Here is a 121,896-nt window from a genome sequence, read left to right on the forward strand (position 1 = left end):
GCACTGTTTTTCTTATCTATATGATAATGTCATTTGAGTCGCAGAGCTGTGTCTGCGTGTGTCATTTTGTTTGTACATCAGGTTATCAGGAGAGTGGTTTGCAGGACACAGTGTCTCCTCACCTCCAGTGCTCATATTGCATAATGACTGACTGTACTGTATTGTTACCACAGTGAAGCTGTTAAGAAATGCTGGCCCAACCACAGTGGGTAGGTTTTTTTTTTCGTTTTTTTTATAGCTCTGGGGTTTTCCCTGGTTTTTCCAAAGCCATAGGTAGTAGCATTGCCAGCAGTGTAACTTTCATGCAAAAGTCAGTTTTTAAAGACACAAAGAGGGGGGAAGTAAAATTGAGGTTGTCTTGTAAAACGTGCCCATATTTTAAATTGAGATCAAAATGCTTATTTCCCAATACTCCAAAAAAATGAACAGATAAGACCTTTTTAACTATTAGCATGTAACAAACACCGATGCGACATATGTCACTAACTCAATACAAATCTAGATTGAACTGTTTACCATAATGTCTGTCAGTGGTGTCCATCTAAACCTGGAATTTTCAACAACAATAAATGGACTTTTAAATAAAACAGCTTATGGTTTAAGTTTTTGTCTTTTGATCAGGAAGAGTGATGGGCCAGTGTGCAGTGCTACTAATGCTACTGCCTCAGGTTGACCCCTCCTGCCAGTACATTCCCATCCGTTATTATTCTGTAGCATGACACCACCTGAAATGAGAAGCTTGGTTGTTTTGATCCCCAGATCCTCCTGTTTGCTTGTTGAAGTGTTCTCAATGAATGCTTATTCAGTTAGTCGGGTTTTATACTGTCATGAATTGTATTAATCTATAGAATCTTATGAAAATAAAGATGCATCCCACATCATTTCTAATGAGAGGGTGTACAGCTTTGTTCATCTACTTATGTCAGTTTGTCATTGGCCCGTAACGGACCTTGTTAGACCCCAGCAAGGCACAGAGAATCTAAACGTATGCTACAGTGGGCCCTGGGTGGTTTTGTTCACCTTCAGCAAACGGGTGCAACCTTTTGGCTGAGGTCGTGCTTTGTCACTTAGAGTTATTAAGCATAACTCTGGAGATAGAAATCTCTGGCAGAAACCTTTCAATGCTTGTCATGCTCTAATGTGTTGTTGCCATGGTAGCATGACACAGCAGGGCCTGGTGAGGTGACTGTTCAGTCCTGTGGAGGCTCGTGACGTAAAACCACCTCCCACAATGAAAATGGAGCACTGGGCTATGTGAATAATTCAGCTAAGCAGATCAGGTGGAAGGAAAGGCGGCTATCATCTTAGCATGCTTACAGATTTGGGCAGGCTGTTTTAGACTTCCTTCATCTAGGTGTGATTTCTTTGTCGCAGAGGTGTTGTTTTACACAAGCACCTAGTGGCAACAATACATGTTACACACGTTTGTTCAATAATTTGATGTAGGTATTCAGATGTCTGTCTTTGCTTAGTTCTCTTCGGAAGGAACAGGGAAATTGAATCCTGAGTAGGCCCCCGACAAGCAGCCCTTCTGTCTAAAAAGCATATGTTGAGATGAGTTTTACTGGCTGACTCCACTGTTAAAAAAACAAACAAAACAAGGCTAGAACAGGAGTGGTTTTGACACATCTGGAACTTTTTTGGTTGGTTTAGGAAGTAAAACGGTGGAAAAGACATGTAGCAGTGTTTGTGGATTAATGTCAGTAGGGAAGCCATGCACGGAGGTGGACCCCATACCTGCTGCTAGGACTTGTGTGTGTATATAGTGCATTATGAATAATACATGATCACTCATAGTAACTGGTGTATTTGCGTAAACATGTTGCTAAATTCCCTTTTTCTTAACTGCAGGCTCTTTTTTTGTTTTTCTTATCAATTGAATTAATTACAGTGCGCGCATTGTGTTGTCCTTGCTTAGCCTTTTGTGTTCTTCTCTTTTTCTAAAATACCACCGCCTTTCCTGCTTTGCATGTGTCTGCATGCAGGCAAGCATGTGCACGTATCTGGTCGGCTTAATTATAGTCTTGATGTGGACCCCAGAAAGAGTAGTTGCTACTGTGGTATTAACCAGCGAGTATACAAAAAAGTTGTCCAGAGCCACAGCTTGACACGAGGAAACAGTTATTCACCCCCCCCTTCTCTCTCTCTCTCTCTCTCTCTCTCTCTCTCCCCCCTCTTTTCTTCTAATAAGCATTTCATGTAGCAAACAAATATATTTGTTTTTATCCAAGTTCTATGTTAGTGAGAAAGTACCAACCTTTTATATTTGGTCTGATCTGTATTTTTCCTTTAGTTTAAGGTAAACTGGGGTATTGCATTTGTTATAAATCATACAAGTCATAATTATACTTTGCTTGAGCGTGATTGTATTTAATGTTTCCTTGCAGTCATCGAGGAATTTACTATGGTCTTGTGGCTTTTATTTTAGGCATTCATTTATTAATTTATTTGTTGCTTGCTTGTCTCCTTGACTCCTGCCATGTGGCCTCCACCCATTTTTCCTCGTTCACAGCGGACTTTGCATGGAAGTACTATATGCGCGGATGGTTTTAGTCACCGAAAACTTTTTTCCACCCCCAAAATAAAATCAAAGTATAGTTTATTAGTTTAAAAGAGCAGCGGTATTAATAGAGACCTTTTAATTTGTGTTGATGGTCTTTACCAAGAGCGGACTCTGCAAGTGCAAGCATTTTAAAAATGTAACAGAAAGTAATCACAAGCCACTAGTTTGATATCCTAGCGGTGTCTTTCAGGCTGTGATGCTCTCGGTGCTCCACATGCGTGTTCACTCTCATGTAACTTGATCAGCTGTCCCACACATTAAGCCTCAGCAATTTAGCTTTGAGCGCACTTAGATTGTGTGTGTGTGTGTGTGTGTGTGTAGCCATAGTTATCTTAGTTCTCTGTGTATAGCAGCGGTGTGTTGCCATACAGTCTGCAGTGTTTGTTCTTGTCATAACTGCTGCTCTCTAGTGTGACTAGTTAGTTCTGGAACCTGGTCTGGCTGCCAAACACCTGTGGGTGTGTGTGTGTGTGCGCATGCGGGTGTGTTATAGGCGTTATGTGATGAGCTGTTACAGCTCTGGAAAGCTGGGGCCATTGCTGTTTTCTGACTATGGCAGTAGTGGCTGGGGACAACCACACACACACACACACACACACACTCTCTCACACACACACACACACACACACACACACACACACACACACACTCCTTTTTTAGGTTTATTTTTGTGAGTCCCCTTTAATCCCCCCCCAACTATGTATGTGTTTGTGCATGTTTGTTTGTTTTTGCCTCAGGCCTGTAATGGTCAGCTATACCCTGAGTCTGTATTGGTGCAGTCTATGGAGAATATGTATTCATCACCTGCAGTTAACACTCATCTCTTGGAGAGAGAGGACCCAGCTAATATCAGTATGAAGTCAAAATACTTTGATAATTACGTCTTAGCAGTAAAAAAAGATTTAGGTTTTAGTTTTCAACAGAATATTGCAGGGGGGCAACAGGCCTCAGTGAAACGGAACTCTTAAAAGACGTGTTTTTCTGTTCCTCTTCTCAAGTTAGCAAAGCAAATTTAAAAGTAAAATTTTGTAATCTTGAGCAATTGCCTAATTTGGCCTTAGTTGATCTGGTTTATGCAGTGTGAAATAAGCAGAACTGAAAGATGTGAAAGAAAAGAAATATCAAGTCTGTGTAGTTTTGTAATGATTGATTATTTTCTATTGCAGTTTGTCCACCTAAAAAAGAAATACATCAGCGATGTATTTCTTTTTTCTTTTCTCTTGAAATGATTGCAAATTTGTCATCATTATTTTTTATATTATTTTCCTTTTGATAAAGTGTTTAAATGTATTTGAACTGCCCTTTGTCCCTGCTTAAGACCTCTCACTGTGTTTTAACAGGTTCCTCTTTGTGTCCAAAGTTTTTTTTTTTGGTGGTCTGACGTTTTGTCTCTGGGCAAATCCACCTCTGTTGATCGTAGCACTTAAAACTAGGAAAACTACAATCAGTGTCTTATTCCCCGCTTTGCGTGATTGCTCTGTAAATGTTTGAGGCTGTCTCCCCCAGGCTCTTTTTGGTCTTGCATAACTGGACTTCTTCCTCTTGAAGGAGCAATAGGAAATGGCAAAGTGTAATTTCCTCCTCCGGTCCGAGGAGGGCAGAAAGCTCTGTGCTGTATATGTGATGGACTTGGCATCTGCAATTGTGTGTCTACATGCACGCACACACACATGCTCACAGTCATACGCACATGTAATGATGAGCGATGGCCCCATTTATCACCCTGTAATACTGTTACATTATGGTCTTGCGTCCGGTTGTTGCTTGGCAACAGTCATTTCCCTTGTGGTCGTCACAGCAGTGGTTGCTATTTGCAGCACTGTTGCTCAGCTGCTGTGTCCAGGCCTAATAGCCCATTGTTTTCATACGCTGCCTCACACTACTGCTACAAGATTACTAGTCACATTTGAATTGTGTAAGTGGCAAAGTCCATTCATTGAAAGAGATTCAGGTCTTTGTTGCAGTAACACTGCATGCACGTCATATGGGTGTAATGTTCAGTTTGAGATCCCTCAATAACCTGTTGTTGAAGGGGCCGCAATTTCTTAGTATGTAACAGTTATGTGCTATGCTTTGTGGTATTCTTAAGCTTAACTTCATTTTACCTTCACTGGGCTTCCTTTAAATTAAATATCATTTAATAGGTGGAATAGGATTATATAAAATGTTGAACCTTACCCTAAGATGATGAGTAGAAATTTGTGGCATTTATTCAGAGTTCTCAAAATGAGGCAGCGGTAGCACCATAACCACGACCTAATTAAACACGTCAGTTCCAAAGTAAATGCATGAGGCCCCATGTGCCTTCTTGACTATAGAAAGCACCATCTATGACCTAGACAATCCTTTTTTCCCGTATGATGGTTAAAATGCCCACTGCAATACCAGAAACACCAATTTGATGCAATTCACACTGTCCCTGAAATGTGTTGACTCATCTCTGGTCATTTTGGAGGCTGTAGTAGGTGGTGGTGGTAATGGTGTATTGCATGGCATTATAGTGAAACATACTGAATGTTTTGCCACCTGGTTGGATGATATTGAAGTGGAAAAGCACTAAGAAGGCGTAAATGATCTGTTGAGAGTGCATGTATAGAGTGGCCACATTGATCTAGCTGTATCACTTCTACAAAACTGGTGGCTGCACAAACAATACTTTAGAGGCTAACTGACCAAATACTACTTGTTGGTGATGCAGTGTAACTCAAGTCTAAGAATGACTACAATGAGTATGTTTTCCATATTAATAAAAAGGACAGCTAAATGTTATCTTCCTGCTTCTGCATTCGGTACAGGCAACCACTGAGGTATTCAGGTGTCAGAAAGGTGTCTATCACCTGATGCATTTTCCTCTACTTCATTCATATTGTGAATCATGATCGCCAGCACTGTTTAGTTAGCATATCATCTGTATATCATGTTTTCACCTAACACCACCCTGAACGCTACTGCTGTTGGAGTAACACTTGACAGTGATGAATTCGATGCAGTGCTTTTGAAACACTTTTGAAACGTTTGTTTTGATATTGCTATCATGTTTGGGTTTGGTAACGGTGGCAGAGAGGTTATGCAAGGTGGCTAGCTGCTCTCTCGAGTCATTTCAAATCTAGACTCACCCCTAACGTTGGTTATATATGGTTGACAGGGTTTGCACTATCCGCTAAGCGATCTTGACTTTTGGTTTGGAAGCATTTTCTGTCCACCCTCTGTTTTTGAGCTCAATCCATCCAACAAAAGCTGCAGAGACCTGAGCCCTGCCACTCTTGTGAATCCATAGACATGATGTCCTCAGGGCTGTGACAGTGTGACTAGCTTTTGACTCCCAGCTGTAACCTTTCCTGCCTCTCTTTTCTCTCCGTAGGGCTCCAGAGATTATTTTGGGCCTGCCATTTTGCGAGGCCATAGACATGTGGTCACTGGGATGTGTGATAGCTGAGCTCTTCTTGGGCTGGCCCCTCTACCCCGGAGCGCTGGAGTACGACCAGGTAACATTCGTCTCTCTCGCACACATGCAAGAACTACAAGCTACTGTATCACGCGCGCACACACACACTCCAAGGGAGGGAAGGAGCAACCCTAAAGATATATCCCTGCAGAGGGAGGGGCAGTAAAGAGAAAGAAATTACATTTCTAAGAGATTATAGACTACATATATAATACTTATAATTCTTAGTTCTCTGCTTTCTTAGTAGCCAAAACGTAACAGTATTTTCATTATATAGTTAAACCTTTATTTGTTGTTGCTCCCTGATCTCTCTCTGTTGCTGTATAGCTGAAGTCCAACAAATTCAGCATGAAATCCACCTAATACTAATCTGGGCTGAGTGAATCAGGAAATTGTTCTTGGCAATGTGTGATTATCTTCCCACAGGGTTGTGCGGTCTAAACTACACAACTGGGACTTTAAATGGAGTCCCCCGGCAAGGGAGAGGGAGCATGGGAAAAGGCCCACACCACATTCACAGACCAGTACAGGATTACCCCGTGTTTGACTATAAGCAACTCTGTGACGACCAGAATTAAGCCCATCGTGTTTTCAGTGTATGAGTTTAGAAATTTGGACAAACAAAAACTTGGACACCCTGTTATTGTCATGTCTTGGCATTTGTTATGTTGGGAGAAAATTCTATTTGACCTTTTATAGACGTCTTCAAATTTCTCCAAAGCTCAAACTTATTTCGCCGCCTTTGCCAAACCAAATGTTTGAAATTGGCTGTACTTCCATAGTAGACAAACATTCTCGTTCATTAACATTTTTTTTAAAGAATGGATGGCTTGTTTGGTGAGAGCCTGTTTAACGCATGTGTCAGTTTTTGGAGGGTTTTTTGGTGAGGTGTCACCTCTGGCTCCAGCAGTAGTTAGCAGTTTGGCACAATCATCAGTCAGAGATAGTGGCTGATGGAGCTTCACTGAGCAGTGACAACGCTGTTGTACCACTGGGCCACGCCAGGACACACTCGCACACCCATGCGTGCACATCGAGCCCCCAAAAGTATGCTGTGCTATGCCAAGGCTCACTGCAGTTCCACTCTACACAGCAAAATGTATTTATAAACATAAGCCTGATGGTAGACATGTGTACACACACACACACACACACACACACACACACACACACACACACACACACACACACACACACACACACACTCTGTGGTGAGCGTTCAGTGCACCATCAGCAGGTTCTCAGTCCAGTGCCCTCTGGCCAGTCAGTGTGTTTGTTCTGGGCTGTAGACACGTGCACTCGTGTACACACACACACACACAGGCTGTAAAACGTATCACTGTAGGATTTCCATTGGTCATGGAATTTCTGGAGTATCATGGAATTTTGAGCGGGGTAGTTGAGACAGGGCAGTCCAGAGAGTTGAATGAATTCTTGGGAAAGTCAGCGCATACCTGTGAAATTTACAGGTGGTTCATTTCACAGGAGTATACCAGAATATACTTCATACAGTCAGTGAAGCAATCCAACTTGGTCAGGCACGAGTCGTGTTTTACATCGGAGCCATGTTTGGAACCCCCAATGAAAACATGTTTCATGATTGTATCATATTGTTTAGGTAATAACAACAAACTCTCTTTGTGAAATAGATTTTACTGTCAGTGTCAGGTGAGAAAGAGTGTGAGGGAAGGGATAACTGTGACCGAGGGCTTCCCCCTAAAAGTCCATGATTCCTGTCATGAGTCGAGAAAACCCACAGAGTCGACTCACAGTCAAATCACTGCTTTTTTTTTTGTTGCTGCGCCATGGTACACGGAGCAATGCAAGATAGAAGATAGATAAGATAAGAGATAGAATTACTGTTGATTGTCAAAGTATATTTTGATTTTAGGGAGTTTTCTTTGTTGCAGTTATCCTTCTTGCTTTCCATACTGGTCAAAAAAAATGCAAACCTGTCCTTTAATGGATGCCTTTGTGAGTTCTATAGGAACCGTCCTTACTGAGGAGGACTTACTGAGAATGTTTCCACTGGTTTGACACAGGCTCTTCATACACCAGGGGCAGAGGATCTGTCCCCTAAAGTTCAGATTATCACATAAGGAAATTGAAGACGTGAGGCTTTGAGGATACTTGTGTAGGTTAAGCATGAATTTGCTCCAAGTGCTGTGTCTTTGGCTACATTCAGTAAGGGCTACATTTAAGTGCACAAGTAATGCAGGGTTTACAAGCTTTTTTTTAATCATGAACTGAATCTTCAGTACATTAAATATATACATTTTTTAATTGTGCTACATTTTGCTGACAAATGTCAATAACCTCTGACTCCTCTTGTAGGTTTCTACTGTCTGAATGAAGCCTTAGCTTGACGCTCTATCGATCCCTCTTGTCTTAATCCACATCGAAAAAATCCACAGGACCACTCCGTAAAGTTTAACAGTTTAATTCGGCTCACACACACTTACAAAAAAAACGGGTGGTACAGAAAAGATGTTCAAAAGTGTCCAAAGTTACAAAATCCGTTAAATCAAAGTACAAATCACTAAGGAGAGGAAAAGAGGGAGAGAGAGGTCAAAAACCTGTGTGGCTCCACTCTCTACCTGCCTGACTCACTACCCTCAGGTTACCCCCACACCTCCCCCCTCACGGGAGCATCAATTAAGCAATTAAAGGTGCATAGTTACTTGAAAGCACCAAACAGTTACCCACTTTCAAACATTACAAATATCACGTAAATAACATTTTTATCCACCTTTTAAATAATCCACAAACATTTTAAATGATTAACTTATTACATTATTGCACATATGAACTGAAAATATCTGTAAATAATCTTTCTAATTCCTTCTAAATCAATTAACTTAAATTACTGTAGTTTTACTGTTTTTAAATGAACTTAAATTATTACTTACTTTTTTAACCTATATCAATGAACTGCATTTAGGCTCCTACACCCCTTTCTGTATGTGTGGCTTGTTTACTGCATCCGCCTCGGTCCCGTGAAGCGCTTGAGCTATGTCAGTTTGGCAGAGCAGTAAAGGTCGAAGTGCAGGGATTTCAACGTGCCGTATTAGATAACAAGCAACTTATAGACCAGCTCTTGGACCAAACCCAAGCAGCAGAGCATAACATAAGTTTACATGTTTGGGATAATGTCTCTTTTAAATATTAGCCAGTTTATGTTATTCACACTCTTGCTGATTTTTCCTTCCTCTTCACACAAACCTCTACACCTTTATTTTCTTTATCCCCTTCATGGTGTGAGTAGAGCAAAAGTAAAAGAGACTCCAAAATTTACCTCCACACGAATAAGCTGCAGACGTGAAGTTCAAAATTGTGTTAGGTTGCAGTACATCAGCTGAACTAAAGATTGCATTTCCAGTACTTGGGTAAAATAAATTAAATTGCGTTCAAGTTGACTACCTTACTGTTAGCCAAGTTTGGATGTAAACTATTGTCTGTCTTTTCTCTCCTCCTCCTTCTGGCATTTCTCTTTTTCCACACTTTCCCATGTCTTCTTTCACTTCTTTCTTCTGTCATCTCACTATACTTGAATTTCGTTTTTACTTCTCCTGTTAATTTTCCCCTCTCCTTTTCTCCGCCCTCTCTCTCTCTCTCTCTCTCTCTCTCTCTCTCTCTCTCTCTCTCTCTCTCTCTGCTCAGATCCGGTACATCTCTCAGACTCAGGGCCTGCCTGCCGAGCTGCTGCTCAACAAGGGGACCAAGACCTCTCGTTTCTTCTCCAAAGAGTCCGACTCTCCCTACGCCTCCTGGAGACTAAAAGTACCTGCACACAGATCACACAAATACACACACATGTAACACGCACGTTATAGGCAAACACAAAGTGCACGCCCTGCTGTCAACCACACATCGTCAGCAGTCACTGATTCCTGTGGTGGTGGAGAGACACAGACACGCACAGATTCACTGGGATGGTGATATTTGAAATGAAACAGGCAGGAGGAAATTCAAGTGAAAGTCCTCGCAGCAAGGAAGAAAGTAGCAGTGCATTCCCAATAGGACACAGCTGCATAAGCTTTTCAAAACAGGAGAAAGCCAGCACACCCTGAGGAAAGCTCTAGGAAATGTGAAACTGTGTTTAGACTACTGGCTGATCTCTAAATAAATTTGAAATGAATGTGAGCCTAATATTTATCTGTCCATGTACTTCCCAGCACATGATAACTGCCTAACACTTTTTACATGGAAACACATAGTTTGCTGCCACAGGATGCAAAAATGTGTTTATACAAAAATAATTGCATACTGCACCTACATACTGGAGATTTATTTTTTATCTTAATATTTTTGTTCCTCCTCCAGACAACAGAAGAGCATGAGAAGGAGACGGGGCTTAAATCCAAAGAGGCCAGAAAGTACATCTTCAGCTGTCTGGATGACATAGCACACGTGAGTGAAGCCTGACGGAATGACATGGATCAAATTCACACCATGCTGAACACACAGCAATTTAAAAACATTCCAATCTATTTAACTTCATGATTTCATCTCAAAACACTTTGAACCCTGTTGCTCTGCTATTAAACAGTCATATCAGCCGATCAGTTCAAGTACTCCTGGTTTTCTTAATGAATTGTCACATTGTCCCGTGTGGCTCTCACATGTAGTGTTTTCCCCCCGTGTGCCTCATTGCCTCCATCTGTCAGGTGAACTTGGTGCTGAGTCCTGATAACAGTGACATGCAAGCAGAGAAGGTTGACAGGAGGGAGTTTGTGTCTTTGCTGAGGAGCATGTTGCTGATCGATGCAGAGGACAGGACCGTTCCCTCCAGCGTCCTCAACCACCCCTTCCTCACCATGACTCATCTGCTGGACTACCCACACAGTAACCAGTAAGGCTGCGTTGGCTTGCATGCTCTATTTTGTTTTCTGTGTTTTGTTTCTGTAGTAACTTGCAATGTACAAAGGGCCGGCATAAATGCGGTATTATTGACTGCAGTATGAACTCCAGTCATAAAATGTTTCTCCTCATCCCACTACAAACTCCTCTGATCCCCTCCAGTGTGCAGTCATCTTTCCGCATCATGGACATGTGCCACACTCGGCCCACCAATGCAGTTTTCGATGCCCTCAATCAGAACACCATTCATTTCTCAAGGCCTCCAGTAGCCCCCACTGCCTCCTCTGGCCTCCCTCTGGGCTACAGCAACATACCGGTCCACACTCAGGTGAGATACTGTAGCCGTGTGTGTGTGTGTGTGTGTGTGTGTGCGCGTTTGCTGCTAGTATATTTTCTCTCTTACTGGACCAGGGCATGTTTTACCTCCGACACTGCAGTCAGTTCCATTTAGCATCTAGAATTGTCATTCAACATGGTGCTGGCTAGATTATTTCAGAACACATTGTTTCTTGGTGACACCCCATTTTTTTTCAGGACGGAGAACATAAATAAACGCCTATAAATATGTCAAATTGTGGGTTACGTAATGTTTCTGTGTACTGTTTCTTTACTGTAGACCTTATGTTGCCCTCTTCAGGGGAGAAGGTGCTACAACACCGTCATCTCAGAATATTGGTCTTGTGACACTGTCGATCATTGTGTGCAAGATTTATCGCCAATCTTCTTGCCATGTCTGTACATTTTGTCTCTGTCATTCGCTTAATTTCCTCTAAATGCATCTTCTTCCCTTTCTCTTCTACATGTGCTCTTATCTGCCCGCCACTCTATTCTCCATCTCTATTTCATTCATTCTGTTGTCTCCTCTGCCTCCTTGTACTCTTTTCTAATGCAGGCTATGACCCAGTCAGCTTCCTCGGTGTTGCATCCTGGGATAGCTCTAGCAACTGGGAATGGTCAGTTTGGGTGCACGGACTCGTTCCCACCTGCCCTTCTTCTTTGTCCTCCCACCATGCAAGGTATGTAGACTGTACACTGCTTACACTGATAACATAACACTCTTCTTTTAGTAATTTTATTAAAAGGTAGCATATTTACAATGTTTTACAGCGTCACCAAGATGCTATTAAATTTAGCCGCAGCCTTTTTGAGCTGCATAAGTAACAGATGGTTTGTTTTATGCTTTTGTTTTTTTTTTAAATAGGTAACCTTAACCAACCAGCAGCGTTCCCTGTTCCCATGGTAACTCAGGCCCCTCCCATACAGCCCTTACCAGTGAGGCCAGGTGTAATTGCCCAGGTAAGATGCAGACCTTTGGATTAGACCACTTTTTAAAAAAATTCCTAACATAAGCTCTGTCCCCATCATCAGGTCGAGGTCTAGGTCTGGGGGACTTAATAACAGATCATAGCTATGGGGATCAATAGATGGTTGCATAACATCCCTGATTTTCCTGTTCTGACCCGGTTGCAGGCCTGGTCTAGCCGGGGGCAGCAGCTCCTCGTCCCAGCAGCCTGGCAGCAGATAACTCCAGTGGGTCCTCCTCCCTCTCACCCCCCTCCACCACCCCCGTCCTCCCTTACCAACGACACCACAGCCGGCCCACAGAGGATCAGCGACTGGGGGTGAGTCACCAAAAAGACTGGGAAATTCCCCGTTTTAAGACTTCCACCAGCACGGCTATACTCCTGCTGGAGAAACTCAGTGTCTTGTGCATGTGTGTGCTTTACCAGGATTCTAATGGTGTTTTTCCATTTGCAAATGGGCATGAAATGACCTGGCATTGGGAAGCAGTACATCACATATAAAGCTGTGGTTGATAACATTATTTTAGTATTCTTGTCATGAATTGTTAGTTTATTTTGCTGTCATCAGAACATCGCATGTAATCTATTCCTGTTGCATATTTTCCCAAAATATAAGGCTGCATTATGTTTCTCTTGGACCTCCTTTTTAGTTTTTTCTTTTTTGATACTTTTTAACAGGAAAGTGCGTCCCCACAGCAGCCACTACAGTTCAATGATGCAGCAGCCCCTCCTGACTAATCAGATGCCTGCCCTCTCTGCCCATCAGCCAATCAACATTGGCATAGCTCATGTTGTGTGGCCCCAGCCTGCCAACAAAAGGAACAGACACAGTCACAACAGGTGAGATTCTGCTCCGTAGTCATACCTTTTGAAGTTATACTCCTTTGCCATTTTGTTTATACCTAATATATCAACTGCTCTGTTAAAAGGAACCTGTCCCACCCAAGCAATATCCACATATCCGCATGTCGGACCCCCAAGATGGTCGATGTTGGACAGGCAGTGGCGCGAAGCGAGCAGCCTCAGAGGGAAGTGCCTCTGGTGGAAACCAGGCAACAGGAAGTTCAAAACACAGATGAAGAGGAAGATGATGCAGAGGAGGAAGTGAGCTGCTTCAAAGAGGTGGTGCCAAACGGTAACAGCCAGCAACAGAGAGATGTGGCGGTTCTGATGGGCGACACGCCAAGCCCTGCTCCCAGTGTGATCAGCATCCGCAGTGAACTGACCGACGGAGAGGACGAGGGAGAAGAGGAAGACCCTCAGAGGTGCCGCCTGAGCGAGTGAGTAACATCAAACATCAGATTATCAAAATCAACCTGTTCAAGCCCATAGAAAGACAAAGAGAAGATGTCTGCGCTGAACAGAGAACCGTGACCTACCCCTGATGGAACAGAGAGTGTTAGTAGTCAGGCACTGTTTGCTTTAAGCAAAATCTGTAATACAGTTTGTACATCTACAACTTAAGAGATCCATATGAGTTAATTCTACTAACATGAGATTTAAACTTGGTTTGAGCCTCAGAAATGCAAACCTGCATTGATCTCTCTGCAGGTGTAAAGAGGAGTGTGTGTGTGAGGCGTGCAGAAACACCACTGTGTCTATGGAGAGAGTGTGTTCCCTCAGCAGCCCCGACAGCAGCCTCAGCACCAGTTCTTTTGCCTCCAACTCGCTTCAGTCCAGCCCCTCTGTCTCACCATGCAAGAGACCCAACAGGTAGATATTTGGACATAAGGACACACACACTGAAAGACTAAGGGAGTCATTTTCTACAAAGAGAAATACACTATTAAGTTGCAGTCATCTTGACGTGTTATTTCTGCTCTGTCTTCAGCATGTCCGAGGACGACGGCCACGAGAGCGGCTGCGACACGGTGGAAGGCTCCCCCACGTCCGACACATCCACCTCCCCACGTGGCAACAGTACCTACCGTTACCTCGACAACAGTAACCACAACAACCGCCCACCTTTGGCTGCCATGGTAGCACCTTCCCCTGCGGTGCAGGGCAGGAGTCCCCGTGGCGTCAGGACAATGGTGGTTCCACCAATGAGAGTGCAGAACAACAACATTCAAGGGACAGAGGAGCGTGTCCAGAGAATGGGTCAGTGGGAACAAATATTTGTTTGTATATTTATGTTCTGTATGATGTCTTTTGATTATACATGTGATGGATTTCATAGGTGAGAAGAAAAGTAGAGTGATGTCTCCATTTCCCCCCCCCCCCCCACGATAAATGTGTCCTCATCTTGCCACCTGTCATGTGGTCTGTCACCTGTGCTTTGGGGTGTCTGCTTTGCAGGTCATATGGAAGCAGTAGGGGCTTACCGCCCCCTAGTGGGTCATAGAGGCTTTAACAGGTGATCAAGAGACACCAACAGAGAACAGGCCACGTTGTACCAATACCTTAAAGATGCATCCATAGCAGGCAATGCTAACATTACCTGAGAGTCCTCTTTTATGGCTTTCCCTCCATCAAAGTATCATTTTTGTCCAAGGAAGAGAGAGAAAAATCTTTGAACTAATGCAGAGCTGGTGTATTTGTTCCTCGCCTGTTGCACATGCACCATTGGATAGGGTTAAAAACAGTGTCTTTGTACATTATTTGTCAAAAGAGAATTGACAAATAATGTATTTGCTGTCATTTTGCTTTTCTTTTTTGTCCAGAGGAGGCTCTCCACATCTGAGCAGTCACTTTGGTGTAGAGTGAAATCATTCTGTTTTCTGTTAATCCCTTGAGTAACTCTCACCAACCCTTCAAAAGAATATCTAAACTAAAACAAATCCCTGCTTATTTGACAACACCAAGTTATGCCTGCATCAGTGATCCAGAAACGGTTCACAGTAGAAGAAGAGTGAGAGTTTAGTTCAAACATATTTTCTGATCCTGTTGGTTCCTACAAGTGGAGGGAAAGGTGGATGCATCTATTTGGTGTTGAGTCAGAGCCTATGTTTTCTCTGCTGGTTCTTGCCATGGAGCAAAAGTTGCCCTACGGCACTGATCTGAGATCAGTCTCACCTTTCTATTCTCCCCAGATGTCTTTTATTTTTATGAATAAAAATATAGTGAATTTAAAACTGATACAGATCAGAGTCCAAGGATCAACTTTGCTCCTCAGGTGCCTTTTCTGAGTGCCAACAATCTCTGTGTCTTTCTCTTTCCCCAACTTTATGGATTTTATTGTCTAGTTTTATTGTGCTGTGTTTTATGGGAAGATTCACAACTGTTAAAAAGCGAAAGACACGTTTGAGCCTTTAATAGTAGCAGAAATTACAGTTACACTGAGGCCGTAAAATGCTAAATGGTCATTCCTCTACACCACTAACTGACATCAGCATAAAAACAACATTAAAACTCCTCCACACCGACTGTAATCCAGAAGGAGTGGCATGCTTCTTCAGTACCAAGTAGTACTCCTCTTTGGCCAACATGTAGTTGATCCAGTGCATGTCTCTAGAATGGGTGGAATATGTCAGCACCTGAAGACGTTCACCACTGTATTTGTTGGGTTTTATCTACCGTTGCATAACGTCTAATGCAACCACCTTCTGGTGCAAACTCTCAGACCTGTAAAGTTTGAATATTGATTGATTTGTAAACAGGATTTTCTTTTAGTCTTTAGCAGTGAAATGTAGGTATTGTTTGGTCCATGTCAGACGTTAAGAAACATTGAAGGTGTTAACTCAACTACTTGAACTTAATTGTACTTTAAAATACATAGGCTGGTTTTGTTCAGTTGTCTCCATAATGTGGATGCAGATGCTGCTGTGTGTCATACAGATTAAATTGATGTACTGGTCTTCAGATATTGTTTTCCCTTCAGGTTTGCCTGCTTTTCCTTTGAATGCATTGGTGCTGCTACATTGATTGTCTTTTATCAGCACTCAGGAGAACAATTTGGCATCTTTGCTAAATTCTTGTATAAAGTTTTTTCCCAAATTCGTATTTCCAAGTATCTACAAATATTTTTTGGTGTCGACCTCAGACTTCTGGGACCAACAAGGACCAGTCACACAGTGAGCTGCTCTTTAGCCTGTCTGTTCAGTCTCTGCACACATATGAGGATTCTGCGCTTGTCCTATTTACCATTCATTTTGCAATAGTTCATCCATCCGTCACCACAGCCATCTAAATATTGAACTCAGTCATTTGTGCTACACATGGCCTTTATTAATGCAACTACACTGCCAGCATCACTTAATTACAAATACAATATTGCTTAAATAATTTCATGATATTTTAAGTAGTCAATGGTAATCAACTGTCAAATCCTTGGTGGTGAAAAACATTTTCAGATGCACCTGGATTTAAGATCTAATTGGGAGTGAATGTGTTGAAAGAGCACAACAATCTGTTTTCTGCATGCTTGTTTGTTGTTTGAAGTCGAGCAGGTCATGTGGACTAAACCTGCCATCTATTCTTACAGTAAATATGTCCTTGCCTGACTCACTTCTGTCTTCTCGCAGTCTCAGAGTCCTGGTCCCGGTCCAAAGGGCGCTGCAGCCTCATAGGACTACAGAGCACTCCCTCATCCGTCCCCCTCCTCCCATCCGCCCCCCTCCTGTCCCGGCAGCAAAAGGTGGTGGGGCAGCAGCAGCACCCTCTGGGCTTTGGACAGGTCAGTTCGGTTCTTTTCTCCTTATAATGTGTGGGGGATCATACAGGAGCTGAATACTGGAGATGAGCTGTAGAAATAGAAAATGACCAGACATGACTCATTTTCGCTTCTCTCTGGTTTTATTTCCTGAAATACTGTCGATTTAAAAACAGTGGGCTCCAGACTGATGTGAGAGTGCTATCAGAATGTCAACTTTAAGCGGCGAACGTGGTGTTAAACAGATTGTTCCCTCTCTCAGGTGCAGCCGTATGGTTCAAACCACAGCAACAAAGAGTGGAACGGCAACTATGGGCCGCTGCGACCGCACGCCTACATCCCCCCTACTGTCCACACACACACCTTCACACACCTGCCGCACAGCAGCCCCACGCACACTTCGGCCGCCCCGCTCACTCACACCCAAGGCCTGCACACACACACCCTGCTGTCCTACCCTCCCAGCGGCCCCCTCACCGCCGCTCACCACCCCCACCCCATCCTGCCCTCTCGCCCTCCTCCTCCCCCTCTCCTCCAGCACAGCTACGGTCTCTCCCACCCCCAGGGAGGTACTATAGTTCACCAGGTTACCCTGGGTATCAGCACCCACCACCCCCACCACCCTGGACACCCTGCTCCCCATCCACACAGGCTCCTCCCCTCCCCGACCATCCACCCGCATCACCAGCCGGGCTACGCCCACCACCCCCACCAGTTCAAGCCTCCCTTCCCCCCTCCTCACCCTTACATGGCCTCCCCGGCCGCCTACACAGGCTTCCCTCTGAGCCCCACCAAGCTCAGCCACCACCCCCAGTTCTCTTATATCTGAGGAGCAGGACGGGGCCGCGGCAGTACCTTCTGGTGAGGAAGGGCAACGGGAAATGGACTGGGGCTGCGACCTGGGCAGGTAGAGCTAGCAGCAGAGCACAAAACGGACACTTGTGACGATGAAGCTGAGGAAGAGGAAAATATGGTTAAAAAGAGGAGGATGGATAAAAATGTATCATAGGGGGATTGAGAAAGAAGAGCTAAAGTGCTGAAGATAATGTTTTACGGTGACACCGCCTCTGTAATCTGGAGGTTTCTGTGTGATTGTCAGAGCAACTTCAACTCTGAAAAAACCTCCTGCGAAATCACGTCAGCCAACGGAGGGAACAGTTATCGATTAATACTGCAAAGCTTTATAAGAGAGCATCACAAGAGTGAATGAAATCACAAGCGATGATGATGGGGACATTTTAATTGAGAATGTGTCCTTTGCACATTACCTCCTGTCATGTGTTGTTTGAGTAGTGTTCAGAGAATATGAACTAATTAGAGGCTGGAAATCATTTGTTGTTATTGCTGTCAGGGCGCTCAGCCTCCCCTTCCCTTTATCTTCGTTGCCTTGTAGCATGTGCTAGCCGGTCAGATCTGTTTGTTAAGCCATCCCAGTCTGTATTAACCAGGAGTGAACGCTCCTGTCTTTGTTTCAGGCAGACTTTACTGCTGCCGTCTCCTAGTGCCTTAAAACCAGAGTCGACGACGTTAACTTCAGGAGCTTATAGATTGTACATTTAAAGGGGCTTGCAGCACTTAACCTTCAGACTCTGAACACGATGGGCTTATTGGATAAATATGAGGATTATGCTTGTGGTTATGTTTTAATATTTGGCAAATGTTGGACTTCAGTTTGCTTTCTAACTCAGAGTATGGACTTACTTTAGCTAGAGGCTGCACATTTAGGGCTTTGACTGAATGAGCCTTTTATGTACATAAAGAGTGATTTGATATTTTGATAATCGATTTCTATTCACTATAGTACTTAATTCATAACAGTATTGTCACTGTTTACTGTAACTGCAATACAATCTAGATAGCCTCTGGGTTGCTGTGCATTTAGGCTAGACTTGCATTAATGCGTTTCATGTTTTAGTTTTTTTGGGAGTGGCATAGACTAAAAAAAAAAAAAAAGTTTGTTTAATGTTTTTACTTTTAAATGCTTCTCAGTGTTTGAAATAACCTATCAACTTACAGTATCATTGCTGGGCTATTGAGTGTTAGAGGTGTATTGGTAATTGTTTCAAATATCCGTGTGAGGCGAACCTTTTGTCCATGTATTGAAGCCTGTTGTCAGTTTTGATACATTCCTTCAGGGTGGATGCATAGCCTTGATTTTTTTGTGTGTGTGTGTGTGTGTGTGTGTGTGTGTGTTTTTGATTTCCAGTGTGTTGTAGAGCTGCTTCTTTACCTGTCATATCAGCTGGTATTTTACTCCAATCAGCACCAAAGACTGTTCATTAATCATTTCTGAAGCATGGTCGATACTATTTCTCCTTTCACCTCCAGCATACTGTTGCAGTTATCAACATTGGAATATATTGAGATCTCTATTTTAAAAATGAGGTTGAGGTTTTATTTTTCTGAGCTATGTTTGGCAAATTGTATTTGGAATGTATAGATAATAAGCTGCTATGTACTGATTATCTGCCACTTCGTAGCTGTGAATTTAGAGGATTAATCTCATTCTAGCCTGCATTCTCTCTTTTGTATTGTAGTTCCGATGACTAGATACAATAGAAGTGGGTTTTATTTTAGAGTATATTGAATGCTATTCCTATATGCTAGTGCCTCTGTATATTGGCTTTGTTGTTTTGAAGTGATTGTAAACTGCTGTAATGGAAGTTTTCTCTTGTTTTTTTTTTTTATTCTGTTGCTTTTTGGTGTGTGTGTGTTTTTTGTGTGTGTGCATTTAGCATCAGTATTTCAAACGTAGGCTGGGTTCACTCTTGGATTCTGTAACCGGTGTGTCGTTGATGTATTATTGTTTTTTTTTTTTCTAGTTTTCTTCTGAGGACATAGCTTTTATTTCCGTTATTGGACTGTATTTGCAACTCTTTGTACTGTACAACTAGTGCCTTTCTTCAACCAAGTGGCTGACAGATGACGTCTTGCATTGATATCGAAGCAGTCTGAAAATGTGTAGACTAGTTCCTTCGAAGGGGATCAGCTCTCAGAACCCCAAAGTTGTTTGTTTGTTAGACTAAGATGAGATATGAAAATAATCTTTTTTTTTTTTTTTAACAGAATCCTAAGAAAGTACAAGTCAGGGAATGTTTTATTGCGCTCACCAAGAACACCGTGCAGTACTCAAAAACATGGGGCCTGAATATACACAAATGCAAAGCTTTATCCTCACACCGTGAATGTATTTGTGGATCTCGAGACATCTGTTTTTGGTTTGCAAGTGAGTTATGTGTTGCATTTCTGATGGCCACACAGCATTTTCTCTCCTTTTGTGATTGGGATGTTGGTAGATCTTGTATGCAGCTATTACCATAGGTAGTGTTTCAGTCAGGGGTTCTTCAAAATGCTTTATCCATCAATCATACTCAATCATACTAGTTTAGGTCCAAAGTTGTCCCATCCTCATCTACAGCAGCTTATTGCTGCCACTGTGACAAAAAAACTGCTTTGCTAATTTTCATGTCGAGAGTTTTTACAAGATCCCTTTCACATTCTAACAAGATATTTTCCATGTTATGACTTATTTTCTCATTATTACCCGACCAAAGTATTCTGTTTTTAAGAGATAAGTTGGTTTTCTGAAATAAGACAGTTTTGTGATATAACAAGATAAAGTGATGAATAATTTGGTATCGAGTAATAATGAGAAAATGTCTTGTTATAATGTGAAACTGAGCAAATATTTTTTTTGGCGTACTCCCCTACTTAATGTATGACGTTGTAATGGGTTTTGCTATGTCGCTTGTAATAGGTGTATTTCGTGTACTCGTCTAATATGCTACTGTGTTGACGATCCTTAGACAAACAAGAGGATGCACTGTTCAGCTTGGGAGTGCAGCCTAAACTCGTGTGTCGTGGCACCGTCATCTGTACTTTCACTTCAAGGAAAATGTTCTGTTCCGCCTCTCATCAACCCCCATACGTCTCTATTCTCTCTGTCAGCTCAGCACCTGTGATGAGATGAACACATGTCCCACGCCGTAATCCCCCCTCCACTTTGGGTTGATTGCTTAGGATAGATAATCCCGCCTCCCTGCAGCCGTGCGCTGACAGTTGCATCACCAAAGTCACAAGAGGGTCACGCAGTCCTACATCCACAGCTCAACGAGCATAAAGCAGGCTTGAGGACTGTTCAAATACTTATTGTCCCTCTTAACAAACATTGATAATATTTTTGGATGTGGCAGAACAAGAATTGGTTTCCGTCTATGTTCGTCAATATTTCAGCGATCACTTTTTGGTCCCCGTGGGCCAGCTACAAAACAACCAACTCAACAAACATGGGTCTGAACATCTCATTTGGGTACTGGGCTGAAAAACAAAGTGCGAAATTTGACTCCTAAGACACGTTTTAGGTAGATTTTGTACCACAACTATCTAATTATCGGGTTGACATTTATTGTATTTAGACACAAATATGTAGACACGATTGCTAAATTGAAACTGTTACTGTTCTAAATATGTGTAGATCTGCGTGGCTTTATGATTTTAATATTTTGATTTTATTTTTTTTTCTTAAATGCTACACTAGTTTGACATGTAGCAACTGCACTGTGCAATATACAACAATATGAGGACTGGGAAAATGATTATGTTTGGATGTAATAATGTGTGTCTTACCAGTTTGCGGTCGTTTTCTTTTCCCCCCTCTAGTTCTCAGTGAGTTTCAATGTGACCAAGCCTTATGTACTTTGTCACAAAAAGCGGGTTCCTTCTTGGTGACTCTTATTGGTGAGTGTCAAATTCTGAATTGATGGTGTACTATGTCAAGATTCACTTTGAATTAAAAAAAAGATCTTTTGCTTCAATCACCGTTGTCTTTGTTGATATGCTTGTCATGTGTCACTGTCTTGATTGTGAACCAACAGGCATTCATTGGTTTATATCAGTGTCAATCATTTGCTATCAATAAGGGTTCTCTCTTTGTAGTGGCTTTTTGCCTAAATGAGGCTGCACATTTAGCGTGTGGCTGCAATAGAGGTGACCTTTCAATGTTTGTCTTAAAGACATGTACCATGAAGTGATAATTCTCTTTGTGAAAAACACATTAATATATTTCCATTGGGGACGGAGAGGGACATTTCCCCCTCACTTTTCAAAATTACATTGTTTCAGGTTGATTTTCTCACTAACGTCTCCTTTGAACATTGTCATCTCACAGTCCAGATGAGAGAAGATTGGAGTTGCAAAAAACGCTGAATACACTCTCATCTGAGTCGCCTCCAGTTATTACTGTGCGCTCAAAGCACTGAGCTGAAGGAGCAGCAGTGAGTGGTGCAGAGTGATCTGCCCTGGATTTCGCCGCTCAGGCTACAGGCCTACAGGCCGCCCTACCTACAATTATTATAATCCTTCTAATATTACTTATCACAAACCTACACCCTTGCTTAAGATTTCTATGCTGATACATACTTGAGAGTATGAAATGTTTGATAACATTATAGGGGGCCAATATTGGATTCTTCCAAAGAATTTAAATAGATATAGATAGCATATAGATATCTCACAATTAAAAAGTTGTCAGAGCTCTCTGGTGAACAAACTATGCACTGTTTGTAAATGATCACTTAACACATCCATGGCTGCGGTATCTGACTCAGATATTGGTCGCCACAAGACGCTGGCACCAACACAGATAGGCCTGTGGTTAGGGCTAAGGTGTTGAGTGCATGTGTTGCTCTGCCCCCTTCGTTTTCATCTGGAAAAGCAGAGTGCATGCTGCCTTTTGGACACTTTACAGTGTGCGAATGAAGACAACAGCACGAGGTCCCTATTTATCAAGCAGAGCTGGAGTCGGAAATCATTGACCTGAAACTCTTGAGGATGCATATTTGGTTCAGCTTTTAGGCTCTGGATACTTATTATTATTTATTTTTTTTAAATCAACTTTATCTCTAACTCTTCTCTCCTCAAGCACAGGAGAACTTCAAATCTTACCTTGTTTTAGAACTTCATAGCAGGCAAGTTACACATTCAGGGAGAAGGCCAAACAACAATGACATGAACAGGGAGAAGTGTGGCGTGAAACTAATCCGAATGAACTTTTCCACCGCAGCCATTTTGACGCACGTGTAATGAATTAACATTATTAACTGCTGCACTGCATTATTTGCTGGGATGGCGTAGTAGATGGCGTTGAGAAGTCATAATGTCTGTGGCGAAAAATCTCCCATCAGCCAGAAGTCGTAGCGCGCGCGCGTGACGCACCGTTGCACCTGCGCCACGAGGGCAAACCGTATGTTTGTGGCGCCAAAGCGTCTCCTCTGATGAGGCCGACGCACATTCACGCAATGAAAACGACTTCTTCTCACACGGCCAAACTATCAACTGGGGTATGATATCTGCTTTACTTTGGATATGTTTGTGTAAAATGTACTCCCAGTGTTTAGGCCTAAAGGTGAAAAAAAATTAGCTTTTCATACAAGCGCCGCCATTTTCTGTGTTTAACTCTTCTTGCGTCATTCCCACACCAGCCTGTCGGTCTCTTGAATGCCTTCAAAGATGCTCTGTAACTTTGTTAGCCGTCTCTGGTGCCTTGTCTGCCCACCGGAACTACTGGGGGGGGGGGGCTATTAAACGAGCAATTTATTTTATAGGCTGCTGTTCTGAATGTCATAAACTGGTGATTCACTCTCAGTGGAGGACTTCTAGCCTAGCCTGAGGCTACTTCTCGCTGTGACCTTCACAGGTCCTGTTGTTCGGATGTTTTTTTTTTTTATTTGTTTTTTTTATTTGTTTTTTTTTACTAACGACTGTTCACTAATGATTTGTATAATTATCTCTTCAAATTAACACGATTCGTGTTTTTTTGGCAAGCATCTGGTGAAAGTTGGCAGAAGTTAGTGGGTGACATTTTATTGTAATCTTAAATTCATGCAAACAAGCCCTTCGGAGAACTTCTCATGAGCCTCCCTCTGTGCAGGTTCAGACTAATGTATTTTGATGACATAACACAGTGTTTACAAGTGTAGGGTCCTGGACGGTGCTCCAGCAGCAAAGTAATTATTTCTCCATTATATCTTTTACAGTAAATTGGGCACACTGGGAACAGGTCTAACGATGAGTGTATTTCTCCGGTGTGGCTGTCATCCTTTTTATGATTGTTCACAGGCAGTGAGTGACTCTGCCCCAAGCCCCCACCAGGGGCCGCCTGCCTCCTGCTGAACTCAGATCTGCCAAAACACGTCTTACAGCAGAGCAGCGCTGGCGTCACTGCCTGCCTTGATGTTTTGGTCCTTTTTAATGATGCAGCGGGCTTCTTTTACGGTACATTAAAGAGGAAAGAAAGACACAAGTGAGTTGTCTCGTCTCCGTTTTTAGAGGTGGGCTAATTAGTCGGGCTGTTACCACCAGTCTGTTCCTGTCATTTTCACCATAATTACACCAAACACGCAGGCTGTTTCTACCTGCTAGAAGTTGCGTCAAGTTAGCCACAGTTAGCCAAAACAGGACCGGAAGTTGGAGAGTTTACCCATTGAAAATGAGTGTGTCAATTTATCTTGCCACAAAATAATGAATGCCCTTTACAGATAAAAACAACAGCTGTGATTGAGTCAGCCAGAAAAAAGTGCCACTGAATCTGTGTTGAGAGGTTTTCACAGGCTTTCCTTTTCCCCCTTTCAGTCTTATTAATGTATACACAATTAATGTATTATAATGTGACAATATGTTCAGACAATATGCCATGGCATTTTAAGAGCCAATCTTGATTTTAGTTCCAATTTAATAATTAGCATTAACACATCCTGCTAATGTGTTAAAAAGGGCTCAGCAGGGACAAGCTGAGATCATGAAAAACAGAACCAGAGACATGATCATCATAATACAGGTTAGGCTTTTGTTACAGGTTATATTGATTATGTCAAAGAAACATGTGTGACTCCAACAATTTAGTATTGCACTTCTGTAAAGTGGAGGCAATCACAAGAGACAGATTGAAAACAGAATGATGCAGTTTGATTGTGATTTTTTCCCCCCCCTGCCTGGAAAACCCCTCTTTGAAACTCCATGCCCCCATTTTATAAAAACCCCATCTTCTCAGACCCCCCCCACGGCCACAGAAGACATTATACAACTGTTTTATAGGCTGGGTAGTATGCTACCTATTAAATAGACTTAACTGTACAAAATCACTGAAGTGCCCCTTTAACCACACCATGCCAAACGCACTCCCAGACAAGTTGAAGGCTTTTATTTTGAAGGCAGCATGCGCTGTTTTCCGGTATTGATGCTGCTGCCAGCAGAGATGGAGAGCGCTTGGCGGTCGCAGTAGGGACATCATCAGACTTCACACACGGCGCGCGCGCGTACACACAGAAACGGACACAGCGAGACGCGTTAAGGAAAACTAAAAATCTTTCTGTTTCCTCCTCGACCCCCACAGCCTCCCGCAGGCTCATGGAGAGCGGAGCCCTGCTTGTCCGCACCGGGGGCGCGTTGATCGGATGCCTTTCACCACACCAGCGCCGTTAGATGCTCTCCATTCAGGATTAATTGGTTGACCAATGGCTCCCAAACATGCGCTCCTCTCCAGCAGCGGCAGCAGTGGCCCCGGGGTTGGACGGGTAAATGATAAAGGAGACCCCCGCTCGTCCTCACCGGCGGCATGGATCCTGGATGCGGGGATGGTGGCCGTCTCTTCGCCGAGGAACGGGAAGAGGACGCGGGCGCTGGATGGGATGCTGGCCCGGTGGTTTGTGACCGTCGGCGCGGTGCTGATGCTGATGATGCAGAGCTCCTTGGCCGCTGACGGTAAGACACTGATGCTGTGTTATTCTCCAACCTGTAAGAGTGGTCCTTTTATTCGTTATAATCATAGGCTGTAAATGAAACATAAACACCACACGACAGGCTGTCCGAGTGGCGCTGAATCCTCTGACTCCCATTCCTGTCTTAAGCTGACTTGATTCGTCATGTTATTAATACCCTTATTTATTAGCCAGTTTAGGAGAAGATCAGTGTGTGGAAGATTTCACCAGACTCCGTTAGATCGAAGTGATATCCTGTAAAAACAACAGCTGGGTTGTATAAGATATGGCCATTTTGATGCGCTTGGAGCTGCTTTGGTGATCTGTGTTATTCTCATAGCCTTTATATATTTTTTTAAATTAATTTTATTCATTGGTCTGACCGCAAGATGAATATGTTTGTTATGTAGGCGGTTTAAACCATCGGTGTGGTGGCACACAGGCCCTAACCGATGTCACGTCCCCAAACACGCAGCCGGAGCGCACGGTGCACCGCGCCGCCACAACACACTCGCCGCGGCCGTTTCATGGCGTTAAGGAGGGAAACTTTTTATTCATTCATGGAGCATTCAGCCCCGAGGTCGTCAACCTCGAACGAGATCCATAGGGGACGTTTCATAGTCGTCACCGATAAATAATGAATGATCCCAGCCATCCGAGGAAAACACCAAAATAGCAGCAAAGACGTTTACATATTTCAGTCATACTGCTTTGACTACAGCTCTTAAAGAGGACAGGGCATTCTTGTACTTCAGTATACAGACAGCTTTTGTAATCATTTTAATATAATATTCACAATAAAAAAGCAATGTATTTTTTCTATTAGGATTTGAGGTATGATTCTAATTGAACTCCCTGAGATGTTTTACATTTAATGATTTTTAAAGAGCTTGACTGGGCTCGCTGGCAGCATAAACCTCAACTCCAACCGACCTCCAGGCGTCACTGTTTGTCATTTGCATTTCATTTTGAATGAGTTGAACTTGGGAGGAGGCCTTGACTGCACGTAGTCAAGTTTGCGTTGATTATATTTTTGATGAGTGAAAACCAACAAATATCAAGGAGAGTTGAGCAGAAATACAGCTGACATAAATATACACCCAAAAGTGACAAAACCTCCTTTACAAAAAGCAGAAATCCACAAAATTGAGATGGAAAGTGCATCCGAGGTTCGTTAGGAATCCAGTTGCTCAAGCCAGGTCCGTTGGTGTGCCGATGGAGCTATTACAGAAGCGATTGACCCAAAAAATAAATTCTAGCCATGATAACTAACCATGTAGATAGTTTAAAGTATGGATTGGATTTTATTTCCAGAGGTTTGGAGATAATGGACACTCAGACCTGTGATGCCAACTCACATCGGATGTGAATGGAATCTTAACGTTGGTGCTGGCAGGACTGAAGATGACATTTGAAAAGCTTAAATGTCAAATGTCTTGTCTCTTTCCAGGAATAATGAATAATGACTTTAGTTTTACTCAGGATTTACAGCTGTGGACGGTTTTCAGTATGAGACAAGGTGCTGCTGAAGTTTTTAAAATATCGATTAGCCTTTCTCAATTATAATGATCCAACAAAACTAAAACAACACAAAATATAGCAAGTCTGCACCCTAGCATACATCAGGTCAACATTGCATTTCATACAGAGTGAATATGCTTCATGTTTGCCGATAATTATTTATCTGACCTGAAAGGGTGTTGGTTGCTCCATAAAATCGTTCTCCTTCAAAGCTTAAAATCTATTTATTGGTATAGATAGATAGATAGATAGATAGATATTTGAAGATCTCATAGGAGCGCTGATTAACTGGAGGAGATTTCTCTTATATCCATTGAAATAATTTGCCTTTATGGACAACGAATAATACCATCTTAGGCAAAAATAACTTGGTGCCACACAACAATGCATCCTGACTGAACACACCCAGGAGTCCCACACTACTTATAAAATGGCAAGCCTTCAAAACCATCCTTCTCTTTTTCTTAAAATTGAGTTTAATAATTTGAGGACATAAGCAGGACAAATGGCCTCCTTCTGTTGCGCATTGACATCACCGGTCTGATTTAAATTTCTGAATGGTTTCCTGGCTGCTCCGTTGGCTTGCTGTTATTTTTATATTTTATTTTAATGACTTAAGTGATTGACTGGCTAACTCGCACACTGAGACCCAGAAGAAGACTCCGTCAGTACCACATCAGCAACCTCTCTTATTAACTTTCAAATTGGAAAATAATGAAATACCAGCGCCTCTTGCTAACACATGCCACCACCACTCAGGGTGTCATTTGAGGGTAATAAAGAGAGCCTGCGCCCCCACAAATGTATTAAACGCGTACCCCCTTGTTAAGCGCAGGTTCAGAGAACGAAGGCAGAGATGCAGAACATGGAGCAGATTGCCAAAGTATCTGTAAAAAGACGATTTATCTGCCCAGCCTCCCCAGTTAAATCTGAGCCAATTGCCCGCTCACTCTCAACATATCCTCTTTTATATCATGCTGCTGTGCCACTTACAGCCAGCTTCTTCCACAGCATGGCTCGGGGAGATTTGACTTTCTCCCTCTTACCTGGTTACTCAAGCATTCAGCTGTCTCAGGTCTTTCAGAGAGAAAACATTTCTATTGTATTTTCGTATTCTCCACCTCCATCTATAACAAAAAAGGATGTTTTGGAGGCTGATGCCTAGCTGGTGTGTGTGTGTGTGATTTATGTGTGTGTGTGTGTGTGTGTGAGCATTTGTGTGTGCGGGCACATATAGTACGTCTGTGTGTAGGTGTTTTCTTTAATAGGTCTACAGAGATCTTCATCCTCAGTCAATAGCTGAGATCTATTGGTCCGTGTTACCATGGGAACAGATCTGCAGCTAGTACTTTTCTCACTGTGTGTGTGTTTGTCAGTCAGGGATTGAAATAACATCTGAGTAAGTGTCAGGTCTGTTGCCTAATAATCAGCGCCTGATGACACACCAGTGGCGATGAAGCGCCGGGTGATTTGTGGAGTTTGAACTGAGCTCAAACCCTTCCAGCTGCTAAACATCTGGCTCTCTGATCACCTCTGAGTCACCCACCACACAGTGCTGTTGCTTTCTTAGAATTTAACATATTTTGTGTATGTGACCCTCTTTCTGCACTCGACGTCTCCTACAAACAGTTGAAGTTAAACCAGCACCATGACAGCATTTCTTGCTGTAATTTAGATGTACTGTAGTGTCCAGAGGGCTCTGGGGAATAAGGGATGATTAAAAGATTGGGCTGCAGCCAGTAACAATTTGTTCAAAATGAACAAGAGCAAGTGACGCCTCTCACAGGTTTGCTGTTTGTATTTAAATAGTCTGATGGTATACTTGCTAACATTATGGGGACATACTGTACATGAAACAAAAAGATCACTGTAGTAATGGTGAGATCGATACATTGGAAACCAGTAAGACTGGGTATCGTCATCGGTATGGATACCAAAACAAAACTTTTTTCAATACCTTGTTTTGAGAAATATTCTCAAATGTTTTAAAGTGTCTAAATACGAGCAAATGGACAAGAACTTTGAGTAAAATAGTCTAAAATTGGCGATATTATGATTTAAGTCTCATCAACTTGGAGATGGCATTTCACCAGAGCCCCTCTATGAATGGCTTTTCCACAAAAGACACAGATCTAGCCAATATTTCTAATCATGAGCAACAATTTTAAAGGTACCGTTCACCAAAATGAAAACACATTTTGTCACTTACCTCTTGTGGTGTCTAGCAATGCAGATAATTTGGGTTTTATTTGCCTTTTGAGATATGTGCGATTTCTGCCACCATCCTAACACACTGGAGGTGTTGTGTAACTATTGTTTTTATCAAAGAAAGCCCCTATAAAAACTGTTCACACCAACATCTGTGAAATATCCAGAGTAAGGCTGTGTTCAGGCAGACAACAGCACTCCCTCTCATTTATTTTAATGAGGATGAAATGGCAAAAATGGCAAAGGGTCGTCCAGCAAAAAGGTTAAACCTGACTCAACTTTTGCCACAGCTCAATGTAACGTCATCCACCAAGGCACTGTGTCGGCCAGTCATATACATGCAAGCACACATTCCTGGCAGATTACTTGAACCCTGTAATTGTTTCCCTCATCATCAGTCACCATGTTTACGTATTTTCTTGGCCTTTTTAAATGGAGGAATCAGACAAACCCCTGGGCGGGACAGTGAGGAATTGAATGGCTGGCCACAGAGTCATTGATAAATCCTCTGCAGATTATCATTTATCTGCTGTCATCAATTAAAGTGATCGATTGTGCTGATTAGGTACAGTACAGCCTGGCTCCTCTCTGTCTCCTGCGGTTTCTGAGAGTGGAGGGGTTGGCTGAGGATCAGAGCTGCGAGAGTCTGCGTTCTCACAGTCTGATTAAAAGTTTAGTGTCTGTACCCAGAAAAAAAAGGTTTCTTGTGATGCATCTAGATTGAAAGCAATGTTAGCAATGCTACTGTCATGCTGTGTTACCTGCCTATACAAGAGAGAGAAAGAAAGAGAAAGAGAGCAGGTAATCAGTGAGATTCAGACGCTTACTGAGGTTGAATTTAAATTGTGATTGCAGGGTCGATACAATTTCTGCTCAAAATAGAGATTGGCATTGAGATGGTGTTTTAGCGTGCTGCTGCCGCTACATATCCTTACAATCACACACAGTGAACTTGATGAGATCAGGATATTCAGAGGTTTTACACCGTTAAAGCTGATTTGGAAACAGAATTGTGTCACAATGACTCATACTAAATCTGCGGTTGCATTGAATTATCACAAGGATAAAATCTCTAAATATTTATCTCTGCAGAGCTTTATTAAATGTGAAAGCAGAATGACTTTACTGTGTATTCCTCTGCATATGTCAATTTTTAGTCGTTTTGACTCATAATTGTGGTGAATTCCACAAGGTGCATGGTGCACTTAAGCGCCGAGCTCCTGTTTAATGCATGGAGACTGTCAGATGCGATACCTCTGGAAACTTTGATGATGGTTGACAGATGCGAACGCTCGCTTGTGCTACAACCTGCTTTATTTGATGTCGGCTACACCGCTTCATAAGGATTCTCGCTCACACACGATCGCTCGGCTCATCGGTTTAGAAACCCTGACAAATTGAATGAATGGCAGCACGTGCCGCCGTGTCCTCTTCAGCACTGAAGTAAATAGCATTTCCAAGACTCAATCCAAAAGGTTCCCAAAGCCACAGTTCACTTCTGCTCAATTTAGTTTGTGTCAAACGTATTAAGAAGGGTATGTCGGCAAACATTGGGAAATGAAGCACAGTGCTGCGGCAAGTCGGGTAAAAGCTAAGTGATGTTTATCAGCCCCTTATAATGGCAACACCCGTGATTCATAGGTAATAATGTAAGCAATAATTCGCAACAAGATAGCAAATTTGTTCGAGGCAAAGGCACAAGAGTTCCTTCACTCTTATTTTCTATTTCAGGACAGTTTTGTGCATATACTATAGCAACTTACCCAAGAAAACAAAACAGCTTTTGGGTAACATGGAGATTATCTTCAGTCTAACCATCCTGGATAGCTTAAGGCATCAGGATTGTTGCCGCGGAGCGAAACTGTCCCAGCCAGCCTGTATTTTCTGTGGTCATGGTGTAAAAAGCGATGGAATCATCAGTCTAGTTCCAAATAATTTGTAATGTGTCATTAATCAGACAAGCAAGGCTTAAAGTTTTCACACTAAAATGCCCATACATGCTGTATCAAGAATATATGAAAGCCACAATGCCAGGTGAGATGTCTTCTTTATCCTCTGACCATTCTCCCATTTAAACCACACTCGCATAACTACTAAATGTTGATGGTCTGTATTTTTCTTACTATTAAAAATTCCACAAAAAGACCAAAACTAACAATGAACTGATCTTACTACAAAGTACAGTGTTGTATAGTAGTAGCTCATTCATGTGTGCCACAGAGCTCCATTGTTGTCCAAAAGCTAGTAAAAAGACATCCGAGTCCCACCGTTCCACTGGGAGACATGTTGATAAACACACATACACACACACATACACACCGTCCTGCTGCCACAGCAAATGTGTATTAATCTGTGGTGGAAAATAGTTCCCCCAAAAATGAGTTCCTCCAGTTGGAGTTAAGTTTGCTAAAAATCACAGAGCCTAGCTTTTTAAAAACAGCAATATAAACAATAAATCTGTCACTTGTTTTTAGAGATGGACAGAACAAATGGGCTCATGGCTGAGTGCTTCAGACAGGGTAGGAGAGTCAGACAGTATTGAGATGGACTGACTCATAATTGCTTTTGGTCTTTTCATGGGATTTGTGGACAATAAGAAATCCTTAAAGGTGGGCTGACAAAGTGAGCATCACTAGTTGAACACTTTAGTTAGTTTAACCACATAGTGAAAAGCATACTTATAGTCCACTGTAAGTACCGAGGATACTATGAGCACTGCACAGTGATAGTGAATAGATTGTTGACCGGTATGTCTATCATTTCCATTTAATAGACACTTGAAGGTCAATTAGAAGCAAGTATTTAGATATTGTATCCAATATCGGTTCACGTAAATGTGCATCGACGTGGCTGTCCAGAACACTGGCATGTTTTGTTGTTTTGATGTGGGAGCAGCTTATAGCCGGAGAGCACCGAAGACGTGGCCATGACAGCAGGGGAAAGCAGACAGCGTTTTGAAACCACTTTTTCGCCTGAGTGTCGGTATTGCTTTTGGCTGACGCTTTACAGTTGCTGGTTACCTTGGCCTCCTGCTAGATGTTGGCAGACATTTCATCAAGATGAGTGACAAGAGTTGGAGCAGAAACCTGAGAGGGAGGAGAACAGCCCTATCAATACGGTTACTGCCTCAAGGATGAAGGTTTTATGTTGCAGCGTTAATTAACGCCAGTTGCTCATGCTCAGACCTCAGCTGTCCTTCTTTGCACCATCATACTGCTCCATTTTCTTCCTTTTGTCTGAAGAGCTCAGGTGATCAGAGGTGTAGCAGTACATCTAAGAGGCGGACTGGAATCGATCCAAGGCCAAAGATCCTGCATGTGGTCCCAGCGGCGGGCACTGCATCATCCCCGCACATGTTCTCGGCATTAAAGCAGCAGCGACTCGTTTTGCATCGCTCTGCTTGGCTGCACTCTGCTCTGTACTTCTCTGTGCCACTGTGATTATGCACTGCTGGAGCTTTTCACACCGACGAGGAAAAAAAGAAAAAGGAATCGGATGGAAGTTTTGGCTTTTGCATACCACGCAGATTAAAACCAGAACCATGAGCATGTTCTGACCTTGGAAGGCAGTTTGAGACTCTGAGAATTTGAATAATCCCCGTTAACGATAGTATAATGTGCTGCAAGAAAGAGACGTTTCATAATAAAATACTGATCTTTTTGGAATGTTTGTCGTTTGTGACGCATCTGTCCCTCAGAGACCCTTCCTCACTGCAGGTAGACTGTGTGATGATGCCTGCTGTCATGTTAAACGGCTCTACTGGCAGCGTTGTCTTTCCTCTCACTGTTGCCAGGCAGAAATAGAGAGCAGTAGCTTTGTTATACGAGGAAGATGAGCTCTAACGATTTGATTGACACAACTCCGTTTTAGTTATGGCTCTGGCTTGCGACGTTTTTGTGGCTGTGACCGAGCTTAACCAGGCTGAACGTCTCTTACAGAGAGACCTTATCTGAGCTCGTACTCTGTATCACACACATAATAGCATGAAACACACACACTCAGTGCCATCAGTGTAACAGACAGCTCCTTTCTGCAGCACTCAGGAGTTAATCATCTCTTTCTGGAAAATGTGTGCATGTTTGAGTAAGGAATATCAAGAGGGGCTGGAAGAGGTTTCATATGCAGATCATAAATATTTCCTCAGCTTGTACATTAAATACATTATGCATGGCAGGGACCTGTTACAAATCATGCGGGTAGGCAGAAGCTCTTTTGGAGAAATTGATTTATATAATCCCAATTAGCCACCCCTTGTATTTTTCTCATCTGTGGGGGCTGTGAGAGGTTGTATGTCTCCTCGTCGGTGTGCTTTAGGAAGGTTAATCATTTTCCGACAGTCTCATGTGAGAAGCACTTTGATGTACAAAAGCGTCTTTACATGAGAACACTTCTCATGTGAGAAGCCCATGCATGTGTGCACATGGTACACAATACAGGGACTGTTTAGTGTCATGCAATGCGGTTTGTACAGTGGTGTACGTCTTAATGTGTCCACAGAGAATACACAGCATGGAGTTGTACATGCATGTGTGCAGGTATTTAGCTTCTTGCAGTAAACTGGAGACATCTGTGTGTGCACGCGGCGTCCTGCATGCTTTCCTCCAGATGTTGTGTAATGCAAGAAAGGCGCCGCATTTTGATCACTCTGTGTGTGTTGACCAGAGAACCTCTGCATTGCGTGTAATGAGGGTAAAGAAGAAAATTGATATTTCTTAGAGGGTCTATTCACCCCAATTACACACACACACACACACACAAAAGAAATACAATTTCTCACCTACTTTTAGTGATATCTAGTAATAGTGATTTATTTGTGGAGGTTTCAAGATACCCAATCCTTTTTAGGTAGCTGATGTGCTAATGAGAAGGTACACAGAGGTGATAATGCCAAAAGAGATGTGATGATAATATTTTATTCAAACTGAATGTTAAGCCACACCTCAAAACAGCAAGTTTTACTCCACCAACGATTTGTTTTGTGTGGATTATCAACACAGGAGTGTCAAGTGGAACAGGTGACCTGTAATTGGACTCCAGAGACTAAATTAAAGGGCGTTTGACACATTTTATCACCTCCACAAAGATGACTATCAGCAGTTTTCATTTCATTTTAGGTCATCAGTAACAGATTGTTGCATCTATAAAGTGCACCGCATGGCATTGTGGGATTGTTGGAAGTAGTGTACGTGCCACAGAAACAACTTTTTTTGTTCCATTTGTGAATTTGGCATTGTAGAACTCACAACTGCACAGGTGTGAACCTCTCCTATTAGCTTTGGTGCAGTGTTTAGGGCCGGACAAAATACACATTTATCATTCTTGTTAGCCTTTTTCACTGAAGACGTTTTGTCACGTCACAGTAGGAGAAACACAGGTGTAAATGATAAAAATTAAAGATGGCTGAATTTCATTTAGTTGCTTCAGTTTTAGGGCCCTGCTGCTGCGCATGCTGGCTCACTGTCACACTCACTGGGACACTTGAATGGAACATCGTTAATGTTATTAGTAGCACCTGCTCTTTTCCCACTGCATCAAGTCAAAATGTCTGCTGTGAAAAAGGCCTGTCAGATCATAATCATCCATGAGTGTGCGGGGCCTTTAAGACAATTAATAATTTGAAATAATCTAACGGGTTTTTTATGGTTTAAGAATTGGAGATTTTTCTCATCCTACAGAAAAGAGAATTTGATTCTCTTCAGTTTGTTTGGCCACTTAAAAATCACCAAATTTGAAGATACATGGCTTTTAAAGGACGATGTATTTCCATTCCTTATTTATACTATTAATTTATTTTTAATGCCTTATGTTATGTCCTCCCATACAGAGATTGATTGTATGTATTGATTGCTATCATTATTGATTGTCCAAAGTCGAGCTGGTTTTACGCACATTATAAATGACTTCATGAACTGATATGTTCATGATATGAACATTTGTGCTTTATTTTTTCCATCTCTTCGTTCATGTGCATTTGATTCAGTCTGTCAGCAGGTGCCTCAAAAACACATTCCCAAGAAATTTGATGGACAGAAGGAACAATTGAGTAAATTTAGCCGATGATCCAACTGTGAAGTGACAGTCATTATTTGATAGCAGAAAGGGAAGCTAATGGAAGTTTGGACACCAACAGTAATCCCTCAAGGTCAGAAAGTCAATTTCATAACAGCAAGTTGTTCAGTGCTGGTTGAGGTTTTGACGTTACCCCATCATGAAGTGATGTTCATGAAGTGGTGAACCCCCCTGTACAGGCAGCAAATTATAGATCCCATCTGATGGAGGGCACACGCCGTCCCTGTCCCTAATAACTACTTTAGAGACGAAGTGTCAAACCTGGAATTGGAAATGTCCCTCCGGAGGAGTCGGGGTGGACGAGAGGAGCCCGTGCCGACTGCGAGGAAAGACAGCAGGAGTCAGACAACCATGGAGTGACTGGTTAAATATGAAAATGAAGAGACAGGAAATGTCAAATGCGTAAAAGACTGACGGTGTGAGGAAGAAAAAGAGAAAACAGGACTTCCTGACTCAGAAAATTTCACAAAAGAATGACACTCGTTGCCACCATCACTGTCATCATCGGCTCTGTAATTTCTGTATCTATTCAAAGAAATGCAAACCACAGATTTCAGTCATGTGCAATAGGTAGACGGTGAAGATCCTTCTTCACCCTTCAGAGTCTGGATTTTGCTTTTCATACAATGTGGCCTTAGTTGAAGCTTTTCGTCTATGACAGGCTGCTTGAGTGTTTTTCCCAAACTCTTGCCTTCAGCCTCGGGACCCTTGAACAAGATTGATTTCTTTTTTTTTTCTCCAAGTTTTCAAGTTTCAAATGTATTGCCATATACACTTTATAAAGTACCATGTACATTCAAATGCAGTGAAATACTTGTGCCCTGGCTCTCTCAGCCCTTAAAACTGTATATAATGAGGCAAAAAAGAAATGAAATAAAAAGGAGGTGCGTTGCTTTTGTCTGAACTCCCTGCCGTCCTTGTCAGGCTTGTATACAATCACAGTGGTTGCGTGAGTTTGCCTTCAAAAGCCTCTGTGTTTTTGCGGCGGGACTCGCTCTGCCGTCTTGTCTTCAAGCTGCGTTTGTATCATTCACTCGAGCCTGGTCTCGAGCCGCTCCACCGTTCAATTCGAAATCAGCTGCTTTAGAAAATTTTCCAGGACACAGAAAATGCAATCCAGCTTGTGACGTCTGTGAGAAAAATCAATTTGTTCAAATGAAACTCGGAGGGTAGAGGCTTTTTTTTTTTTCCTTTAGCTTGACGTTGAAGAGTTCCTCGTACCCACAGGAGGTTGTTTCAGCCTCCGAACAGGCCAACGGAGAGGCGGCAGGGATTTATTTCTACCGAAGCATCTGAAAAAGAAAGAAAGGGGGGGGAAAGCGAGAGACGGAATGAAAATTTAATCAGCCCTCGCTTCTTAAGGGTTGACTCGGAGCGAGAAGGATTTATAGCTGCTTGGCCTCCTCTCCTACAACTCACCATGTATCACTGCAGCTGCTCACCTCCCTCCTTCCCTCCATCACTCACTCACTGCTCTGTGTGTGTGTGTGCACCCGTCTGTCCAAGTGTCTTTCCATTCGTGTGTCTGATGTGTCATGTGGCCTTGAAGTCACAGTTGTGTGTGTAATACGGAGTGACACGGGAGTGGATTTTCACTCCTGTCCCATCCCACAAAAATACTCCTGTCCCGTCCCACTCCCGGAAGAATGATTCCCATCCCATCCCGTTCCAGTGTTGTTTTGTTTTGTTTTGTTTTTTAATTTAATGTTCACGTTTCACACCGACGAGGAAAAAAAGAAAAAGGAATCGGATGGAAGTTTTGGCTATTGCATACCACGCAGATTTTTAACACAGTACAGAGTTTTAACACTGTCACTCTCGACTCTTTGGAACTTTAAAACTTCAGATTTGCCCAAAAGCTCTTTCAGTGTGATACACGAATTATCCATGCGTTCACTTTGCGTTGCAGCGCTGTCTTCCCCGAATCTGACTCCGACTCTTTTGGTGGCTGCACCATGCGTCGTCAATCCATAGTCCACACACGTCATGCACTGGTCAGAGGGCTGCAACCAACCAGCAACCAGCCACCTGAGCAGACAGGAGAGAACAAAGAATAAAGACAACAGAACGACTGGCATTCTGTTCAAAATAAAGAAAATGGCGTTCATTCATATTAGAACTGCATATTTATGTATAAAAAACGTCCTATTATTATGGTTCCCGTCTCTCCACCGCTCCTGTTGACTTTTTTTTCCCTGTCCTGTCCCAGTCACGTGATGAACGGTGAAGTTGATTCCTGATGTCAGCCTCTAGTGTGCAACTTCCACCACAACTGTTGCCTAAGCAACAGTGCAATAGTGGCTTTAGATAAAGACCTTTTTATATTTTGCAGTTTTGCCATCGTTCCTATCTGTAATAATAGCTCTGCGTTCACCAAGTTAATTGCTGAGATCTAGGAACAGGGCAACATCGCTAACAACAAGTCAGATGGTCAAGGAACATGAGATCAGACAGGTTTTAAACAATCACATAGGTAGGTCAAACTATTTGAGAAGAGAAAACGTTGCCCTAACTATCTGTTGAAAATGTCCTTCACAGTTTACAGGCTGACTCTCTTAGGCAGGAGGTCGGCAGGTGGATGGTTGGACGTAGAAAGCAGCTGTTTAGCATACAAACACATTTCCACTGTGGGATTATTATCGACATTTTGGGTGACTTTGAGTTTCACTTCCAAATAAAGTGGTTTACATAATCTAGATAAACTGGTGGCGTAACACAAGCCTGTTGCCAGGCAGAATGTTGATATTGGACAAAACCTCTGATTACATTCAATGGCAACGTTTTTGTTTCTTCAGTTTTTACGACATCTGCTCATGGCAACGTTTTAGTTAGAGATGAGGGAGGGGCAAGCACTGCATTATTTGTGCCATAGATTGTGGTCATGGCGATAGTATATATGTTAGGTATGTTTTAGGTTACTCAAAGACATGGTGAGCCTTTGGGAAAGATTGTGGTTACAATTAAGACACACTGGTTTGTGCATTCGCCTAACGTTTTTGACTTGGTAAATGAAAACACCGTATCTCATCACCAAATGAAAAATAGAGGCTCATCAGATCCGTCTAAACATGATGATATAACAACTGCAGTATGGTGATATTTGCTTACAATGACCTTACTTATTTCACGAGATAAGCTCATGTTTATTGCAGTATGTCTCTTCTGTTTCCATGGTGATGTTTGAGATATTCTCTTTGCTCATCTTTCATGGGAACATGAAGATGCGTATATATAAACAGCTCCTGATCCTTTGACCTCAGCCAGGATTTTAGCTATTTATCCTGCACACTCACGTGCAGGGTAAATAGCAGCTAAATCTAAGTGCCTTCAAAACCCGGGATAATTCAGGACATGACATGTTTGCACAGATAAATGCTAATATTCATAAACTATATTGTGCTTAAAAAGTATAATACATTTCAAATCATTTCATTTGTGGTGAAAGTCCTACAATCGGCGGCAATTAAGTGAACCCATTTCCACATGGCAGCTTATTTTCCTCATTATGTCTGTCTGGTGGACCGAAGTTGCATTGCTGTGTAAATGGAACAATTGCTTTCGATGAGGAAGGTAATTATTCCCCGTGGGTGAATCAAAGTCAACCCGCACGGTTCTGACCTCCCCACACACTCTGCTGGCTATTTACTGGCCCGCAGGAAAGAAAAAAAAATCCCGATGAAATATTCATAACTGCGCATAATAAGACATGCTGTTCAAGACCTCGTTTAGGTGTTCGGGAGCTGTAAGATGGCCCTGCACTCTACAACCCGGATTAGATTCTGGGTTTGTGAGAGGGAACTGTATGAAATGCACTGTGAAGATCAGAGGTGGTTCGCTGCAGAGGCATTATGGAGCCAGGGCCAGAGTTTAAGCAGATGAAAGGTGAAAACAGTGGAGAACAGTATCTTTTTGGTTTGGATTTTTCTACTTTAGGATTGAAGTAAAGTGCTGTTGCTGCAGCAAAAATCACTTTTTGTAGAGACTTCAGAAGTCTGCGATGTCTTAGTAACTGGCACAAACTCTGTGACGATGTTGAACTGTGCTCTGTGTGTGTGTGTGTGTGTGTGTGTGTGTGTGTGATTTTGTGGTTCAGACCGTTGCATAACGGGTGGAGTCTAATTAGTGTGGACTTTATTCTCTTAACTGTAGTTTAAGGAAGTGCAGAGACTTTTATTTTCATCAACATCGCCGTCTTCATCATCTCGGCATCGTCACCGGGTGGAGGCAGTGACTGATACAGTATGAGTCAGGACCACGCTTAATCAGATTAATGTCTGTGATCTCTACAGTCAGTAATGAAATGGCACTCTGTACTCACACCATATGTGTCTTATAAAATGCAGACAAACACACACACACACACACACACACACACACACACACACACACACACACACACACACACAGAGTAGTGTGCTACCACAGGGGACACAGTAAGGGCAAACACACATCAGGCGCTCAGGGCCAATCAAATCCACTCTGCTCACTCATTGGTCTGTGCAGAGTCACGTGGTGCCTCCTGCAGCAGTTTTGGCTTGCGTTTTACTGGAGAATCAATACTGCTTCACACACAGCCACAGATGCTGTATACACACACACACACACACACACACACACACACACACACACACACAATGTTTAAAAATCATCAGTCAAAGTGCCAGAACAACCCACTATGATTATTGCTTTCGCATAAGCGTGCGTGTCTGAGTGAGCGAGCGTCTGAGTGTGTGTGAGTGTTCACTTGTGTGACGACACGAGTGTGTGATGTGTTCTGTTTTGAGGGCGTGCTTGAGTTAATAGGAATTCATAAGCGAATTAGAGCTTTGAACTTCCCCTCCCGTGTGTTTTAATGTGTACAGTACAGTAAGTGTGTGCGTCTTTTGTGACGCGTCGGTGTGTCACACCACAAAGAGGCCTGTCCTCCTTTCTGACACTCCTCAGAGGAAATGGTTGTCGTCAATAATTTGACAACCTGATGTGACTGGAGTATATACTCCCTCCATATAGTGTAACTTTCATGGCTCACATCAACAAAGTATTTTTACATTAGGCTGTTTGGTACTTTTACATCAATCAAATACCTCAATACTTGTACAATAATGTACCACTGTCAGTTTTGTTGCCCTCTTCAGTTAAGCAGCATCTTATCTCAATAACAGATTGTGTTATGTACAGTGGTAGTAAACACCAATGCAATATTCGGTGGATTGAAATCTGAAATCACCTGCGTGTCAGCCAACAATCCATTTTTACAGGTAAAACTTTTTTTTTATGCAACCGTGTGCCTCTGTTTGTTGTTATGAGACATTAAAGCACCGTCCATGGGTGAGGTGAAACTGAGGCCCTCAAAGTATTTTATTACTGCGTGTCTCTGATATTGCTGTCTGGATTCAATAAAACTGGATTGAATTTCCCCCCAGTGACAGATCCCTGCTCCAAAAACAGACACTACTTAATCTAACAGACTCCATTTTACCTTTTACCAGAGTTGAACATTGAAATCTAAAAATAAAACAAACTGCACTGTGTGCCGCTGTGTGGATGCGGAGTACCACTAAAAGCCACTAAGAGGTATTTTGGGGTGTCCAATGACCCGTGCGAGGTATTAGGACTCATCGCCCGCTGTTTTCCTGAACTCATCAGAGTCAGTCAAAACTGTCAGCTGCAGCTCGGAGATCTGCAGTGTATAAATCCTGACTTAGATATGTCAAGAATTTGACTTTTGAGAGCCTCCGTAACAAGCAGGATTGTTGGGTTTGAAGCTTTGTTCATCGACTTTGCACAATCTCCGCTTCAAGAGCAGTAACTTTTTGACAAGTTTGAACTCCCAATACCTAGAAATCCTGTAAGGCTCACTTAATTCACACGCCCATAGCTGGACTCTGATGCTTTTACACAGTAAACAGGGCAACACAGCGGGATGGTTTCCAACTTGGAAGGTCTTTCCAACAATGGCTTGTTAAACCAGCATTTGCTGATTTTCTTTTTTGACCACTTGGGGGCAGCAAAAAACAAGCTGCAAGACAACATTGACATATTATCACCTTTTAAGTTGAACTTGTTAATAAACAGTTGCCTAGTTACACATCCAGCAGATGCAGAGCAAGATCAGTATTCATATGGGGTTAATTAGAGTGGTAAGAATGAATGTAAATGTTAATGCCTTCAAACGCCCGATCGACGTGATACAGCGCCTCACCACTTTGGTTACAGCATCTTCAAATAAAAAACGCGATTTAAAAAAGTGAACTTGACATTAACAACTTTCAACCACGTCCCTCAAAACTTTCTTCTTTTCCTTAGGGAACCAAAGATTCTGACAAATGCACAAACTCTTCTCCGCCAAGGCATGTACCGCAGCAAACAATACCGCAGCCTGGATATATTCATAGCTTCACATTCAGTAATTTTTCTCCTCAAGGATGTGACCCTCCAACTGACCAGTGCAGCAGAGAGGTCTTAGGTCTCTTATGAAACTTTGGAAACATTCTCTCTCACGGTTTTAAATTGAACTTTTTGAATGTTCCGAGCACTTTGTGTTTTTGACACACGAGTTACGAACCCCTGAGGTTCGCTCAAACTTTGAGATACATTTCAGTTTTCTTCCCCTCCTCTACCTCTCTGTTTAACCACATGCTTGTTCAGTCTGAACAGTCCTACAGCTGCTTTGTTGAGCCTCAGGGATCGGTCCTGGTGCTGGAAAGTGCAGTTTCAGAGGATGCACTGAAGTGAGCAGCCCTGACCCTTGATGCACTGGGCTCCTCTTTCCTCCTTAGTTACCAAAATTCTCTGTTCTGCTTCAAACACTGCTGCATTTCTTTTTATTTATTTTTTTCCTTTTTAATGTCAAAACTGCTTTGCTTCTTCTCCCTCAGTCCGTTCATTAAAAATCCTCCCCCTGCTCTGCATCAAGTAACATTTCTCATCCTTCCTCACATAACTCCTGACTTCTGCTTTAATTATACCCTGTTTACACTTTTGATGTTAAGCTACATTTGCTTAAATCCATTTTTTTATCCAAATCTTTGCCGCTGGGGTTGTGATATATTTTGTCTGCAATGCCAGGTTTATGACAGATTTATTGGCTTCACATAGTGCACAGTGCTGCGAGATCCAAATGTGTCTCTCATATCTTTCCTTGTATTTTTATATGGGCTTACTGTTATTTTTATTTTTTATTTTTTAATAGATTTCAAAATTCTGCACAGGCTGTACATTCATCAATCCTCCTCTCTTACTTATCGTTCTTCTACTCTGTGTTCTATCATGGTGACTTGTGGTGTTTTAGTCTCCTTAAAAACCTTCAGTGTTTCAGTTGTAATGTTGCACATGCACACACACACACACACACACACACAACATACACTCATATGAACACTTCCACAGCGATCCGTCATCATCTGTCATAGAGTTGCTGTCATACAAGCGAGGCCTCGGCAGGTTGGCTGTGGGAAATGAAGCGAGATATGGGATCTGAGTGGGCAGATGTGTGTGTGTGTTTGTTACTTAAATTTGGATGTGTTTCCTGTTCTATGACTTTTTTGTGTCTGTGCTCCTGTGTGAGTTGGTTCTCGGTTCTGCTTTGTGTGTTTGCGTGCATAGATGTCTGGGTTTCCGTGTGTGTGTGTGTGTCTGGATGTGTTATTGTCTCTGTCACTGTATGTGTGTGTGTGTGTGTGTGTGCCAGAGTAAATGGATTTAGGCAGATGATGTAATAGTTTTTGTCCCCTTGTGTGTCGCTCCACATGAGCTAAAGGCTCCAGAGTTTGGTGTGTGGCACACACACACACACACACTGTACATTAGTGCACGCATGCGTGTGTCTGTGGCAGACAATTTCACTAGATGCATCTTGCTAAAAAAAGACAGGAAGGTACTCAGCTTAGCAGAAACCATAATCCCAAATTGTTTAAAGTGCAGTATTAAAATGCAGAATCTCATCGTCAAGGTAAAATGCTGTAGCTGAGGTTTATTGTGGTTTATTATTAGACAGAGTGTGTGTGAACTGAAGATGGATTTTTATTATGTTTAAGACTATTTCCGAAGCCAAGTGGTGTGCATTTTAAGAACTATTACAGCCAATAAATAGAAAAGAAATAAGCATAATTGAGGCTGACATCACTTATTGCTTTGGAAGAAATAGGAGAAATCCTTCATCCTCAACCTTCAGCAGGCTTCTCAGTGTTTTATTGGCCTGCTGCGCTGCAGTGCTCGATCATCTGGCACAATGTGTTCAAAAGAAATGTGTAGCGTAGCAGCATTTAGCTTTCTGTACCAAACGGCCAACAGTGTGCAGCGTTTCCACGTCAGAAAGATGTGTTTATGGAGCGGATTAGAACACATTAGGTAACGGAGTGAATCAATTGACCTTTGCTGGTCCCATCTTTCTGCAGCAATGTGAGAAACGTTTCCATGACGGAGAGAGCATGATGCCACTGTGAGATGTTGTAAATGATGAGGGCTTTTTAGCCGTGCTCTGAGAAAATGAAATTCAAAATGGATGTGCCTCACATGGTAAATTAATAATGGAATAAAGAAAGCTATGACTGAGTGGAGCCAACGTCTTGCCCTTTGTGTCTCTGTGTGTTTGTGTGCTCGTGGGTTGACATATGCACAAGTTGATCCATGTGGAAGACGAGACAAAATGATTTTTTCTCTTCACTGACAGATCATCTGTTTTCCCGAACCTTTTGGTTTCATCTGAAACGTCAAAATCCTGAGTGAATGCAATGGGTTTCATGCAAGAACCACGCGTACAAACAAATGTGTTGTTACGTGTCATGTACGAGCAATTTAAGAGAACTTTTCTTAGTGGTCCAGGTCCAGGTTGTACAAGTCCTGTGCAGTCCTGTCCTTTCTCCACAGCAGACAACAACACCTGCTCGACTTCAGAATTAATAAATTTTAAGTTTAAATATGTCAAAATCAACTAAAATAAAGAATAGAATAAATAATATTCTATGTGAATATGAAAATGTTCTTGCACAAGGCCCAATCTCTTTAAAGGAATGGAAAACATCCGGTAGTGGCTGAGAAAAGGTGACATAGTCTCCCGTGATCTTGGACCAGTACTGGTAACATCCTAAGACTTTTGGAAAACTTGTCTTGGATGAACTCATGCCTCTTTTAAAAGTCTCCCGCGGGCCCCTGCAGGCTCGCGTCCAGAGTGACGGTGCCATAATGTCCCTGCTCCATGGGCCATGCTACCATTTGAATAAGACGCCAGAATTGTTTTTGCTTCCTCCAAATGCTTTCAACTCCATCCATCGCCTCCTGCTGGGGGAATATGCTCAAGGCAGTTAGTGTGAAGGCCCCCACGGTGTCCAGGATTATAGACGATCACACTGGCAGGCAGCAGTTTGTGAGCCCCCACAGCTGTGTGTGTGTGTGTGTGTGTGTCTGAGATGGCGATGACGACCACAGGAAGATTCTGCGTGTCTCCAAAAACCAATGAATAGCAACAGGCTTGGACGCTTGAATTATGGTTGTTTCTGTGTTGGTTGATGTTGTGGGTTTCTTTGATTTTTGCATAATAAAACCGCTCAGTCTCACAGTGTAAAAAACATAAAGTCATAGTTTCCACAACCTTTATCTCAGTCCCCCCTCAGAGTGGAGGCAGATTTATGCTCAACACCTATGTTAACATATTGATTTGAACTGATTTAACTTTAAGGCTGGAGCAGAATATTTTACAGTGGAACTTGACTTGATAGTAATCTCAGAAGTTCTTGCTAATATAGCTGATATTAAAGCCGGCAATAGAAGTCAACCAATAGCTGCAAAAAAAAATAGGAAAATGCAGCTATTAACTGTACAAATGGTGTTGAAGTAAAAGTAAACTAAGTCCTGACAGCATTTCTGTCCATAAGCTGACAAAACCGTCTACTCAAGCTACTCACTGGCTTGTTCTGGAACTTTCCACTGTGCCACACAGACTTCATCAGCAGCTGTCACAAAACTGTAGAAAACCAAAAATGTTCAAACCTTCCATTATTCTGAGCACTTTTAGATCTTTTAGTCCATATTGGCTTAAGAAGCTCAAATGTTAAGCTCCAGAAGAATTGGTAAGTGGACCTTGAGTGGAAATTGTTTTGAGTGGCCATTGTTTTCTCACCTTCTGTTTCCAAGGTCACCACTGAACAGGCAAGCTCACTATTCAAGAGTGGTTTGAAATGAGAAAAAAGCCAATATGATTTGAGAGGAAGGCTCATGATATACTGTACTCGCTTTACACTGCACACTGACAAGCAGCTTCAATATGAGGGTCATTCTTTATATACTTAAAAACAACATCTATAAGGGGTCGGATCAGGGCTAAATTGCCCCTGGCTGACACCAGAACATCTTCCTTGAGAATTTCTGATCTTGCACAGCTTAAACATAGCTGAGCCCAAAAAGAGGCATCAGAGGCGAGCTCTGTTCGGTTTGGATACGTGGGGTAGTTGTCACATGACCATGTAGTTAAAGTGATTTTCAGTTGAAGCAGTAAAAATGGCTAACATTAGCTAACGTTAGCCACCGCAAGCTACTGGTCATACCAGACCAAGTAAGGCTGTAGCAGAGAAACTGCTGAGTGTGTTGAATTGAGCAAAGATTGTCAGCTTACATTTAAAAGGAAAGGTCGCTTTTATTTTTGTCGTGATTATTATTTTGAATACACATAATGCAACAGGCTGTGTAGTGTGTACGGTCTGTTAAATGTTTCCATCTGTGGTGCTTTTAATGCCCTTGGAGCCGTCTATCGGACATCAACAGTGAGACACAAAATGAGTGAAATGAGAGGCTGCCAAAAAGCCGGAGAGGAAAACAGATAATCAGCTGCGGTGGTTGCACGGCAAGGTGGAGTGGTGGTTCAGGTGGTCGTCGGACGGCACCTCCGGCCCACAGCAGCCACAACGCTGGCCAGATGGGAGGTTGTCGAACACAGCTACAGCATTAGCCTCAGCCAGCTGGGAGGGTGTAGAGAAGTGTTTCAGAATGGATGCAGAATCTGTCGCCTCTCTGCTTCATAGCCTCGGCTCAGTCTGAGATTGTCTGTACACAGCTTCTACTAATCTCCAACCCTGCTGGAGATTGGAGACATTGCTATCAAATATGTTCAAGTCAAGCTTCCCGACTTTTTTTGTTGTTGTAATAGCTTCCCAGAATTGTTGTTAGTGCCCATCCAGCAATAGGCTTCTTGAAAATTGCCTTGTGATCTTTGCCATATGCCCTACCCTCTCTGCATTTCATCTCTGTAGTCTCCTAAAAGGTTTTAACGTAATCCAAACTATTTTTTGAGAAGTATTTCAGACTTATTGCACAATTTGATACATACTTTAATCCTTACAGTTTTGTCTTCATGTCTGGCTGAGCTACCAGATGGTTGCTTTCTTGGTAAACATGGCTCTTTAATGTGATGCCGCTGTGGTGTATGTACCATGTATGTGTGTGTGTGTGACACACGGAAAGATTGGTGTTTTGTGTACGTGTCTGTGTTTGGAAGGGAGATAGAGTTTGTGTGCCAGTATACGTCTATTTTTGCCACTGAAAATTTGAGTCTGTCTGAGTGTTTGTGAGTGCCTGACTGTTCCTGTGCTGGACTCCTCTTCTTCTACGCCTCAGAATAAAAGTCTGACTGGCTTGTGTGAAGCTAATGTGTGTTGGGAGTGCACGTGTCAATTAAGGTCTATGTGCTTTGTGTGTGTGTGTGTGTGTGTGTGTGTGTGTGTGCGCGTGTGTGTGTGTGCACATTGCAGCAGCCCAGGATGTCTCCCCAGTTCTGTTTATGCTAGACTGGCTGACCTACCAAGTGCCCCAGAGCTGTCACATGACTGTGTTAGCCAGTCACACGGGACCCTGCGACAGAGCAGCACAGATGAGGCGCCATGCTGCCTTTGCCTGCCTATATGGGTTTGTCTTAATTATTGCATGGCTGCATACTTATTGCCTTACCAATATTTACTACTACTACCTACTTTGTGTGTGTCTGCATTGTAGTGTGCTTCTCAGGTCTGGCTCTGTAGGTAAAAGTGTGTGTACTGGGTGTGTGCTTACGCAGTCATCAAACTGAATCCTAAATGTAAGCTCCTCCTAGACGTTCAGGTTGTTCACAGCTACCCTGGTTTCATTTCTGTGTACTGGTGCGCATCGCTTCTCATCATCCACCGGGTTGGAGGCATAATACAAAATGTAATGCAAAAACTGAAGGATACAACAGTCTGTCCTAGCTTTCCATCAGTGGTCAGAAAATGACATACAGTAAGCTGTTGTTTGGAGTAGTGTAGCAGTCTTTAGACCAGTCTAATATCATGACACTCAACAACGTTTCTCACAATGACGTAATGATAGTCTCTAATTTGGTATACTTCCTTAAAACACACAATGGGTCACTAATAACAAATGTATGTGAGGCTCCTATTAAAATTTGCGGAACGTAAAACAGCAATGCGTGTGCTCACTGTGCTATTGTGCTGAAGTGCGGGAAGTAATAGCGTCTTAACTTAAAGACTATTTATGTATGGAAAGTTGGAATTAAGAAGCAAATAAACATACCCTTGCTTAATTCCATACACTCCAGGGTTATTGCTGATACAACCTTTGTTGGTCTGGTATGACCAGTAGCTCATGTTAGCAAGCGTTAGCGAGATGTTGCTATCTCGTATCTCAGAGATGAGCATTTTCTTTTCTTTTCAAAAGTAAAACAAGTGAACACATCGCCCCTCACCAAGGCACATATTTGTTGTGTCCTGCTTGTGGTCCTGTTCCACTGGCTCTCAGTTTGGCCCTCGCCATATAATAACGTCTTTAACGCTAGAACACAGTGACCACTGTGAAGCAAAAGGAACATCTGAACAAATGTTGCTGCAGTAAATAAATGTGACATCAGCCAAAACTAATTAATGAATCAATTGACCCCTATCAACCCTCAATAGAAGCAGGAACAGCAACAAGTGCTCACCTACCCAATATGCTGCTGCTCCCTCGGTGTTGCCTGTCAGACAGCTGCCTCCTCCACGGCCGTTGATTACTGGCCATGTCTCCCTCTGCAGTGAGCCAACCACTGGTGAGCACGCACCGCACTGGGACAGTCAGTCCCTTCAGCGAGGCTACAAACTTGAGTAACTACAGGTTACTTAACAGTATAATCAGTCTAATAGACAGCAGAGCAACATGTTAAAGCCTCCCCTGGAGCCAAGCAGGGGTAGGCAGCAGCCAGGCAGCCTTAAAAAAACACCAGACGATGCCAGATGCCTGATAAGAAGCAAAGCCAGGCAGCTAGATACCAACCAAGCAATAATAGATATCCCAGCAGACTGCCCAGTGTTATTTTGCTTCCTGTTAGGCACCTGGCAGCTTCCAGCAGCCTACAAGTCCATAATATTTTTACTTTGCTGCCAACTTTCTGACATTTCTGGAATGCAGGGTAATAATCATCTGCCTCTAGCTGTTTGACAGCTGTATTTATTTTGACCACCAACAGTGCAGTTCCACCTTAAATTGACCTAAATCAGTTGAACTGCGATTTGTATTTTGTTGAGGGTCCCTTGAGGTGCACTTGCTCTCTTAATCTTTCTGATGAATGTCCAACTTCGTAATATAACGTCTTGTTATACATCCTCATCTGGAAGGATAGAATAACACCACCAACTAAATCATCATATTAGTTTAGTTTAAGATAGAATTTACATATGTCAGGTATTTTTTACTTGTGGTTGGTGATTGTTAGTGTATAGAAAGACGTGATCAGATGTGTCTGAATTGGAATATGCTTCAGGATTTCTTGATGCCTTTGGTGTAACCGTATATGTCACGCACTATGAGAGAAGATGAGGACATGAACGGCAGCATGCAGAGCTGGTAGGATGCCCTCGAAACAACTCCAAAGGTTTTCTTGTTTACAGTGTTACTTCAGGTTGAGTCAAGGCAAATCAGGCGTACCTGAGTAATTGATTTAATGTGAATCCATATTCATCGTACGGCCCTGTGGTCCAGATCAAGACGGTGACCACAGCATTACAGTTCAGATGTTTGTGTAGAGTCTGAATCTGTTCTGTGTCGTTTACCCAACCAAAAATATTCACTCTTATTAGATGCTGGGCAATTTCTTTTTAACACATTATGTGTTTTTCATGTTTGGGGTTTGTCCAGGGTCAGGACTGCCTCAGAACTGATGCTCAGTAGGGGCGGGCAAACCCACTGAGCCCAGCGGCCTCTCGCATCAAACAGAAAGCCATACCGACTCTTATTGGTTTTGGTTTCATCACTGAACCTTCTTAATAACATATGTTGTCTACAGCTGCAATATAACATTAATAAATGATTCTTAATTCAAATGAGAGCAGACATTTTGTTTTTGTTTCTGTTGTGTTCCTTGTTCATGAAGCCAACTAATCCTCATAATTCCCCAGTGATCATAATTTTATTATGACAGATTAATAAACAATTTATGGGCCCATGTATCGTTTATCTTGGAGCTGCTGCCACAGTGTGTTAAGCCCTCATATATGCGTTTTCACCCTGCCATTAAAGATAATGTCTAATGCTGCCTCTTATCATAAGCTGTGTGAATGCAGAGCACTGATGCGGCTATAGGTTGGTCTTTATCTGATTTCTGTAAAACGTGACCATATGGTTTACTCTGACTGTTTGCTGTGTTTATTAAATGATGTGCTCACTTGCAAAGTCGAGAGTTGTTGCGTGAAATTGATATTGTGTTTGTTTCGATAACATCATAGCACCTTATTACCGCTCCTTGTCGTTAGAGCTGTATTTCAGTGGCGATACACGACAGGCAGGACAGACGTCACATAAGCACAGAACACTTGTTTTCCTTCTTTATCTATGGTAATGGTTACCCTGGTGACAGCATCCTTGTGGTTGCCGTGGAGACCCAGCAGCAGAAGCAGCCCTGCCGTCGAGCTGAACGGGGCTGTTGATTTACTGTTACCTCAAATAGGTCTCTGCTTTTGTTTCTTTTCATCTAATGATTAGCCTGGAATTTGGATGGCATTAGTTTGTTGTTTTGAAGTATAATGTCAACATTTTATATTGAAAGCAACTCTAGTAAGTCTCTTTAATGCATGGAGGTATAAGTTAGGTGTATGCCAATCTTAAAATTAGCATATTATACGACTTCTCTTCTCCATTTTTCTCTCTTTTGATCTCCTCGTCTTTGATTTGGAGGACATTAGGCTATCAAAGCCTTGCTACACTGAGAGTGTACTGATTGCTACACTGAGAGTGTACTGAAGGAGACACTGAACATGGAGGGTTCAAAAAGCTCCCAGGTTCTTAATTAGTTCTCTATAAATTAAGGCAAAAAAGGAGCAATCATCCCTCACTTTTTCTGTCCTTCTATCAATCTGCAGGAAGATATCAATACAATCTGCATGACACGGAGCTTGACACAGCAATTATTTTATGTTTGGGACTGAATTGATCCGAACTCCCACATAGAACACATGACCTTATCAAATATGAGGTCCATGCTGGGTTAGCGTAGCTCTTATCCCGGCTCTCTTCCCTCTCCTCCTGGGCTCGCAGCTGCGCTTGGTCCGGCTGGAATCTGGCTGTGTGGTGGGCAGGTGCTTCAGCAATAAAGGTTAAAAAAAAAAAAACGAAAAACAAATTCAAACAAACATGTAGCGAAGTTTGAAGAAGCTACTCGCTGCTGCATCTGTGTGCGCTGGCATCACCACGGTGAACTTATACTGGAGTAGGATATTTCAACGGTTATTCCTGTCAGTCTCACATGGCATCAAGTTGAGCGTAAACCCCAAAACAGGATTTCCGTGAATGAAAACCATAATTTTTGAAGGAGAAGAAAAACAGAAACCGAAACAGGCCTATCTATGTTTTCACAACGTTACATTTGACAAGGGGCTGCCAGCTCAGTGGCGTTGTTAACATTACAACCTGAAGAACTGCAAGGTTTTAAGCTCGGAATTGCTCACAGAAACTGTCATCAACTAACAGATGGAGCAGCATAGTCATAGTGTTTCTCCTGAAATAATTACAACTGTGCAACTGTAAGTCAGAGTTGATTTTATAAATTAGACATTCTGTTTCTTCCTAACATTATTACACTGTCCTCATCTACTGTATTCTATTGTTATGTGCATCAGGTTGAGTTCATCCTCACTGCTGCATGTTGTGGCAGTATAACCTCACAGAGAGGATAGCACACGTACGTTGTAATAATGTTAGTGACATACAGAGTATTTAATTTACGTTTACAGTCCACTGAGCTCAATCTGACGCCATAGTCTTACATCTGCTGGTCTGATATCAAGTCAGGCAACAGCAGGCCAACTGTCATGTCACGTTCAAAGCGGCTCCCATGTGGCGTCCCAAGAGGCATCACGTCAAGTGAAGTGGAGGATGATGAGTGACGAGTTCAAGTCTTTTACTAGGTTTTGTTTTAAGCCAAGGTAAAGAAGGAGAAGAATCCAGATTCAGCATCTGTGGTGTTAATGTAGGAATGTTTATGTTCTGTGCTTCATTGTTGATCAAACTCGACTAGCAGACTGCGCTAAGAATGCTCTCTCATGAAAATATATAGAAAAAAAACATCACCATCATTATTCTATTTTTGTTTGCTTTATGCCTGAGCTCCTTTTTTTCTCACCCCAGTGTGCACTGGTTTTCCCCTTTCAAACATTCTTTGAGAGTTGATGACGCTGACAACATACATATTAGTTTGGTGGAAACTGCAAAGGTCTCCACCACAGCAGAGTGTGTGTGTCTCTTTCAAATGAGCTGATGATGCAACTTACAGAAACCTAGGTGCTTCACCATTGGCCATTAGCTATTGCACCCATCCATCCATCCATCCCTCCATTATGTGTGTAAATTGGATAAATTGGCTATGAGGAGGTTGTGGCAGTTGTAGAATAAGTAAGAAAAAAGATATCACGAGTAAAACTTCAATTAGCATAATCTTGAAATGATGTGTTTTCCTATTAAACCTGGAAAAGTGTACTTCTCCTTTATATTCACTGTTCCATGGTGTTGTGCCGTAGTCACTTCACACATTGGGTAGCTGTTGTTGTCAGGCAGTTTTTCCTCACACTTTGGCAGTCCTTCTGAGTATTACTGAGAAAAGATGGCACAAATTCCCGTAATTCTACTCCCTATCTCCCCTCCTGAGAATAACAAACTTCTGAGGATTGCTGCTACACTGCTTGTGTTTTACACATACAGTGAGATCAATTATTATGACGTCCCACTTGGACACACCTTGCCTTATGTTGTTGTGCCTTCAATCCATCCATCCTGACCGATACTTTGTGCCCTTCCTCACACAAACAGATGGTCACTCTGGATCACTTCAGTGCTGTCGGATCCTGTCAAAGCAACAGCCCTGGTCTTACTAATGTGTGAGCAAATACGGAAACTCCCCCAAATATTAACATGAAAATCACCTCTGTGTATTTTTTCAGCATAGACATGACTTTGATCAGTGATTCTCCTTGCATTATCATCCACTGATCTATTTACCTGACCATCCATCCGTTCGACAATCCATCCAAATTGTTTCCTGTTCTCGCCTCCACACAGACAGATGGATGCCCCGAATAGTTCCAGGAAATGGTTACATGTCCATCCTGTTGGACGGCCTCACTCTGTTGGACAAAACCTACTGGCTTGGGACCATTCTTACTCCCACTGCGTCTCGTACCACATTGAGTATATCAGCGCTTTGACTTGCTACCAGCACTCCCACGCTAACCACAAAGCCTTTATTCTTTTTAAGGGAAAAACAGTCAGTCATTTAAACACATTGGCACTGAACAAAGTAATTATATTTTCTCAAACTTGTTTGAAACACGACTCCAATGGAATGCCCATGTTACTCTGCGTCACCTGGATGTGTAAATAGGCAGTTGTTTGCTAACAGATTAACAACTGTGTCAGGGTGTCTTCCTGTGGTCAACAACACTAAGAGTCTACAGCCATGTTAGCAGCTCTGTGAGGCTGTACTGAGGCACATCTGTGCTTTGTGCAGTTAGTACATCAGAGTGCTAACATGCTGATTAATTTGACAGTTAGGCCTATTCCATGGTCACCATCTTAGTTTAGTTATACCTACCGAAAGGGACAATTTTAACTGTGAGAAAGACATGAAATTATCCTACACAGCAGTATGCAGCACTGGACAGGTTAGTGAAGTGTGCTGTGTGCAGTTTACCACAGTTACTTACATACACTGACAGTGACATTGGAATTTCAGATCACTCACTTTGTCTTTGCTCTCATTGGAGGCTGCCAGCTCACACAGTCGCCTTGTTTAGCTTCGAGATGAGACACAAAGCTTTTAACTGTAAACTGAATTTCTGCCCCTACACATTGTCTTCTTTTTGTGTCATCACTTAGTGAGGCTGGAAGATTTTCTGCCATCATAACTAACACCGTTGTTTAGCTTGGACTAATGAGGTGAAACTACAGGTCTTCATTATTGTGAACCATGTGACACTCTGTACTGCAGCCAAATCTTATGAATTAGACTAGAAGGTCTGGTGTAGCTTCATAGAAAAATCATGCCCAGTACAGCTCTAAGACAGAGATTAAGACGTATTATTTTTCCTCTGGCCTGTTTAATAATAACTAAAATGAAAACTTGCCAACAGTTGGCTCGTCGGCAGATTCAGCCAACAAGACTCCCCCTCCTCACTTTTCCCTCTGAGCTGCACAGAGCTGAGGACCAGCTGGCTCAGTACCACTCTCACACTTCCTAACCACCTGTCCTGCTCACAGTCAGGGTGGCAGCATGGATCAACTCTGCTTGGCCCACAGCTCCAAGTACACTACACAGGACCGAGGAAGGCAAAGCCATGGCCATAGATATTTACCATTATATTATCATAGGCACCTGGGAATGGCTAATCTGAATGGGGAAAAAGCTTGTAGTGACCTGGCAAGGCTTTACAGGGTTGTGTTGGAATCTACGGAGGTTCAGCAGGGCATCAGTGGACATAATGCCAGCTGGCAAGGCACTATGGTCAAAACATAACATGACACTAGTCGAAAGCCTTGTAAATGGCCAGTAGTGCTTTGTGCACCATTTCCATGTGATGATCCTCATAATCTGCTATAAGCTGAATGTTCTCACACAGAAATAGGCAAAAATGTCCTGCTTTTTTTTTTTTGTCCAAATAGATGAAGCAGGTCAATTCTGTTCTGATCCACATTCATCCATCTTTAATCCACACTGTTCTGTTCTACCAACCATCCATCCATCCACCCATCCATCCTGTCCATATTTGTTCTCAGTGGAGGTTCTTCTTTCCTAGTGTTTTGTCAGAGGTCTGATGGTAGAGTCACATATGTTGCTCTCAGCCAGAGCAGGTGGCTAGCGGTTGGAGGAGAAAACACTCAAAACACTGCTAACAGTTATGCATATGGTACAGTCTGCCCATCCATCCCAGCATCCATCAATCCATTCATTCATCCCTCCATCTATCCACTCATCATTCCATTACTCCAGTCAAACAAATTGATTACTAATAGCTATCCACACACATATGTGCCCTTTCTCAAATGGTTGACTATTGAATGAGAGGTCCCATTATCACCCCCAGTTTTCTTCTTTCTAGTGGCATATATTGGTTGTTGATAGGGTATGGGTTAAAAAGTGCTGGAACAAATCAAAAAATAAAACATTTGAATAAATTAAAAACGTAAATCAGAGCAGGCAAGACTATCAGTAAAATGCCTGAGAACAATTGTGTGTGGCTCTTCAGTGCCCAGAATGAAAAGAAGCATTACTTCAAGCTGCAGGTATTACTTTTTTGGGCCACTTGGGGCCAGCAAAACAGGCTTTGGCATATTATCACCATTTAGTTATTATGGCACATCTCGGCAAACAATTGCCTATTTACACATCCAGCAGTTACAGAACAACATTCATTTGGAGTCATGTTTCTGTCTACTGAAAAATGTAAATCCAGTATTCACTCTGTTAGCTCTGATTTGGTCTCCACCAACTCCTGAGGGAAATATCTGACTCTTAAGCTGAGAGTGGAATTTGTGGGCTGGAAAACCAAAACACTGAGCTAATCGATGCTAAAATGCTCTGTATCTCGTAGAGAAGCTCAGTGTTTACACAAAGGAAAATCTAGATAATGTTAGCAAAGTGAAACGTATCAGACACAAAGTGGGCGCTGCACAGACTCTCTGTACGATCGTCACTATGAGTGACTCCTTTCACATTACATGTAGTCCTTTGATCCTTTGTTTATTGGTTAGTGCAGCTTTAATATCCCATTGATGTAAAATACCAGAGCTTGGTATTGTTAGGTAATTGCTATGTGCAGTAATTTCAGTGCAGCTTGGATTGAGGGCTTTTGAAGTTAGACTGTACCAATGTTGATGGCTGTGTGAGCAGGTGTCTTCATCTGTGGGTGAGAGGTCCACACTATGTTACCACAGTTTTAGGAAGATACTGTAGCAGCATATCAAACAGCTCTCCCTTAAACATGATGTTAGCTGGAGTCTTTGCGTTCAGGCGGCGCTTGCTATCAGCATTTATTCCCTTTCACTTCTCCATCTGTGCAAAGAAACAATTCATGCTGAAACGCTGCTGTGGTTCTGGATGAGGTGAATTTCTGCAAAACGAAATACGGCATTTCAGTTACGTTTTAACAAGCATGTTCCTGTACTCTCCATTTCTAGCTTTGTGGTTTTCCCCTCTCACAAACTGACCAATGGAGCTCTGCATGTTGGCACTAACATAAGAAGCATCTGAAATATGGATTGTCTGTGCATTCATTTCCTGTTTTAATTACATTTATGATATGACATCTTATAACAAGGAGCAGATTGCTCAGTGGTGGTAGTTAATAGCGGGGTGGTTGAAATGCTTTATAGCAGTGTCCAGAGGGTATACAGCTGCTAAGCCCGGAGCTGGTTCTGTAAAGCCTCTCCAGCTCAGAATCACTGTCTTTTAATTAACCAATCCTCCCCAGAGACATGGGGAGCGTGGGAAGTGCGCGTCACACATGCACGTTTAACAGATTTGCAGGCCGAAGTGAGTGTGCGCTTAAATAACTCCACTACTCTGCCTGGCACTTGCTCATGATATTTTACGTTGAGAGCAGAAGAAACTCAACGACAGCCTGGAGTGACGCCAGAGCCAAACCTTTCTACTTCAGAACAAATGAGCAGATGCAATAAACTGTGTCACCCAGTGAGGCAGCCAGCAAGCTAGTCCAGACGGCCAGCCCTGTTTTTTTCCTCATCTCTCAATTCCGCTACAGCAAGGTGCCTTTGAGATTGAATGTATTAGGCAGGATAATCGCCTCAGTCTGCCAAACCTTCAGGCTTTGTCGAGGCAACAGGGAAGATGAAGACAGTTCACAGAATGGAGATAAAGGCCGAAGCTAAATGCTTTGACTGGATGCTATCTTTGCTGCTCCATTTGCATCAATCTGAATCATTTGATGTCAAATTTAAAAGATGAAACATGACTGTCATTACTTACAAATAACTCACACCAAAGTTCGCTCAGAAAATGTATTTCAGTCACATCAGTATTGGTCTGAGCAGTTGTGTATGTTCTAGGAATAATAAATCCATGGGCTAGCATGGCTAACCTAACAGATCAGATTAGTATCTGTGAAATCACAGCTGATTAGGGTGTGTGTATGTATGTGTGTGTGTGTCCTAATTTATGCACTCTGGAACATCTAAATTAATTCCCTATGCTTTATCCTCTAAAAACATAAGTGACCTACTTTAGAAATTATTACTATTTTTCCACAATCGCAGTTTTAGTTTTTTTTTTAAATCCCTTCGGATCAGTGTGTGTGAGACAGGAGAGAAAGAGGAAGAATATGCATATGTGCACATTTGCCAGAGGAGAAGAGAAGTGTGTATGCTCTCATGATGAGTGTGTGAGTCCAGCAGAGCAGTTTTAAATCTTCTGGCAGTTGGACAGTTGTGGTGGCATTATGAGGACTAGTGATTTGAGGGCTTCAGCTGTGTGTGTGTTTATGTGCATGAAAGGGCACATGATAGATGAGTTAAACAAAGAACTTCAACTGAAGTTATTGTCTGGCCTGTGGGACAGATGAGTCAAAGACTCCTCACAGTATTTCTGCTGCCCAGAACTGCTAATTAAACACTATTTCTGCTTTTTCTGTCATCCACCCCTTCCTCCATCTCCCTCATGTTTCCTGCAGCTGAGGGAGGTCACCATGAGTCAATGAGACGGCCTGTCTTGCCTCTGGACCCCGCAGTGCCCTCCAACCTCTCAGCCACCCCCGGGACTGTAGACAGAGCTGGGGCCAAAGACAAAGATGCAATGGACGGGACTGACGCAGGTCCTGGAGCTGGACCCGGAGCTTGGCCTGAGAGTAAAGTGTTTGCTGAGGCCAGAACAGCGGTTTGGATTGAAACGGAAGCAGGAGCTCGTGGTGTGGCAGGTGGCAAAGTCTTTGCCGAGACTGGGATTATGACGGGAGTCGGCGCCTGGGCTGGAGTCGGGGCTGAATGGAGGCCGGCGGATGCGGAGGGGGGTGACCTGCCAAGCATGCACAGGGCCCCGGCTGCCTGGCTGGGGCAGAAGAGGCTGCAGACGCGTGGAGAGGGCCAAAGAGAGCAGACAGCTTTCTCATCAGACCCCACCATGCTGGCAGAGACAGCCGAGCTGCAGGCACCAGCACAAGGAAAACCTTTAGGACTGCTGTCTAAAGCTGCTTGGACCAAAGGCTCCTCTTCATCGTCATCCAAGGCCTCCTCTTCTTCCTCCTCCTCCTCTACAACAAAAGCATCCTCTTTGCCTTCCTCCTCCTCTTCCTCCTCCTCTCCAGGCAGTTTCAGAGACAGTCAGACACCAGGATCAGACAATGTCTCTCTGGTTGTTGTCAACAGCAACTCTTCCAACAGCAACAGCAGCTCCAGTTTGGGTATGGTGCCGAGTTGTTTTGAATTTCATTCATGAAGTTGTCATAATGACAAACTGTCATTTAAACATATTTCAACTTTTGACTCTTTACAGTGTAATTGTTGGCTAAACACCTCCCCCGAACAGCGATTGGTCAATCATAGTTTAGCAACCATACCTATACACTGCAGGCCTGTCAAGCTTTGGTTTCTCTTCATGCAGAAACAATATACATGGGGCTCCAATAAGAGCTATACTCTGCGTTCACTTGGAGGGTTGTGTCTTTTTTTTGCCTTTATCAATCCTAAAACACAAGAGCAAAAGTGTAAAGAATGGATTAAACAGTACGCTTTTCTGCTCAAATGTAAGCTTTCCCGGGCTAATTAGCTTACTTACTTATACGGGTAACCTAACGTGACTTCAAAAGCCAGGGAGCATACAGTATCCTGTGGGGTTATAAAATAGTGTCCTCAACCTCAATGGGTCAAATTTTTTGTGTTGTAATAACATTTTTATATATAGTATAGTACTATAATAGGCTATACAAGAACAATAAAGATCCTCATATCCATGGACTCTACATGAATCATTAATCGGTGAGGATATTGACTTACCTGGGACATGCAGCTTTAGCCTCAGTCTTTTAGCACACTATCATGTATGCAGCCATCATATACATTTAAGACCCTTTTTCAGGGTTCTCATTTAAAAGAAGTTAGCAAGAAAGATATAAAAATCATCTGGCAGGAGGAGGAGTTAGCGTTAATTAGCTAGCTAGCTAGTCTGCTAGCAAACAGATTTTTTTGATGGTAAAACTGTCAATGGTCTTTGTAAACTGAATATATTCCATCCATGTGAGAATGGAAAGCTTGACAGGCAGCAACAGTAAGTCAGGGGATGAAGCATAGCAAGCGGTCAGTTGTTTTCAAGCTTCAGCTAATAACCATTATCATCATCATGTAATTTTCAGCATTGCTATCATCGTAGCCACCTAAACAATCATCATCTTCATCATCCCATTGCCAGCGTCATCATTTTGTCATTACCTTTATCATACTGCTGTCATCATCATCATCATCATCATCATCATCATCATCATCTTTGTCCTCTCCCTCATCCTCACCACCATGCCCTGTCCCATTCCACTACCTCCATGTCTCCCTACTTCCTGCCACTCCACCATCACAATAACAGTGACATCATCAACAAGGTAATTCCTCCACATCAATCAATTCAATTCACATCAGAGTCGCAATACAACACGTCCTCACGTGGTGATGTGAGGGGAGGATAAGAGGGCATCTGGATCTCTCTTTGTCTGAAAGCATTGATTGCCTCCCCCTTGTTCACTCCAGCCTCCTTTACACCGCCATCGACAGCGTCTGATTTCAGTATGCTCTCTAGAGATGATTTAGATGGATTAAATGAACTCCTGACATTAAAATGCTCCTCTGGTTTACACAATGAAATTGGATTTCTATTTCCTATGTAAAATTGACTACGCACTTCATCTTATGTATTGACAATAACCTCCTCATCATCCTTGTTCCTCATTCGTGAGAAAAGTGACAATTCATTCTGTTATCCAGTTTGTTAGTAACCTACTAACTGTTTCATTTGGATGACTTTCTTTATGTTCGGCTCCCTTTTGTGTCGTTGCTTTAAGTGGATTTAAGATTAATTTTGTTGCTGAGAGGTAAAATGCATCTGTGTCGAGGTGGAGCATCTTGAGAGCGTTTTACATTTTATTTTAATCCAAATACAATTCCAAATGTTAGGGGTCCATGTGAAAAGCCATGTTTAGATGGGAATAGTGTCAAGGGGTGCATTAAGTTCAGGCAATACAACACATTGCTATTTTACCATCCTCATTGTTAGATCTCTTTCTAAGCATATGAGCTATCATATAGACTCATACATATGTTGAAGGATATGGCTGGCAATATTAATAATTCTTATTGTGAACAAAAGCCATAAAAAGACCAAAAACAATGCAACCAAAAACAATTTTCAGCTGTTGGTTAATACACATTTGGTCTAGTGAGTGTCTATGGCAGCAGGACGGTGTATGTGGGATTGACTCAAAATAGACTACAGAGTGTGTGTTCGTGGTAATTGATGTGTTTTTAATAGTTTTGGACAGCAGTGCGGCTCTAAAACAGAGGAATAATCTATATCAGCCTTCACAGACAGTTCTTGTTAACAGGATCAATTCATTATTGGTTTGGTCTTTTTAAGGGATTAGTTGACAAATAAAAGAACTAAAGAATATCATTAGACATCCTTTAATATAAATGATCTCCATTTTTTTTTCCTCCTTGCAGAAGAGTCGGTGAGCAGCCTGCCAGCCTGGGATCTCCCCACTGTCCCCGAGTCGCTGCTGTCCACAGTGGGCGACCACGACGTCACACTTCCTGCCAACGTCACCAGCCCTTTCTCCACCCACCAGTGGAACACCACCGTACCTGTGCGCACCAGAAACACCTCACAGCACACAACCACGTCGACCACCACCATAAACACATCTCTATCACCCACCAACACCTCAACTTCACCGTTACCCACCACAGTTAGAGCACAAACACCATCGGGGCCCACCACAGTTTCTCACACCACAAGCCAGGACACTGTGACCGACGACAGCCTTCAGCTGACAACAGTAACCACGACGACTCCCTCAATGACCACTCTTACTGTGACCACCGCTGATATGATGACACCGACGGTGACCACTGGGAGCGCTGTAACAGGACCACCAAATACCACTGCTGCAACAACCGTGCTGCAAACAACGAGCCTCAAACTGACCACAGCGGCTACAACTCAGCCTACAACCACCACTACAACCACACCTGCCACCACTACTACGGTCCCCCCAACCACCACCACCACCACCACCACTCCTCCAACAACTACTACAACTACTACACCTGCAACTACTACTGCTGCCACGACCACTACTACTACCACTACAACCACAACAACAAAGGTACCTGCCACCACTGTGTTCATCCCGGTGCAAACCACACCGCCTCCCACCACGACCACAGAGCCTCCGTCCAGTACCAGCGCAGAGGAAAGTCCTCTACCATGCAACGTGACCGAGAAGTACTGGGTCAGAACAGGTATGAGACTAATCATTAGGATTCATCTGGAGTAAGAACGTGATAGTAAAATTATTATGCATTTTTTGAAAAATTATTCAAATTGGAATAATTTGACATGTGGAAAATAAAGAAAAGAGAGTAAAACCAGTAGGATGAAAGGCTAAAACATCACGGCATTCTCCAAAAACAACACGTTACTGTTACTTCAGGTACCACACGTCCCTTATCAAATTACCTACAACATAGTCAAGATTATAGGCTTTAACCAATTCCTCTGGAAAAATGATTGAAAATAATGATGAATACACGTGAAATGCCATTTCAGAAGCTCGGGCACAATGTACCTATTATATGTCCAAGATATAATTACATGCACACAAATTAATTAAAACTTGCACAATAGCAAGGGCACATTTTCCTCAAGCATAAACACTTTGGTTAATAAGAAGCTTGAGACTGTAGCCTTTGATTACATTTACCAGAGATGTTGTGATACTACAGCTACTACAGCTTTGCAAAGTGACCCAGGAGACATGTAAGCAGAGGCCAAAGTCCAAGTTCCTGTGTCCTTAAATGTCTTTATCGATCCTTATTGTTTCTCTTATAGTATTATTTGAGGCAAAAAGTATGGCCAAAGCGAGAATATTAACAAGCTATGTGCGAACACATTGTGCACAGTCACTGAGTCATATTTTCCTTCACAGTTCTGTCCATTGAGCTGCGTAGGAACCGCCTGGACCTGATCCTGAAACAGAACCTCTCTAAAGGACTGAGCCACGCCCTGCAGAGAGCCCTGAATGACTCCACAGCCTACGCGCAGGTCAGTGACCTAATAAAAACAGTTTAGAACTAACTAAATACATGTCAATAAAGTCTATCGATGTGTCAGTGGCTAATAAACAAATCTGTGACTAGTGCATTTATTTCAGCCACTAGTAAACACAATGCAATGAGGTTAGTAAATGAAAAGCAGCAGGTTTATCAGAATAATTTGACTAAAAGTAAAACCTAGAGAAGATTAATTTGTGTCAGTGCATATCCCAGCCTATACTGAGTCATTAACTTGGTAATCATCCTTCTTGGAATACATCGAAGTAAACACTGGTCAGTGACCAGTAACTACACGTCAGGGGCTAGTAAACTAAACATGGGTCAGTGGCTTGTAACCACAGTTCAGGAACTAATAAACATGGGTCAGTGGGTAGTAAACACAGGTCAGAGTCTGGTAAATGTAGGTCAGTGGCTGGTAAACACACATCAGTGGCTAGTAAATGCAGTACAGTAGCTGGTAAACACACGACAGTGGGTAATAAAAATAAGTCAGTGGCTTGTGACCACAGTTCAGAGGCTACTAAATACATCTCATTGACTAGTAAACACATGTCAATGGCTAGTAAACATGGGTCAGTGGCTAGTAAATAAAGGCTCTGATCTAGTAAACAGATCAGTAAATATTTGTCATGGGCTAGTAAATACATGTCAGTGGCTAGTAAAGAGGAGCTCATAGGCAGTCTATTTTATATCTAAGTTGTCTCATCAGAACTAAAGCACTAGTACAAAACATTTGCACAGCTTTAGCTTGCTTTACTTATAATATACCAATTTGCATTCAACATACTCCGTAGCAACTCCAAGTGTCTATCTGCTTCATTACACTGAGTGAAAAGGGCAGGGTTACATTTGAATTTGGCCATAGTTTTGTGCAGATATCCTATTCTTGAGTGTGTCATCAGTTTACAATATTCTACAGTGTTCGTCATTTTCTCCTGCTCATTCACCCCACAAGGACTCATCTGAATGGTGCTAGAGACGAACAGAGAGAGGTGACTAATGTAGACAGTGTTCGAGTCTGAATAGAAATAACCTGTTGAACAGTCAGGCAGTGTTTGCTTAGAGAGGTTATTACACACACACTCACACAAACATGGTAATGGAAAATAAATCAAGAGTAAATGAATCTTTTCTTCCTTTTTTTTTTTTCCTGCATCATAGCCGTGCAGTCAAGTGATCTTTCTATTCTGCTGCTGTGTGTGGATCGTTTTTGTCTCTGTTTTGATTTGTCCAGCCTCTCTTATGCTCCTTTTCAACCGAGTCTATTTCTATTTCGTCTTCATCTCCTCCGCCTCTCTTCTCTCTCTGAGACGTTCACTCTTTCGCCCTCTTCCGGCGTATCTCTCAATATTTACGTTTCTCGCGTTGCTCCCTTCCTTCATCTCCCCTATCTGATTGCTCCCCAGGTTTAAGTCGATTGATTTTCTGCCAACCTGTCTGTCTCGCCTGTCAGTTGGTCCGCCTGTCGTGCCTGCCCGCCTCTCTGTCTGTCCACCTGCCTCTCTTCTTCTCACTGTCTGTCTGTCTGTCTGTCTGTCTGTCTGTCTGTCTTCAGCCGCCTGCTTTTTCTATTTTTATCCAGTTGTTGTTGTGAGCTTGCACTGGGAGTGACTCAGTGTCTCTAAGCTCCAGTCCACTTTCATCTACCCCCTGCCATACACACACACACACACACACACACACACACACACACACACACACACACACACACACACACACACACACACACACACACACACACACACACACACACACACACACACACACACACACACTCCTCAGTTCTCATCCTCTCCATCAGATAACGTAAACTATTATTTGCCAATCTGGATCAGCCAATTGAGAGACAGCAGCCGCAACAACAAGGCATAAAATTGGCCCGAGCTTTAAAAGCCATGATATGTAGGTAGTGTTTTGAGGCATTGTTGATGGGCAAATATTGGCTCCAGCAGGGGCAGGGACTGTCAAACAGCATGAAATTAGCACATACGCAGTATTTAATGTGATGCATCATTGAACAATATGGTTAACTATAATTGCTTGCAAAACTGGCCAGTTTTACAGCTTTAAAATGTTGGCAGGGAGAAACAAGTGACAGCAGAGGGCAAGGATAAATCTAGTTGGCTTTATTAGATGCAACACTGCTTTTCAAGAATGCAAAACAAAAGTGAAATAAAAACCTTGCAGCTTCTGCAGGGTGCATGAGGAATTCAAAATGAGCTGCACTCTATTTTAACCCCCCTGTTTAGCATTGTTAAGTAGTTTATAAATAATTAGCAGATGGTTTATAACATACTGTAACACACTGTAATGTAGCTGTAAACAGATAAACAAGACATTTTTAAGTGTTACTCATGCATTTGTCAACAATTATGTCTCCTACATTATGAAATATCCATAACTGGTGTATTAACAGTTTATAAATGCATGATAACACAGTATAGTTATAATCAAATATAGTTATTTATCCTTATATATCCTCATAAAATATATCATCACATACCTTCATTAGCTTTTGGTACATTCATAAAAAATCACCAAACATGCCATATGCTGTGTTAATACTGATAAATTCTTAACAAATGTTAACTGGTGATAACTGATTGGACATTGTAATTAGCACAATACATGCTGTTTTTAATTGCTGGTGACGAATGTGCATCTTATACAGAATTTTAATGCATTATGATGGAAACATTTCCTGATGTATGTTCATCACATTCAACAACTAATAATACTGAACAAACATACTACTTTACTGTTTATCAGCATGAACAGCAAGAACCTAAAGTAAAGCGTGGTTTCAGATTCGTTTATGAATAAGGCTGAAGGCTTATTATAGTGTTGTAATTGACTAATTAATTGGTTATACACAAGTACAAATCACTCCCAGGCATGTGTTCAAAATATATATGATTACATACTGTGTTATTAGACTGAACAGTTTATACACCAGTTATGGACGCTTCAAAAGATGAGATATAGTTGTTAGCAACATTAATAAACACTTAAACATTAACTTGTATCTGCCTATAACTACATTACAGTGTATAAACCAATTATTGATAGTTTTTAATCTGCTAATTAATGCTAAATAGGCAGGTTCCCATAAGGTTGACAGCCGTACTGAGTTGTTTTAAAATGAAAAACCTCACATTTTTAATGGTTGGAGGATTGCATCATAACATTGCATCATTTTTCAACAAAATATGAAATCAATTAGTTTCTTTTATAAATGGCCACCTATTGATGTAGGAGGACATAAGGACATAAAATCCATTACAGTCAGAAATATTTCAGCACCGGAAAACATCAGAGAAATAGTTCAAATTCCTCGCTCATTCCATTTGAGTTAAGACTCTTTTTGTTTTCTAATGTAATGCAAAACCCGAAGGTGGGTTGCTGGAATAAAAGACTGTGTCGCTGAGTATAATTAAAAACTAAAGGGCTGCTTAAATACACTGGGGCTAAATCTTCAGCAAGGGCTCATAACACAAAGTGACTTAAATAAAGATGGCAGGTAGGTATCGCTTGAACAACAGGGCGGGTTTTGTTTAATTTCTGTTGGTATGAAGACGAGAGGAGACGAGGGGGAGATGTAATGAGATACAGGTTCTCTAAGAGGGATGTGTTTTTTCTGGAGAAAGACTAGCCGGGGGCAGCCAGCTAACGCTTACAGAGGAGAGGAGAGGAAGAGAAGGATGAGGAAAGAGGAAAGAGCCATAGTAACAGCAGCCACAGCTGCTCAGTGTGGATGAAGGTGGAGGGTAGAGGAAGGTGGGTGGTGTATAGTTCCAGAAATATGAGCCTTGACTCACCACCGATTGTTGTCTGTATGTGTTTTTCCAGGACGCAGTTAGTCCGATTTATGACTGTCGAAGGCTCAAGCTGAAACATGCCCTCGAGGCAGATTTGGCTTTAAAAAAACAACAGGGGAAAGAAATTATTAATATTCGTAGTCTGATGCATTTGTATTCTAAACCCATAGCTCAAGCACACCATGTATTAGATGCTTTATACCTCATCTCCAGTATAGTCTTCTGTGCTTGTTTCACCTGGTAGCTCTGATTTCTTCTATTATACTGTTTGTTTGGTTCTTCTTTGCAGTGTATGTGCTTTGATATAAGAACACAAATCTTCTAGACATACTAACATCACCATGTTTTTAGGTTATATGTACACAGCCTCTGCTGAAGTACAGATGTAAGTGTAGTTTAAAAAAAGGCTACAAGTTGAATTTTTCCTTTCTCTCTCTCTCTCTCACAGGTGGAACATGATGACTGCAGCCCCCACAACGTGACGTTGGGTTACTACGTGACCAGCGGCAAAACTGTCTACATTTCTTCCTTGGTGGTCGAGTCGCTGAATGTTTACGGTTTCGACAAGCTGCTGTTGGACATCAGGCAGCACACCCCATTGGTTAAGGCAGTTCTGGTTCCCGTGGCAACCTGGGTGCCCACTGCAAGCATTCACCTGCAGCTGAAAACAGGTGATGAAACCAGATGGAAAATAAGATAGGATAGATCACCCTGCACATAACAGAATCCAGCAAAAATGGCCTGATGACGCTCGTTCTGGAGGTGGAGTGTAAAAGGATAAAGAACAGCAGAGGTTAGCGATGTGCAGAGAGGAGGAGGGACAGAATGTGAGCGGAGGTAGAGCAGAGGGATAGAAAATGCAATGAGAGTACAGGGAGGGAGACACAGGGGAAGAGTAGAGCAGAGACAAAATTAGAAAATTCTGATTACATGTCTGCTCTCCTTTACTCTTCTCTGATACCCTAAATCCCATACAAACTCCCATGATTGCAGAGCAAAGGCAAATTGGTCCATTCATTTAGTCAGCCTCTTAAGCCTCTTAAAAACACACTTAAGCGTGCATGCGCACACACATACACACACACACATCTAAATCGAGTCTTGTGGGAACAAGGGTAGGAAAATCAGTGCTATTAACAAATTGTTATGTAAAAGATACATGTGCAGATTGGAAACCCATTACTTTTCTTAACTAAGAAATGTATTTCGTAAATGAATGCTGGTCGAGTGTCCAGGTCAGCTCTCTAGACAGAATTTGGACAGAATGTGCATGTGGTTTTGCAGTGGTGTTATTGATTGAATTAAAGCCACAATGTGTTTTTTTTTTACATAATTATACCATTTCCTAAAGCTGCACTAATATATAATCTAAAAGGGGTCGCTCATAGTGATAAACCCACAGAGAATAATCACCCAGCTTTACAGTTGCCTTCAGCTCTGCAGAGTTTTTTAGTGTTATTCAGCTCATTGTTTTGGTTTTATGAGACTTTAATGTTTCAGTTCAGTCTCACGGCTCTCATAAACCTTGTTTCCAGCAGCAGCAGGTAGCCGTTTTAAGTGAAACAACTCTGATAAACCCACTGTACAATGTATGCCCAGCACTAAAGTTAGCAATTAGCTGGTGAAAATTGAGCAGCATTTAGCAGCCAGAGTCAGATATTTTTTCTCAGGAGTTGGTGGAGACCAAAACAGAGCTAAATGGAGAGTGAATATTGGATATATACTTTTCATTGGGTGGACAGAAACACAACTCCAAATGAATTCCTATGTTGCTCTGTGTCTGCTGCATGTGTGAAAAGGTAACTGTTTGCTAATATGTTTGCCATATTACGTTTATAGGGTGATTTTATGTCACTGTTGTGTTAAAAGCTTGTTCTGCTTCCACCAAGTGGCCATAGAAAGCAATTAATACTGCTTTAAATGATTCTTGTACATGTTTGTTATTAGAAAAAAAGAGAAAGTCGCTACACAGTATTTGCCAATTTACCATCCACAGCACAATTTGCATAAGATTACCAACTGGGTCAGCACTGTTTGTGCCTGCAATGTGTTGCAGACTATGACACCAGTGAAGGATGTAGAGTCTTTTTTGCCTTTTCTTTTTCCGAGATGTAGCCTGCACTCATAAGCACCACAGCGTTTGAATTTAGGTCAGAATATTCCACCTCTCTTATCCCCGTCCTTTTAGAGGTTTTTAAAAAGAGCGGAGAAAGACAGAGTGCAGGGAGAGAATGGAGGGCGACTGCGGTAAAAGGACTGAGACAACATTAATAACATCCTCCGTAATCTGCTGATGGACTCAATATTGTTTACCCTGCTCCTCCCCGGTGTGGAGCCGCGTGACGCTGACAGACAACTACTCTTTTAGTTGTTCTCATTCTAGATAGTGGCGATAATCCTCTTTCTCTGTCTCACTGCTGAGGTTTATCGGTCACACAGACAAACATCTATCTGGAGCGCTACTTTCATTTTATACCAAAAACACAGCCCCAGATACAGATTCCAGATACAGCTCGATGAAGTGGATTGTAGAGTTTCTAAATCATTTCTCTTTCCCAGCGCTTCAGATAGTAGTTCGGATAGACATCGGATAACTGTTGTTAGTGCGGTAGATGCATTTGTATTAAACACCCTGAACTGTAAATAATAATGACAATATACTAAGTGAACAGCAACATGGTTTCAGAACCAGTAGTACTACTTTACTGGCAATGATGGAACTTGAGGAGGAGATATGAACTGCAGTAGAAAATAATGAATATACAGTGTAGGTATTTCTTCACAAAAGCTCAGAAGCATTTGATACTATAGCCCATGGCCTACCACTGGACATATTAGGAAGAGATGTCATTGGAGGGGTTGCACACTCCTTAATAAGCCGCTACTTGGAAAATAGGTATCAACATCACATGTTGAAATAAATTATGCTCATTAGAATTTATATAAAAGAACCCATTGAAGTTTACTTGTGGTGTTCCTCAAGGCTTAGTTATATATATATATATATATATATATATATAGCCATTAGTGTTTGTACATAAGTGATATATTCAAAATATATGTATATATACTGTATGTATAATGTTTTATTTACATATGATACCAATTTATTTTGTTTTGGTAAGAATTTGAAACAACATTTGGATACAGTGAAAAAGCCTTGGTTTGTTGTTAAACTATCTCAACATTAAAGCAAGATAAAATGAATCACATTTGGTAATTGTGTAACAAGTTTTTGATAAGTGATGATTGAAAGAGCGTCTGAAATCACATTTTTGGGGGTGATAATGCATAACGAATCAGGCCAATTATTTTTGTACTGTACCTATTTACAGTCTTTAATAAATTCTCTTTTCAGTATCAATTAAATATGATTTTCTGTCTCTCACCCCCAGTGTTGAGGTTTGTCGGCCCAACGGACAACATCTACTCCTGCAGTTTTGTCCAGATGTTGGAGCAGAGGCTGGAGAACGCCTTTGACGAGGCTCAGGACAAAGTGCTGGAGACCTACAACAGGCTCACTGTGGAGGTACTACATGGGTTCATGGAGGCTATTTTTAGCGCCAAACACAGATAGCCAAGCATGTCATATTTGCATGTAGCATGCTAATCAGGCTAATGTGAATAATAAAGCTCTAGGTAAAGGTCTGGACACTTGCAACAATACCAATGTTCACGTGGCTGCTACATTGTGACCACACTGTTGCTGATCCACAATGTCCAAGTGCTTTACTGCAAATTAACACATAAAACACAGAAAATTGCTCTGTAATTTTTCAATAAAAGGTCACAAAAGTCAGACAGGTTTGGTAGCAGTTGACAGGGAGTGCCTGTTGCAGCATATAGTCTATTTCAGGAGACACAATCAAAGCTCATTCTTCTACAGTGCTGTTTTATGTTTGAACCCTGTCAGTTATTTTTCCTCCTTTTGTTCTCTGCTTCTTTGTCATTTTCTATCTCTTTCTCTGTGGCTGTCAAGGTACTCTCATGACTGCAGGATATACATGCACACAGCATCATAGTCATAAAGTAGGTCTCAGCAAGCAGAGGCAGATATAGGGTCCATTCATAATTCATCGTCTGAAATATTAACGCTCGTGGAGGAATGTGATGGGAATTCCTCGTATCTCGTATCATCATCCACTTTACTATGGTGACTCAGTCACATTATTTTCAGTGCACCACACAGGTCTTATTATAGAATGAAAAAAACATTGTCCATTCAAAGTGTCATACTGTGTCTGGAGCTCTGTTATGCATTCTTTATGGGCATCTTAGACATTTGGTATGATACCAATGGATATTTCTGTATGTATGTTTGAATTATACATGTGCCCACTGCTGCCATGTGTTTGCTATAAATAAAGAATTGAAAAATCATCCTAATATGACACCTTCGGGGCACATAGAAACTTATTAGATTAGATTAAATTAGACTGAAGAAGAAGAAAATTAGACTGATTGAGTTGATTCAAATAAAATATTAAAATGACGTGTTTATGTGTTTATCCTCAGATCCAGAGCGTGTCCCAGGAGCCAGGCTCTCCATCAGTCTCTCTGGTGTATGTGGTGAAGAACCAGGATGCGATACTTAACGGGACGATCTCCAGCGGCCTCCTCAACCAGCTGACTGCAGAGCTGGTGGGATACTTTCTGTTCTACCCACCCCTGGTCATCGCTGAGCGTAAGTAAAACCACAATGCACCTTAAGGTCAAGTCACTTTTATTTATATAGCACACTTATAAAACAACAGGAGTTGACTCAAAGTGCTTTCCAGTCGAGGCAGATGAGTTAGAATCTGCCTCAATACATGTATACATGATTAAAGAAATGATACATAAAAGGCAATAATACATAATGTAATACGATAATACATATAACACAGAGAAGGCGAGACTAAAATGGCAAAACAGCTAAGATGATCAAATCAGAATCAAAGTAATAAAACAGGAAATTCTGAGAAATTGAATAAAGATCTGATTGATGATCAGTATATTTGAGTTTGGTTAATCGGCTGCCTTCATCTCTTCTGTGCAGTCATTCTAGCTGGTGTCTGGTAGCTAACAAGTGAACTCTTATCAAATGTTTCCTGTTGAGCTTTCTTGTACACAAACAAAAGAAAAACCTTTTAAACAGTATATCGCTCAAATAGAAGCTCTACTTACACAACAATGTGATGTCTTACGCAGATGTATGGTATTTGATAATAAGGAGAATACGCGGTGCGGCAAAATATACCGTATGTACAGAAAAAAAAGCCAACATGCAGTATGACAATGCTGCTAAATAAAGATCGTCTCTAATACGGACAAGGAGATTTCCACCATTCAGTGAGGACGTTTTGTAATCCTGAACTATACAAGTCAGGTGGCATCTCTCAATCCTTCGTGGCCAGTTTTTCCAAGCTGAAGTTGGATCTTTTCCAAATTACACATTCCAAAGCTTAACCCGTGAGCTAATTCAGGCAGTAAACCTGAGTCTGCCGCTACACTAACATGGCATACTCCTCTCACTACAACATATATTCAACGCACCGTTTTCATTATAGCGTGGTACTTAAGCTGCCAGTGCTCTGCTCACTCTTTTGCTGCCATGCCTGCTGCCACAAGGTATGACTTCCCCCTCTGAAGGGAAGTTATATGCTGTCACCCCCAACTGCCTGCTGTGCTGAGCTGAGATGTTTCGCTGTGGGGAGAGACCAGATCAGAACCAAGACACCAAATCTCAATGCTGTACTTATTCTACAATCGCAGGATAATGCCTCCCCCGTGGTTTGACGGAATGTTTTAACTTACCTCTTACGGTATCTAGCAGGCAGATAGCTTTGGTTTTATTTGTCCAGGTTTTGAGATACAGATGGTGTATTCTGCATTCAGCCCAAGAAAATGCAGCTGATTCAAATCTAAACTGGAACTACTCTTTACCAAAGTAACAGTCCCCCCTACATGTCCTGTGGATTAGCTAGAGTTTTTTTTTTTCTAGAAAGACATGCTACTCTTGAATTCTAAATCAAAACAAAATTCCTATACTGGGATGGATATCTCAAACATGAACAAATAAAACCATGTTGAGATACCACTATGGGTAAGTGAGAAAATGTGTTTTCTGAAATTTGAATGAACTGACCCTTTAAAGTTTGGACCTCCAATTCACTTGATAGCAGACTAGCATGATTTATACCAGTGAACGTATTGTACACCTGTTGTGTTTAATTCTATGTTTAATCCAAACAGGTGTGATGATTACAGAGCTTTCCATACAATGAAAGGTCACATATATATCCATATGCAAATTAGCAAATGAGATCATCTGGCAACTTGTCTGGATATTTTGAGCAGCCAGCAGCTACATGAGTTGGCATCACTACTCGTGAACGTTTCATCCTTCGCTCATTGCTCATTTCTGAGCAATCACAGCAACACAGAGTTGCTTTGCTCTTATGGCTACACATAAAGACTTGGCTAGCATTGTCTAACCCATAATTAATGGTGTCTAGCCAACAAATTAGAGTTCAGTCAGGGTGCTTAATACTCATTCACTTGATGTACCTCCAAGCCATCTTCTCAGAGGCACTGCTGAACAATAATGCATTTGTAATTATTCACAGAGAGGCTGTAAGTGGAAATGAAAATTAGCAGTTAATCTGTGAACGAGGAACGTGGCTCTGACAGTTGCAATGTTTAACACAAATATCCAATTTCTATTGTTTAGCTAAATGCCGTAGTAACACATCAACGTTTTGAGGCAGTGCACCATGCCAGAGCTCATTTCCATAATACTACCAAAAACAACATTATGTAGGTCTGCTTTTTCAAGAGTTTCATCCAAACTGACATTTGCTGTACAATGCAAAACAGGATTGGTGTTGACATTGCACTGACTTGACATTATGTTGTCCTGATGGGTGTTATTTTAGCTCACTCTGACACACCAGAAAGATGCTCTCTCCATTTAAGTCAGTGTTCATTTATAGTTGGAAAGGTGACTTTGTAGATGTAGAAATCTTTGTCAGAATCTTACTTGTATTGCCTCATTTTCTTTCTTTATTACTTTCCTTTTTGCACCTTTTGCATTATATTTCTCCCAGGTAAAGACCACACTAATACACTTGGACATGCTGACGAACGCCTTGCATCAAAATATTCTTACAGCAAGAAAAATCTGAAACCACTAATGTGCCAGGAAAGTGTGAGGGAGCCATATTTTTTTCTAAGTAGCTTCAGTGTTACCCTTAGGCTGTGAAGGTTGACTTGAAAACACAGCGAGGATAGAAACTGTGCCCACATCCCTGCTCCATGTGTTTGTATGAGCTTTTCAGCAGCGGGAAGGGAACAAGTGTACAGAGCTGAGCTTGAATCCTAAAAAAAGATGTTTGCATTCAGAGCTTTATTTTAGTCTTGAAAGGCTCACCAGACAGAGGTTGGAGGTAGGAAGGAGGACTGCCAACAGTGAGGGATTACAATATTGACACAAGAGGAACAAAGATATTTGGAGCTGAAGAGGGGACAGAAAATGACCTAACCCAATCTAGTGAATGTCGGTCAGAGTTTCCCAGTGATGAGGCCACTGCTGCTGTTTTCTTACCACAGAACTGGACATCAGGATACAGAAGTACAGCCTCTTCATGTTAATTTTATAGTCATTACATAACAGTTGTTGTCCTGCGTGTTCTCCGTAGCAGTGTGCTACTGGGCTGAGACAGACTTACATAGCCATATGTACCATTGTACCATGGAGTCCACTGCAGGGCAATGCATGATTCATGACTTAGCGTATGTTTGACCTGCTTCTCAAAGAGGGAATTCAGGATTACTCTACACTGTCTAAGAGTAAAGAAAGATGTCAGACTATACTACGGCCCCAATCGTAGAAGGAGCCTCGGATTTCACCGTTTTCCTCAGCTCTACCCAGCTTTTACCTGCTTTCAGGTCATTGTTTGGGTTTCCCAGTATGCAACTTTACTGTTTTGATTCAGTTTCACCACTCTCATCAACCTCCTTCCCAGCAGCAGTAGGCTGCATTTTTTTGCAAGCTCTAATAAACCCACTCTACGCCACCTGCCCATCACCAAGCAGCAGACAGACAAAGCTAGCGACTAGCTGGTGAACATATTATTTCCCACAGGAGTTGATGGATACCAAAAAAAAGAGCTAAAAAGAGAGATAATGCGATAATTCATAACTTTTGCTGAATAACAGCCCTCTATTGAAAGAGAATGGCACATTGAATTTCTAAAGATCCTCTTGAGTCTGCTTTAAAGACATCACCATGCTTATCTGTGACATACTAAAACCATTAACCACCACAGGCTGCTGGTCATACCGGACCAAGTAGGTCCACAGCATCAGATATGTAATTTTACATTCATCGACTCCAAACGAATGCTTATGAAGCTCGTTCAAGTCAAACACGTTCAAGTCAACTTTAAAAGGCCATAATATGTCATACTTGCGTGGTATGTGCAGCTTGTTGTGAAATTCTACCTCCAAGATCATGGTTTTGGTTAAATATTGAAAAGACGGCATCTGCATCCAATTCATTGTTTCCTTAAGCATCCGTCAGCTTAAAAAGACACATCATAATAGACATTCTATTATGATGTGTCTTTTTAAGCTGATCACAGGGAACATTTATTACTGCAGCCGTGCACACACACACACATTGTGTTTGTATAATTTGACCCCGACTATTAAAACACATTACAAACATAAGTAAAACACCATATACCCCAAAGATGAGCTCCGTTTGTATTCCACTCCAGCCTCCAATGCCATCTGTGCGATTTTAAAAGGGCAAACAGCTGTACAGCTCCTGTCATCTGAATCATGCCATAGGCAATCTGTTGTCCATGTCCCCTGAATAAGCTAATTTTAGCCTGGTGAGATGAGATTAATATCAATTTGTGCATGCTCTCAACACCCAAAGGGCTAAAACATCACACTTCACATGGTCACATCCAAACCCACTTGGCATCGTCACGGAGACCCTGCCTGTCTCTTAAAAAACAACTTATTTTACGAATGGGGGAAACAATGAGCAAGTGATTGTCGTATGAAATGATAAAGTAATGACCGGTCCAAGAACGGCTGTAAATATTCATAGGCACATCAGTGATAACAGTGAATAGTCCAAGCATGTATTGGTACCGACACATTGTCTGTGGTTATATTGAGAGCACAAATTGATGATCAATTGTCATGTGATCACAGCAGCCTGAATATTGACCTTCACTATCTGTGTACATGCAGAGGAGTGTATGTGGGCAGCGGCCTCCATGTCTACAGCATGTAAACAATTAACTGGAGAGTACCATGTGCCGAACTGAACTAGAGATTCATTCACAATCTGTACGTTGGAGGATAAACAGTACATGTGCAGTCCTCTTTCCCATTTACTGCAAAGAAGGGCAGTTTAAGAAATTCATAATATCCTGTGATTTTTCTACGTAAAGCTTGAATTGTACTTTCCATGTCTGTATAGCTGCAAATATCCGCATGATGTAAATCGAACCATCTACCATAGATGTTGATTGCACCGGTGCAGTGTAAACAGAATCATCAACTCTTTTATATCAATGCCTCTGTCATCATATCAAAGCTTTCTTATGTAGCTTCTTGTGGTCATACTTAAGGCCAATCTCTTAAAACAATGGGGAGGCCCTACCCAGCAGGTTGGTAAGGAAAGGAAATGAGTGGTTTTCACAAGTTGAATGTAGCTTAAATCAGTGAACGGAGAGCAGAAAAATATATTTGATGTTCAAAAACATGTATTTGAATGAAAATGCTATTTGTTATGACTTTAAAGAATGTGGCTTTTGCAAATGAAATACAGGAAAAGGCAAAAACCAACAGTCAATCGATTCAGATTCAAGTTCTGCCCATGTAGCCAAAGCCGGATATTGTCGTCCAAAAACTATTAAAAACACATCAGTGAGCCACATCATTGCAGTGACATGTTCCTTCATAACATGAACACACACACAGTCATTTATTTTGATTCAATCCCACATACACCGGGCTGCTGCTTGAAATGCTCCCCAGAGCACCAAATGTGTATTACTCCGCAGCTGAAAATAGTCCCCGACAAAAGCTCTGTGTACTCCTTTTTGAGCAACCTTTGCTAAAAACTGCCCAGCTTGTTGACAGTATTGTTTAAACCTATCATCTTACATTTGCTTATTAGTAGTTTGGAGCAGGAGCCTTTTTCCATTTCTTATCTCATTTTTGGAATTATGTAAGAACATTTTCCAGCTGCTGCGATAATGAAATTAATATTCTGGATTTGTCGGCCTGTTGAACTGATTCTTTAAAGGGCACTGACTGCGTCTGATCCTTAACACTTCAGTGCTGTTTGTCTTAAGTGTTTATGTGAGCTTGTTTAAGTTGGAGAAGAGCTCAGTGGATGTACATTTGCTCATGTAGGCGACAGAGGCAGGCAGACAGAGGAGTGCTGAGCAGAAACACTCGCTGGTATTAACAGCTACCACTGCTGCAGCGCCATTGACTCAAGCTAAACACAGCCCTCGGCAGACAGCCAGCTCGGAGGAGTTAGGTGGAGACAGATGGTGAAACAGGCGGATGGGACATGAGGAGAGATAGGTTGACGGATGAATAGGACACAGAAAGAGGCTGACGGACTTAAGAGAGTGATGATGGGCAGATGAAGATGGAAGGAGACAGTTGGCTGGACGGAAAGGATCAGGCGTTTTAGGAAACGAATAGGCCGACAGGTAAACAGGCAGAGAATGAGGCAGGTACAGAGGCACGCAAGCAGAAAGACAGTGAGAGCTGGTGTAGATGGACAGAGGAAGTACACAGTGAGGGGTAAGAAAGTAAAGGTTGATAATGAAACCTGACAAGGAGTGTGTAACTGGATTTTATCATCTGTACCAAGGGCCAATGCTAAAAATCTCCTCCTCTGTACACACAAACTGCTGTCACATTGACATGGCTTCCATGGATCCCTAAAAAGCTTTTAATCAAATGAATCATGTCTAAACTTGACTCAGAAGTATTAAAATAAACCAATTAAAGGCATGTTTAGCATATTTTTCCCCTAATTTGATGAATTTGTCACGTTAATGGTTTTTAAGAACTTCCTCTGTTTAACTTGGAACACGGAGTCACATCCTTAATGCCTCCACTGAACAGAGAGACCTGTTTCCAACAGAAAATACTACCTGGGGAGATCGTTTTCTGAACTGCATTCAAATATCCACGATTTGTAAGCCTGGCCATGAAAGATTATAAAGATTTATAAGTGGGCAAATGGAGCCCCAGACCCCCAGGGGACCCAGACATCTCTGGTTCACTGTGTGTAAATTGGTTTGTCATAGTTTGATTGATAGGACATTTTTCTCAAAAGATACATTGACATGTCACAGTAGGAAAAGCACAGGTGTAAATAATGAAATGAACGATGGCCGAACTCCATTTATCTGCTCCTAATAGTGTGCATGCTGGCTCACTGTCACACTGTCGTGGCTTACTGGGACACTTGAATAGGACAAACCCATTGTATGTGTTGTTAGTAAGACTGTGCTTTCATTAAAATATAAATATGAATAGTTTTAACACCTTTCTGGTTAAAGCTGTAACAACACTGTTTTCTCTGTAATCAGTGCCAAACACCCTGCAGAACAGCTGCACTATACTCATGCTACAGAAGTGTCTCGTGTTTTGCATATAAGACTCTTTAACGCCTTTGTTCATCACCTGTGATATAATATCAGATTTCCACACAGTCAAAGAAGTGAGATGAGTGCGCCCCGGTCATAGCACCGTCATAAAATCCTTGCACCCTATGGAGCGTCTCTCCTGCCTGGCTGCTGACAGCGCTGTTGGCTGAAGTCAGTCACGTTGTGCGGCAGCAGAGGAGGTCGCGCGTCGGCGTCAGGCTCATAAGTAGTTTAGCCGACTTCGCTGCACTCAGCACCGGAGCTGAGGGCAGAAAGGAGTCCTGCCGCCCTCCATTTCCATCACCCCTCTCCTCTCTTCCGTTAAAGTTAGTTTTGTAGAGTGGTAATTTTGTATAATGACGCTGATTTAAATAAAGAGAGTGGACGGAGAGTGCCATGTCTCGAATGATTGATGTTTAGGGGGCATCCCTAGCACACACAAAACCTGGGGCTAGGTATTATTGTAGCACAGTCTCCTAGACTAATGTGTTTTGTCAAATACCTGCTGAGTAAAACGTAGTTGCTCAATGGATTATGTTTAGCGGCAACATTCTTTTCCAATGAAGCCACACAAGTTGCACAGAGGTGGTCAGGGTGGATGGAAAGCACAGGACTGGAGTTTGCATCCTGAGTCCCATGTGTGGTTTGGGTTATTTTTAAATGTGAGCTCCTAAACATAACAATAAAAACTGTTAATCATGCTTTAGCTGTGATCAGATATTGTACTGCAGGAGTGAATGTAAGGAGGAAAGCAAATAAATTGTCAGTGAACATTTTGCAGGTACGTTCTGTATGAACATTTTTCCGCTTGGCAGACAGGTTCATTTAAAGCTTTTCCTAATGATGTAGATATAAAATATAATTCAGGTTACTCCAGCTGTGATGTTACCCAACGACAAAAGATGATATTTTTGATTAAAAAAAATAAATAAATAAAAAATGGGATATACATTAAAGTCTTAGGAAATGCAGTATTAACAGATCTGGTCCCCAAATCCAGGTGGTGCTACAGTCTGAAATAAGGCTTTCTAAAAAGGTTTCTCTCTGTGTGTCTTTCTCTCTTCAGCCCTTGAATACCATAATCTCAACACGTCGATGGCAACCAAGAACTATTGGGTGATAACAGGTAAATTGCTCTTTCACACACACACAAGTGCAACTGGGTGATCTGCGGTAATCAAGAGCCGCATCGATTGGACAAAACAGCAGTTAGTTAAATGCTCTGGCCGTCGCTGTTGTGCAACTCAGCAGAATAGTATCGCTCCACTATATTTTCCTTCCCTCGCCTCCCTCCCTCAACCCCCCCCTACACACACACACACCCCCGGTCGCTCCTTTGCACGCCCGCTCTCGCGCTCTCTGTGCTCAAAGTGTCTTTAGCTGCTCTGTTCCTGGGAAAACCTATTGATGTATAATTCACAGCTTCCTGACTGGGGCAGAGGGAGAGATCACTTCACATCACATCACGGCCGGGTGTGAATGATGCTGAAGTGTTCGTGTGTGTGTGAAGTCCGTCCACTGCTCCATCTCACTTATAGCCTCTAGTAAGATTGATGCAAGCACCTGTGTGTGTGTGTGTGTGTGTGTGTGTGTGTGGAGACACAGTGTGTGTCACTGCAGCTGTAATAAAAGTTTCTGGATGAGCAGTTTTTAAATGGAAAGGATCATCTAATATCCCACTCATCTCCTGTCCCTTGTTTACCTTTCCCTCCTCTCCTCCCTTGTTCTCCTCAATATCAATACTGTCCTGAAATGATCTCCCTTTGATATTTTCTCACCTCCTCCGTCTTTACACTCTCATCCCCTCCTCTCAACCATTTTCTCCCTCCTCCTGCCTCATGCTGTTGCTCCCACCCCATCCTCCATCCCCTCACCCGTCTCTTCTTTCGCCCCTCTTTGCCTGCCTGAACGCCTCTTTACCCCCTAAATCCCTCCTCTGTCCTCTCTCGTCTCCCCTCACAGTGATCCAGGATGTGGACAGCTCCTCCCTGGAGGCCAACTACCAGAGCTTTGCCAGCCTTATGGAGCAGCGGCTGGCAGAACTGTTCCTGGTGGCCGGCAGGCAGAGCTCTCGGACGGCACGCTCTCGTCGGGCCACCACAGTGGGGGGTTATACCGTACAGGTAGGTCATTGTGTGTATTACCGATGGTGGTGATGGGAAGATTGTGTTCATGCTTGTACATTTCTTTGCTTTAAAAGAACCGGTTTGTACCTTTCCAAGCGATGACATCTCACACTCACACACTCACACTCATGACCATGTTAACATGCTGATGTTGTAGCTGGTGTAATGTCTACCATGGTTGAAAGTACAACTGATATTCATGGCTTTGCAGACAGACGGTTCTAAGCGAATTGAAAGTGAATGTTTTACCTGATGATGGTCCAAATGAAAGGTCTCTGTGGACCATCAATGTCTGTAGCATATTTTGTGCCAATCCATCCATCCATTTCACATAAAAAATGAAGTAAAGGGGGTCACCAGGTCAGCAGGATTTGTCCTCCGAAGACCCTCAAATAAAGTTTCATGGCAGTCCATCCAATATTATAACATATAATACCGGAACAAAATTGCCAACATACCGACATGTCGTCTCTAGAACCCCGCTGGGGGCGGAGCTCTTGCATATACAGTACATGTATGCAGTGAGGCTATCTGATGAGTCTGATCGATCAAGGCAAACTATTGGCCCGCGGTGCCGTCTCGAAGGTCAGTGAATATCCAGGACAGCTCCACATTCAGCACCCTGGAGCAGGGACAGTTTTCAACTCTCCTTGTTTGTTGTGTTGAAGAAAGAAGCTCCAAAATCTAGGGTATCACATTAGCCATTTTTTTTTTAAATTGCCTGCAGTGGAGTGCTCAGAAATGAAGTTGTCACAAACATAACATAGAAAGAGAAATCAACATAGAGCTGGAATGATGAGAATTGGTTAATCACTAAGGTCTGTCTCCAGCTTCTTCATTTTGAGGATTTGCTGCCTTTTCTTCGTCTCATGTGATAAAACTGAATATATTTGGCTTTTGGACTGTTGGTTGAACAAAACAAGCAATTTGATGGCCTCAGCTTGGGCTTCAGAAATGATTATGTTCACTTTTTTTCTGACGTTTGAGGCAATATTAGCATTAGATTGAGGTAGTAGTTTGGGATAAAGATTAGGGATTGAATGTACTTGAACTGAAGGTACTCATAAGCACAGAAGGACAGAGGTTGTGTGTTGTTACTTTCGGTATGTGTCACCTCGCTGCCTCGTGTTCCATATTGTGCAAATGAAGACAACGACTGACTCCACCTGGGCCTCATGCCTTACACACCCTCAAGGTTTTATGGGAAGTCACAGATGACCAGTTTTATGGCTGCAGAATTGGAGGAGGGAGAGTCTTACAGGGAGAGCGTGGGGGAAGGGTTGTAGTGAGGGGAGAAAGCATCCAGTCATTTAATAAGACACATCCCTTCTTTTTTATGACAAAATCAAATTACCAGACTTGATTAAACCGTGTGATGTGTTCGTCAAATTAAAAAAAAAAAAAAAAAAGGTGTTTGATGTATGATGAAAGGAAATTGAGATTTCAAGTGACGCAGTTATCCTCGAGTGTCTTCCCCAAGTGTAGTTATCTTGCAGCAAATGGCTCGTCATGATCAAAGCAGTCGAGCTGATTCAGACTTTTGATTGGGCTACTGTAGATACAGCAGAGATTTTTAATCTGCGTGGAGAGATAAAGGATTTTGGCCATAGATGATATATTTTTCTTTAGAATGAGCTATGAGTCTTTTGATCAAATTAGTCCAGAGCTATTATGTAAAGGTGATGTATGTGTGTGTAGTTCGGTCAAAGCCACTTTCATACAAAATGCCGTTGTCAGACTGAGGTATTGGACACTTTATTTGTACTCTTCCAGATGGTGAGCATGCGTCGACTGCCTGGTCCCAAGAACCCAGCAGAGATGACTTACTACGTCCAGCTGAACGGAGCACCCGTCACGGGAACCAATGCTGCCAAGACCCTCAGCAGTCTGGATTCTCAGACCATGGCTCTGACGCTGGGATACTTTGTTCAAGTGCAGGCTGAACGTAAGCTTGTTATCTTACTGTACAGTGCACAATTTTCCTCCAAAAACCCTACATTTCCCAGAATGCAGCGCAGTAGCATCTTTCATCAGACTCCCCTGCTGTCTAAATGCTAAGCTGTTTCCCCCCTGCTTCCAGTCTTTATGCTCAGCTAAACTGACCGGCGGGTGGCTCTAGCTGCATATTTACTGTACAGATATGTGAGTCGTGTCAATCCTCTCATCAACTCAACAAAATGTGGAACTACTGCTTTAACTCCAGTGACTTATTGTTTATATTCATTATTCTAATGTTAATGAACTCATAGTTTATTGAAGTTTATAGACAAAATTTAAATATATACTCTTATTCCCATTTGTTCATGTACTTGGCGCTTTACTCCAGCTATAGAAGTCATTTGCATTAAAATGGGAACAGTACAGCACGTAGACTCTTTTCTGTTTTTCTTTTGCATATTTACACACGTATTCACACATTTGTTTGCATTTAGCTGTTTGCACATATGTGTACATACATATTATGATGCACAGTCAACTCACGGAGCACATTTCTCATTTAGCAGCCATTGTAGAGGCACCACACTGCCGAAAACATTCCCAGTTTAACTGCTCTTTAGGGTTTATCTGCTGAACTCAAGCGTAACAGTCTTGGCTTACCGTGACATTGGGTAGCATTTGGGTTTTCCATAAATTTCCATTCATTTCCATAATGCCCTATGCATCCAGTGAAGCTTTAGAATGTCAATACAAATTCAAAACTTGCAAATTCAAAATCAAAGATTGTCTTTCCTCACCTCTGAAGTTATGTTCAGGAGATTGTTGTTATGTATATGTCACAAAGTAGACTACCTGGTTACCTTTTGGACCCCAGTCTTGATACACACACACACACACACACAGTTCTGGTTCTAAAAGTGTCTTTATATGTCATGAAGAGGCAGCAGCAATTTAACCTGCATGAACAATAATAGAGGGGCAACCTTTCAAAAACAGTCAGCCCGACACTTATTTATAGATTACTGGCACAACCTTCCTGGTTGGGAAGACAGTCTCTTTTGTGGCACGCCGATCCTTTCGTACGCCCTTAGTCCGCGCTCCTTTCTGTCCGATAGTTTGTCGTTTCTCCTCAGAGTCACCAGCTGTGCCTGTCCTGTCCTTTCCAGTCCTAAGCATCTCTCTTCATTGTGTGATGCGCCTCCGGAGTGTTTGGGAAGTGTCTTAATTGCCTTTCAGGCAAAGCAGAAAAAAAGCGACCAAAAGAAAAACACCACACTCCAAAGAATATTATGTCAAGAAGGGTTAGGGTTAGCTAGTGCTTCTTGGCTACACTTTGTTTGTTGTTAAATGGCTTTCAGAGAATGTTCAGCAGGATGTTCGTACTGTTGTTGTTGGAGAAGATAAAGTGCCCTCTCACCTTTTCTCCCTCACATTTCCCCAGAATCTCGAATTAATAAACTGGAGAGATACCAACAACCATCAGCACCCTTTACAGCTCCTCCTAACAATGCTCAAGCTGGAAACTGAACACGGTGTTCTTATAAAATTCATTTAGTTTGCCTTGACGGGCTCAGTGGAAACAAACTGCATTAGTCCTTCAAATGAAAACACATCCCTCTGGAAAACTCTTCTGTGCTATGGGACCTTGAGGAAACGATACTTGAGTGATATTTAAATGGAAGATATTTAAGTGAAAGACTCGTGAAAGGTTCATGCTAATTTTCTTATGTTGTACTTTAAAGCACATTTCTCAATATATTTTTCAAGTCTACAAACAGTACAAATTGTCGGTGACTCAGATGAGTGCATCACCACTTTAAGCTTGTCTTGCGTGCTTTGTAATCACTTGCTTAGTGGCTAAACTGCTCAGGACTGATTGAACGCACAATCAACAACTGACGGATAATATTTGTATGTTTGTAGCCGTGGTAAAGACGCCGCCCAGCAACCTGTGGATCATGGCCGTTCTGACGCCTCTCTTCCTTTTGATGGTGGTGATCGGCATGGTGGCCTTCATTCTGTGTAAGAGGAACAGGGTCATCTTCAAAACTGGCGCCTTCAGGACCTTCAAAACCCGCTCCAAGGTAAGACTTTCAAACTTAGCCATCCAACTTTGTCCCCTTCTCCTGCTTTCGTTTACTGCCTATTTCTACTCTTTGTTCTCCCTGTTCTTCTTTTTCTTCTACTATTAATAGAAAGCAGCTGTTGGCTCACTCTTGGGGAGTTAAGTCTCACCCCAAAACGTTCAACAATCACTGCTTCACCTAAACCTGTCCCCCAAACCAATTTGACAGCGATTTCAACGAAGACTACATAACCCAGTTCTGAACGAGTGACGTATCGCACAGAAAACTGATTGTGTTAACTTGTTCCTTCAGGTCAGAACAATTGAATCCCGTCTGTGCAGGCCTCACTCATCTGTTTTCTTGCTGCCCAATAGCCCGTGGTTATTGCTAATCATGCATGCTGCAAAGACTAATCGGCCAAGAAGAAATGGGCCGGGCTCAGTGTACTGGAAGCGAACCTTAGGGTAATGTCGGCGCTTTCACAATAATAGCGTTCACTCCACATCAACTCATTTGAGGTTAAATAAAAATCAATCCTTTCAAATGAGCATGTGTGTAATAGATTGCCACCAGCTGGTTTGATCGGGTCAGACTGTTCTCCTGGACACCGTGCGGCGCGTGACGCCAGAACAACAGCTGCTTGTGTCACTGTAGTCAGTGAAGTGGTAAACAAGCCATAAGCTGGCCAGCCTCATTTGTTCTGAAGAGGCTATTGACGGGGCTCGGCTTTGTTCAGAATTCCATAATCTTGAAGTGTTTCACATCTGATATCGTGATTAGACTTCTACTCCAGTGGGAATTCCTGTCATTGGCTGCACTTGCACTGAATGACCCGCCTTTTGACCACACTCTGGTTGGGGTCCTATTCAGGTCAAGCAGTTCACACAAACTTTTGATACCCAGCAAAGGAATCTCCCTAATGCTATGAATAAACCAACACACAGAATATTTCTGTCTCCAGATCAAAGACGACTTAAAAGCTTTGACCCTCACTAAAATATTCCCTCCTCGACTGAGCAGTAGTAGAAAAAATCTCTGCAAATATCTGCACAATGTTTCTGATGCTTCCCACAAATATCCTGATGGAGCAGTTATACCTTTGTAGGCTGACATCAAAATGTACCCATAATGCTGTGCTGTTCTGTGTAAGCAAACCAAAAGTGAAGCAGTAGCAGATGGTGTAGCTGATGCTGTACGAGTAGCTGTAAACTGGGCATTGTAATCAGCTTCCTGATACTCTTAATTTGATCAAACCCGAATATGTTAACATGCCAAAACAAAGTTACATGAATCACAGAGAAAGCTTTTGAATGTTTCCACTCTTTATCCTAAATGCTTCATTTTGACACCAGTTGAACACAATTCATTTGAAGCAAAGTGGGCAACACGTATTTTATACTGGTTACAACTTGAATCTTATTTTCATAGTTTTGACCATCATATCTGTCAATTATGATACTGTAATACTGTGTGCTTACCAAGCTGCTGAAATCTGGGAACACGGTGACCTTGTGACTGACAGGGAAAGAAATAAGAGCAGACTAGTTCTTAACAAGCAACACCAGTTTAGCCAGATTATATAAACTACTTTATTTTGAGGTAAAACCAAAAATTAGCACACCTGAAATTGTTGACAACTGTGTAATAACTGCGCACCAAATGTGGATTCATCCGCAGATGAAAATAGTCCCCCAGCACTATTTACTCCACATGTTACTGTTGCTAACACCTACAGTGCCCAGATGTTTTGGGAAATCACTGAGCCTTTTTTAATAATGAAATTATGTGTCTGTTATGGTCTATTCGTGAGATTTGTCAACAATGGAAAAGAATTACCTTCCACTTTATCCTTTAAAACCTGTCTGATCGACTGCTCGTCTCTCTTGCCGTCTTGAAGCTGCCAATGTCAACTGAACTTGCCAGGTCTCAGCCATTCATTTGTTGAGTATAATGCTATAGGAGTGATGGCCAAACTATGAAAATTGGACGCATCCTATCCTATCTTTCCCATTCTTTCTATTCTATTATTATATTAACCCCTCTGACTCTCTCCCTGTTTAGACCTCATATCGAAGGGAGGGCAGTTACCACCACCAGGTATTCCCTAAGACACTGGTTGGGTGGATTACTGACTGACTGAATTAATTCATGTATTAATGGATGAATGCGTTACTGCTTTGTTTGCTGATTTTGACTGTTTTGATCAGCTCGTGCCTAACTGCCTTGTTGGCTGCTTATTTCTGTATGTGCTGCCTGTCGTTGTTGCCGGGTAAATTCGTGCATGTGGCTACTGTGCTGTGGACATGACTTATTCCAGCATCCTCATTGGCTATGGAAGATCAATGGGGGGAGAGGGAGGGGGTGTAACTGTAACAGGGGTGTAAAATTCACAAGCACGTTCCTTGAGATTTAAATTGTTTTGGTTTGAGTCGATCGGCTGAATTAACAAGGAGGGGCCAGCTCGTAAATACAAGCAAATGAGCTCAATTCTGCCAGCCAGAAGAAGCCATTTTTAAACGGGGCTCATAAACATGAATAGCGGAAAGGAAGCTCAACACCTGTGAACCAAAGCAATCTATTTTTATTTTGTAGCATCCATAAAAAAGTGACTCAAGCTTGTGTCATCAGCCTAGACTGCCTCTCTGCCAGTTCCTTTCCCTTTCAAGCCAGTCGTTTTATCCTCTCAGACGAAGCCACTCTCAACCCACAGTGGCTCAGCAGGATCCCTACACGGACCCCCAACCCAATTCTTTTTTTTCATATGAGGCTCTCCACTGAATTATGGGGGCTACTTTATCATGGCTGGACCCAAAGAGGAGCTGCAGTGGTCACAGATGACGGGAAAAAAAGAAAATGCTAAAACGCTTTGAATTACAAAGAACCGTGCAGAAGTCGTCCCCGTGGCGACTGTGTCTGTGGTGGAGCATGTCGGCTGATTTGCAGGTTATTTTGATCCTGCGTTTCTCGTCCTCATCCTTCACGATGCAAAGTGAAGCTAGTGAAGGAAGGATGTAGGGATGGGTAGACGGGACACTTCTGGCGGGTAGTGGAGCTGGTGTAATGTAAATATGTGTACATGATCTGTGTGTTGTCCCTGCTTTACTGCATCTCCTTATACTTATTACATAAACATTTTAATTTCCCAGCTACAAGGTTTTGTTTGCTTCCACAATCGCTTGTAAACATTTAATATTACTTATGTTATGTTTTACGAAAGAGCGCATCAAATATTAAAGAGTCCCGAAATGAGTATCCAGTGGTGTGGTGTGCTGTGAGGCCACAATCACTGTTCTTATCCACAGTCGTATTTACCCTCGTCCTATCTCAAGCAGTGGCATGCATGAGCAAATGAGATAAATATTTCACACAGGGATTTAGTTTGGGAAAAGCTTGTGGCAATGTGGCACACTGTAGTTAAACACGTCATTAAAGCATAGGTTTTCAATACCCACATGTACGTTGAAAGAGTTACTGGTCGCTGTAATTGTGTCCATACTGGCTTGCCTTATCAGATAGTAAACACTGAGAGATGTGACAGGAAATGAAAGAGGGGATGACATGGAACAAAAACCCCCGTCTGTACCCAAACTGGGGGACGTTGCGATTACATGGTCAGCATCTTAGACCCCTAAGCCACCAGGATACGCAAAATGACCCTTTCCTAAAAGTGATTCTGGTATTAACATGTGACCTGTGTGTAGTCTGGATAATGACATCCAATTCATGGGCCTTTGCGTTTACACCTGGTTTTGATAAGTATTCTCTTTGTCCCGATTCTGCATCATAATAATCACATTTTCATGAGAAAGACTTGCTAACTGCTGACCTTTCTGTTCTTGCTGGGTGGATCTTTTTTCTTAAGAATGTGTTCACCCTGCACGGATTGAATGTACACTTGAGACTGAGATGTGATCACAATGCGAGCCAGAAAACCTCCAGGTGAGGTCTGGATGATCCGCATTCTGATCACAAGGCATCCTGTGTGTATTTAAACCTTGCAATAGCATGTTTTTGCATATCCAGACAGATTATCCAGATGATGCCAGGTGTAAATGGGGTCTGTGTCAGAAACCCACCTCAGTGACTTGTCATATGACTACTAACCAGACCTAAGCAGAGTAATAGACTCCTCCACTCCTGCATGTGTGTGTGATCTGCTCCCAACCCACTCAGCTATCAGTCACCACGCAGGACAAGCTAAAGCTGCTGATCAATACTGCGGTTTATTTCAGGTCTGCATGTGTGTTTAAGCGTTAAAGAGTGATTCTGCAGAGTCCGGCTCACTTCATCGCTCTGCACGTCTGCTATGCAGCCGGAACGTTTTTCAAAATGGCTTTTACTCCCTCTGTGCCTTCTTGTATAGGCGTGAAAGCCTCAGATAGCCGGCTTCCGTGTGGAGTACAATAGAGGTGGAATCAGCAAAAGTAGAGGCAATCTATTTTTCATTTGTATGGCTGTCAATGAAAGTACAATGCAGTGGCTGCCATTTAAAGGACTCATGGTGTTTTGCATCGGGTGCCTCAACCTGCCCCAGGAGGAGTTTATCTAGCTGGTGCAGCACCATGCTGATGTGCACCACAGTCTACCCCGCTGCGTTTTTTTATTTACTTCTTAAATGTGCCCACTCTTTGGGATGTTTTTTTTGCATGCAGCTCTGTGGTGCAGCTCTGTGGTGCGCCTCTCGCCATTCGTCCTGCTAGAGCTGAATTTAAATCAATATGGCCACAGGGGGAATAGAGCATATCTCATCCATCTGCTGTACCTCATCAAGCTGCTGTTGGCTGTTGCTCGGAGTTAAAATTAGACAAGAGGAGAAGCTTCTGTTTGATAGTGCAGGCAAGTGCGGATAATTTGGTGGTGCAGCGGGGTCGCGCTCACAGCCACTTCACATGACGTCTTTAGGTACAAAGAAACGGTCGGCCCACATGTCGCCGTCTTCCCCTCTCTTCTCTCTTCGCTCTTTTCCTCCGTCGCCGCTCTAAGCGGATGTGTAGAAAACTGCCATCCATCTCTGACAGACTGATCAGAGGCTCGCGCCTGTCCACAGCCAAAGTCTTCATTAAACTGAGCCGCTCGCGCAAGATGAAAGATGGCCATTTGTTAAGTCAACGCACTGTCAGTGGACAGTGGATGAGAGCGGGAGATCGTGGTGGAGAACGAGACGGAGGATTAGAAAGGAAGAAAAAGAGGCCGAGACAAATAGGAAAGAAGGATATGTGAGTGTGAAAAGAACAGACAGAGAAAGACAAAGACCTTGAGCCAGTGCAGCAAAACACGAGTCGTGAAATGTCAGGCGCACTTTTCAAGGTTACGCCCCTCGGCCCTGTCATTTCTGAGAATCTATACTGTCTCCGTGCATGACAGCCGTTACCCATCAGCCACTGAATGACGCATCTTTTGCTGTCAATGTGCAGCGTGCGTCAGGTCGCCGCTCTCAGTTCAACGCCCCTGACACCACATCTAATGTTTGCTCCTCAATAATCCATACACATAATGCATATTGGTGGAGGGATGTATTTGGAACAGCACATTTAATTCACCACCTCACTCGCCTGCTGCCCTTTGTTTGCTCTTCATGAACACACACTCACACACAGTCGTGTTTCCATCACTTCAGAGGACATTACATTGACTCACATTCATTTCATTGCCTAAGCCTAACCCTTACCTTACTTCATTTTATAATGATTGTAATGATTAAAGATTTACATTATGGGGAGTTACGTTTTGTCCCCAAAAGGAAGGCAAGTCCCCCACAACATGAGTAATACATGTCCACACACAAACACACAAACACACTCACAACTTATCTCCCCCCAACCTGAACAGCCATAGGCAAATGAATGCACTCCCCATACATCTTTCACACGATAGTCACAACTGTCATCATACATCACTTCATTGGGTAGAGGATGCGTGCAGACACACACACACGCACACTCAATCCATATATTCATGCCATGGTGAGAGGGCCTCTCCCCACTCTCTCTCTCTCTAATGTGTGAATGCTTTATGAGCATGTATCAATTTCCTGACACTCATCCACTGGCTGCAGCCACGTGTGTTGGAGCTGGCTGATGGCACAGCGGTGTGTATGACTGATGAATTATTAACAACGCCGTCAGCCGGATGCCCATGCTGCCTAACCTCACATGCACTCAGAATTTAACATGCATCATCAAATGCATTAGGCGTCCCATTTTAGAGCCGCTCAAAATAGAAAAGGGGAGGCAAAAAATCAGGGTTTCGTCTGCTTTGTTGTGTAACCTAAAAAGGGTTTTTCCTCTCCTTTTTTTCCCCCTCTCGTTCTCTATTCCGTAAATTGAAAGGCATTTAGTTATACAAAGAACGTGTCCGGGCCTCGAAGGCTCAGCAAAACGCGTCTTCTGCTGCCTTTCTCTCTTTGTCTCTTAAAGCCAAAACCCCTGACTTCAAAGGTGCCGTTAAGCCCTATTATTTATTTATTTATTTCCCGCAACTTTTTCATTATGCCAGCCGTGGTGTTTGGAGGCTGATAAAAACTGGTTCAGGGAGGGAGGTCCATCCAATTACCTTTTATCTGAAATGGAAGCAACACTTATCTGGAGGTTTTTCTTTAATATTCAGGGGACCATGTCATGTTAGCTGTAAGCAACTCTGACAACCGTTCAGCCATGTCGAGCTGGGCTGAAAGTCTAAATGCTGCTCTTCATCAGATCGGAATTACCAGTAATTATAGACTTAATCCATTTGTTGACTGGTTTATACTGCAAATGAAGACACAAAGGCCTGTGTCAGTGTTGTACTATTAAATGTTATATTATTGAATTTTTTTTTTTTGCAATTATTTCTTTGATATTGAGTTTTAGTATGAGTAAGTCCACAGGTAGATGCATAAAAGTTCATGACTATATGCAAGTTTTACATTATGCCGTAACCACAGCTGCAGATTGTTTCCCTTATCTGTTCCCCAGACCATCCCACAATTGTTTGGGTTGCCCTATTGGGGAAAAACTAGTACCCAAATTTATATAATTTTATAACCAACCAACCATTCGAACCAGACAGAATGCTGTTACCATAGAGAACTTGTTTTCATACAGCTAATCAGATAAGAATCATTGTTCTATCATCATTCAGACTGACTAACTGCCAGACAGCCACCAAAAACAACCCTGATTGGCTTTCCTACTAAAGTCGACTTCTTATCTGACTTATAAACATGAACAAGCAACTAAGCTAACACAACTATATAGCACTGCTAACGTTAATTCACAGGCTAGTTCAGACAGCTTAAAAACGTACCTACAAGTGTCATTTTGTTCAGTTTAGTGTGGTCCTTACTCTTCAATACCACTGCTAACAAAACCCCTGTCTCCTCGTGCCTTGCACACTTCAGCGCAAGTTTGTATACTTTGGTTCTTGTGGCCACCCATACCTGACACCAGAGTTGGGGCAAGTGTTGTGAATCTACAGGGTCTTATTTTGGGAAAGGGACACATTTCTCGCACTGCATCACCAATTTGTGATATAGGCTGATTTAAATGGGATTATTTTTATGTAAAATAATGCCTGATTCATTCTTAGAAACATGAAGATTTTCTGGAGAAATTGTAATTTAGGATTTTCTCAAAATGTCTTGGGAAATAACATTTGCACTATGTGCATCTGTCTGCTGTCATGTGCTTTGGTTGTTGAATTAATCTTGTGGCTCCATACCAATTTCAGAATCAGAATCAGAAATACTTTATTGATCCCCGGGGGGAAATTGTACAATTGTATCAATTTGAGACCCTCTTGCCAACATTAGGTGCAGCTTGCTATACTTTGCTATGCTTTTTGGAACCATGCATCATGGCATACGTTTTGTTTTGTGGCTGCTTCATCACTCATTGCTCATTATTGTGGGTTATAAATGACATTGACGTACAGTATTTCCCTGACTTGTGCTATGTAGTAAAGATGAGAAACTATACTGTACTAGGTAATACTATTGTATATTGTGTTGCCTTTTTGCTGTCTCTGCATGTGCTTTATGTCCTGAAAACTGCTGCTTGTTTTATGGCATCAAGTTGCTGTTGGTCCAATCCAATCCTGACCCCTGGTGTGTGTTATCTTTTCCCCTGCCAGCCTGTCCAGGGCTTTGACTACGCCAAGAAGCACATGGGTCGGACTGGTGATGAGGCCATCTCCGTTACCAAGGAGACACTGGTGCTGGGGCTGCCTGTACGAGATGCTCCACTGTCACTGTCATTGGATAAGAAGGTCCACCAGGATGGGACCGCCAGCAAGAGGCCTCCATCTGCTGACATACACAAAGGAGGGTAAGACAGTTACTGACTCATTTATTTGCTTGCATGTTTGCTTAAAATGGATTTATTTTACTTATTTGTTTGTTTTGGATCAGTTTTGTAAAGACATTGACCTCATGTCAAACTTTGGATATCAACAAGTCATTGTGACACATCAGATATGTTGGATATGATAAAATGTGGTCTTTGGGCATTATTTGTAGGTCAGGACTCTAAGACGCCCTTTACCTGAATTCATTTGGGCGCGGTACTGGTCATAACTCACACAGATAATGTGTAGTAATAGTAGTAGTAGTAAAGGTGGTAGCACTGGTAATGTGAACCCTTAAATATTGAGGGGAATTGTTCTGCTTTAAAAGGGCCAAATTTTAAGCAGCATTAATCACGCTAAATCGCTCGGTAGAGCTGAGGGGAACTGCAGAGTTGGGTGATAACTCTCGGTGAGTTTGTCACAATTTTCATTGTTAAAGACAGACTCCTACATTTTTATTCAAATCTAATATTAACTGTTTTGAGTTTCAGAAAAACTGATCTACACAACCGTGATAGATGCCAGTTAGAGACTGGGGCAAATAGACATTTTAACATACTGCTGACATCATAATACATAATTCACCCCAAATGTGGATGTTTAGGCAAAGCCTGCTCATTCAAAGCATCCCTATAGCGTGTGATTCTGCACCAGTACAGAGTTGAATTAAGGAGCTGATCAGACAGATTGTTCCCAGCTGGAAGCCTCGCGAAGGGGAACCTCAAAGTTCTCGAGCAGCTGTTTCAGTCAGCGAACAAGCCAGCGACAAAAAACCCTGAGCTTTGCAGGAGGACCAGACATCAGTTTTTGTTTGTGCATCGCAGTGTTAAGCCAGAGAGAAGCCCACAGTAAGCAGTGCAAACTCTGACAGATTGACATGATCTGAAGATAAGTCCAGTGTTAACGAGGAGCAGTTTAGAGACATTAAGAGGAGATTTTAACAGTGCTGAGACCAGTACACGGATGCAGTGCACTGTTGAAAGAGCGAAAGAACACACGGAGAATTTTAGCAAGAATACAGCCACAGTAGTTTCGAGCTGTGAACAGCCTAACACCTATCTGAGCCATGGTCTGACACATACATCCTAGTGGGCCGGAAATGTTTCTTGACGATTTTACTGCAGTGATTTTAGATAAGAATAGACAGAGATTATCAACAAATTTTGGATGTAAGATCCTGCTGGGAGTGAGGGGGTTATGGCTGGGGATGATGCAAATTACCGGTTTAAATGATTCAGGCCTTATGATAGATCAGCTGACAGGCTGGACGCTGGAGTATCTCACATTCTCCTCTAGTCATGCATATTGCATTGTCTGGCAACTGTTAGTATCCACTTAAACAGCCCCAGCCACTACAGCTGCAACGCACAAGCTGCGTCCAACAATAACTGTCCTCAGAAAGTGATTGATCAGTTGGAGTGATATGTTTTGAGAGACGAGTGTAAAGGTCTGTCTCAGTAGGAGGTGGAGGATGGACTATTTGTAATGGTCAACAGTATGTGTCAGAAGATTTACATAGAGGGAATGTAATCAATTATGAATACATGATTTAGATATTAATAGATACTGCCCTCTGAACAGCATCTGAATTTTTGCTGTTGAGAAAATTTACCTCAGAAGGCACACCACTTCTCAGAGTCGTAGCTCAGTCAAATGGAAACACACAAACTGCTACAATCAGCAGAAATAACTCCTCATAGATACATACACACCCATGAATCAGTTTTGAAATCATATTAAAAAGTAGCTCCTTATAACTTCAGATCTTGTCACACAGTCGTCACATTCATATTTGAATTTCAGCATCAAAGTAATCCAGCTGATTGTTGTCTGTGCAGCATGAACAAGCACTGGTGGTAGCAAACGCAGCATGACTTCCCATGATTCCGATTTTATCCAAAATGTAAGCAGGTTCATATTTAGTGAGGTTCATCCTCAGTAACTCTGTGACCAAATGTGTTGTACAAAAGCTTGACTGATGTTGCACAGGTGTTATTTTTAGAACATAATGTAATAAACCCGGGCAACTTGTGCAACTTAGCAGTTGAGGGGACATTGCCACACTTTAAGTGCATGCAAAATGGCCAAGAGAGGTTTTGCATAGACACAAATCAACTGGACCCCCTCCCCTTGCATACACAACTTAAGTTTTTTTAAATATGCAATATGGCCTAGTGATTATGGCACTCTCTTCTTGTTAGTTAGTTCTCGTTTTGTTTCTCCCATACACAGCCTCCAGTTTTCAAATCATGCAAAAAACGTATTATTTTCCTGATTTCCAACAACTTCCTCGCCCCTTCTAGTGTGACTCTGAATACTGATACAGATGCAGCAGTATTGCATAGCTGGGTCAAGATCGTTTTAGTCGTCATTCAGGACAGAACAAACCCATATTCACCTCCTGAAGCTGAGGTGATTCTGTAACATACAACAATAACATTTTTGGACGAACGATTTCGTCGACATTTTCATTAAGGAGAGAAACTGTGTCCTCTCATTAGCAAGAATTACCCGCACTGGATTTTATACACCCTGCACACTAATGAATGTCAAGCCTGTGCCTCTTGCCCACGCATTTTAAATATGCGGATGACATGGAATTAGATGGTTTCTTGCTGCCAAGTTCTGCACCCCTGACTGACTTTCAGGAAATAAATGACTTACAAATCCATTAGGTAGTATGCAGATAATTATCTACTAATAATTAGAATATGTATGCAAAATAATTTGTCTTGCATTTCAGACATCTGATGTCCCTCTAAACCAGAACAATAACGAGTCGGTTGAGGAGCAAACAGAATACAGAAGTGCTGGTATCTTACTTTTACTGTAAGAGAAGGTCAAAAGTTAAGTGAAGGATAATAGAGTCGTTTTAGAGGTCTGTGTTAGAAAGTGTAGTCTGTGCTTTTGGAAACTCATGGGATGAGACAAAATTCCAGCACACCGATCAGTTATCGGCTATACATACACATCTCAAGCCTGTTGCAAGAAATCATGGTGTCCTGTTTGATAGCATCATTTGTGTTTTGAACAACATATCACAAAGCTTGTCCAATCATGTTTTTAATCACCTTAGACATGCAGAAAAAATAAGATCTACGAGATGTAGAAAACAGTTGTACACGCTATTATCTCTTATTGCAACAGCCTCTCATCTGTTTTAGGATTGATTTTAAGATCTTATTGATTACCTTTAAGGCTCCTCACCTGGCTCCAGATTATATATTAGACCTTTCAGTCCCTTATGAAACCTTTGTCTTTAGTTTGAGATCCTCGGGCGGTGGTCTTCTGTCTCTTCCGGAGTCCAGCCTGAAAACTAAAGAAGACAGAGCTTTTGCCATCAGGGCCCCGAGGCTCTGGAACGAAATGCACGAGGAAATAAGGCTGCCCGTACTTTTATCGGAAAGCATATCCTGATTTTATCAGAGTTGCCTGTTTGTTTATTTCTTTTTCTCTATTTGGCATTTAATTTAGCTTTGAGTCTTTTTCCATATATTTTATTTGTCTTTGCTATTCTGAATGTTTTCTACTCTAATCTCTTTTGTTATTGTCTTCTATTTTTATGCATGAGCGATGAATATGATTTGTAAACATCACATAGTTTTAAATGTAATTACCAAAATGTGCAAAACAGTCTTATTCCCAATAGTCTTCAGTAGGATTATAAGTTATAATCTGTTCTGTGTATGAACACAGAAAATATTTGGAACAGAATGATGAAAACACTTTTTTTTTTAACTTTTCCGTCGCCCGACACAAACGCTGTACTACAAGCTACACCCACGCACCCACCCACGTTCAACGGTGACACCTTTCCTTAAGGAGAAATGCATCATGCCTCCTCTCACAGAAATGCAAATTCAGAAACACCCACACAAGACAGTGGCTCATATTTACACACTACTAAACCAAACTGAATGGAGGTGGGATTAGTTGTGCTTTGCTTCTCGAGGATGATAAACACATGTGTATTTATAACCCTGGCTATAGCCATGCCAGAGGGAGCCATTCAGTGTAACAATGATGACAGTGTAAAATGCCGTAAGAGCCGGCACAGTGCGATAATCAGCTTTACCAACCCGTATATATGCACACATACATACACTTATGGGGAGCCAGTTTTCAAAGACGGTATCGTAGATTGTTCAACCACCTGGGTGTACACTAATTAGAAAATGAGGCAGTATCTCATCCTCTAACCAGTGCGGTATGGAGGGCAATGGGATGAGAGAGGGAAACTTCACACCAAAACAGCAACAAAGGATGCAATTATGCTTTATAGTGATAACTGAACACAGAACAAGACTTCTGAAAGGTTTTCTCTTTTCAAATGCACGGGCACAAGCGGCCTTGGTGTGATAAATCAGAAGCAAAAAGGGAGATAAGAAAAGTGTTCATGGCAGGAAAGATAGATGACTTGGGCAAGCAAACAAAAAAAAAAGAAGCTGTGTCTGAAAGTCACTCATTAAATAACCCCTACGTACAGTATATTGGACACTCAGTAGGTTGCTCCATAGTGAGGAGATCTCAGACACTTGTGGATTGCTGCAACTATAATTTGACATCTGTAAAATTACCAATTTCATTTATGCCCAATATTATAAATCACAATTTTGCAATTTGCAAGGGGCTTTACAATCTGTGCAGCATACAACACCCTCTGTCCTTAGACCCTCGATTCAAATGAGGAAAAACAAAAAAAGAAACTTTTAACAGGGAAAAGAATGAAAGAATAGAAAGAGAATAGATTCACAACAGAAAATCATAGTATATACAATTATGATGTCGAAATGTAGATTGTAAAACATGAGTGAAGAGGATACCTTGCCCACATTTCACAATCAAATGGCTGACCGTAGATACAGTATAGTGCATGATATAGCAAGTAGGGAGGGATTTCGGACACAGACTGAGAGTCTACAACTACACTAGTGGCTTTGTGAGGCTGTTCTGAGGCGCAGTGCGGCTGAGAGCTAAATGCTAACATCAACTTGCTCCCAATGGCAATGCTAACATGCTGATGTTTAGCAGGTGTAATGGTACCATCACCATTTTATTTTAGCGTGTTACCATGCCGACATTTGACAATTAGCAGTAGACACAAAGTACAGTTGAAGCTGATGGGAATGTCTTTAGCTTTGCAGGTGTTTGGTCACGAACCAAAATATTTGGCAGATTGAAATTTTTTACCCAAGAGGAAAAGTTAAGGGATCACCAAAATGATCACAATTCATTAAGTGGGGAACATGGATGTCGGCACCACATCTGTTTGTTCTTGAGACATTTCACTTGTCTGCTTACATGGCTAAAAATATATAAATAAATTCACTGTTTAATGAAGTCACTTCAGTGTACACTTCCAACATACAATTTTAAACAAAACATATACTGTAATCTAAAAAAAACCAAGAATGCAATATATTTACTGTCTGCCACTTTATTTAAGTGTCCAAATTCTGAGTGTGTAAGCCTATTATATAGTGCCCTCAAAAATTCCAACAGTAGAATGAAAAGAGTGGTGTCCATGGCATATGCTGGGTCTCTACAGCTGTCAGTGATGATGCTAAATGTTGATTATTATTAAGTGTTTGAGAAATTTACTGCGCACTGTAAACTTTTTAGCGTCCATTCTATAGGGAGTAGTGAACGAGTGAACGAGGGAGTGATTTGGAACACAGCCGTAGACCTTTTGACTTTTCATAGTAAGGAAAGCACAGGTGTCGCTAATAACATTAATGATGGCTCTGTTCTACTCAAGTGTCCCAGTGAGACATGACAGTGTGGCAGTGAACCAGGACCCTGATACTGAGGCTGCTTAATGGAATTCAGCCATCACTTATTGTTTTTTTTTTTTTGTTACACCTGTTCTTTTCACTGTGACATGTCAAAATGTCTTAGAACAACCTTTTGCTACAAAATATGAATACACAGCTAAACACACACTTACACAACCAATAGCAGTCCACTAAAAATTCATATTACTCATTAAATTCATATCAGTCAATTTATTGATCTCTATGCAATGTATAAATGATGCTACTTGAACAAAATTTTAATTAATTCCATATAGAGGTTCACAATTTGACTTCACGTACTGCAATACACATCTGCTATAACAGTATGTGCAAACACATTTAAAAAAAAAAAAAACACCCTCACGCAATAACCCAAATATAGTAAAATAAGTTATAAAGTACAAGATTTTACATGCCCTATAATCCAACTTTGTTTTGTTCCAAAATGCTATACGTTTGGACACGTTTATCTTAATATAAGCTATACGAGGTTTCCAAAAAAGCTTGGTCACACGGTCCATGACAAAAATGTGATTTTGAAAAATCCCATTCTCTCGGCACAGAAGGTGCGGTGATCTGCACTTTCTGCTTGTTGAAAACCTGAGACTGCTCAGAAACAACAGCAATGATTTCAGCGGCAGATTGTAAGAGGAAAGAGAGAGGTGCTGACTGAATGCTAACCACGGAGGAGAGTGGAAGGACGGTTTCATAGGGAGAGCGTTTATTCTGCTCACTGCATCCACCGGGGAGCTACACTGTGTGTGAGGCGCAAAGAAGAAAAAGAGAGGCAGGGAGTTGAATATTACTTTCCAGCAGTGTGATTATTGATTACGTTGCTCCTCTCTCTGGCCTTCTCCCACATATTTACATGGACCACACACCACATTTCACCCTCCTTGCCCCCGGCTCTTTGCTTAATACCAACACAACTTTTAACTTTTACTGTGACTTGGCCAGCCACTGACCGCCGTTCAGGCTGCACTGTGTGTCTGTGTGTGTGTGTGTGTGTGTGTGTGTGTGTGTGTGTGTGTCCACACAGACAGGGTGTTATTATAGCCTGTGGCTCTGTAATGTCTGGTCTTGCTGATCTGTGCATCTCACACCACCTGTAGACGGACATGTCACGTTGTGTAGCTGCTGCGGTGGCTTACATGCCTCAAGGCTGTTAGTGTGTGTGAGTGTGTCTTGTACGTGCCTGATGTGTGTGAGGCAAGAATAAGCCCTATATATGTCTTCATACATGTTTTTGCATGACTTTATTGACTCTTCTAAGTGTGTGTGTGTGTGTGTGTGTGTGTGTGTGTGTGTGTGTGTGTGTGTGTGTGTGTGTGTGTGTGTAAGTGAAATACATGTATATTGGGCTGTTTCCATCAAGGCCCCTGGCTGTTGAACAACCAGCCCAACAGTATCAGGACTGTTGTTGCTCTGCTTGTCCTTTACGTTGGGCCTGTATTTCCCAACATGCTCTATGCTTTAATATAGCATGTTTGTTTTTATGAGATTCATTCTGTTAATAAAAATGCAAAGATAACAAAATAACTGCAACCCAAAATTATTATGATGACAAAGAGCAACAATGTACAGCACAATACAACAGTACAGGAGTTATATGGTTTGCCTCTTTAGCAGGTAAAGTTAGCATTTATGAGCCACAATCAAATCACTGTTAATGCTCATTCCGTAGTTTGACAACCAGAGGTGGGGCCAGGGGTGGCCTTTTACGTGTCTGTATCTGGGGCCCCGTTTTCACATAATCAGTCACTTTTTTCACTGATTAGGCATTTTAGTGTGGTTGAAGATCTTTACCAAAATGGCCTGAAAACATGTAGCGTTGAACAGTGTTTCCAGATTTAGCTGGCTGTGGTGTGGCTGTATCTAACAAGCTAACAAATGAGCCGACAAAAATGCCAGCGTTTGCTCACAGTAAATGGCAACAAAAAGACAGATAATACAGTCACACTGGAGCTGGGATTTTGGATGCAAATGGGTTCAGTTATTGTTGGATGGTTTGCGATCCCACATTTTTTGGTGTTTTTATTAACGGACATACGCAAATATATGCACACTCACATACAGACCAATACTCAACATGTTACTTCAGAATATCTGCTTTAATGCTCTAATCATTTTTTTTTACTTGTGTTAAAAGTTGATGGTGTGTTGCCAGTTTTCACTGTGTGATGATGCCCTGTTTGTGAACACTCTGAGACTCACAAGCCCTCCCCTCTCCTTACTCCCTTGCCTCTCTCTGTTGCCATGGATACTACAGGCGGTTGCCAAGCGAGGAGGACGGCTCGATGTCGAGTAATGGTTCCGGGAAGCTGAACACCAGCAAGACCTCCTCAGCCCGAAGGACGGCGACTGGCAGCAGCAGCAAGAATGGCAAGGAGGAGCTGCACAAGAGGAGCACCAACGGTGAGGAGGAGGAGGAGGAGGAGGAGGAGGAGGAGGAGGAAGATGGGGCGGGGAGGAAATATGGAGGGGGGATTGAAAGAGGGAAAGAGAGAGGAAAGAGTAAGTGAGGGAGGAAAGAGATGGAGGATTAAGTGAAGAAGAAATACTTAGAAAGACAGACACACTGATGGATAGAAATCTGTCTCCTTATGTTTGTGCCCACCACAAAGTCACTGGTAAAAAAAAAAAAAAGAATAAATAGATAAACACACACACACTCACATTCTCATACTATGATAATTGAGCTAATGAGCATACTGTACATATAGTGACTCAGCCTGATGATGCATCATGTAACGGACGACACATATACTCATATCACATACTCTCACGTCTTTTTACTCCTCACACACACGCACATTCATACACACACTTGTAGAATCACAGAGGAAAGGCTGGAAAGAGTTGTGACTGCATACTGTCAGGTTAGGTGTTGTTCAAATCCATACAACCCACAGCATATGGTTTGTGCATTAGAAAAATGACTCATCGTTAAACCTGTGACACTCACAGGGATCCTTCTCCTGGGAGAAAAGATGATGACACACTGTGTAGCTATTAAAAACAGGGCTTATAAGCTGTAACTACTAGCTTTATTAATGTTTAATTTACAGATGCTTATTGCAAACATTTATTGATGAGAGCAAAATTTGTGGAGGTTGTGTGTTTTAGGTGGTTTTAGCCTCCCTCAGACACAGGAAGACAGAATGTTAGCAAATCATTAATAGTAGGTCATGTTTATTAACCACTCCTGAAGTCATTAGTTATAACTGGGGGTACGGATACGTCACTCGCTCCTGATTTGGTTGGGTGAAACAAAACTAACCCCCCTTCCTCCCAACAAGAACCTCAGCTAACATGAACACCGTGTCAGGCTGAACAAATGAAGCTTTAACTAAATGGCAATGCAGTGTGATTATCAAGCTGTTAAACATGCAGAAAATGCCTCCACTATTGTGGATGTTGATGGAAAGACTTAAAAAGTAACTTCAGCGGCTGATCTTGCCTTTGCTGACCTCAAGGAGTTTAACTTTGCTGCAGTGATGTGATTTGTGTTGGCTGTGGTCACAGTAGCAACAGAGCACACTACTGAATGGAGAGTGTTCTCCAACTACACCCAGCCACACCCATCAGTGATGCTCGGTGTAGTCAGATATGCAACAGACCAGGGAGAGCAGTGAAACACTGCTTTTCAGCCTGGTGTTAAGTTACTCTTTGAAGCATTTCTTGTTGATGCTTTTCTGTTAAGTTTAATTTCTTAATAGCTCACAATTACAACCTAATTTGCACATAATATGCACATTTGCTACTTGAATGCTTATGTTCTCAGTGTTCCAATTTTTCTGTATCTGCATGTTCAATATGCATCACTTGCGTTCATAATTACAGCATATATGTTTTAAAAAGATACAATTTATTATGGCTGCACCATTAGAGCAAATGGATAACTCCACATTTTGCTTACAGTCTGACATACTTACATGTTACAGGCTTTTAAATATAAATGTATATGTTTGCTTAATGCGTTTCTGCAAAGCATGCATTTGTAGTGGTTTTCTTGAAAGGTCAGACAGGTTCAATAAGTTGATTGATGAAAAACAATTGCTGTTGCTTGGAGAATTATCCATCTGCACAGCTCAGTCTCCAGTGTCCAGTGAATATGCTTTACAATCCTATTCATACTTTGATAAAGAGTCCTATTCAGACACAGGATTACAAGCTGCACATGCTTTTATCCGCAGCACCTGTTATCAGTGGTGGCAGTAAATGTACTGCATCTTTGATATGACTTGTTCAACAGATTACCAGTCGGATCCTTTGCTCGCTCCGCATACACTCAGAATTGGTTGCATAAACATTGCTCTGATCAGTGATAACGCTGCAACACCGCGTCTGTTCAGTGACATTCTAGGACGCTGTGATTTTCAATTTCTTTTGCATCAGCAAACCAATGTTCACAGTAATTTGTGTGATTTATAGTGTTTATGCAAGCGAATGAATGAATACCCGGAGGAGAGGAGGAGAGGATGAGTAATTGTTTCATTTTCTTACTGCTGTTCAGAGAACTGGAGATGGACAGAAGTACTGTTATTAGAGGAAAAAAACAGAGGGACGGCTGATTGGAGCAAACTGGAGCTCTGTTCAAGAAAATGAAAGATTAATAAAAGTGTAAATCCGGTAAACTGGAAGCATACATGGATTGACATGATGGTGTAGGGGAGTAAAATGTGACTCAGCAGCTGCAGTTTAATATTGTAACAGTTAATCAAAAGTACTAACAGCTTATTTCTTCAAAGAGCAGAATTTCACTAAGTGATTGTCAGGAGGGAAAAATGTGCTGAGAGAGAGCAGACATTTTTATCTCAACACTGTGACCTCATGTATGCAGCAAGCAGTCAAACCCAGGCATGAGAAAGGAGAGTTTGTCATGAGAAGAATCGATCTGATGCACCGGGCATGAGAGCATTTATGGAAGTTATTTACTCAGTATAAAAGACAAGATTCCTGTTAGAGAGGCAACTCAAAGACATTCATCTCGGGAGTCTATGACAAACGTCGATTTCAGCTCTATTTCAAGAATGCTTCTACGACAAAGGACAATCAAATCCAGTATAGATAAAAAGAGGAAAGAAACAAATGATAAGAATGCACGCAGGTGGAGTGAAATGCATTCACAACCATCTCTGTAATACAACAGTCACCTACAAAGATGCTTCTTCTCACCTGCATGTGTTTGGTGCTCAGGTTGGTCTTTTGATTTAAAATGAATACGCTTTTAAAGTCCTGTCTGACATTTTCAGCTTTTCTGAAAGCTGTTGTATGATTCGAAGGGAAGGCCGTAGTGATGCGGTCAGTCATTTTATTGCCTGGTTAAACGAATAGTTTGACATTGTGGGAAATACGCTTACTCGCTTTCCTGCCGAGAGTCAGATGAGACGACTGATACCACGTCTGTATACTAATTATGGAGGTAAAGCCAGGAGCCAGTTAGCTTAGCTTAGCATTAAGAGCGGAAGCAGGGGGAAACGGCTAGCCTGGTCCATAATGACTGCACCAACATGAGAGTGGTATCTATTATTTGTTTTATTTAGATTTTAAATTACAGTTTAGTAGTGGAGCTAGATGTTCACCAATGTTACCAATGGTGTGTGTGTGTGTGTGTGTGTGTGTGTGTGTGTGTGTGTGTGTGTGTGTGTGTGTGTGTGTGTGAGGGCAGTAAAGGATATTATCTCTTTCAGCTAGCTTCTTTGATACATTGTGAATGTCTTTAATCACAGCTGCGCTTTGGTGCTGATAAAGGTGGTGGTTATATTGTAAGGAGGAAACACATTTAACTGTTTGACGACGCCTTTTATTTTCATTTCCCTTTCCCATCTCCATATTTGCAAGATCATTCATGATCAATGTAGTTTGCGTATTGATGATAGCAGACTGATAACAGGCAACAGTCGCTTGTCATCAATCAGGAAAATCAGCTAATAAGAAAAGTATGGTCACTGTTTGGTTGCTCTCATGGTGCATTAAAGAACATCACTGCTATAGTGTGTGAGTCTCTTCATCAGACAGATTAGTCTCCATTACTCACCTTTAAGCTGAAGTACACAAGCCTGAAGTCAGTTCAGTTGAATCAAAATGTGTTATGGAAAACAAAGGAGGATGACACGCAGCAAAGGTCCTGGTAGAGATCAGGTTGACCCTCAAATCGATCTTCATCCTCAGATCAATCCTTGGCATTTTTCTACACAGCTAAATGTTAATGACACTGGCCTTTCTGTACTCTGCAAGGTGCACATGTTAAGTATTTTTATGCCCTGTACATCATTACTAAACAAAACAAAAACAGACAGACTTTGCCATCCCTATAGCCACGCCACTAGTGTGGCAAAACAATTCATCTCAATACTTGTAAGCATTAAGTAGATGATTGCAGACATAAAACAATAAAAAAGTCAGTGCAAAGTACAAGCAGATTGTCAACTGAGTCACAATGTTTATCTCCTTCAGTCCTGAAAACACAGAAAAACTGTTTTTGCGGAAGTAATTCTATTCTGGTAATGCAATGGTAATTGGTAATTGGTATTTTGTGGTAAACCCAATAAAGGTGCATGATCAGTGGATTCCAACACCACTCCGTCACCTCAGGAAAACACTCTACACGTTTGATTAAAACAAATGGCCTGTTCAGCATCTGTTGGGACAGTAGTGTAAATGGCCTTATGACCGCTAGTGTTCAGAGGGCACGTTATTTACATGCATCGCCGTGGTTTCCAATCTGGTTCCCAGCCTCTGCCGCACGTGACGCCACCTGTCCTTACCTCAACTGTCACACTCATGACAGGCGGTGCAAGAACAGCAGCAAATAAAGCAGGCTGAACTGCAGCCAGGAGGAGCGGTGACAGTGTGGGTTTGGTAGCTGAGTTAATGGCAGACTGTTGTGGCCATACAACGAAGCAGTCTGCCATATGATGTCAGTCAGGCAGTGAGTCACAGTGGACCCAGTGCAACACAACACCGTCCATCTGCTGCTCCCTGCAATAACATACACACATTAATACAGAGAGCCTCATATACTGTAAGAAGCAGATGACACTCCACACTGCTGATGTTTTCTCATCGAGGCAAACAAAAGGAAACGGCACACAGTTTTTTCTGGGTTTTCTGAAATCCTGAGCCATGGAACCTGGATACAATTGTGTATTGCCCTAATCTCAATTTGTGGAGTTGCTATGACAACAAATAAATCTTGCATTAGAGTCATATTAGACAAATGTCGTTATTTTGGAGTGCATGAAAGCATAGCAAGGCCAGTGTAAGCACGGAAACCAGGAAGAAAGCTGATTTTCAGAATTGTTTATGAAGACCCTGGTACAGATACATTTCTCTCACACGGACACCTACTGCACATACACACTCTCTCTGCAATCCCATTAGGGCCATGTTTTTCCTCTAAACTCTTTTCCTTTAAAGTCGTTATTAAATGCGTTAACCATTTTAGATCACATGCCGGTCATATTGTGCACCTATTTAACAATAAATGCCCCCAAAAATTACGAAAAAAATCTAATTCTTTGTGTTCTTAGATCAAAATCCAATCATGTTTTCTTTCTGTAAAACGAAATGTGACGTGTGCTTACGTTAGCTTGAACCTACCAATTTCAACCAATAATATCATGATATCCACCCATCAATCAATCTTCAACTTTTAGCGGCACACAGCTAACATTCATTTTTTAGCTAGCTAGCAACAGCGTGGTACGTCGGTGTGTCTTCAGGTGCTCAAATTCCTCCCAAGTTATGTCCCGCCTGCCTATCCTGTTTCACTCAGAGATATTTAGGAGTCAAGCTTGTCATATGTTGAATATTATCTACACACATTTTACAAACAGAGTCACATAGCAAGCAAACACTAATCACCAGCCAACAGCTATCGATAAAGACTGGAAATAAGGGTAAACGGCTAGCTGGCTCTGCACATAACCCCATGTAAACCCCATATATGTTTCTTCTTACACTTTGTTTTTTGGGGGGGATTAAACAAACAAGATATAAAATGTTAACATGCTTTAGAAGTGCTGGTAGGTAGGTAGCTGTTTCCTCCTGTTACCAGTCTTTATGCCAAGCTAAGCTAATCATCTATCTTCATATTTACCGTGCAGACGTGAGAGTGGCATCAATCATCTCATCTAGCTCTCAAGAAGAAAGCTAATGAGCATATTTCCCCAAATTCCCTCCCCTTCCCTACTGCAGAATGACTAAAAGGGGGCAGTGCAGTACATGACATTAAATGCACTCGAACTCGAACAGAGGGTGAGACACTGGGGACAAAACGCTTCTTGGACACAAGGAAGGTCAAATTAAATCAATTTACAGTATGTCAGAAACTGCCGTGGTTGGCGAGGACTGAACAAACTGGCTCAGTGAATTACGTGGGAATTTGTCGAATTTGAGGTAATTCATATGACTGCAACGCCTCAGCTTCCTGGAAGGACCGTCTCCGTCTGACTCTTGCTGACCTATTTGTCTCCCTCTTCTTCCCAGACCCGTATGAAGACCATTCAGGCTCTCTGCGTCTCATCACCATTAAACCTATGACAGCCCAGCCAACCTACTCCTACCCCTCCTCCTCATCCCACAGCCAAGACTCTGTGGTCCTCAACGGGGAGGTGAATCTGCGCGCGCGCACACACACACACACACACACACACACACACACACACACACCCTCAAGGCTTAATCGCACTCTGCTGTAAGGTGAGTCTGCAGTGTTGACAGTACAGGGCAGAAACTAGAACATCATCATCATGAGTCACACAGATACGTACAGTACAGCAGCATTTGGTAGCTGTGTACAATTTGTACGTTACTGTGGCAGATATTCATATTGTTTGCTTCGTGTTTATGCTTGGAACTGTTGATGCTTTATGTTACATTCTTCACTTTCAGGTGTCTGTTGTCCTGCCTTTCCTGTACTGTAGTATTATCATAACATCTCCTCTGGGCCTCCACTCCTCCTCTGATCTCCCACCCCTGTTGTCTTGAATTTCCTCCCACGCAGCCAGTCACCCCTCACTCTTTTCCTCCCCTTCGTCCTCATTCCACCTCAACCTCTCTGCAGAGCTAACACAGCGACACGCGGGCTGATGATAAATTATCTCTCAATCTATTAACATAATACCAGAAAATCCCCTCGGGGGCTCTCTGGTTTTCCAGCTCATCTCCAATTGATCGGTGTCCATTAGCCGAAAATATCATGTGTAGGGCGTGACACGTTCCCTGATTATCGAGCTGTAGGGAATGTTTGTTGAAACACATTGATCTGTCTTAGCACTAGAAAGTAAAGGACAAATTTTTTTTTAAGAATTCCACAGTTCATCATAAATAAATGAAACAACACTCAGTTGGTCGTCTCTAAGCGGATGGAGAAAATATGATTATTTGTGGATTGTTTGCAGGCAAACCATGGTGGGTTGAAGCAGAAGTCAGACATCGAGCACTACAGGAACAAACTGCGCCAGAAGGCCCGGAGGAAGGGCTACGGAGAGTTCTCTCTGTCCGAAACCGGCAGCCATGGCTACAGCCACCGCGACACCAGGCATAGTCGGCATGACAACGGGGTCAAGGAGCCAATGACCGCTGAGGAGAAGAGGGCCTCCTTCGCTGGATGCCATAAAAGGTATGGAGAATACTTCGTAGGGGTTCCGGAAATACCAGAAAAATGAGGAATCATTTAATCTGAGTAAAATTAAATGCAAGTCATCATTGAAAATGAAAAGAATGTCCCTTTAATCACAGGCTTTATTGGCCTTAACTGTGCTGCAAGACAGTTAAACTAATCAAAATATATTCAACTGTTGGCGGCTTTCACCAAATGTTATGACACGTAAAAAATGTTTGACAATCCCAAAATTAGGGGATTTCACTATCAAAGCAGAATCCTATTTCATTATTGAAGCAAATGAAATTATTCTATTTTCCATATCCTTTCATCATTATTTAAGCAGTAAACAACTGACTGTCACTGTTAGGCAGAATTAATCTTACTTGTATGAAATGGCTATATGAGTATGTGTTTTTTTTTATCAGTAATCTAAATAATGGTATTTTTCCACCCAAGAATTATAGGTCTACTGTAGATGTGTAGTTGTGGAACATAGTTGCTAAGCAACACATAAGGAGCGAGTGAGTAGTGAGGGGTGATTTCTGGCCAGCACATGAATATTTTACAGTTCATACAGATAAGTGTCTGTTTTGCTAATTTAACTCATTTAACCTTTGCACAGTTCATAAAGCACTTGTTTGCCGACTGAAACTTAAAGTTAAGCAGCAGGAAATTCATGGATGTCACAGTACGTAGTGGTTTGGTGGTTAGTAATCAACAATCAAGTGGGGGTCAGGAACATAAAAGAAAACAAAAGGTGTTATACAGCATGTTTTAACAGCTTCTTTGGTCCAGTTATACTGTAGATGAGGAGAGCAAGAAAACCTAACAAATCCAAATAAGACTGGTTTCCAAAGTGAATTGAGGGTAAATATGATCAGCAATACATAATGAGAGTTTATTCCACAATAGTTTTGTATATGGGCAACACCAAAACAAATGCACCAGCGTTTCACTGACTTCACATTTTTAGATGTAAACTTTCCTAAAATTCTAATTGTGACCTCATTGTTGGACCTCCACCTCTAAATTTCACCAAGCTTGGCTTTAATTCAAAACCATGGACTCTCACTTTAATTGTAAAATGGAAAACATCAGTCAACTGGCCCTCAGTCCATCTACTCCCAATTTTCTTCAGATATTATAGATTCAGTTAACTGAATCCCACCATGTGTAACTAAAGCATGTGTGTTACATATAAACTCTCCTCACTCTCTAAAATCCCAAAATTCTCCCCCAAAATTCAGAGGATACGAGTGTCCACAGATGTAGCTACTGCACGGCCCTGAGCTGTACTTTTCCTTGAGCGTTGTTTCCTCACACCTGTCCATCAGGTACTCCCACCCACGGGAGCCCACCTATTGGAGCCGGCAGTCTCTGAGCAGCCCGAGCCCCGTAGAGACGGAGATGGACCTGCTGGTGCTGAGGGAAAGATCCAGGAGGGGCATCCGAAACAACGGCTACGATGTGAGTAACCGGACAAGTCATGGGCCTTCCTCTTTGTTGTATTTTACACTGAGCCAGAAATGAGTGCAGTAGTGCGCAGAGGAACATGTGAGATTCAGGAAAAGGACGGCGAATAAAAATTGGTTTTAAGAGCAGTTCTTAAAAATAGAGACCTCTATGACACTTAAGTTTTAACCAGGACCAAGTAGAGGATGTGAGAGATTTTACTGTTGGACATATTCAGAAAAATACAGCGACAGAGACCAAGCAAAGCTTTGAAGATATGTGCAGTTGGATCCTGTAACTCTAATACAGCAGCCTCTGATCAGGTGAGTCATACTGAGAGATGATGAAACCGTGAACGGATCCTTCTTCTTGCAAACAGGTCACGTGATGGTTGTGGCAAAGTAAAGCTCTGCCACTTTGTCAGACTAATGAAATAATCTTCTGAGAGAATTTCTAACTTTAATCCTTCCCTCTCCCTCCTTTACACTCACTCTGATGCTCCGAGCTCGTACCTAGAGGATTAACTAATCACCTTTTGATGAACTTTTATAAACCCGCAACAAACAGAGAGATGAAGACAGAGGAAGTACGACAGAAAGGGAGGAAATAGATTAGAGCGCCAATGATTCCTTCATTTTAACGAGAGCAGCAGATGGAGAAGGGAAGAAAGACCGTGAGAGGAGGAGATAAAATGGGGACAGATAGAGTGAGTGTGAGGGAAATCTCTGTATGCTGCTTCTCTGCTGCAGCAGCGGCCGTGCTACCTAGCTGAATGTCAATGACTCTGAATATGATTAGAGGCTATTCATGGATTCAGATGGAGGCTCGATAGCGGTTAATAGCCTTGGATGTACCAAACTGTTTGAAATGGAACACGGAGAACACAGTGTGTTGGTGCAGGAGCATGTATGCTTGTGTGTATTCATACAGCAGGTTTGCCATATGCAACATACAACAGGATACTATAGCTTCTTCATGTTTGTGTGTGTGTGCTGCTGATCAATTTTGTTGTCAAATAAATTAATTCATGCAGATTTTAATTAAAAACTAACAAAATCAATTAAATTAATATTAATTGCATTGAACATTATTGTTTAATAGGTGAGTTTGCATAAATGTGCCATATCATGTAATATCTATACATTTTTGGAAAGTAATATTAATTAAAAGCATTAATATTGTGACATTAATTTCAGCTATTTTACCCCCGACTTATGTGCTTTATAACATCCTCCATGTTTCTTATAGAGCTGTGATTTCTAAGCAAATGGTGCGTGGAAGCACGCAGAGAAGTTTAAATAGATTCATAATAATAGTTTGTTCATAGAGTGCTTTTCAGGGTCGTCAAAGACACACAAGTTAAAATGTACATCAAATTTCAGATAAATGGTCAAAACCTCCAGCTTCTGCCACACTAGTAGCTGTAGTAGTATTAATGCAAGCTTGACCAAACCAACTGAAAAAGAGAAGAAAGCATCAAGCCTAAACACTGATCTTCACGTCTGTCTTGTAGCAGTATCCACTTCTATATAATTGATACTGTGGAATTAAAGCTTCTCCATGAACTGACAACACCACCAAAATCCTTTATGATTCATGTGTATTTATTTATGTATATTTGTTTCTTAGGAAACCAGAAGCTCATGCAGTGGGTGGGCAGAGATGGTTACTTGATATGTCAGGAACACTGATTTTGATGTTCATGTTCTCACTTAATCATGGACGAGTGAATGAATACGCACCCCTGTCCTGCTGACTTGACCTGCGTGCTCCCTAGGGCGAACCCGAACCATTTGAGGAGACCAACGTGGACCGTCTGATGAGCTCTCTGGGTTACGGAGGTGGATCTACTGGCACCGGGAACGGCAGCTTGGGGGTGAAAGCTCACCGTGGCTCCGACTCCTCCACACTCAGCTCTCAGCCATCCATTGACGAGGTCCGCACGCAGATGCATATGTTGCTAGGCAATGCCTTCAGCCTGGCACCTCCGGACCACGACCCCCCTTCTCCTCCAACCAAGTAAATTTATATTTTTTATTATTTATGTGTTATTTCTTACCACATCTGCATGATTTACAGAGATTTGAAATCCCAGTGTGTAAGACCGTACATCCCACTCCAAGCTGTTTTTATGAAGATGTACTCTGGAGAAAAACAGGAAAACTAAAGAGAGTAGGTGTGTATCTGTCGACTCAACTTTTTCTTTTCTTGTTAAAATTCCCCTTTCTCATCAGCAGCCACCACCATCACCACCACCACGCCCACAGAGCCTACAACCCATCCCACACCAGCCACTACAGTGACGGGGTGACCAGCGCCCCGGGGACCATGAACCATCCCTGTGGAGGCCGGCAGAGGAGCACAGGCTACGAGGACATGCACCAGTGTAGCCTGCCTAAACCGGTAAGCACTAGCAGAAAGTGTTGTGAAGGGCTGATTCATCCAAATTACAAAAAAACTGATTTTCTGACTTGCCTATGGTGGTATCAAGCCATGCAGATAGTTTAGGTTTTATTAGTCCAGGTTTTGAGATACCTGTTTCTCAGATTTCTGTTTCCACCCCAATACAATGGAGGTGAATGGAATTCCAACAAGCTGTTTTAACTACATACCATTTCTTCAGTAGAAAGTAGTTCCAATAAAACACATACAGAGCATACAGTCTATGTGGCTAAAGTGTTAGCTTACAGTTACCCACTAACAAATCCAGTTGAAACAGTAGTAGCATTAGCATTCTCCACTATGTTCACCAGCTAGTGGCTAACTTTGTCTGCTGTTTGTTGCTGTGCAGGTAATGTGTGGGTTGAAAAACCAAAAAGATGAGCTGAAAGGCACTAAAACACTCCGTAGAGCTGAGGGGAACTGCAGAACTGGATAATAAGAGGGGACACCTTTTACATTATGCATGTATGCCACTGTTTATATTAAAAAGATAATTATAACAGCTTTAGTGTCAAAATATCAAAAAATGCTAATTTTGAGTTCAGAATTTTATATTATTAAGTCATTATTTAGCAGGTCCATGTCAGGAACTACTACTGTCGGTTAGTTTAATCTGTAGCTATTTATTATATTTCTTTGAGTTTTGTGTGAAGTCATTATCTGTAAAGCAACTATGAAATAAAAAGGACAATATTTCTCTTTTGAAAGTAGTGGAGTAGTAGTACACAGAATGAGTATACTGTGAGAATAAAGTACAAGTACTTGAGTTAATGTACTAACTTACGTTACACCTCTGAAAATCAGCATTCCAGCGTTTTATGCCACAAGGTCACTCAATGACCAAAGCATAAAGCTATGCTAGTAAAAACCATGCAGAGCAAGTAGGAAATGAGTTGTGTAAATTAAAGAAAGGTTCTTTGAGCCTGTCAAGGTCATACATATTTAGGTTCCCATGCATATTCAGGTTTGATATACACATCTGCACATAGTGAATTGTTACCAGTGGATGGGTCGTCCTTTAGTTTTTATATTCATTAGATTTTTTAAAATGTTTGCACACAGACTTGCACAGCGATGTTGGACATTCAGAAAAGCTGCTGTTGGTGCTGTCAGTGCCAACAGCTGATCAGCAAGGGAGAAGCTTTACAGAGATTAAACAGACTGAGGACTGGAACACCCACCAACAAATAAAATTGCCTTACACAGCTATGATCATACACCCATCTGATTTTCTAGCCCTCTTTATTTGTCGAGATTGGTTTGTTGTTCCATCAACTTGTATTCTGACTTTGGCTTAAGGTTGTATTGTATGTTTTGTACTCATACTGTAGAGCCCAGATGCTATTTAAATATGTTTCTTGATTAAATGCGTGGCTCGCTCCTGCAGGGTTTCCGGTTCACCCAGCTTCCTGATATGGGCATCGGGTCTCCCCCGCCGCTGATCCCTTCAAGGCCAGGACCACCACCTGGGACCTCGCTACGACGGTACCACACACACTCAAACAAATATAGACGACAGCTGACCCTTGAATGAGAAGATAAATTAAAAAACATAAATCTAAATCAATACAAATAATAAAAACCAGGTACATTCTGTACCCTCAGGTTCTAACTCAGGTAGCAAAACATCGACTGTGTTGAGCCCATAGATACATTCAGAGATCAACCTTAAAGGAAATGTTCACATATTGCATCTAAAAGAATTCCTACATGACTTCCTAGCCAATCAAAATGCGGCGCTGGTGCTAATCACTATATCAGATAAATATATGAATTCTACGCACAAGAGAGTGAAAAGAAGCGACAGAATATTAATCAGCATCATTTGAACTGACTGCCCCCCCACCTCCACTCTCTATATGTGCCTCTCACTTCTTTTTCTCAGGCCCATATGTTAGTCGGCATCATTTGAACTGAGCAGCCTCTTCATTTAAATGCTGTTGCTGTGTGCACCATGTTGCTGGGCACTTTAGCACTGCAGAGAGTGATTGACTGCTCAGTAGCTGTAGATTGTGTGGAGGGGCATGTTCGCCATCTAGTGGACAAACTGAGAAAACAAGTTACAAGTAAACATGTTCCAGCTGCGATGTACTGCAGACTGACCGAAACAAACTCTATGCTCTGCAGGAAAATGCATAAATATTATAAAGGTATTTAGGAGATCATGTGTATGATATATACAGGATAATACAGGATGTTGAATGTCTGTATTGTGTATGACGGAGACAGCTCTGTAGGTTTTACAGTTCTCTAATCACTACTAATTTGATGTTGAATCAGAACTATGGGTGTGTGACCATAATTCTTTCTCTAAAACAAGAAACGGAAATGTTTTAGCAGTTAATCAGTCAGCTCGTCATACATCAGTTCCCCTGTGCCCTCAGGGAGGAAGAGAGCAGCATTTGAATTCCTCTTTAGTATGCACTGCGAGGCATTAATGTGCACAGTGCTTTATGGACCTGAGCCCTGGCAATGACATCATCTGTCCTCCAGTCTCCTACTGTAGTGTAACATGTACAGGGGAGTGCAGAGGAGCGTACTGCATTGTAGAGGAGGTGGGAAAGGATCATGACAAAAACCCGTCACAGTTGACACTTGTGGTCTATACAGAGAGCAGTAACGAATCTCAGGAAGACGGACATACATGGGGTTTTTCAGATGGTCTCAAAAATGTTTTTATATTGTATTTATAGGGTCAACTATTCAGACATATTTTCTGTATTTTTTTTCCCCCAACAACAAGGTCTAGTTGCAAATGCAATGCCTTCTCCTTATTGCCAGGAAAACAATCCTGCTGGTGGGGAAATGCTGAATCCCAAATGTGGGGAGTCTAAATCTACTGCAATCAGCATATAAAATAACAAGTGTGATTTTTCTAGTAATTATAGAATGTAAACTTAGGTTCCTAAAAGTCCCTCAATTCCCTGATATTAGTTAGTTGCGGCTCTGCTCTATAATAACAATAAAGTATGGTGAAGTGCCAAATATCTGTTAGTTTGTTTGTTAATGTTTTGGCATCAACCCGTTATATATGTGTTTTGCCTTGAGTGCAGCGGTTGATTATATATTTACGCTTAAAACGCTAAAACACATAATTTCATACAAACTTCCAAATAAACAAATGTATTACCATATGACAAAGACATAATTTACACGTGTCTCTTCTTTCTCTTCCTGTGGAAAAACATGTCATGTAATACTGTAGTATTGTATTTCTTTAATAGTAGTACTAATTAGTATGCTGTGAAGCGGAGTCTGTTACAGACGTTTGCTAAAATGTTTTGAAAATAATTAGTCCATACTTGGTGTGTCTATTGGAATATGCAATTAAAAAACAAACATACTTGTTTACTGGATGACCAAACCAGATCTGGTCATCAGTCAGCTGATAGTGTGCTTGTTTTGAGTGTAAACACAATAACTGACCTAATTTTGACTCTTCAGATGGCAGTTCAACTGCTGTCACTGCTTACATACCAAGCATACCAACCTCAGCTGGCCCTCAGCTGCTTTAAGCGCTTCAACCTAAACTGCACCTCTTATACACGCAAACTATTCACCTTTTTTACATGTACAACCTTTTTCTAGTTGATTTATTTTCTCGATTCATCCGCCTCATTGCAATGGAAACCTGGGAATTAACAATGACATCCTCTTCTCTTAAAATTGTAATGTAACACATTTGCACCTTCCCCATCCCAGCTGACCTGCTCTCTTCCAGGTGGAGCTTTAGTTTTGTGCTGCTGTATTCAACAACTGCTGTAAAAAGCATGCTGGCTTGTAGTAATACTTGTGTGTGCATCAGGGTAACATCTGTCCCTCCTCTCCGCTGACAGTTCCACCCCTGATGTTAGTCTGAAGCCTCGTGTGTCGGAGGCCTCAGACCTGCAGGCCCAGCAGCACAACGGAGCCCCGTACCTGCCGCTGTCCCGGACCCCCTTCCCTGCTGTCACTGTCGACCAGTCCATCACCACCTACTCAGGTATGACAGAGTGGGGGGCGTTGAAGTGCACTAGCTTTGATAAATGATAAACTGTCATTGGCTAAACGCATGTTTACATCTCACAGGAAACCCAATAACAGCAGTCTACGCTATATCAGCCAACCGCCCGGGTTACTCAGACTACTTTGTCATGTCACCGCCGTCCTCGTACCGTAGCCCGTCCTGGATGTCGTACCCGCCCGAGCCAGAGGACCTGCCGCGGCAGTGGAACGACACACCGGTGAGACACACACAGCTCCTGTATAACGTAGTTTATACGTGACAAGCTGCAAGCACTTTCTGTAACAGCGTTTGCTCAGTGTGTGAAGCAGTTCTTCTCTTCTCCCCGCAGAACTCACGTCACCTTGAAACCATCTGCTGAAGTCGTCGGCCTGTGACACTGAGCGGAAACAGCCGATAGCTTGGTGGGTCATATCATCTCAGCTCTGCTGTTATGTTAGCATGTTATTTTAGTGGGTGGAGAATTTTGACATTACAAGTTGGAATGGTATTTACATTTATACCCTAAGACAGCGGATGCTGGGTACTTTTGGTGAAAAATCTGACCATTTGGATGATATTTCAAAGATGTTAGATTATGGTCAGGGTGCAACAATGAAGAGGGCTTTAGTGTGTAGGCTGGGTTTTTGGTGGGAAATCTTCTCCATACACAGAAAATGACAAACGTACACTTCCCTTAAAGCACATTACAATGTAAATGACTTATCTGACTTTTTTAGTGTCCTCTCACTGACTCTTTCTTTCTACTGTGGAATCTGTCACCGGGTCGAATGCAACTTTTGTGAGAAAACACAAACACATATATATATATATATATATATATATATGCATATATATATATATACATATTTATATAGGAATACAACCTACATTGCCCCTACTATAATAAGATAAGATTTTGTAAAGGTCCCTATTTTATTTGTTCTCATATGCACGCACAAGAAACGAAGAAGAAGAAGACTGCTAGCAAGCAAACAAAGTTGCAAACAATGCAGATTTCAAATAAAAGAAAAAACTATTAGCGCAAATGATTTATGAGGAAGGAAATGGTCTCTGCATTGAGTAACAAGAGAAGTCCACAGGGCACCTTTTAACAATCGAAACCCATGTACACATATCACTTAAAATCAACCTGTAAACTTCTTTTTGTTTAAATGTTTGTTTTATTGATTTTTGTTTTCCTTTTGTCTAAAAGCCTTTGGCAAGTTATTCCATCCAGACAGTGAAAAGTTTAGATGGCAGACCAGCCTTCAGGTGAAAGGCTGACAGCATCAGATGTCTGCTGTGGTGCTCAGAGGAAGGCAATGCTGTACCTGCGGCACTGCTGCATTTTGAATCCTGTACAGGGTAGAAAAGTATAAGCTAACTGTTAGCCCACTAGCAGGCCTGGCTGGGCTAGCGCTAGTCAGTCAGAATATCTCTCTATTTTATTTCTACTGTGCTATTTACTCCCTCCCAGCATTTGTGCACTATTGCACTCCGTTTTGTGCAATAAGAAGTGATTGAAGGGGGACAGTAAAGCTCTCCGAGCTAACAAGCTTGCTAACCTAGTTCACAAAGACGTGTTCTGCAAACCAGATGAGGTTCTTGAGTTTATACTCAACAACAGAGGAGGTTAAATAAAAGTGGATGGTGCAACACAGCTAATCAGCTGTGATAGCTTCCTCTATTTTGGACTCTCTGGCTGTCCGTCCCTTCAAAGATCAGTACCGCCAAGGCGGCTTGCTGTTGTAAACAGCACAGATTTGCGTGTTCACCTAAGTTGAACTCTACATGAATTTTGCCGTTTAAATCCTGGTGTGTCCAGACCTTTATACTGAAAGGACACACAAATAGTCACAAATAGCAGCTGCTGAGTTAAAATTCAACCTAAATCTGTAATGTGATGTGATGTGATGGCGGCTCAGTCACATGTGGTCACTGTGTTTTTCTCCAGGTGTCTCTTTGGATGGGCAGAGGACTTCTCCTCCCTCTCACTGAAAACTCTCTGGAGCTTTATCACCCCTCCTCCACTTCGGCCCGGCCTTCCTCCTGTCTGATTCATTCATCACCAGTGGAACCCCCCTCTGTCCCCACTTTATCCCCAGCTCCCCCTCTCTCTGCTGGCCTGGCCTTCGTCGATCCTCTCTCAGCCCGCTTCATCTGCACCTCAAAGCGTTTCTCACCCTCCAGAACTCCTCTGCCCCATAATCCCCTTCACCTGGTCAAAGCTCTGCTTCAATCTCTTTACCAATGCAAAAGCTCAGCCATAATTCTCTCTCTTTCTGATTTCTCTCTGCTCCCTGAGCCCCCGGCCTCACTGGCCCTCACTGGCCCCCTCTGGGCCCCTCGTCACTATCTCTATGTAGACTGCCTCTTCTGTGGTGACCACCGCTGTACAGCTAGAGGCCCCTCACACTGCTGAACTGAACCGAGCTGAGCTGCATGAAGCTGTACTGTGCTTCCCTGCGTAACAACACACGTGTGAAGTATGGATGAACGGGGTGAGTACAGTACAGGGTCACATGCAGGGTGACAAGGGCGACCTTCTAGTACTAGTTCTCTGCCCCAGCAATCGTCGTACAGTAACTGCCATCAGCCCAGCACATGATGGCACACAGCGCTGTGTTATCAGTACAGTAGTGCCCCAGCCATGGCCAGCCGGCTACTCCTCCTCTGAACTGGACTGGACTGGATCATCCTGGACTTGCCCCTAAGGTCCACCATAAAGCCAGGAAAGCTGGACTGACTTAAAACTGTGCTTTTTTTGATGAATCCAAATTCCTATGTAAACCTTCTACAGCTGGTTAATATGTGTATTTTAAACATAAGTGAAAAAAAAATATCTTAAGGAAAAAGGAAAAAAAAAATCTCTTGTCTTGAGCTGTCTCAATTTCAGTTTTTGGATATTTGTGTGCTTTTGTCTTTTACTTTTGTGCATTGATTATTATTATCAATGGATTACTGTACAAAAAAGACGCAGTGAGTGTTTCCCGTTCACTCACCTTATTTCAAGGCAAAAAAAATATATATATTACATTCTTCAAAACAGAGAAATCGGCGGCTTAGTTGTCTGTGGTTATGATGGCATTCCTGTACTTTTAAAAAGAATTACTTCGATTACTTTTTTTCCTTCATCAGATTCAGCAATGAAAACAAGAATTTGTCTCTTTGTTCTGTCGATCATCTGATTATGAAGTTTTTGTCTGCTAACCACGAGGCAGCCCTGGGTCGAATACACTGATTGAAATCCTACTCAGTTGTGTTTTGTAGCTTTGCAGCCGCTGCGGGGTTTGTTTGACTCCTCACAAAAGGCCATTTACCATATGATGACTTTGGATTTGAAGCGATTTCAATTCTGGTTTGACTCAGGTCTGTTACAATTATGTGAACACACCAGTATTCTTAGGAGAAAAAAAACAGTTCTTTTACTTGAAAGGTGTCTACTGTATTCTACTGTATAAGGAAACTTGACTTTTGGTTATTTTGGTCTTGATGAAGAGGGATGAATATTTGGTCACTGGACTATGGTGTAGTACTGTTCAAGAGACTTGCCAGGCTCGGACGAGCCGTATATGTAACGATTAAATGTATTATGTATATAGCAGATGATTTAATGAAGAGATTTATGCAAGTTCTGTGGGAGGGATGCTTCGCTTGACATTTTGTTTTAGTTTCACTGCGTTCATGATGAAGGACGGTCTGAAAGTCCTTGAATCTCTGAAGGATGCACACATTTCAGTATCACCTGGGTCATCTCTTTTTTTTTCATAGTATCACTAACACGGAACAGAAACTATAACAGATCATTTATTACAAAAGAAACCGATGGAGTGTTTAGAGTGACATGCAGTAAAAAGGCGCTTGTCGAGCAGATCTTACCGTGCATTTACAGTATTCTGTATGTTGGAACAAAGCTGATATAGCCATAATAGTCAAAATAATGCAATTTTTTAGTACAGAGAATGTCACGGTCTAAATTATATTTACCCTCATTTTTTCTGAGGAGAGCGGGGAATCTGTGAGCACACTGTATGTAAGGCTCCTCATCATTTAGATGGTACTAAAGGAGATTATAGCCATATATTAACTTCACCAAGTGGACGTAAAACAGCTAAGATATACAGTGGTCTGTTAAAAGTGGCAAATGATACCAAATGAACAGAGAGATAGTATAGATAGAGATGGAAAGATAGGGTCGTAAGTAGAGTTTAACATGAAATAAGCACTTTCATAAAGAGCTCGGCAGAAAAGAGCAGAATCAATGCAAAAAAGAAAAAAAAAATGCTGTTGTATAGCATTCAACTTTCAGATTATATAAATCCTTTTAACTAAGCCTGAAACTGTAAATGCATCATCAAAGTAAAGGAGTTTTAAATATCCTTTTTCAGCTAAATGATGATATACTGTTTTTTTGTGGGACTGTAGCTGCCATTGCCCACACACAGGACATGTGCACAGTATTATTTTAGGGAACCGGAGGGTTTAAATGACCTGAGGGAGGAGCTGACGTCGTGCAATAAGACACAAATGACAAATAGTGAAGTTTTAAAGCCAGATTCTGATCTTTTTGAGAGATTTGACTGGTTTAGGCCAAAAACATATATACGCCAGCTTGGACGCCACGTTTAGACACTTACTTACACGAGAGTAGCACAGATAAGAAGGCGTCTTTTTCAGCTGAGGCGTTTGTTTAAAATCCCTCCCCCTTCTGAATCCAGGCCTGCACATGATAAATATTAGATGTGGATATTTAGGGAAAAAGAAAGCAAAGGTATGAGACGACGGCACCGGCGCGGTGCTATCGCTGTTTTAAACCATCGCCATCATCACTGGAGACCATCATCATATGTTACATAAACCCGTGCACTGTTGAAAAGAAGACACTCCCACTCATGTTTATTGTTTTATTTGACTCCACGTCAAAGAGAGGGGTGGGTGGGTTCGGTTCATAGGCAGTGATTTGGAGAAGGAGACTTGATGCTATGCTATGAGTCGATGTGCAATGTTTGTGCTTTACACGGGTAGCGGCGAGATAGCTTTTTATTTGACGACGGACTCCGGGATGGACTGACTGTCAGTGGGGTTCTTTTTTTCTGCCGTTTGAGCCATGTCGTGACGCCGCGACGTCACGGTGGCACTGATGATGTCACACTTCCGTCACTCGAGCGTTGATGAGGTCACAGTGACGACAACAATGAATGCTGTTGGATGTAGTTATGCAGAAAACTTTTTGGTGAATTTAAACAATAAAGACAAATTACAATTCTCGGCTCTCCTTTTTTTTGGGGGGGGGGGGGGTTGTGTTTCGTTTGGTCTGTTTGACAATGAATCTGTGCTACAACAGATATCGGCTTGTCCACAGTGAACTGCTGCGCATGTACATGTACAGTATATACTGTAGTAGACCCTTGTCTTAAGACCACTAGAGGGAGGCAGACGCATACAGTACTTCAGCTCTCCTTCAGTCAGTATTCTCCACCAAGTGATCAAAAGTACTTGTCTGTTCATATCTGTGCTGTTTGTGCTGGTCGCCACGTGCAAATGAAGGAGAAAAAATGCTCTGTTTTAAGGCGAGGCGGCAGCATGATGAATAAAACATGTTTTTGGAGAATCATTCCTGCCCCTGCGGTGAGAGCTGAGCGGCTGTAACGGCCTTCTGTCAGCGGCCTCGAAGGAACTGTGGCCACACTGAGGACTGATTCACGTAAACTTTCTTTTTTAAGTTCTCAGCAAAAAGTGTCAACGTCGGGCGATTTACTACTTGGGTTTCGCAGTTAAAACTAAAGGAATGTCTTAGGAATGTGCAAATTGGCACTAGCCAAGACAGATATGTTGTTTTATTTGGTGAGATGTAATCTAATGGTAACTTGACGATCTTAAAGTGAATGTGATAACCCTCTGTGGGTTCGTCACAACATGCGACTCCTTTCATATAACACGCAGTCATTGGATGTGTTGTTAATGTAAAGCTATTGATTCGTGCAGCTTTAAACTGCTTTTTTTCTTTTTTTTTGTGGGCAGAGCAACGAGCTGAAAACACAACGTGTCATTTCCCTCATAAAGTCGCTGATGATGGCCGCGTTATCAAACAGCAGCAGTGTGTTCACCTGCTAGTTACTTGCATGTAGTGTAGTTGAATGCGTGTAGCTGACAGCTAGGAGTCAGCTTGATGAGTTTGGGGGCCAGAAAACCAAAACAATGAGCTGAAAGACAAAAACAAAAACAAAAAGTTTTGTAGAACTGAGAGGATTGCAGGGCCGGGGGGGGGGGGGGGGGTGATAATTATCGGTGGGTTTGCCCCTTTGTACGTGACACGCCGTAATTCTATCCTTTGTTAAGATGAAAAAAAAAATCATTCGTGCAGCTTTAAGTTCATCATCTTCTCCCAGTGTGTCTGAGTTCTGCTCTGTCCTGTTGTGCTCTTGGGGGGGGGGGGGTCAGAGGACTCGTTTGGACGGCGCGAAATGAAGCTCAACGCGACGCAAACACTGAACGGCCTGCCTTTGTGCTTGCTCAGGTGCCCTTGCGTTTGTGATATT

General features: G+C 42.1%; 2 protein-coding genes across 2 annotated transcripts in view; both read left to right on the forward strand.

The window, feature by feature from the left end:
* LOC139286373 (homeodomain-interacting protein kinase 3-like) overlaps positions 1–17,694 on the forward strand; it is a 25,196-nt gene extending 7,502 nt beyond the window's left edge. The window contains exons 5-18 of the mRNA XM_070907129.1: positions 5,925–6,048; positions 9,669–9,788; positions 10,332–10,418; positions 10,676–10,860; positions 11,031–11,196; positions 11,761–11,884; positions 12,070–12,164; positions 12,339–12,490; positions 12,851–13,012; positions 13,102–13,452; positions 13,724–13,885; positions 14,004–14,272; positions 16,636–16,787; positions 17,026–17,694. Coding sequence (XP_070763230.1) covers positions 5,925–6,048; positions 9,669–9,788; positions 10,332–10,418; positions 10,676–10,860; positions 11,031–11,196; positions 11,761–11,884; positions 12,070–12,164; positions 12,339–12,490; positions 12,851–13,012; positions 13,102–13,452; positions 13,724–13,885; positions 14,004–14,272; positions 16,636–16,787; positions 17,026–17,592 — 2,716 coding nt within the window. The 3' untranslated portion in view covers positions 17,593–17,694. The remainder of the gene's footprint in view (positions 1–5,924; positions 6,049–9,668; positions 9,789–10,331; positions 10,419–10,675; positions 10,861–11,030; positions 11,197–11,760; positions 11,885–12,069; positions 12,165–12,338; positions 12,491–12,850; positions 13,013–13,101; positions 13,453–13,723; positions 13,886–14,003; positions 14,273–16,635; positions 16,788–17,025) is intronic.
* A 7,579-nt stretch (positions 17,695–25,273) lies between these two features.
* Positions 25,274–115,736, forward strand: kiaa1549la (KIAA1549-like a). Its single transcript, XM_070907826.1, has 23 exons — positions 25,274–25,520; positions 57,481–58,206; positions 60,509–61,309; positions 61,996–62,111; positions 66,389–66,611; positions 69,336–69,469; positions 70,456–70,624; positions 78,685–78,744; positions 79,581–79,741; positions 81,518–81,689; positions 83,606–83,766; positions 85,810–85,845; positions 91,858–92,051; positions 100,135–100,280; positions 106,359–106,483; positions 107,273–107,493; positions 108,813–108,945; positions 110,708–110,949; positions 111,165–111,333; positions 112,760–112,857; positions 115,209–115,354; positions 115,441–115,595; positions 115,707–115,736. Exons 1-23 carry the CDS (start codon positions 25,274–25,276, stop codon positions 115,734–115,736), a joined length of 4,665 nt encoding a protein of 1,554 aa, XP_070763927.1.
* The last annotated feature ends 6,160 nt before the right edge of the window (positions 115,737–121,896 follow it).

The sequence above is a fragment of the Enoplosus armatus genome, chromosome 6 (genome assembly GCF_043641665.1).
Source record: "Enoplosus armatus isolate fEnoArm2 chromosome 6, fEnoArm2.hap1, whole genome shotgun sequence".
Taxonomy (NCBI): Eukaryota; Metazoa; Chordata; class Actinopteri; order Centrarchiformes; family Enoplosidae; genus Enoplosus; species Enoplosus armatus.

Excerpts from the sequence above, each read along its gene's own strand:
- kiaa1549la (XM_070907826.1), top strand. The coding sequence starts at position 25,274 with ATGGCTCCCAAACATGCGCTCCTCTCCAGCAGCGGCAGCAGTGGCCCC. Across the intron at positions 61,310-61,995 it reads GAAGTACTGGGTCAGAACAG|TTCTGTCCATTGAGCTGCGT; the intron begins GTATGAGACTAA and ends TTTCCTTCACAG. Across the intron at positions 66,612-69,335 it reads TCACCTGCAGCTGAAAACAG|TGTTGAGGTTTGTCGGCCCA; the intron begins GTGATGAAACCA and ends TCTCACCCCCAG.